Source organism: Magnolia sinica, chromosome 4 (genome assembly GCF_029962835.1).
Source record: "Magnolia sinica isolate HGM2019 chromosome 4, MsV1, whole genome shotgun sequence".
Classification (NCBI taxonomy): Eukaryota; Viridiplantae; Streptophyta; class Magnoliopsida; order Magnoliales; family Magnoliaceae; genus Magnolia; species Magnolia sinica.
This window is the reverse complement of record NC_080576.1, coordinates 13,734,330-13,878,508: the sequence shown is the minus strand read 5'-3', so window position 1 is coordinate 13,878,508 and position 144,179 is coordinate 13,734,330. Positions and strand designations below refer to the sequence as shown.

Genomic DNA, 144,179 nt, shown 5'->3' with positions numbered 1-144,179 from the left:
ATTACTAGATCTAATCCTCCACAAAAACTAAGAAATTCTGTATATTCTGACCAATGTATAGGTGGCATGCATGCATGCCAATCTGGGCTGTCCAAAGCATTTTACCCCCATCATTCATGGGGAAAATAACAAAGAGTATCACACTGTTCAGTTAATCCGTCTGGTTTTGCCCATTGAATTTGGACAGCTGATTATTTTATTTTTTACTGTTGATTTGATAGCCACTGGAGCATTTTCCAGTGCTGGGTCTGGGATTGAACTATCAATAGAGTAGAGTTCTATATTGCAAGAACCAATTCCAAGCTTAAGTCCTTAGGTACCCTACATGTCGGATATGGGCCCGTGGGGCCTAGTAAGCAACCACTAGAAGTGGTCCCACATGATCTTCACGAAATTTTAAATTCAAACTTCTATCATATCTCATTAGAATTTGATTGGGATGAAGAGAGATATAGGATGAGATGAGATAACCCTAACCTTATCCAAACTCTTTTATCTCCAGGTCCTTTTAGAAAAGATAAGGCATTCCCACAGTTTTAAGCATCCCAAAACTGGAGAGAATTTCAGAGAAAAAAAAAATATGGAAGGTAATACCCAGATTGTCCATTTGGTCTGCTTTAAGGAAATGTAAACCATTGATCATAATCCAGGAGCCATCTTAACCTTAGAATTAAGGGGTGATAAGATCCTCTCTACTCCCATAGTGGTTATGCTGACCACAGGCATATACCATCCATCTTTGGCTTTGTGTGAAAGCCCCAAGATTGTGTAAAGTGTCAGGCCTTGCTCACCCACCCATCCGGACCGTCTTCCACTACAAACCCATAAAACCTAGTAAGGAAATATAGGATCCTTAGAACCAAGTATCAGTAACCAAGGCAACTTGTCTATTACGTCCTATGGTGAAATGACCATCCCTAACATCCTCCTTGATAGGATGACCCTAACCTATTGATTTGTGGTCTAAAAATAGACAGTTAAGAATACAAAATGCTGCAACAACCCACATTCAACTGAAGAAGAAAAAAAAAGTCCTAAGATTGGCAGCTAGGACATTCCACTTTGTGAGACCCGCGATAGGATAATGCTACCGACAAATGGTGTGGATTACCAGATAGTTGGAACAAACAAAAAAAAAAAAAAAACAAACAAACAAACTGGGTATACCTCACACCAGTATCAACATCACATCAGTACAATAGACTTACAGATACTTGTAGGATATGGTACTGATACTGCATTAGATGCTCTAAAGATACTACTGTTTTTTTTATATATAAATTTAATGATCTCTACTTGTTGGATACGGTTTTAGCATAAATGACACGGAAAAAGCAGGGAAAAGACCCTCCCAATTCACATGCAAGAGCAATATATGCAACTTAGCTACGATCCAGATCATATCTACAGTTCAGTCCAAAGCAGCACAAGTTCCATAGCATGGCATGGTTAGATTGACCAATTCAAACCTCCCATTTTCCCCATCCAACCCACAATTTACAGTAACTTCAAATCTTAAGGGACTGTTCGTACCTTGTTGGAGCAGCAATTTGAGTAAAATTAACCAAATCCCATGAAAGTTCGGCGTCATCCTATCCCCTGCAGCTTTTATCAGCCGGGCACGTTTTGGGTGCTGGCCCGATGACTGAATGGCAGCCTCTGATTCGCCAGCAGCTTCGGAATGAGCAGTGCTGCTTGAATTACCTTCACAGACAGGGATCTGGTCCTTTTGTCGTCGATAGCATGCATAAACACTCTCCGCAGCAATGTTTGCAAAAAGGACTTCCGCAGCCTTGTTGTTGACAAGAAGTGGGATATGTTCCGTGTGGTCCCATACGTATAACTGCAACAGTTGGAGAACATGTAAGAGCTGCAGGTTTGGTTGATGCTGCCAGAGTTTCATTAAGAGTAAGTTTGGAAGTCCTCATGAATCCGAGGGTGGCTGGGATGTTTTTAAATGAAATTAATACTTTGCATGGTTCAAATACTGCTAAACCATGGTTCTAAAAGTCAGTTTAGACCCAAAAACTCGACCGAGTCAACTCAACTCCACGAGACTTCGAGCCAAATAACAAGGCAACTCGATCTTGATTGAGACTTGATCTCAAATTGATGAAACTTGTGGAGTCGACTCAACACAACTCAGGACAACTCGAACCAAGTTCCTCGCATCTAAGTTGATCCTCTTTATAAAAAGTGATGGCATGGGGTTTCAAACCCATGAAAACAATGGAGGTCTTAGCCAGGTGCATGATACAAATTATAGTTGTTTGTACTAGCAAATTAATGTATTTCACCTACATGTAATTATTTAAAATATTTACCAATAATTTAAGTATTAAAATGTAGAGTCGGGTCAAGGAAAGACTTCGTTGAGTCTTCAAGTCGGACTGACCCAACTGGACATTGAGTTAAGCTGACTTTTGGGTTTTAGAACTATGCTTCAAACAAGAATTGATAACCTGCCCATCTCGTTTTTCATTATCCAAGCTGCCGCAGATGCTGAGCACTACACAAAGTCACCTAACCAACATTCTCAACCAAATGTTGATTTGGGGGGGTTACTTCCCAACACTACCTAAATAGTGACAGTGATCCTCGAACCTTGCACACGAAAAGTTGAAACAAACAGATGCTGTTACAGAATCGTTGATATCGCCCCAACATTTAGCGCAGTGGCTAGAATGCAAAGATCCATTCAAAGAATTGCAAATATAAAAAAAAAAAATTTGAAGATTATAGAAACTAATCTATATAAAATGGCAATCTATGAGATGATGATGTCAAAGTAACAAGTTGCATTCACTTGCCTTAACAGATCACTGTTTTCATTAACTCCTAGCAATTTTCTCATGTCACTAAAGTACTGGATGCGGTACTCGTGCAGATATCCATGTCCTAGATTTTCAAAAAAAAAAAAAAAAAGTCCAGCCATATCCCCACTCCCTGTGTCCATGTCCATATCTGTATCCATATCCAGGCATCATAGACTGAGCTCAACTTGGGCACACGGCCTACTAAAAGTTGGGACAGATTTCTCCAAGTTATGGATTCAAGAAATGTTATATCTTGGTCTATTAATGAGTGATTTTAGCTGAGGAAGTTGTCTGTTTTCTACAAAATCTATGAATTGCTACTATGCTAAATGTTTCATTTGGTCACGTAGGAAGAGTAGAAAATGATTTGGTCAATTCCATTGCCAAAGTGTGAATTGGAGATCATTTGTGTTGGGAACTCTTTCATTATTAATTTATGTAGCCTCTTACTTTGTTCTTAATCATATTGTCATCTTTCAAGATGTGGAAGAATTAAAGAATGAAAGAAAAAGAAAAAAAAAGAAGAATGACATTCACTTCTGGCAGTGATAAGGATCACCATTCAGCTATTGATGCCCCACACCATACCGAATGCTAAGTCCATGAAAACAATTACTTTGTCATTTCAAATATTAGTTTCAGGGTGGTGCGTATGTTAAGAGAAGAGATCCTCACCAGAAATGGTCTATATATCAAGCAAACATTATGAAGGCGGTTAGAGCTTTTTTGACAATCGAGTGAAACTGTGTTTTGATCTGATAAAGACCTGTTGCAACAAAGTTCTAATTATCACAGAACAGAAGATGGCAACGCTTTCAGAAGATTCAATGTAATAGAGTGAGGATAGACTATAACCTGCATTTTCCACCAGTTCTTAAATGGTGGTAACTCATCTACCATCCCAAAATCACATTTTTGAACGACTTTAACCATGAAATGTAGCAATTGAATTGGACTGAGACCATTTTCCTTTTTATAATCCATTTGATGGCCACCAATTGGATTTTCAGGACTGCGATTATGATCCATCTGTAATGGCCCACCATTTGGACAGCCGAGAAAGGATGTACATTTATGCCATGTGTGCTGGTGAATTGAGTTGCCACCATTTAAGAAATGCTGGAGATGGACATAGTAATCTCTAGTCCAACGTGGTGAAGTGCGGCATCTGCATACCCAAAATCAATAGGAGAACCACATAGCTTGCAGCCGGTACAAACAAGATCTTCCACAACATTATTATCAGCCATCATAGACACTCTCTTGCTGACAAACATCTTTTCCTTCTCAAATTCTTCATTAGGTTTCCACATAAATGGCAGAAAAATTTCGCCGATGCATGCATAAAAGGTTGCATTACAGGACTCGGTTATACACAATAATTCTGAGATTGAGATGCAATCCTGTGATTTTCTTTCTTCATGAACCTTCCAATTTTTCTGCTGTGCAATGTCTTTGCCCTGCGGAAAACATGCAACATATAAGAGCAATGCAGTACGAACTTATAATATGGGACTATTGATTTACCAAGCGCAACTTCAATGATGATTTTCAACTGAAAATTTTCTTGCTCATATTGTGTTTGGAACAGATATTAAAGAACCTGATGTTAGAATAATACGAGTAACATTGGAGGTAAATGGACAGCATAACACAAAACAAATGACTATAGAATGCAGCGTGAAGAATGTGAAGAATTATATTCAGTTATTAGAAATAGGGCACATTGTTCAGTGATCCACGCCATTCATCTGGTAGGCCCACTGTGGATAACCATACCCCAAAAATCTCCCACACAATCCAACCTTTAGCCTTTCGCCAGTTGAATGTGAACCATTAGTAGGGGTAAGATTGTTGATTTAGGGGTTGTCTGCGGAATAGTCTGCCCACGACACGACCAATCAGATCAACAGTCTGGTAAATTGAAAAGTTGAGGATATCTTTGTGTCAAGGATCAAATAAATTACTCAAGGAAAGTTCAACAAAAGGAAGTTTTCATGCAAACTGAAAACACAACCCAAAATAAATTAGATCTGAATCCTTGGAAGTAACAGGAGCATGTGAATTGATTGTTTCAACTAAATCAGTACCAAACTGGTGGACAACAGTAAAGGCTATAGAGAATACTAGAAAATTTTCTTGGACATTGTGAAGCATTGATCCAGTTTGTTGAACCCATCGTACCACCTTCTTCAGTTTTTCTTTTGTTGTTCTCCCCACTCGACATTGTCCTAGTAATTCATCCACGCCTGCACAAATGAAAATATTGAGGGAATTATGGACCATGCCAGAGCAAAATATGAAAAGCCAATTAATAAATCATGAATCATGTGACCATCTTAGGATATTTAAGCATTATCAAAGGATCCAGTGGTACATATCTCTAAGCCAGTTATCAAGCATGTTGTCTTTACACATCCTGTGCAAGAGATCTAGATCCTTCATCTGTGGGCCTTGCAATGGATGGGTGGTAACACAAAAATACACCTGTTAAAGGACTTCTGGGTCCACAAATGGATTATTGCAAAGAGTTCAATCAACCAACCACGTTCCTGGGGCAAAAATCCTCCAACTGATAGCTAGGATCATTGAATTGCTGTTGGTTTTGAGGAATGACCCCATCCATTGTAGGCAGGGCCCGAGGACAAAGCAGAAGAGCAGTTCAGATCTTGAACATGTACACAACATGTACAAAGAGCATGATGGATAACTAAATTAGATATATGGGTCTCACACGGGATCCTTTCCAATTTTAAAACTTATCATGGTACTGTAAAGAAGCCGCAAGAAGATGCTTGTATCTGCAAAACACACTTAATATTACAGATAGCAACCATCCATGTAAACTATTGATGGCAACTTAGTTTTGAGCGCTACTCAAGTTTAAGAAGATTATAACAGTTTTAAAACAACTCCCCATAGCTCCAAAAAGAGGTGACAGACAGAAAGAAATACCCTTCGAGGCAAGCAATTCAAAAGGATGGACCAACGGCAACAATGATGAAAACTGGACAGTTGCAGCCTCCAAGACATCTCCAAATTTTACAATCTTAACATCTGGAGAAACAGAAACATAGTCAGATTTCAAGAAACAACAAGAAGAATGCACTACAGAAAAGCAAAAACACACACACACAAAACTACAAAAAACAAATCAGTTTGATGAGACGATTATTTGAATGGCACACCAAATATAAAATAGAGACATCAAATAATACTGGGACTGTAAAGAAACAACAAGAAGAATGCATTACAGAAAAGAAAAAACACACACATAAAACTGCAAAAAACAAATCAGTTTGATGAGACGATTATTTGAATGACACACCAAATATAAAATAGAGATATCAAATAATACTGCGACTGCAGTCACCAATCAGTAAGGCTGTCAACAGCTTTGCACGGGTTGGCTTTGGCCAGGATTTGAACTGGTTGGGCTGGGGTTGTCGAGATGTGCCTAATCAAAGGTTTGATTGTGCTTAGCCGGGGACTGGCTCATTGAAAACCCCACCAATATAAAAACTGTGGGAGATGAATCCTCATGATGATTTTATATATGTGGTGAAGGACATGAAGACTCAAATACAAGAGGAGTATCCCAATAACACTCTTGCCATGGCACTGAGTGGATCAGAAATAAACCATGTTTTATATATGAAGACACATGTACTCACAGGGAAAGCTAGTAAAAATAGACTGCCCATAGTAGAGAGATGTCTAATCATCTTGCCCGGAGTTGGAGAAACTTGCACGATTAGTATAATATTGACAATGATGGTTTGGTCTCTGTTATGGGCAATTAACCTCTCTAAATGTGTATTGTTCTTTAACACCAAGAAGCCAACAAGGTGTGCTGGAATCATCTGCAAATCTTATATATTAAAAATAATCATTAGTAGGATAATTTATGAAATAATTTTATATTAAAACATTTCGATTTCTTGGGTTAATAATCCATGTGATCAGAGACGGATTTGCTCATAGAATTAGAGTTGGATGGATGGAGTGGAGATGTGCCTCTAGAATTTTATGTGACTGCTGCACACCAATCAAACTAAAGGGAAGACTTTATACAATAGCATAAGCCCATCCTGCTTTATGAGACCAAACGTTGGCCAATCAAGGGACACCATGTTCATAAGATGGGTGAAGCTGAAATAAGGATGTTGAAATGGATGAGTCGCAAGATGAGGAAGGTTAGAAGTAGAAATGAATGCATTCATGGAATTTAGAAGTAGAACCAATATGTAATAAGATGAGGGAAAATAGACTTAGATGGTTTGGCCATGTGCGACAGAGACCAAGAACTGCACTAGTTAGGAGTGAGATGGTTAAAGTTGAAGGCTCTAAAAGGTCAAGAAGAATGACCAAAAGGACATGCATGGAGGTAGTAATAAAAGATTTAATGACTTTTGGGTTAACTGAAGATATAGTCCTTGATAAGGTGTAATGGCAGAAAAGGATTCATGTACCCTAGTTAGTTGGGATAAGGCTTAGAAGGTCAAATGAGTCAAACATCCTGACCCATACCCAAGAGTCATTTCAACACCAAAGTAACATAGATTACAACTCCAAAGAATCAAGTCGGAGGAAGGAAGAATGACTACATAAGCCTCTTTCAAGAGACAAATCTCTTCAAAATAACGAAGGTTGCATTACATGTAACAAGGTGATTTACACGGTCGAAATCACGTATTTGTTCCTATCGCAAAGGACTCGATGTACACAATGAATGTTTGAATGTAACACAACACAATGGCAAATTGGCAATAGATAGAAGATAAACACAATAAAGTACACACAAATTGTCTTTGATACCAATAGATGACAAACTACCCTGTTGCACACTTGAATGCCAAAAAAAGTTATTGCCCTCTGAGCAGTTTCGTCTAGAAGCAACAACTAGGTTATAGAAGGCTGGAATTCCCTGGAAAATTATTGTAACCTAGACCCATAGAGAAGCTAGTAGAAAACGTAGGAAGAAGTAGAGAAAAATAAACGGTTGGGCAAGTGACACAAGCACAATCAAGTCCATTGATGTAAATGCCCTGAGCCTATAAAAAGTAGAGACTCCCTACAATGTAAATCAGTCCCTATAACCCTCAGAAGTATGGATGTTATCACTACACCCTTGCATTCAGACTCTTCAAGTATACTCAAAAGGCACGCTGACTGCACAAATCACCAAACAAAGCAATGATGCATCAAATAATCTGCATCCCACAATTGTAACAGTCATTCTACATATAAGCCAGCCATCATCAAATATTACTAATGCCAATTTTTACTTTATTTTTTTCATACTACAACTTCGATTTCAACACATGGGACAATATAGACGATTAACAACCAACAAGGTGCTTCTGATCTACAGCAGCCTGCTACTATAAATGGAACTATCAAATATTTTCCCTAGTCTGCGATCACATTGTACCAATGCCAATTTCCCAAACACCAAAAAAGTATGGTTCCTTCAAGAAATCTATAAATCAAAAGTTGCAAATTCCCTCCACCAAATGGCAGAATTACAATACATACAATAGTGTGATATGCTCCATCAACTGCCCTTTACTGATGTAAAAGAAACCCAAAATACTATATATGATCAACAATTATATTAGAGCATTAAATCTGGAAGTAAGGGTCCTCACTTTGTAATAAAACAATATCACCAGCAAATATCATAGATGCCATATGTTTCTGCCATAGAGACATTGGGAAGTATGACCGTGTATCATCACCAACCTGAATATCAGTCTTCAATAATCCCCCTCCATTCGATGCTTTAAATTTCTGCCAAAAGAAAGCATCAGAACCAAGTCACATCATTCTTTAGACATGTATAAGATTAGTGACAGTCTTTACTGCAAGAAAGAATCTTAGGCCTTGTTTGGGCAGCTGAAAAATTGATTACCCAATGATTATTTCCCTTCGCAATGTTCAAAAATGAATTCCAATTGGGGAGGACATTTTTTTTCTTTTTCTCTTTTATTTTATTTTATTTTATTTATTTATTTATTATTTTTTGAAGATTCGCTTGGGGAGGACTATTTGCTTAAAATGAAGAAAATCCAAATTCATTAGACAACAATCACCTCATATGTTGTACTAAAAAAAACTCCGCAATGCTCAAAAATGGATTCCACTTGACCAGGACTTTTTTTATTTTCTCTTTTATTTATTGAAGATTTACTTGGGGAGGATTATTTTCGTAGAATGAAGAAAATTCAAACTCATTAGATAACACTCACCTCATATCTTGTGCTAAAGAAAACCTACCATGGATGAGGCTAATGATTTTTTTTTTTTGTGTGTGTGTGTGGAATCCATGGTTTTCTTTACAATCCAAATAACAGAAAACCTCGTATCAAGGAAAAACATTTTCTTTTCCCGTGAATTTCACCTATATAAACTTTGATAATTCCATGGGACTACCCTAGCCATTCTACATGTCAGTACACATGTGTGAGATCCAAGCCGTTAATCAAGTGGGTCCCGGCAAGGAAATGACCTGGCCCAATAATAAGCTAATCTGCCCATCAGGTGGCCTCAATTTCCGAGCAAATTGGCATCTAAAAAACTTCACAATTTTTTTTCACCACCAATTTGATTGTTACTGTGTGACCCATCCGAGAATTAAGCAGACTGATTTTCAGGCCAAGGAATATGCGAGGTGGGGATCACCTGATGGACAACTTGAATGTTGGCAGCATGTGCCAAGTTGGCAGATGAGGCAGTTGGGAACAAGGCCGCAATACATACATGTGGAATTATCAAATATTCTATATTTAAGGGGTCAGATGATAGTGATAGTTCCCCGCCATTTTTTAAATGGTGGTGGCTCATCCCCAAACATGTGGCATACATGTAGCATAATCAGGACCGTCCCAATCGTTCGTGATAATAACCATCTGGATTAGGACAGCTAACAATTTTGTTTTTAGCTCTCCATTTGATAGCCACCAATCGGATCATTAAGATCATTCAAAACGTGTTATTTTAGGGCTTTGCGTGCAGAATGCTGTAAATGAGTGTATCAAAGCTCCACTTGTGGAGAGGACGAGCCACCATCATTTTACAAAAAATGGTGTTGAACTATCACCGTAGTCCTGTCATATATCAAAGGACACAACGAAATTGAAATTGCATGAAGCTGTTTGGATGCTCAATTGAATCAAACTACGATATTTAAAATATAATGAAGTGGAGATGACTAGAATAGGACAGCGGGCCCCACCACCATTGTTGGTCATTTCCAATAGATTGTAATTGTAATTTAGTCTAATTGCGCATCCAAACGCACCCTTATTGGATGTAATTTAATAGCAAGAAAGAAAAAGGGGGGGAGGATTAAAGAGACCTGAATGGGACGAGATCTGTGAACGAAAACGAGGAGTTGAACGTAGTCGCCGATGTGAGAAGCTGCTTCCGAAAGATTGATCAGCGGTCCGTACCAGTGGATCGCAGCCATTGGTTTTTTTCAAGTTTTTGAACGGTGATGGCGCCTTCTTGAACGTGAAGACACCGGCAAAGGGGGTTTTGGACTTCCTAGTGGGTGCGGATTACGCACCGAGAACAAGTTATCGGGATGCTGCTTACGGACACACGCTTCACACGTGCCAACGACGCGCGTAGCTCTGGATCAGCGGATCCTGTTCCCAAAAATCAAGCCGGTCCGCTCATCAGGTGGGCCATGTGAAGTGAAATGGATGGGGAAGCTCAGTGTGATTTCGAGCTACGGGTGGTATGATAGACCCTCGAGTGAACGGCCCAGATATTATACACGTGTGCCAGATGCGGAATTTCAAACAACTTACACCGATTCACACGGGAGCGGATTAGGTGAGACCCCGGACTCACCCAAGACGATGCTCTTACCGTGGGGCCCACCTTGATGTATGTATTCTATATCCACGCCGTCCATCCGTTTTTCCAGGTCATTTTAGGGAATCCCAAAAATGAAGCAGATCCAATTATGAGGTGGAACATACCATGGGAAACAGTGGCGGCTGATCATTAATGGGCCACAAAAGTTTTGGATCAAGCTGATATTTGTTTTGTCCCTTCATCCAGGCTTATGTGGCCTTATCAACAGATTGGATGGCAAACAAACACTGCTTAAACATTAAGGTAGGGCATTTAATCACTACTGTTTCTTATGTTATAGTCCACCTGTTAATTGGATCGGCTCCATTTTTGTCATGATGCCATAAAATGATATGAAAAAACGGATGGACAATGTGGGTGGAAAATAAGCATTACAGTAGGCCTTAGGTAGTTTTTAATATTGAACGTTCAAACAACATTGTTTCCTCCTGGTATGCCTACCTAATATTTGGATTTGCCTCGTATTTGGGGTCATACCTTCGGCCTTAGTAGGTAAAATGCATGCATCATGCTGGGGCCGGAGCTTTGACACCAGATAGTTGCTGGTGTTGGAAGTGAATTGCGTGGTGTGCCATGCACCAACGACACAATGGTGTGTTCACATCGTGAAGATTTGTGAGTCCCACCGTAATGTATATGTTATATCTACAATGTCCATCTATTTTTATGAGATTATTTTAAGACATGGCCCTGAAAATGAGATATATCCAAAGCTTAAATGGAATACACCACAGGAAGCAATGGAGATTGAACACTTACCATTAAGAACTTCCTAAGGATTGAACACCTATCATTGAGAACTTCTCAAGGACCATGAAAGTTTTGGAGCAAGCTGATATTTACTTATTCACTACATCCAAATTTACATGATCGACCTTATGAATACGTTAGATTGCAAATAAACATTATGTGGGCGTTACATGTTGTATCCTATTTTGATCCATCAAAGTAGAGCCAATAAAGAAATGACACATGGCATTACACCTAGAATATGAGGTGTTTGAATAAATTTTATGAGGAATTTAATATAGAATTATAGTTGTCACTAATTTGATTATATACATCATAAGGAGAGGAGATGTGAGTAACGAGACATCATGTTCAAGAGAAATGGAAATTTAAAGTGCGGTTGAGAGATGGAATGAGGAGAAGAATGAGTTGTGATCGAAGGAAAAAGAGTGTGGTCATCATAAGAGGAATAGCACAAAAGTAAAATGTAGCATAAAATGTGATATAGGTAAAAGTATTTTAACTATTGTAACCATCGAAGTAATGATAGAAATATCTAGAAAAATAGATCATGTAGTAGAAATCTATTAATATGAGTGGAAATTTATAGGGTAAGCATCAAACACAATCCAATCTTAATACCAAATGAATTTATTAAATTACTTTATCTCAATTATTAATGAGTAGTGATAATTCAATAGTAGTAATTCTCAACTACAATTCTTAGTTGTAATCCAAATATACATTGGATATGTCTTGTATCCAGCATCACATAAATTTTTTAAGAAATGCATTCTTACAATTACTCATGGCACTTGAATATGAGTTTTTTATTTTGTTTGATTGTACTCGTATTATGAAAAGTCATTTCTTATAGAAGGCAAGTGTTACCTAAATTTGGAAGAAAGACCCCCATCATTCTACAAACGTTTAATCATTACAAAATTTAGTAAGTTACCAAGTTTATCATAATTCAATTATATATGTTGATGCAAAAATCTGGTTCACCTTTGCCGAGCTTCGAACACTCACTCCGAGCCTTGTAAGCCTACATAAAATAAGGACAAAGGAGACCCTGACTAGAGCAGGGGACCCTCCGATGCTAAAGTTATGTTAAGAATTTGGGTCTAAGTAGTGTAACTGGAAGTTAGGGTGTGATCATGAGATCTTACATACCTGTTTCTGTGGATATGTCTCCTATTTATACCTTTTAATCGAAGTAACTGTGCCTGTCATTCTCAGCACGATCTCTGCTAATAGGAGTGAACGACGCATGTGCTGATGTTGGTAGTTACCCGGAGATCGTGCGCCGGATCTTTCTCCATGCATGCGTTAATGGAGTTGATCCTCGAGCATGACCATAGGTTCCATCTTTGTCCGAGCCGACCCTAAAGTCTGAATCCTTCATTTGACAGTCCGAACTCATAAGCAGGTTAAGTCTGTCGGCAAAGATCGAGTCGGAGCCAACAGATGGAATGTGTAATGGCTTCTTCTGGATTTCAGGCTGATGTAAAAGCCATATAAAAGAACTTAGAAACCGAACTTTGGTTGCTATAACCGGACCAAGATAGACGAGCTATTACCGGCGAGCCGAGGTTCGACTCATCAGCGTTTGTTGTCTAGCTTTTTATGGCGAGTCCACTCAACTAGCCGAGTTGTGCTTTCCTCAGTTGCAGTCAGTGGTGTTTCTGTCTTGGCGTGTCCACTCAACTGGTCAAGCCAAGCCTACCTCTTTTAAGTTCGGCTTAGATTTTCCCATAACAATATATATTCACAGCGTATGTATTTGCTTATTTTAGCACTTAAGGTCAAAAATTGTTCGATTTGTATCAATTTGCTATATCGATTCTAGCAAGCTTGTGCATTCACACATGTAACATAAAACAAACAGGCAAAAGCGGTGCCAACACTAGGAAGGTTTCAACGATAAACTTGATTGACCCATTTCTATCTGTGGTGTGGTCCAGTTGAGCTATAGGTCTTCCTCAAATTTGGAACCATGCGCAAAAATGATATTAAAAAATGGACGGACTGGGCGGATATAACACATACATTGTTGTGAAACTCACAAAACTTAGTAACATCAAGTGACCTCAGCACACCACCAAGGCTGGTGGTGTTTAGCACACCACGCAATCTGCTACCAATCCCAAAGGTTTTTCATTTGTATTTTATGATCTTATCCTAACGCTCTCCATTATAGCCGGCGAGGCCGCACTAGACATGGTGCCCTTCCCAGTTGATCGGAGACGTTCATCCAGTGGACCTCTTGTGGATGGCCTACGTGGTGAAAAATAAAAAAATAAAAATCTGCATTTGGACAATCCAAACTCTCCAAATAATAAACATTGCGTTCTAAATGTGAACCATCAGAACCATCTCTTTGGAAGCCCGATTCGTGCATAAGCTGTCACATGTTGGTCTAGCAGCGGGCAGTATTGTCCAATTGTTGGAATCTTCGAAGCAGAGCCATTCAAGGTAGCACGTACCGGTTTCCACCCGAGGTGGACCGTGCTGGAGGTGCTAGGGAATGGACGCGGTCTTCGGTGGCCCGTCCAACAAGAGAGATATGTGGCTCGCCGTGATGACTGTGTGACATCATATCCGTCTATCATTTCTTCCATCGCATTTCAGTAAACAAACTCAAATATCAGGCCGATCCAACACTCAAGTGGGCCACGCTACAGAAAACAGTGGGGAGAGGGATGCCCACCGTTAAAATTTTCCTGGCCATATTACTTTTTTTTTTTCAACCTTGGAATAGACTAATCAATTCCCAATTGAGACGTCATCTTGGTGGTTGAGTTCAAACGGTTGGCCCGTCTTCGTAATTGGACAGTATTCAAAGCTTAGAAACCTCTTTATGTTTGTTTATGCCTGTCCATGACCATTGAATTTCAAAATAATAATAAAATAAAAAATCACGTTTCCCATTGTGGTTAAATGATGTGGCTGGCATTTAATCTACGCTTTGGCTAAAATCAGCATTACAAATGCTAATAAAATGCAATATTCTATCCTATGAATATTTGACTTTAGAGGACAGTTTGGCTGGCAAAAGTATGAAATTTGGGTAGCATGTGGTCCAGCCATTTTCATCTATTTGTGGTTATTGGCATTCGAGGAAAAAAAAAAAAAAAAAGGTTGTGGGACCCACATGACCTGGCCAGGTTTGTTAATAACCCTACAAAAATTATATCAAATTTGGGCAGGAGAAGTATTTTGATACTCTGACAGAGTGGGGTGGATGATACACGGGCGCTTGGATAAAGATTGTGTACGTATGTGATATTATAATTCAAATTGAACCGTCCAAATTGTTTTTACCAGTTTAGATGTATCAAAAACCAAAGTTGCGTTTATTTGATCATTTGACTATCGAAATTGGTGGGCACTTAAAGAAGGGTTAAAAATGAAAATATCTGATGGTTTTCTTTCAAGAACAAAAGTGTCCAACGAATCAAAGGTTAGGATTGTTCAACCAATCTGAGTTTTGGATTGTAACTCAGCGATGGGAGGTTCTACAATTTAGCTAGTTTCACTAGAGTTAATACATGCCATACAGCATTTTCAAGTGCCTGAGTATCACGTGTTAAAGGCAGCTAGAGTATCAAATAACCCACACTTTGCGTGACCGGATTTTGATTTTCCAAGCATGCCTTCGCAAGAAAAATCCCTTGTTGGCCGTTTCTATCCCATTCTTGTTAGCCCAAAATACCCGCACCGTTGGAAATATATCATCAACCCTCGAAATGCTACGAGTCGTGGCTGCAGCAGTGTCCATCTAACACCGCAGCGCACATGCTAATGCGGTAACACGTGCAATATCCCAGCTGTCCGTAAAGTGGGCCACACCGTGTAGACTTCCTAGCGCAAAAATCTAGCAGTTTCACTTACCAGGTGGACGATAGCATGTAAAACAAATGAACGGATATGAAAAGCGGACGCGGATTTCCTGCGTAGTCCTTTTGCAGTAAGTTCCTGCGCTGGGATGATAGGTGGGGTCCAGAGTGATGTTTATTGGAAATCCACACCGTGCATCCGTTTTTAGAGAGCATTTTAAGATGTTGGATAAAAAATGAGGTGTATTAAAGACTCAAGTGGGCCACACCGGAGGAAACAGTGGGGATTCAATGACCGCCTTTTGAAACATTCGTATGGCCACAAAGTTTCATGACAGGCTAAGTTCTTTTTGTCTTCACTTCATCCCAGTGTGAATGACCTTATAAAGGGTTTGGATGGAATATAAACATCAAGTTAGATGCCAGAAAGGTTTCACTGATAGGAAACTCTTTCGACGGTTTTCCCTTGCGACAGGCTTTAGCAGTAAATCCACGTCCACGAAAAGCTTTGTTTTATCCCGCCCCTTTTATTCATGCCCCGGGGACTGGCTGGTGAATGGACTGGCCTGATTTTTCATCCAAAGCAGCCGATGGACTGCACACGTTTGATATATTGGCACGTGCAATAGAATCCATCCTGAAATAGTTTGATGGGTCAGTACATCTAGGAAGATGAGAGCCATTGATCCGATAGACCGCAGCTTGTGGAGGTCACACCTCAAAATTTGTGGTGATGGGACAATCCTAGCCATTTGATCGTTGTAAATGCTGCCGTTGCTTAATTATTGCTCCAGTTTATTTACACCGTCCATCTGACACCGTCGGTATTCCATGGCTAAGGTAGTTAAATGGTGACGCGACTTGCTCGTAACCCAGGGTACCCCCAAGCTCTGTGGGGCCCACCGTGATGTTTGTGTCATATCCACTCCATCAATCCATTTCTACGGCTCATTTTAGGGCAAGAACCCAAATATGAGGCAAATCAAAAACTTAAGTGGGCCACTCCACAGGAAAACCGTGGGGATGGAAATGCCTAGCATTGAAACCTTCTTGCGTCCCACCGTTACGTTTGTATGCCATCCAATCCGTTTATACAGTGGTTATCACCGGGATGAAGGGAAAACACAAATATCATCTTGATCGTTCACTCTCCACTATTTCTGGAGGTATGGACACTTGATTTGAAATCTGCCTGGATTTTGAGAACACGTCTTAAAATGGGCTGGAGTAACCCGTGAACTGAATGTACATAACGCAGACAACACGGTGGGCCCCACACAGCCTGGGGTTATAGGAAAGTCACATGCGTTGGATGCCCTATACGTGCTTGCTTTATAACTTATGGATGTGGAGGGCCTGCACATCAGTGGTTCAGATCATCCTAGACGATGATGAACGGTTGAGAAGGAATAAGGAACTTTTTCTCTATTTTACACTGGACGCGTCTCGCTAACCGTTCCTCACATGCTGAAAACGAAGACTCATACGAGGGAGCCCATAGCATTCGGAAAGGTGAAGGACTTTCCAGGATAGCCCTACCCTGGGTCCTTACTCTTGCTCAGGTGGTAGACTCTCAGGAGTTTCAACTCCCGTTCAAGGGTTCGAGTACCCATATGTGGTGATATTCCACCAGCGTGAGTGTGTTGGGGTAGTGTGTGTACGTGTTTAAAAAAAATAAAATAAAAAAATAAGGCGGATCCAAAACTCAAATGGTCCACGCAACAGAAAACAATGAAGATCCGGCGACTAGAAATGCAACCTTCTAGGGCCCACGTGATGCTTATAAGCTATCCAACCCCTTCATAAGGTGAGTCTCGCCAGGATGAAGGGGAAATGAAAATATCAACTTGATCCAAAAATCCAGTGGGCCCAAGAAGGTTTCATTGGTGGCATCTCCAACCTCACTATTTTCCATGGTGTGGCCTACTTAAGTTTTGAATCTACTGATTTTTTGGGCTTACGTCTTGAGATGAGCTGATGCAATTGATGCACAGAGTAGATGTCACCGGCAAACCACACGGAGCTTTTTGTTGCATCTAACTCCTAACATGTGTTTTCGGATATTCAGGTCCGCACTGACATCAGGGACCCGTTAGCAGATCGTAAGCCTTAGTTGGGCCCACAATCAGTAGTTGGAACTCTTCATCCAGAGGTCTTCAAGACTGCGGACGGTGCAAAAAGTCTTCTAATTAATTCGACAGTGCCAGCCATTCAATCGGTACCAGCGTTCGCTTGCTTGATCGCACTTTGAAGACTGCATCAGCAACTACTTCATACTTAAAAACCAGGTAACAATGTGAACATCTCTGCCGTTGATGAGGTCATGCCGAAAGCACGGATGCGATGTCTTGAAAAACTAGGCCTATGCTAGCATCAGGTAGACTAAACCTGTAAAAAATAAATGGAAGATTAGTATAAAATAATCCATGGTTCTAATTCCGTGCACATGTGTGGCCCACCCATGCATGGAACGTACACGGTTAGGACCACCAGACAAGGCAGTCCAATATTAAACACGTGTGACACTTCACCACATGCGAGGGCAGTCCATTTTCAAAGTGCTCTGTGGATTGATATTTGATGTAGTTTTGTCAACGTGACCCATCCAGGGCCCACCAGATGAACGGTCGCAATCTGTGAGGGTGCACCCATGTACAGCGTGCTGTTGAGTACGGGACGTGGTTGGGCAGGTGTCAAAGTTCTGTGGGCGTCACCATGATGTATGTGTTTTATCGAAGCCGTCCATCCACTTTACCAGCTCATTTTAGGGCATGAGCCTAAAGATGAGGCAGATCCAAGCATCAAGTAGACCACGCTTTATGAAACAGTCAGGCCTTGAATGCTTGCCATTGAAAACTTCTTGGGGGCCATCGCGATGTTTATTTGCCAACCAACCTGTTAATAAAGTCACGTAACCTGGATGGGATGAAGATAAAACACAAATATAAGCTTTGATCCAAGACTCGAAGAGTTTTCAACGGTAATCGTTTAATCCCCGATGTTTCCTTTGGTGTGTAAGACGGGAGCTTTAAATCTACCTCATGTCAACGGTAATCGTTTAATTCCCAATGTTTCCTTTGGTGTGTAACACGGGAGCTTTAAATCTTCCTCATGTATCAGGTCATATACTAAAATGAGTTGGAAAAAAAATGAATGGACGGCATTGATAAAACGCATACATCGTAGTGGGGCCCACAGAACTTTGACACTGGTTGGGTGGTTGGTGTTCGGATCACCAGCTAAACCGCGTCAAGGAGTACGCGCCCGTCATGAAGGAGAGCGGATTGCATCTGCCTTCGGCATGAAGGGTGCGTGTGTGTCCCCTAGAGGTCCATGACAAATCTACTATGTCCATCTGGTCTTTCTAAACAGATGGACGGAGTGGATTTGTCACTGACATCCCTGTGGGTCCTACACAGCCCCGGGGATGGGTGTATCTCTGTGCCCAGAGGCACATGCAATACGCCCTCATTACGAAGGGTATCTGAGGTAATTTCCACGTTGCTTGACCCCAATATTGTTTTTTACGTGACGTGGACGGTTGACAAGCGTGATGTAGCCATACCAGCCAGGTCACATGTCATAGAAGTCAACCCTTAGGAAGGGGGTTAGCAGCATTAATGCACCGACTTCATCACCACCATCCGTTTTCATTGGCCCACACAATCCACGGACGACCTTCACCTAGCATGCACCCTGTTGCTTCAGCAAGTGGAATGCAAGACCAACGTATGTAAAACTGGTCAACCTGAATTTAAGTCAACTCACGCTCGGGCTGAGCTCGGGTTTTAGGCCTTAGGCAGCCTGACCCGGTCTAAACATGGTGATAATTAATATTTTAATAATCAAAGACTGTTTGGACGGTGAGAATAAGAAAATAGAAAAGAAAGAAAGAAAGTGAATAGCTTTTTGACGATAAGATGTTTCACTGCATTTACATTGCGCGGTGAATATTGATTATCAATAAATAATAATTATTCTAACAATAAAACCAAAGTTCCATGCGTATGATCTGATGTGAATACTACGAGAGCTTTATAAGACTTTCATTTGTTATTCCCATGAGATCGGAAGAAAGAAATCTATAAAAGTTTTATATATATATATATATATATATATATATATATATATATATATATATATATATATATATATATATATATATATATCTTTTCCTGCTGTTCAAACAATCTCTCAACTTTTTATGACAGTAGTTGCATACACCCACATTGAGGATAAATGCATCATCTATTTTTTTACTTTAGAGTAAAATAGTACAAACATGATAGAACTTGACCACCGCAAGTTGACCAGAGTATTCGGTACCTTTGGGCTAGACTCCGACTAGGTAGCACAAATTGGGTCGCGTGTTGGGTCGAGCCCTGGTTGGCTCCCCTTGGTACTGGGTGAGCTTACACCCAACCAGCCTAATTAAGTTGCGCCCTACTTGTAAGTCTAGCTTAGCTGGCTGATACAATAACATTTTTTATGGGCATATATATATATATAGCATCAATTCCTAGCGTTTTCCTTGGGAATTTTTTGAGAACTCGTTTATGACAATGTGAGGCCAAAATTTATACTGTCCACCTGATGTATTGGGCTCAACTTTTATCCTAATTCAAAACTCAAGTGGGCCATGGAAAAAGTAAATAGCTTCCTTTCTTGATTTGCCTCTCTTTCACCATGTCCCAACAAAGTTTTGGATTAAGATAAAAGTTAGGACCTAGGAATTTTATTGGATATTGCATCGGGTTGACAATTCAAATTTTTGGCTTATATTACTCAAAACGAATTTTCAAAAAGCACGGTTGAACATTCCTCTTATATATATATATATATATATATATATATATATATATATATATATATATATATATATATATATATATATATATATATATAGGGAAAAGGTACTAAGCGCTTGGCCTCATGATAAGCTCCCGTGAGGTCAAGCTGTGTGAGCCCCATCGTGATGCGTGTTGACCATCAACACCGTGCATTTGATGGGTCCCTTTTAAATTATGGGATATCCCAAAAATCAGCCGTATACGGAACTCAGGTGGGCCATACCATCTAAAATCATGTGAAGACACCGTTAAAACATATAAAAGCACTTGGTGGGGCCCACCTGAGTTTTGAATGCTGCTGAAACTTGGTTTGAACCCTCATCCAAGTGGGACACACATAATGGATGGGCTGGATTTGCAAACCACATCTCAGTGGGCCCAAAAAATGATTATGAATGTTTTAATGGTACATGGCCCCTCCTCACTTCTGCATGTGGTGTGGCCCACACAAGTCACGGATTGACTTGATTTTTGAGACCTAGGCCCACGATGGAATGGTGCATTTGACTGATGGGGTAGATGTTCGAAACGCATCACGGTGGGGCCCACACAACTTGACCTCATGGGATGATCTCGTGAGGTCGAGCGCATAGTACCTTTCCCTATATATATATATATATATATATATATATATATATATATATATATATATAGGGAAAAGGTACTATGCGCTCGACCTCACGATAAGCTCCCATGAGGTCGAGCTATGTAGGCCCCACTATGATGCGTGTTGACCATCAACACCGTGCATTTGATGCGTCCCCTCTAAATTATGGGATATCCCAAAAATCAGCCGTATACGGAACTCAGGTGGGCCATACCATCTAAAATCATGTGAAGACACCATTAAAACATATAAAAGCACTTGGTGGGGCCCACCTGAGTTTTTAATGCTGCTGAAACTTGGTCTGAACCCTCATCCAAGTGGGACACATATAATGGATGGGCTAGATTTGCAAACCACATCTTGGTGGGCTCAAAAAACTGATTATGAATGTTTTAATGGTGCACGGCCCCTCCCCACTTCTATATGTGGTGTGGCCCACACAAGTCACGGATTGACTTGATTTTTGAGACCTAGGCCCATGATGGAATGGTGCATCTGACTGATGGGGTAGATTTTCGAAACGCATCACGGTGGGGCCCACACAACTCGACCTCATGGGACGGACTCGTGAGGTCGAGCGCATAGTACCTTTTCCCATATATATATATATATATATATATATATATATATATATATATATATATATATATATATATATATATATATATATTGCTCACAGTAAACTATGTCACTAAATGGGTCCCAAAATCCAAATGGTCCATGTGATTCAGCACCCAATGAAACCCTCATGACCTAACTTTCAACTAGATCCAAAACTTTGGTGGGATGTAGTAAAGAGAAGCAAAGTTTTGGATTATAGTAAAAGTTAGTCCTTGATAGTTTTATGGGGTGTTGCATCCATATACTGTTTAGATTCTGAGCTTATATAATGTGAAATGAGTTTTCAAATTTTTTTTTGCAAGAACTCATGAGAATTGGTGTGCGAACTCATAAGAATTGGTGTTGTTATGGGGAAATCCGACCCGGATAAGTCAAGGCGATTAGTGAGGGCTCGGGCTTTAGAAGGAAAACATTATTCCGAGTCTAAGTAGACCCTTAAGTTACAGAGGTTTGGCCAAACCAAGATCTCCTTTGATGAGTTATGACTCTGAGTTGGAATCCTCATCCGAAGACCCACGCCTGTGAATCAGCCGAGCGGAACTTACCTCCTATCCAGAGGTCGAGGACTAAGCCCCGAGATGGGCACATTCGATAGACTCTGATCCCAGTATCTCGACTACGAACCCCGACTACTAGTGCTCAACCGCAGACCTGGACAGAATGAGTCCGAGTCCAGATGAGGACCGTCCGACCATGAGCTCAGAGTACTGAGCTGGGAAAACAGCCTAAGTATGGACGTGGGCCGAAGATCACGCCCAATGATACGCCTTATTTAGACACGATGTGATATGTGGTTCAAAGATTGTGAAGGATATCTCCATAATTGCAATATCTGCTTGATTGAGTAAATCATGCGGAGATTGACGAACACGATCTACTTGACCCACAGGTATAAATACCTAGGGATCCCACTGCAATAGGTATGCAATATCTCGCACCCTCTTTTTACATACGCAACTTATACCCAGATTCCTTAGCTTGACTTAGGCATCGGAGGGTCCCCTGTTTAAGCCAGGGTCTCCTTTGTTTACCTTTCTGTACAGGACCAGGGTTCATTTTGAGTTTGCAGCATTGAGTGGAGGGTGGTCTAGATTTTGACCTCAACAGGTGTGCAGTTGAGCATTTCAATATATGTACACATATAGACACTCTAAAATCCAATGGATTGGACTATACCTTAGGTACAATGAGGATGGAAATTAAGAATTAACTAATATTAATAAATATAAAAAATTAAAAAGTAATTAATGTTAATAAATCAGAGGTAAATAAGGGAAAAAAAGGGTTGCTTAATAGGGTGGGCTCCACCATAGTGTTTATGTGAAATCCACCCCAACCATTAGTTGAGTCTCCCATGTTAGGCCCAGGGTCAAAATCCCACCCTCCTCCGTGATTCATGTGTACCCCATGATTAGAAACATCATAAAAGATAAAAATCATCCTCCAAATTGTTTCCCTTATTGGGGCCCACCTAAATTATAAGCAGACCTAAGTTTTAGGCCCAATCTTAAGCTTTAGTATATCATCTAATGAATGGAGTGAATTTCATACCATTATCATGGTATGCCATTTAAAAACTAAGGGTGGACGTTTATCTCCCAAGTTTTTATTGGCTTGGCCCACTTAATTTATGGTTCAACCTAATTTTTTTCTATAAGCCGAACATGAAATTAGATATCTATTTGATATAAGTAAGTTTAGTTTATGACCAATTTTAAGTAGTTTTTTTTTTATTATTATTTAAAGTTACTTAATCACTTTATTTTAACTTAACAAGTAGATGTCAAGATAAGCTACTTAAGCTATAAGTAACTTATCTAAAGTAACTTATGATCCAAACGCTCCCATAGTATAGTCTACTTTAGCTTTCGATCAGTCTTATGGGTAGGCTCAAGTTCTAAGATGAGTCGTTGCAAAATAATGAGAGTGGATGCTGCCCACGCTTGTAGATTTATAGAACTTTTTTTTTTTGTGGGCTCTCTTAAACAAACTTTTCTTAATGCTTGATATGTAGTGATCAGTCTTCATCTCTCCTTGACTGAGATCCTCTACTACACTCGTTCTTCACAAGGTGTACGATGTAGGACACACAGCAGGGGAAAATGGGGATGGGATGTCAACCATGGGCTCATGTGGGGTCTACCATGGTGTGTATTTTTCATTTAACCTATTCATTAGGTGTGCCTCACTATGGTGAGTAGACAATCCAAACATTTATTTGAACCAAAAGTCAGGTGGGGCACAATTGCATAAAGTTTTGAGTATTTAGATATAATTTACATTGGGTTTGAGTCCTCAGTGAAATCCTACTACGGTATGCGTGGGTGTCTGTGCTGGATGCATGTGTTTTTTTTTTTTTAAAAGATATAATTTACATTGTTTCATGTTGTGTGGCCCACTTGTGTTGTGAATAGGAATGACTTTTTAGATTTTATGATGCAAATGAGAAAGCTCATCTAATAGACTGAGTGGTTTTATAGTGGGCCTATAAAGCTTGGGTGTTCTAACCATTGCATGCAGCAGTTGTTATAGAGATGTTTGCCCATATCTCCCGCATCTCTATGGGTCTAGTATCTTCTACTTGCTGTAGTAAATTTAAAATTTCAGATTATCAAACAGCCTCTCTGTTTTATTTTGAAGTGGTCAACAAACATATCTTTTAAGAAGACCTTTCTCTTCCTCTTCATCACACAGTAAAAAGCTGGCAGTTGGGATTGACCCCACCTTTTTTATACTCTGGCGGAGTGTGATAGACAATACGTAGGCCCGGGAAAATTACATGTGGCTTGCAAGTTTGAACTTGCCAAATTAGGGGTCCTAGAATAGATTAATCCAAAATCAAGAAACTAACCTATTTAATTAGAACCGTTATGAGTGCATGCATATACAACGTTACCGTAGGGCTCACCTTGATGTATTTAATTTGAGTGCGGATCCTCTGCCTCCCGGAGGCAGGAACTCCCTGCCTCCAGCGTTTTCATTGGTCAACGTCACTATAAGTGTCACGTCATCAAAATTTTTTAATATATTAAAAAAATACATTTAATAAGAAGTATAACGGAGACGTTAAACGGAAGCGGTTTGCGTGCCCAGTAATCGGTATGGTAGGCTTACCGAGTAAAGTCTGTGGAGCCCACCGTCATGCATTGTATCAACTCCATCCATTTCTTTTATCATCTAATTTTAGGGTTTTAGAACAAAAATTAGTCACATCCAAAGATCAAGTGGACCACACCACCTGAAACAGTGTGAATTGAATTCTACCGTTGAAAAGTTGTTGGGGGCCCACAGAAGTTTTATATCAAGATGATATTTGTTTTTTCCATTCATCCATGTATTTGTGATCTTATGAACAGTTTGGATGAAAAATAAACATCTCTGGGGGCTTAGAAACATTTCCATGGTGAAAATCAATACTTCCACTGTTTCCTTTGGTACGGCTTACTTGAGCTTTTGATATACTTAAGTTTTGGGCTCAACCCCTAAAATGATCTGAAAAAACGGATGGACGGTGTGGATAAACCACATGAATTCACAGTGGGCCCAACAGAGTTTACTCAGTACGATAAGACTTGGTACGCAATTCGATTTCCCCGTTGGACGCGGATTTCCTACCAAAGCTTTTACAGTAAGATCCTGTGCAAGGATTCTGAATGGGCCCACTGCGATGTTTATGATAAATCCAACCCGTTCATCCATTTTTAGATATCATTTTAGGACATAATATCAAAACTAAGGTGTATACAAAACTCAAATGGGCCACACGAGAGGAAATAGTGGGGATTTAGTGTCCACCGTTGAAATATTTATATGGCCACAAAAGTTTTGCATCTGTTAATATTTTGGTGTTTTCACTTCATCTTAGTAAAAATGACCTTATAAACAGTTTGGAGGGCATATAAACATCAAGACGCCTAGGAAGGTTTCAACGGTAGGAATTTCTTTCTCCACTGTTTCATCTTGTATGGCCTAGTTGAGTTTTTGATCATCCTAATTTTTGGTTACGTGTTTTAAAATGAGCTCTAAAAATGGATGAATGGATTGAAATTCTTATAAACATCACGGTGGATCCCACCATACATCCCAGCGTTTGGAACTTCATGCAAAAGGTTTTCCCCGGTGAATCCGCGTCCACGGTTTCCATTGGAAATGGACTGGTTACTCCCTTGCCACTCGGTGCTATGTGGGCCCACCATGATGTATGTGTTTCATCCATGCCGTCCATTTATTTTTCTACATCATTTTATGGTCTGAGACAAAAAATGAGGCATAACCCAATCTCAAGTGGACCACATCACATGAAATAGTATTGAATGAATGTTGACCATTTAAAACTTTTTGGGGGCCATAAAAGTTTTGGATCAAGCTGATCTTTGTTTTTTCCCTTCATCTGGGTCTTTATGACCAAACCAACAAATTGGATACTAAATAAACAGTACGGTGGGCCTTAGGAAGACTCTAATGATGAATATCCAATCACCATTGTTTTCCTGTGGTGTGGTCCATATGAGATTTACATCTATCTCATTTTTGGGATCAACCCCTAAAATTATATGTAAAATTAGATTAATGGAATGGATGAAACACATACATCATGGTGGAGCCCACAGAGTACCGACCACCACCACCATCGGGCTGGTGGTAGGGAGAGTAGTCAATCCGCTTTCATTTTCATTTGGGATTTAGTGCCACATTGAGCAGTGAGACTCACTATTGAAGTGGTGTCACCTATTTATATGGGTTCCACTATGATGTATGTTTTGTATCCATAACGTCCATCCATTTGGAGAGATCATTTTAGGGCATGAGCCAAAGAATGAATCAGATCCAAAACTCGAGTGGACCCCACCACAGAAAACAGTGGAGAGAGTCACGCCCACCATTTATTACGACTGAATCCAATCCAAACCTTGTCACTTTGTCTACTGAACCCTGTCACTTTGTACTGCAACCTCGTCACTTTATCTACTGAATCCTGTCACTTTGTACTGTAACCTCGTCACTTTGTCTAGTGAACCCCGTCACTTTGTCTACTGAACCCCGTCACTTTGTACTGCAACCCCGTTACTTTGTCTATGAATTCCGTCACTTTGTACTGCAACATCATCACTTTGTTTACTGTACCCTATCACTTTGTGCTACAACCTCGTCACTGTCTACTGAACCCCGTCACTTTATACTACAACCTCGTCACTTTGTCTACTATACCCCGTCACTTTGTGCTACAACTCCGTCACTTTGTCTACTGAACCTCGTCACTTTATACTGTAACCTCGTGACTTTGTGCTGCAACCTCGTCACTTTGTGCTGCAACCCAATCACTTTATTTACTGAACCCTGTCACTTTGTACTGCAACCTCGTCACTTTGTCTACCGAACCCTGTCATTTTGTACTACAACCTCATCACTTTGTCAAATGAACCCGTCACTTTGTCTATTGAAACTCCGTCATTTTATTTGACAAGCCGCTACTTTATCTAGTGAAATCCTCTCACTTTACACAGTAGCATCGTCACTTTATCTAGTTGAACTAAGTCACTTTATTCGAAAACTCGTCATTTTATCAACAAAACCTTATTTTCCGAGAATCTATAACTTTATCTAATGGAACCCTATTTTCTTTGCCTCGTTTAACCTTATTACTTTGTTTAGTGGAATCATGTTGCTTTGTCGGGCAACCTTGTCACTTTGTTTAATATAACTCTGTCACTTCGTCTAATAACATCGTCACTTTGTCTAATGAATCCCGTCATTTTGTCGGTGGCCCCACATGATTTAAGGCCCACGTTGAATTGTGCCCTATATAATGTAGGTTAGAGGTGGGCATCGAGTCGATTCAAACTGAGTTAGGGCCGATCTGACTCGATTCAATTTTGAAATAGGCCTCACCTGAACTCGACCTAACTCGGTACGGAGTCCAACATGCCTAACCCGATCCAAGTCTGGGTCTGTCCTAGACTAATTCGAATTGAATCTGACCCGATCACAAGTATCGATTCAGGTCAAGTCTTAAAATAATATGAGAAAACGGATGAATGGAGTAGATATACAACGCATAGATCAAGGTGGGCCCACGGTGAGGATCTTACGGACATCACTCATCTTGGGCTGCAGCTAATATTCCTTGCTAATCAAGAAGATTTTGTAAATATATTTTTTTATCTTATAAAATTGTCGTGAGATGACATGACCTAATTAAATTTTAGAAGAAAGAAATTAGAGGTGGATTAGCTACTGACACATTGAGTAGCTAGACTTGCTACTGAAGTGACACCACCAAGTTTTGTGGGGTCCACAATGATGTACGTATTGTATCCACATTGTACATCCATTTAGAGAGATCATTTTAGGGCATGATCAAAAGAATGAGGTAGATCCAAAGCTAGAGTGAACCCTACCATAGAAAATAGTTAGGAGAGTGACGTCCACCGTTGAAGCCTTCTTAAGGTCCACTGTGATTTTTATTTGAGATATAACATGTTCATAAGTTAACACAAATATTAAAGAAGCGGAAACACAAATATCAGCTTGATCTTAAACTTTTGTGGCCCTTAGAAGTTTTTAATGGTGAGCGTACTCTCTTCACTATTTTTTGTGGTGGGGTACGCTCGAGTTTTGGATCTGATTCATTCTTTGGCTCATGCCTTAAAATGATCTCTCCAAATGAATGGACAATGTGGATATAAAACATACATCACGGTGGGACCGACATAACTACGTGACATCACTTTAGTAGTGAGTCTCGCTACTCAACCTGTGCACTGAATCCCTAAATGAAAACTTAAATAAAAATCACAGTGGACCTTAAGTTAACATAGACATTAAAGAAGGGAAAACACAAATATCAGCTTGATGGAAACTTTTGTAACCCTTTGAAGCTTTTAATGGCGGGCATGACTCTCTCCACTGTTTCTGTGTTCGGGTCCACTCGAGTTTTGGATCCGATTCATTTTATGGCTCATGCCCTAAAATGATCTCTCCAAATGGATGGACGGTGTGGATACAAAACATAAATCATGGTGGGTCCCACATAACAAGGTGACATCACTTTAATAGCAGTCTTGCTACTTAATCTGTGCGCTGAATCCTTAAATAGAAGGTAGCTGATTGCGGGAACAGATTGGCTACTCCCCCTGCTACCGGCCTGGTGGCTGGTGGTTATCCATTTTTACATATAATTTTAGTGCTTTATCCAAAAAATTAGAGGTATATAAATCTCATATGGACCACACCACAGGAAAACAATGGTGATTGGATATCCATCATTAAAGTCCTCCTAAGGCCCACCGTACTGTTTATTTGACATCCAATCTGTTAGTTTGGTCATAAAGACCTAGATGAAGGGAAGAAACAAAGATCAGCTTAATCCAAAACTTTTATGGCCCCCAAAAATTTTTTAATGGTCAACATTCATTCAACATTGTTTCATGTAATGTGGTCCACTTGAGATTGGGTTATACCTCATTTTTTGTCTCAGACCATAAAATGATCTAGAAAAATAAATGGACGGCATGGATGAAACACATATATCATGGTGGGCCCACATAGCACCAAGTGGCAGGGGAGTAGCCAGTCCGTTTCCAATGGAAACCGTGGACGCCATTCACCGGGGAAAGCCTTTTGCATGCGCTGGGATGTATGGTGGAGTCCATTGTGATGTTTATAAGAATTCCAATCCATTCATCCATTTTTAGAGCTCATTTTAAAACATGTAACCAAAAATTAGGATGATAAAAAATTCAACTGGGCCATACAAGATGAAACAGTGGAGAAAGAAATTCGTACCATTGAAACCTTAGTAGGCGTCTTGATGTTTATATGCCATAAGGTCATTCTTACTAGGATGAAGTGAAAACACCAAAATATTAGACCGATGCAAAACTTATGTGGCAATATAAATATTTCATCGGTGAACACTAAATCCCCACTGTTTCCTCTCGTGTGGCCCATTTGAGTTTTGTATACACCTTAGTTTTGGTATTATGTACTAAAATGATATCTAAAAATGGATGAACGGGTTGGATTTATAATAAACGTCGTAGTGGGCCCATCCAAAATCCTTATGTAGGATCTTACTACAAAAGGCTTTGGCTGAAAATCCATGTCTAATGTGAAATTGGATTGCGTACCGAGTATTATCGTACTGAGTAAACTCTTTTGGGCCCACTGTGAATTCATGTGGTTTACTGTCCATCCATTTTTTCAGATCATTTTAGGAGTTGAGCCCAAAACTGGAGTATATCAAAAGCTCAAATAGACCATACCAAAGGAAACAGTGGAAGTATTGATTTTCACCATTGAAATGTTTCTAAGCCCTTAATGATATTTATTTTTCATCCAAACTTTTCATAAGATCACAAAGACATGGATGAATGGAAAAAACAAATATCATCTTGATATAAAACTTCTGTGGGCCCCTAATAACTTTTCAACGGTAGAATTCAGTTCACATTGTTTCAGGAGGTGTGGTCCACTTGACCTTTGGATATGATTAATTTTTGTTTTAAAGCCCTAAAATTAGATGATAAAAGAGATGAATGGAGTTGATACAATGCACGAAAGACGGTAGGCTCCACGGACTTTACTTAGTACGCTTACCATTCTTATTAAATGTACTTTTTAAAATAGATAAAAAATCTGACGACGTGGCACTTATAGTGACGTTGACCGATGAAAACGCTGGAGGCAGGGAGTTCTTGCCTCCGGGAGGCAGAGGATCCGCATTCATTTAATTTATATCCACGCAGTCCATCCATTTTGCCAGATCACTGTAGAGGATGAGTCCAAAAATCAAGGAGATCCAAATATCAGGTGGACCGTTCTACAGGAAACAGTGGTAGAGAACACTCTACCATTAAAACTTCCTAGGGCCCAGCGTAATATTTTGGTAATGTTTATTTGAAATCCAACCTGTTCATAAGGTAGCATTGATCTGGATGAAGGGTCAAAACAAATATAAGCTTGATCCAAAACTTTTGTGGTTCATTAATAATCAATCAGCACTGTTTCCTGTGGTATGGTCCACCTGAGAATTGGGTCTACTTCATTTTTAGGATCATGTTCTAAAATGATCTGAAAAAATGGATGGACGGCGTGGATATAGAATTTCATATATCAAGGTGGGCCCCACAGTAATGGCTGCACCGACATGGGTGAGGCCGGGGCCGCACCTATTCCGCTCCCGCGTGACACACTGCCACAGAGTATTAAAAAAACCGCGCGGAGAGAGAGACGTGTTTGCAACCTCCTCGCGAGCTGGCAAAAACGCGCGTAGAGATGGACGGCCACCATTCACAGGAGTTGTTACGTGGTAGAGTCGTCATTCCTTGATGCACGTGGCATGTTCATCGACGAATCAGATCCTTCAATATATTCGGCCCTCGCATCGATGGCATAAGTGTTAAAAAAATTAAATCCATTAGGCATTCCTGTCCATTTGATCGGTGGCTATTAAATCAACGGTAGAAGATAAAAATATTAATGAACAAATGAAATTGACGGATATTGTTGCCTGATAGGTCTGACTGAAACATAAGCCCTGATTATCAGGTCCGATAGATGGATGGTCATGATTAATAATTTAACTTAATCTAAAAAACGATTTGGATGGTCTGGATTGCTTTCTGTAGATATATGCAGCGTACCTGGATGAGTACTGCTGCATCTGTAAACGGTGGAAAACTATCATCGTGATGTCGGCCATTTTTATATAGACTATGACCAGGAGTGATAACCGTGGATGGTTCATACCGTAAATATCTTCCATGTGCGGAACCTCCCAGCCACACCATTCCACCAGAAGGGCGTTGTGGGGCCCACCTTGATGTATGTGTTTTATATCCATTCCTTCTATCCGTTTCTAAGATTATTTTAGCATGAGCCCAAAAAGAAGCAGATCCAGGATCTGTTCAAGTGGACCACATCATAGAAAGCAGGGGGATAGTGACATCCACGGTTGAAATCTTCTTAGGGCCCACCGCTATGTTTATTTGCCATCTAACCTGTTCATAAGGCCACACAAAACACAAATGTCAGCTTAATCTGAAAATTTTGTGCCCCCAAGAAGTTTTTAACGGTGGGCGTTAAATCACCACTATTGTGTGGTCCACTTGAACTTTAAATGCGCTTATTTATAGACTCATGCCCTAAAATGATATTGCAAAACGGATAGATGCTTTTTAAGATAATGGTCCATCAACCGTTAGTCTCAACAAAGCAATGGTCTGGATTACCGATACGTTGGCCCCACTCTTCGGACTTAAAAACCCGCGTAAAACCATACAAGACCTTGCGTATCCCTACAATTCCTCTACGTGCTATTGGTACTCCGGCTTAGTATGGTGGTTTATGCTCAAGCACTAAGAAATCGTACATGTGGTAGGTACGCAGAGTCTCAAACTAAAATACTCCGAACAATGAAAAGTAAGAAGATGGATCAAAACCTTAAATCCGATAGAATAATAAACGATTCTGAACTTCGCTTTAACAGGCATTTGTTTGTTCTATTTCGAGGCTAAAATATTGACCATGTGCAGTTTGGATTAGAGGTGCACATCGAACCGGTAGAACCGTGGAATTGGATCGGAACTGACCAAATAGTCCAGTTTGATCTGGTTCTACATTGCACTTGTTCTGGTTTCAGTTCCAAAAATTAAAGAATTGTTTAGTTCGATTTAGTTCTGGTTTGGAGATATGTAGAACCGAATCGATCCGTGATCCGATTTGTGGATCTGATTCGTAGAACCGAATTTGAAACCGAACATGGAACTATGACTTTACAATACATTTTAGTTATATATTTGACTCATGATTTATGGTTTACAATACATTGTTTGTTTGTTTGTTTTCATAAATGTATTTTTTCAGACTATATATGATATCTAAATTATTCATTAAGTGGATTACAACACGAATAGACATGGGCTAAATTATAAAATAGAACATGCAATTGAGTCGAATTATAAAAAGCCTAGAACTGTGGAACAGGGTGCTAACAATCCGGTTCCGGTTTCAAAAATTCTGAAACTGTAAGGAACTAATCGATTCCAATTTCACCCCAAAACCAGACTGAACCGAACTGTGTGCGCCCTTAGTTTGGATGCATGGGCCGGACTGTTTTATCTTGGGTTAACTTAATGTAACGTTTTCAGCTCCCCCTGCGTATCAGTTACATTGAAAGTCCGAGCCATGGGCCACACATGACCATCGAATCTGTAGATGTCAACGATGTTTCCTTCCTGATGATGGATGATCCTGATTTTCATCCACGGTCATCCATCTTTAGATATCTCTGGAACCGATATTACGATCATTTGGCTGTCCGTCGGCTCGGTGGGCATTGAATTGATTGAACAGTTTAAAATAAAAAAAATATATAAGGGTCAGTTTTCAGCAAACAAGTGTCCATATCCAAAGTAAGATGATGTAAAAAGGAGTGAGATAGCCTGTCCAATAAATTGCGATAAAACTTAAATAACGACGGATGATAAAAAGTCCATACATCGTAAGTTGATTGCGTGGTGTTCTCCCTCACCACCAACCTCTCGGCTTCTATAAGCCCCATTAATATGTATGTGTTATATCCACACCATTCATACGTTTTGAAAGATTATTTTATACCATGATAAAGAATGAGATGGATCTAATTTTCAAATCGGCTATACCATGGAAAGCAGTAGAGATTGAACGGTTATCATTGAAAACTTTTCAGGGCCACGGAAGTTTTGGATCAACCTAATATTTGTATGTTACGGGCCTTCGTCCAAGTTTGTGTGATCTTATAAACAGGTTGAATGGAAAATAAATATTATGATAAGCTTAATAAGGTTTCAAAAGTGCACGTCGTTGTACTCACTGCTTTCTTTAGTCTTGCAAACTTGAGCTTTAGATTTGGCTATTTTTGAGCCACGGGATAAACTGATCTCGTAGAACGGATGAACAGCGTGGATATAACACATACATCATAGTTGGCCTACGGACCTGGTGGCGTCGATGGTGTGTGGCACACCAAGCAATCCGCTTCCCCATACATCAAGGGACAGGATTGATAAAGTAATCTGATGGTGGGACCATGACTTACTAATTTGATTTAATGTATGTCACGTTTATAAAATTTCTGAGTGCGTGAGCATGAAGCGTCATTATCTCCCAGAGTATCAAATAACTCCCCTTATAATAACACGGAGCAACCGCGTTGGAAGGAGGCAGCTGGGGCCTTCCCCAGTCAACGCTTCCCGGATACAAACCCCATTTAAAAAACAGACCATCTCTCTCTCAATAACATCTTCTCCCAATTATCATGTACATCCATCTCATCTGTCTCCCTCCACCTGCATCACCTGCATGGAGTCCATCTTATCCTACACCACCCTCCTCCTCCTATCCTACACACTCCTCCTTATCCTTCACCCGTCTTCCGCTGGCACAATCTTCACCGAATTTATCAGCCCAAACTTCACAGCCTCCAACTTCCGATTCATAGACAGCACCGGCGCATTTTTAACTTCCCGCAATGGAACCTTCCAAGCTTCCATCTACAACCCCTTCCTCCAATCTTCTTACTACTTGTGCGTCCTCCACGTGGCATCCAACGCAGTAATCTGGTCCGCCAATCGCGACGCACCAATCTCAAGCTCAGACTCCATGAATCTAACGCCCAACGGCATCTCCATCTACCACACTAACGGCAGCCTCGTCTGGTCCACCCCCACGTTAAGAAACTCTGTAACGGCGTTACGACTTTCCGAGACCGGGAATCTTGAGTTGCTGGATCGATCCAACACCTCTCTCTGGCAGAGTTTCGATAATCCAACGGACACGATCATCATCGGCCAGCCTCTACGTGCGGGTATGTCGCTCGTGAGCTCCGTTTCAGACTCCAGTCTCTCGACGGGGAATTACCAGTTCCAGGTCACCGATCAAGATGCCGTTCTTCGATGGTTCGGACAGCCGTACTGGAAGCTTTCGATGGACACACGAGCATTCAAGGACTCCAGCGCCGCAATCTCGTATCTACAGATGAACGGCACCGGCTTGTTTCTCTTCAGCGCCGGGACCGGCGCCGTCGTCGTCTGGCAGCTATCCTTACAGCTGTCCAATTTCCGCTTCGCCAAGTTGGATTCCAAGGGCCACCTCATCATCTACATCTTATCCGGCAACCAGCCGATGTCGGAATTCACAGCGCCTACAGATGAATGCCGGCTTCCTTTCTCCTGTGGCCGACTCGGGCTCTGTACAGATTCTGATGGACAGAACGGCTGGTCCTGTTCCTGCCCTTCCGGTTTCCGTTCCGATACAAAGAGCTTTGGTTGCTTGCCATCAGACGGTTATGATTTACCGCCACTCGCTTGTAATTCTAGCTCTTCTTTTACTTATCTATCTGTCGGCAATGGCGTACACTATTTTGAGAATAACTACGCACCGCCGGCTACTTCGGGCAATCAACGTTCTTCTTGTGAAGATCTCTGCTCCAAGAACTGCTCTTGTTTGGGCTTCTTCTACACTGTTTCTTCTTCTTCTTGTTATCTTATTAAAGATCAATTAGGCTCTGTTTCCTCCATGATTGACAGTGAGGATGCAGATATCATGGGCTACGTTAAGACGGTCGCCGGATTATCATCATCAGTTCCGAATTCGAATGATGTTAATCGTAGCTCCGGTAGAAATTTGCCGATATCTGCTTTGATCCTCTTACCTTGCAGTGGTGCCTTTCTGTTAATCATCCTTCTCGTGATGGTTCTTTGGTGGAGAAGATGGAGAGCGTCGAAGACCGCCGTCGGAAAATTGGGCCGACCCAACTCAACTTCTTCAACAGACTTCGATTCAATCCCCGGCTTGCCAGTGAGATTCAAGTATGAGGAATTGGAGGCAGCAACTGAAAATTTCAAGACCCAGATCGGGTCAGGAGGATTCGGGTCTGTCTACAAAGGAACGCTGGCTGATAAGACCCTTGTCGCGGTGAAGAAGATAGGCAACATTGGAGTGCAGGGGAGGAAGGAATTCTGTACAGAAATTGCAGTTATAGGCAACATTCATCATGTTAATCTTGTAAGATTACGGGGATTCTGCGCACAGGGTCAGCAGAGGCTTTTGGTCTATGAGTACATGAACCGTGGATCGCTTGATCGGTCTATTTTTGGGGTGGGATCCGTTTTGGAGTGGCAAGAGAGGGTGGATATTGCACTTGGGACGGCTCGTGGATTGGCCTACTTGCATGGTGGGTGCGAGCACAAGATAATTCATTGTGATGTCAAGCCAGAGAACATTCTGTTACATGATCATCAGGTGAAGATATCTGATTTCGGTCTGTCGAAGCTGATGAGCCCCGAGCAATCGAATCTGTTCACTACCATGAGAGGGACTCGTGGTTATCTAGCGCCGGAGTGGCTGACGAATGCTGCAATATCGGATAGAACTGATGTTTACAGCTATGGGATGGTGTTGTTGGAGATTGTACGTGGGAGGAAGAACTGCTCTGCTCAGGGGCAGAGCCCGACTGCGGATGAGGAGAGTGGCAATCAGTTATCATCGTCAGTGTCTGAATCTGCTTACTTCCCTCTTTTTGCATTGGAGATGCATGAGCAAGGGAGGTATCTAGAGCTGGCGGACCCGAGATTGGAGGGGCGGGTGACGAGGGAGGAGGTGGAGAGGGTGGTGCGAATTGCTTTGTGCTGTGTTCATGAGGATCCCATGTTGAGACCGAACATGGCGAATGTGGTTGCTATGTTGGAAGGTGGGATTGCTTTGAGCGAGCCAAGGGTTGAATCCTTGAACTTTTTGCGGTTTTATGGGAGGCGATTCACGGAGCCAACGATGCTGGATGGGAATGTGGCGAATGGGTATTTGTATCGGTTGGGAAACAGTTCTTTAATGAGTTCCTCAAGCGGGACGCATACGTCTATCTCTTACCTGTCTTCGCAGCAGGTTTCCGGACCAAGATAGCATATCCATATTGCCAAGAATGATCTTTGAGAAAATGGGAGAAGACCGAGAAGAAGAATTGGGAGTTGGTTCCATCTTCATACTTGTATCTGTAGAGTTCTCTTTAGGAATACTTGAACAGTACATGCTTCATTACATTTGCTTCCATGGGAGTCTCCCTTCTTGAAATGGTGTAATGAATTCCACGTGTTCTGCTGGTTTTGGAAACAGAATTCAGTTGCAGATGGAGACCTCATCACGCTATGAATTGGGTGATTTTAATCTTATAGTTCCATGTCAAGAATGCCAAGAGATCAGTGTGTAAAGCCTCCACGAAATTCATCTCAATGTTACATGTACAAGTTCATAGCGATTTTATTTATATTGATGATTTTTGCCTTAAGACTACTTTCAACCATGTTTTTTTCATGGTGTGTGTAGCTAACTTTCTTTTAGCTCTTGATTATCCTCTCTAATGTTCAAAGAGAGTCGTTGCTCTCCCTCTCTCACACACAAAATCAACAGACAATCGATCTTCTAAAAGAGGAAAAACTACAGATATAGAACTTCATTAGTCATGGATGCAGAAGGGCACAAATGCAAAGAACGGTGCGGCCGGTTTCTCTCTACGTTCTTAGAATCAATCATGCATGAAGCTGTTTGAATGAAAATGTTGAGCAACTAAGTACATTTTCAGAGAGAGCCACTAGCATGAAGATAAACTACCAACTTGCATTTGGAACATGAATTCGATTTCGATTCGGAAACTATGCATTATCTATGATCTTTCTATGAGGGGATGAGTGTGAAACTTAGGGATGAAATTCATCAAGACGATTAATCAAAGATGGGAAGAACTTCAGATGAATCTTTTTAAAGATGGAGTCTTCCCATTGAGAGACATCTTGAATCAAATGGCTTTGTTTGAGCACCATGTGAGACAAACATAGTACATTTGCAATGGATCAATGTACCTCGTCCGGAGATCCATTTTGAAACATCTACAGTGAAAGATCGCTTCTGATGATTCTCATCATCGGAGGATCCTGATCTGACTGCAATGGCATCTATGCATACCAATCTAAAATGCCTAAAAATAGATGTGTCATTGCCCCAAAACTTGCATCAACTAGAAGTGATCGCAGACTCATATTAAACAGGTAAAAAAATCCAATTATTGGACGGTTAGGATTGTCCAGCTGTAGCAATGATACATGCGGCGGACCATACTTGCCAATCAGGTACCACTATAAGAGATTGGGACGGGTTGAACATGTAATCATCCAAACAGCTTTCAAATGGGAGTGGACGGTGCGGCCAGGGCTCACCTTGATGTGTGTATTTTATATCCAGGCCGTCCATCCATTTTGCCAGATTATTTAGGACATGAGCTAAAAAAATAAAAAAATCTAAATCTCAAGTGGACCATACTACAGAAAACAGTGGAAATTGAATGCTCCATCATTAAAAACTTCATAGGATCCACTGTAATAACTCTGTAATATTTATTTTCCATCTGACTTATTGATATGGTCACGTAAACTTAGATGAAGGGAAAAAAATTATAAGCTTGATCCAAAACTTTTGTGGCATAGAAGAAGTTTTTAAATGTCAATCACCACTGATTCCAATGGTCCACCTGAGATTTGGATCTATGTTCATGCCCTAAAATGATCCCATTCAAACATGCTTTGATTGAGCTCCATCTTCTACAATGGCTCTTAGCCCAATTAAATTCAATCATGTTGGGTCAGCAGGAAGGTAGGTCGGTGGTGTCACCAAACAATCTATGTACCCATAAGACATATATACAGTGCGGACCATGTTGGGAAAAGTCCAAGGGTTTAAGCTGAGGATTTTGGTCCATTGGTTTAATTCAAGCTGATAATAGACTGGGTCGGACATCGCCTTCATCTGTCTAAAGAAACAATAAGTGGGGCTGGCCTAGTTTGACTGTGATGGACTGAGTTTTGGACTAGGGGTGTACATGAGTTGATCCGAGTAGAACTGGGCTCAACCCAGCCCACCCTGGCCACTAGTCACACCCAGCCCGAACTCGGCCCGGCCTGGTCCCGGGCCAACATGTCTAGCCCGAACTCGGCCCGGTCAGCAATCGGGCAAGTTTGGGCCAATTTCGGGCCTACTCCATGCACAAAGGAACGGATGGCGTTCTCACTTCTCTGTCTCAAATGATTAGAATAAGGATTTATGATATATATACACACACCGAGTCAGGCCGGGTTGGGATGAGTCGGGCCAGGTCAAGTCGGCTTTCGGACCGAGTCAAGCCAAACTGGGACATATTTGAACTTGGCCCAAACTCAGTTTCGGGCTGAAGAAAATGTCCCGGCTCGAACTCAGTTCTAGGTCGGGCCGAGTCGAGCTTTTTCGAGCCGAGTCGAGCAAGTTAACCGGGCTAGCCCGGTTCGTGTACAGCCTAATATTGGACCACCCTTAGACTCATTATCTTAGCCTATGGTCCGGGCATGTATGGCCTAGTCCATTTTAGGCTGTGCTTGGGCTCAAGTCATTTCAACGGATCTACCCAGTCTGGGTACTTCATATGTAGGTGTGTTCGATACTATGATCATTGGTTAGGCAACACATGCACCTTGCTATATCTGTGTGGGTGTGAGGCCCACTTGATTAATGAATGGATTATGAAGATTCAACTAGGAAATGGGGATTTGATTAATTTTCGGGCTGGGTCCAACTGAAGAATTTTCAGGCTCGGGCTTCGAGTGAATCTGAGCCATTGGCTGTATTTTCTTTCCTAATCAATCTGTTTGGCCGCCGCCTGAAACTTTAGCCTTTGAGATTTTTCACTGCATGTGAAATGTAAAGTGGGCCTCCGTAAGTGTAATGCCAACCACTTGGATTACTAACCCATGTGTCCACTTGCAGAACGTGCCGACTTGGCACGTGTGTGCTGGGCCACTCATTCGATGGGGCTACCTTGAGTTTTTCAGGAATCAGGCGGGTCAGCTCAAGTGGTGGGTCACTCGTGCAAATTGAACACAGACCATCAGTCGTCTTTTTCATAACTGGTCATTTACCTCATACAGCCACATTTTCATGATGGACCAGTTGCCTTTAGGAATGGGGCATGGTCAGGATGATCCAGATCTCTCAGAGTCACGTGTGTGCCATGTGTTGGAAATAAATGCTGAAAACAATGGACAAAAATTCAAGAATAGAAATTAATATAAATAGAGAAAATAAAATGTAGTAAGAAGAATTAATTGTTTCAAGTCAAGATTTGACTGAGTTACTTGGCTTAAAATCAAATTGTTCTTCTTGAACTGCCTTCTAAATGTAACAGGAATCATGGACAATTGGCCGTTGGGATTCAACGATTATGATCCGGTCCGAATGATGCAGCATACCCAAGTTCAAACTAACGTGATGAATTTAAACCGAAGTGAATTGACCCAGTAGCTAACTCAATTGTAAAGAACATGGAGGCCGTATACTGTTTGAAGAAGCTGAGAGAGAATGATTTTCCTGAATAAATGAAAACGAACTAAGAGTAAGCTCTTTTATAAACTTCAACTAGATGTTTAAAGCATCATTTCAAATGTGTTAAGTACATTGGATTTAAAACCAACATGCGACTACTAGAAATAGATCTCTAGTTTGAAATTTTGCAAAAATAAAAGTAGGAATATACTCTTAGAGTAAAAGATAAATATAAATACTAAGCATACATATATTCAGGTACCCTTAAAAGGGGATCAAACAATATACAAAAGTTCTTTCTTATAAATATGAAATTTTCTTTATTTATTTTCTCTGTGGGATAAAAAGAGTCATTAAAAAACAAAATACTTTAAAAAAATTGAAAAATAAAGAAAAAACTTGAAACACCATTTTTATTTAAAACCCCTTCTAAATACAACACCATGTTGATCATCCACTTCAAGTAGATTCTCCAGTTTATTCCTGCAAAACGTTTTCAAAAAGGAGTTAATCAGTCATAATTGAATGCATATGGGTAAAAAGTATTGCTCGATTGATAGTAAATGATGATACTTGAAGCTAATATAAAATGAAATGCAATAAAATCATGTGAATTAAAATCCTCTTCAAGGTAGAAAATCAGATGTAAATACTAACATTGTTCAGATTTTCAAAAGTGGGCCCACTTTTGTAGAGCATCAGTTCAAATTTTTATTAATTTTACCCAAAGTATCATATATACTAATTTGGGCTATTAAAATTAATTTAATTTATACATTTTAAATACAGCATCCAAACAAAAAAAATTAACAATTTATAATCCAATGTTGTCTGATTACATGCATCCAAAAACAACTGATTATTCCAATATCCATTCATTCCATTTACCATTGATTTGGATTCCAGTGTATTATAATTACAAGCCTCTAAACGAGCCCAGGTTATCTATCTTACAGCGAGGATCATCTTCCCACATCAGTTTTTTGGGCCCACCAGATGAACGGTTGCCAACTAATGAATGATGCCGCCAACGCTTTATCGCCCCACACTTTGTGTGTAACGCCTGGAATACTCCAGAATTTCCTTTCACGACAGAAGGCCCCTAAATAGATTAGTAATGTGGAAATGCTTGCGTGACTTTCGTTGATGTGTGGATGATATGAGTTCATGTGAATGAGATCCACACCGTCCATCAGGTGCACCACCCTGTTTTGGATAGAAATCCAAAAACCAGACGATTCAGCACTCAGGTAGGCGACACCCTGGTAAACAGCAAGATGGGAAGTTCTACCATTAAAATTGTCTAAACTGTGTGAGAAGTCCATCCATTCATATGAAGCAAAACACAATTATAAACGGATTTTAGGAATTTAAGAATATTCCAAACTTAAGTCAGCCACACTCAGAGAATTTGGAAGTTGTACTAATTATTTTACATACTTCCCTATATCATGGCCCAAATATAAATTATTTTGTATAAATTTTATATTGAAGGGTGAAAATATGATTTATCAAATGATGGACGGAGTGGATCGAAATTATGTTTTCCCCCATGTAGCGTTCAGTTAGGGAAAGTCAGACCAGACCGTCCGCGTGGCTATGCAAGTAAGGCTAGTCCTTTGCTTACGATACCGCGTGCTCGCGTAGGTTTCGGAAGTAGAAAATGTCCCACACGCTCGCGTTTCGGTCGAGGTGGAAAAGGTCGTTTTGGCCAATGTCTCCATGACACGTATGCTCCAAATCCTAACCGTTTATCCAAGGGGCCCACCATGAAATCATTTTTACCTAACATTTTAGTTTTCTCACATATTTATGAGATTCTTGAACAATTAGACCGTCCGGATTTCATGGTAATCACAGGATGTTGTGGGCACCACCAGATGAACGATTCAGGCCTCGCATAAAAGCGCCTAGTAGCCACGTGCGAGTAGAATGGGATTCGGACCTTTTATTTCCATTTTATTTTCTTCTTGGAGAGAAGACCGAAGCCCTCAAGACTCCCTCCCATGGCGTACGTCGAAAAAGGTTCGGTCTCTCTCTCTCTCTCTCTCTCTCTCTGTGTGTGTGTGTGTGTGTGTGTGTGTGTGTGTGTGTTACAGATTTCTGTTCGAATTGGAATAATTTGGGATTCTATTTTGATGGGTTCGATTTCGGAAATTGAGTTTCTTTTCGATCTTTATCTGGACGGTTTCTCGTTTCTTTTTTAATCTATGAAATCGACGATGTTCCTTCTGTAGGTGAATTTCTGGAATCGATGTCGATGGTATTCTTTCGGTGAATTTCTAGGATCCATGTCGATAGGAAAACATATGATAAAATGCTGATTCCGTATTTCAATCCGTGAATTGTTGCTTGAGAATTGTTTGTACGTGTATGTCTTATGTGGAAATGATATTTACACCCATGATTTTGAATCATATACACCCTTTTAATTTCACCTTTGTCCCTGTAATTGCAAGAGGCTAATTTTCTATGAGAATTTGGCAAAGGTAACCAGATGTGGAGGGAGTTGAGTGTTATTTCATAGAATGATTGGGCTTATACATTCGTCCGAGTGGTTGCGGTTTGATCTGCACTCGTGATTCAAAGATGAGGATGGATCACCTATAACTGGTTGTATGTATTCAATCGGCGGCCTTCAAAATTATGGCTTCCAATTTCTCCCTTCAAAAGATATGGTATTTTCAAGGGTGAAACCCTTCCATAAAAGGGTTGTAGGTTAACTTAGAAGCGGTTGTAGGTTTCTTAGTCATAGGACTATAATTTTCCGAACATTTCCCTAAACTGCAATGAAAATTTGAGAGAGAAACACCTTAAATTCTGGCGAAACCAGGCTCCAACGAGCAAGGAGGAGTTTGATGTTCTGCATAATCTGATGGGTGGGAACTGCCGGACAACTGAATTTTCTTTCCTCCTCCCAAATACCAGGCATAATAGCCGTAGGAAGTGAATTTCTTAGGATTCTACCCTTCGAAACATCTCCAATACAACTGGATTTAGGTGCTCAGCTCTCGTTTATGATGTCCAATGGACATCTACTGTCAAACAAATTTTACAGTATGTCACACCTTATAATGGTGAACAGAATCTGAGAAAACAAATGGCAAGATTTTCTTAATCTATTAAGATGTGTTTGTGAGAACCAAGAAGGAAAAATGTGGGCATTGAGAAATTTTCCCAAGTCCTAAAGTGTTGGCTGTGATGGGGGACAAGGTGATGGTGACTGTGAAAATGTGCAGTCACTGCCAAGCTTTCCTAAAGTAAAAACTAAAGGAAGCCATGGTTTCCTTAAAGCAAAAAACCAAAGGAATATTTTCCCAGTCACCATGCCTAGTAGTGACATGCTAGCTTGTCCCAAGCCCAGGTGAAGGATGGTTGACATCTGGTTGGCAGTTGATCGTCAAATTTTTTCCAAAAAAATCATGAAAGCCAACCCCAAATATCAGGGGCAAGGGTGTGATGATGACCATGGGAGCTTTCCTAAAGCCAAAGTGGAATGAAATTCCTGTGGCATATGGGGGTTTTCTAAAGTCAAAACCAAAGGCAATTCATGCTATCAGTACCATTCAGAAAAGGGATGCTTTATGGAGCCTGATTCAGAAAAGAAGTCCATAGTGGGCAATTCCTTTGAGACTCGTTTCGTTTCGCTTTGTCGCACTGTACTGCTACCAATATTTGTGATATGCATGGTGCAGCTTTTCTGCACTAGCAACACACGGTGACATGCATAGTGTGACTTGTTTGTATCAGCTGCCTTGCACGCGAATTGTGTACATTAAACTTTTGGACCGAGCAGGTGCAGTTTTTCTGATTTATATCAGTATTGGCAATACGCCTTAGACAATGCAGACCGAATTGGGTACTGAAACCAATATTTGAATCCATGATCACCACAAGAGCTTTCCTAGATAAATTATCAAAGTGAATTTTTGGGTCGTTGCCTTGTGCCATTTGGAATATATGAATACTGTTTACTACCAAACTATATTTAAAGAAAATACTTGTGTTGCTGTTCCTCCCAAAATAAACTTACAATAACCATTCCTTCCATGATTGGGACTGTGATGGGGCTGTTAAGTAACTACTCTTAAGATATCCAAAGATCAGTTGGACCTACCAAGGGGGGAGATCTCTTGGATCCTTTCAAAGAGTAACTCTACAAGGCTCCTCCAAAGAAAGGTTAGTTAATCAGCTTGTTTTGTATGCGATACAAAATCAATGGGTTGGAAAGTAATCACCTGCCTTTGTGGTCAAAGGTCTTGTAACGCCCCGGTTTTTGGAAACCGAGTATATGACCCGTTCTCCAAAAACCCGAGTGTTAACCTATAAAATTCAGTATAAATTTGAACCACTTATCATTAATCAGAGTCAACAACAACGAAACTAGAGTAAATCATGCACTGAAATAAAAACGTTCCAACCATCACGAAATTCCAAATGTAGCACACATACAGGACTTATACAACCCAAATAACAAAAGTTCGTATAAACAAAAACAAGATTCTATCAACTAGTCGTGGAGCTCAATATGGGCCGCAGTGACCCCGTCTAGCTCCTTAGCTACCCAATTTCCTATAACAACCCAGTAAACAACATCGGCTCACTCTACACCTGCATCAACTATTATGGTTTAATAGCGTCAATGACTATCGCAGTGAGGAGTACCTTTTAAGATTGTGCACCCATCATTCATAGTTCAATATAGATTGCAAGTCATGAAATTTGATACATTAAACAGGGCATGGCATAATCAAACTCATATACTTAAAAAATTAAGCCAATCAATAGAATCTCATTCTAAGTAAAATATAATAGCAGTTGCAATATAAGGGAATGTGTTCAGATAGTCAAATAATCAATCATACGACTTTCTATTACATCCGAAATCGCAAGATGGTTAGAAAATCGATAAATGAATTTCAGCTCCACCCGGAAATCATGGTACAAGTGAAATCCATAAGGTGAATAGAAAATCAACTTTTAAACCTCTACTTCACCCGGGAGTCATATCGTACGTGAACTCTATAAGATGGCTAAAAAATCGATAAGCAAACTTCAGCTCCACCCGAAAATCATGGTATGACTGAACTCCACAAAATGAAGAGACAATCAACATACAACCCTCTACTTCATCCGGTGTGAACACTACAAGATGGCTAGAAAATCAATAAGCGAACTTCAGCTCCACCCGGAAATCACCATACGACTGAATACAGAAAGATGAAGAGAGTACCAACATAGGAACTTTGGTGTAATTCGGAAATCGTATGAACTCTGCAAGATGGCTAGAAAATCGACAAGCGAACTTTAGCTCCACCCGGAAATCATAACGAACTCCGCAAATGACCCGAAAATCAACAAGACATGAGAATGTAACCAACAAGCCATAAAAGAGCACCAATATCCATCAAAGCCACAAAGGGTAAACATGCGGTCCAAGCCGTGTAAAGCAAATGTGCGATCAAGGCCGCATAAGTCAAATAGGGACCGCAAGATGGTGAGTCCACAACAAATTAATTCCCATCCATCAAGTATCTCAAGTAGTAACATGTAGCAAGTTTTTTGACTGGAGGTGACATGCGACAAATCAAACTATCCATGCTTACAAAAATTAAAGAGGTATATCTATCATCTAACACAGGGAATAATTGAGCAACAAATTAGCATATTCAATAGTAATGTGAATAACTTAATGAGAGAAATCAAACATCGTCTATGTCCAGATTGATGAATTTAAGTGGGAAGCTTAAAGGGTAAGTCCTCACCTTAGAGCGTAGCTTCAATCGAGTATAGACTCCAATATGAACAAAAATGAGAAAAACTCCAAATCCCTTGATTTACGATTCAACTTGCCCTAGGGGCGATTTGGCCCAGCCTCAACTCAATTGAATAAAGTCCTAATTGAGGATTTTGAATATCTTACTTTACTTGAAACAATGCGATTAGAGACCAAACATCACTCTAACGGAAATGATTTTACCTACTAGTCAAGGGGAATAAGTCACCTGATTTGACCCAACTCGGTGTCGAGTTCAACCACGAACCAGTGAGAGAACGCTAACCCTACAAGACCTTAAGTGCTCTAATTAGGAGTAGATCAAATCTAAACAAAATCTGATCAAATAGCTTTAGGTGAGGGTTAGAGAATCTAAGTTTCTCAATTTAATAAGAATAATTCTAATTAATTCAAAAATGTGAATAAAGTTCTATTTCATCATCGTGAAGATCGAATTACCTCAAGTCGAGTGATTCAAGTCGATTCGACCCTATTAACTCAGTTGTTAAACTCAACTCCATTTGGTGAGCTGGCCAGACAGCTCACTCGAGTTTACTCGATAGCACTATCCCAAACTCCCCTTCTTTTCTTTACCCTCTTCCTTTCTTTCCTTCTCCCCTTCTTTATTTTCTTCTTCCTTTCTCTCCCTCATGGTCTGGACCAGGCCCACGCCTGACTCAAGCTAATCAGACTCGGTTTAAACCGAGTCGACTTGGTTTTAACGGACAACAGCCCCAATCCTCCCTTCTCTCTCTCCCTTCTTCTTCCTCTTCTTCTTCTTCTTCTCTTTTTCTTTCTTTTCTTCTTTCTTTGACTCCCAACTAGGACTCCAGCAAGAATCTAACCTGAATCAGGTCCAAACCCGACTTGGCCCAGTCAGACTCGATTTCAGCCAAGTCGACTATGTTTTAACCGGGTAACTGCCTTCTCTCTCTCTCTCTCTGTCTCTCTCTCTCTCTCTTCTTCCCTTTTCCTTCTTCCTTTCTTCCTCCCTTTCCTCTGTTGGAGCACCTAGCAACAACCAAGGCTTTCGACCTTGCTGAATACCCAACTGAGCCAAGTCAGCGAGTCAACTCGACTCGTTAGCACCTCCTTCTCTCCCTGTCTTCTCTATCCTCAGCACTGCTAGCAAACTCGCACACAGCAAGCCAGCGAGTTGCAACCCGGGCAACGTGCCAGTGCGGCACGCCACGGGTCATCTCACCTTCTCCGTTCTTCTTTTTCTACCTTCTTTTCTTTTTTTCTTTCTTTCTTTTTTTTTGTTTAAATAATAAATTCTGACATCAACTGCAAAACTCAAGGTTTGAACTGAACTGGACCAACTCAGTTTCGGCTCACTTAAAACCCAGCAGATGCGGCGGAGGAGGTGGTGCTCTTCGAGAAGAAACTCCAGCTCTAATGGCGGATCGCCATCCGATGGATTTTTCTCCAATCTGAGCCCGTGGGACAGTAAGAATCAATCCAATGGAGCTTACAGGAGGGAGTTTTCTGAACTTCAGGGTGATTTTCCTGGTGGGTTCGAGCTTTGAAAGAACCGGTGGAGTTTCTATTGAAAGGTCATGAGCAACAGGTAAAACTGACTGTTGCTCAATCCTTCCTAATTTTAAGCGTTCTCTAAACTCTCCCAGATACGTTAGATCGAGGTTAAACGGCCTGGATTCATTCCGTGGTAGGGAGAAACTGTTGGCGCAACAAAACCGGTTGCTGTTTCTCTCCCACATACGGAGGAAACCCTAAACCACGTTGTTGTAAGTGGAGAGCTAGGATTTCATTGTGGTGAACGGCTAAGATGGAAGAAAGTACAGTCGCGCGGATCGCCAGCGTGGAAAGAAAAACATGGCTTTCCGTTTTTGGGATGGTGGTTGCACACAGCTTGATCGCGCTCGTGTTTGTGCAGCTGCACGTGGGATCCAGCGTGTGGTTCTTTGGGGGTTCGTACACATTCAATTCCCCTATAAGATAGACGGTTTGGATCAGACGTGGGACCTAAGATGGTGGGTCACAACGGTTGCAAATGGACGTTGTCCGTTTAAAGTGGCTCGGGTGGGAGAATAAAAAAAAAGAAAATTCCTTTTTCGGATGAGTGCGGGTCAGCGCTCGTTTGACCATGTTGAAGGTTTGGTGCACAGCGAGTGCACGTAATTCGTGTGCACATCCACTCTCGTGTGGGGCCCATAGTGGTGTGTGAATCCGATCCACTCCGTTCATCTGTTTTGTCAACTCATATTAGAGCCCGGCCCAAGGAATGAGGCAGATCCCAGGCTTAGGTGGGCCGTAATATTGGATTTATGTATCTAGATGACGATATCCGAGGATCTTCGAAGATTTGATGGTTAGATCTCTTCCTAATTTGGTTTAATTGATTATTTAAGGTCATGGGGCTGATTGTATGAAATCTGATAGTTAATTTTGCATTGGATGGCTAATTATGACACATTAGAGTTGTCTAATTAGACATCATGGACTAATGAGTGGTTGATTCTACCCAATAGGGTGTCTCATTATGTGATTTTGAAGTCCTCTTGTTGTCCCTCATCAATCTAATGATCGTATAATCCTAAAACTGATCGTTGGCACATTTAATATTTCCTATACTAGTCTAGGAACCTTCGACAATTGCATTTACAATCTGATGGCTAACTTACTCAATTAAGCGACTATTCATCCCATCAAGGTTGTGGATCTGAGGTACAGTGATTTATCTATGGTTTTGATGATCGGATCCATCATTATACGATGCGAGGCCTAAATCCAATGATTCATCCCGAAATTCATAGTTGATCTTCAATTCCAATGGTTGGATCATTCTACATTTGGAACTTCGGAGGTTAAAGGGTTCTAGGGATCCTAAAGAGCATTCAGGTGTTTTGATTTGAGCTTAGGTGCACCTAAATAGTTAATATTAAGATCTATTAGTCAGGATCACACGATTTAGTGTTAGTAGATAAATAGTGGATCTGGTGATTCAGATTTCCAAATCTAAGACGAATGATTGGATTGATCTATCCAGGATATTGGAACTTTGAAAATAGATCCCTACATCAATGTGGAGGTCCATCTCGAGTCACAACAAAAGGATTTGAGGCCCGATTCTTATAGTTTAATCGTGTATCGTTCCTGATCCATTTCTAAGGGTAAGGATTTATGGGTTCGATGATCCAATACTATAGGTTGCTAGTGGATGGTTAGGTTTACTAAAGAAATAGGTCCTCTAGATACCGTGGCGCTATATTTTGAAAATCAATGGATGGATTGTCCTAGGGTTGATGCCTTCTTCCCACTGGCTAGATACCATTTAAAAAAAAAATGTAGCTTTGACGATAGAGTTAAGCTTATTTTGATAATCCTACACGTGCTTTTGTGAGACTTAGTTCACATGGTAACACCCGAGTACTGAAACGTACGGGGTGTTACAGGTCTGCAGAACACCTTTATGAAGGGAAATGTATTTTTCAGATCTCATCAAAGAGATAATTCTCCAAATTTAGTCTATTTAACAGAAATTTTCCAAGGGGCACATATATGGGGAAGATCACCCCACTTGCATATTGGAGTCATATCACCCTATGATAGAAACCAATGTCATGTAATAGCATCTAAAACTACTCAAAATCAGTAGTGGAAGAGAAGCACCTGCAGGCTACTATCTCTACAAATAAAACTCATGTAGGAAAAGGTATGCGTAGATGTGCCTTCACAAGGAGAAGACATAGTCCAATAGCTCACAAGCATCGAAGTATACAAAACGAGAGGATATCTACTTGACAACCATTTGATGGCGTTCCTATTCATTCCTTTAGATTGTAGGAATCTTAAACGATGTAGAGTCAACGGTTTTCTCTTAAGAAGTGTAGTAAATGGTGTTAATGGTTCATCATCATAACCTTATCCCAACTATTTGGGTTTGACGTTAGTGTTAATGGTTAGATGTGGGTGAAGTTGAACTTTCCACAGGACATTCTTGTTTACCTTATTATATCAACAAACCCAGGAATTGAAAATAAAAATAAAAATAATCAATCTGCTACTTAAGAATTTGAGGAATCCACCTGCAGCTGGATATAAGGCCAAAACATTTAGTGCTTTTTTTTTTTTTTATGAAATTTAATTTAGTGGTCTGTTTTAAGTTCTTTAAAGTTTTGAACCCTGAATTGGGTATCCACTATATCGTCCAATATGCTGCATCAGTCAAATTCCTAATAAATTTGACAATGAATTGGCCAACATTAGCTGTGGCCATTAAGTGGTTGGGTGATGATAACGTAATACATATTCAAATTTGGCCAATGTTTTCTGTGCCCAAAGTGGCCACGCCTACACGATCATAAATAATTGGCAAGATGCATGATCTCCATTTAATGTGCAACCAAGCTGGAACAAATTTTCTAGAAGCTGCCACTTGTAATGCCGTAAATGGAATTTCATTGTAATAAATAGCAAAAACAAATGTAGACAGTAAAAAATCTCTTACCAGGAATCGCCTGGTAACTCAGACGTGCCAGATTTGTGGCCCATGAACGGAAGAAGGTATTTCAGATCAGCAGCAATGGAGCGGTATAATGGAACAGATGGTATAGAATTGATAAACCATTTATGGAGTCCCATTTAAGGATTATCTGGTGGAGTCACACCACTAGAGGAAGGAGCATCTCACCCCAAAATTCCCATCGCAGGAACCAATCAATGGGAGTTCTTATTCTGTGTCTTTCAAGGCCTTATGCACCACATATTTGTAGGCTATCTTTACAACTGTAAGACTGAATCTGCAACTAACTAAGAAAGGAAACTGTTGTCTATTTGAAACAGTCCAACCGTATAGCCTTTTGGAGCCAACCGGTTATCCGGATGAATATGTGGTCAATAGATTGTGTGGAAAAATCTGTCGGGTCAACAGATTGATATAACTTCCCTATGGGATCTATGTGGCAATTGGACAATTGAGCCACCGGATAATATAGTTGATCGGATTATATGTATGTGGTCTATGCAACTGATCTCACAATCTATGGGGCCCACCAATTGGGCCATTAATTGAAAGGGCTACCTGTGGGGTCCACTAATCTGTCAATCCTCAAATCCAGCCCATTGGATCTGATCAGATAGATTTTAGGGCTGATTATCAACCTGACAAGTTGTGGGGTCCATGTTTAACCCTATTTTGTCATTGGGTGTGGTCCTGCATTATCCCTGTATATCATTCCAGGAAACCGCCAATTTCTCAAGCTGTTTCTGTGCAGTTTCAGACCTCTTTCTAGTTCTTGTGCACTTTGCTACTGTGATTGTTGCTGGTCTTACTACTATTTCTATAGCTGCCATTTACAGCTACTATTGCTGCTCTGCTGATACCATTGTTACTGCTTATACTGCTACTAGTCATCTACGCCTGCAAAGAACAGTTAGTCCTGCTATTACCAATGATGCTACTCCATTGCTACACTGCTTCTACGAACTTTCTGAAATCAAGGCAGCAGTTGTCCTTGGTTCAGAAACAAAAGCAGTAGAGAGCACTCAATTCAACATGGATTATACTAAAATTGTGCTTCCTTATGTTCCCAATAGAAGTGTGTCATTAAGAGGTTGTTTATTTGCATTTGGGGAATTAAAGGCATATCGGTGAAGGAAGCTCGGTGAGAGTAAGTACATAAGAACAGCAAACATTTTAAAGCCCTTTTTGTAGTATTGGGTCTGTACTTGTGGGCGTTTTCTGGATTAGTGCCCTATGCACTGCTTAAATTTTCATTCGTCCTAGCACAAGTTAGGATGAGGTAGGCTGACTATTTGCATGTTTTGATCACACACAGCCCACATAGTTTATCAGTTAGGATGAGGTTGGTGAGAATTCATTAATTCATTTTCTAGAATGATTGAAATATCTATGCGCGGGAGGCGGAGATCCTTTAGATGGAGGATGAGCTGCATATTCAGACAATTAGAGAGCTTAATCTGGACTTTTGGCTTGCTAGCAGTGTGTTTATAGAGTAACCTTAAGGGGTTGGCATGACAATTATTGAGGCCACATTTGTTAGGAAGGGATTGGGTCTCTTGTGGTTTTAGGTTGGAAGGTGGTTGGATCAGGGGTGCGGTTTAAGATTGAGCTTCACCATAATTACCTAAATTCCGTTTCAATCACTTAAGTCATATCCTTTTATATTGCACGGTTTTGTGGTTTTGAGGGACCAATTGTGGCAGCCTTTTTTGCCCCTGACAATTCTCATTATATATAGTACACTGTACAGATAACACAATGGTGGAAACATGTTACTTTTGCTCGGCCTGCTAGATTTATTTCTCACCAAGAAGGAATGACCTCACGGGTTCTTCATGAATTACTTCAGGTGTTGTGAAATCCAAACGATCACTATGGCGATTGAGCACAATTACTGACTTCTTCTGGGCCATAGTAAACTTCATTGGCGTGTTCTTTGCAACAATGTTCTCGGTATGGATCCAGTACTTACCGACCTATCTAATGCTATTTCTTGGTGGGAGCGGGAAAATGTAAAATAAAAGAAACTAAGTCATTCCTTGTGTCTGTCATGCTTAGGTGGAAAAATCTGATGCTTACAAGAGAAGCTCAGGTTCAAGCAAGAAGTGGGATGGCGGTCCAGGAGGTGGTGGTCCTGGTGGTCCATATGGTGGTGGGCCCCGTGGGCCAGCTCGTGGACTCGACAATGTCCGAGGGATTGACCACAGTAAGTTTGTTAAACTCTCTTATTCGTCACCTTTTCTGCTTCTTACACCTTATTCATTGAAGAGCGATTGTGTCGACTTTCAGGTTCTCTTCCTGCATGTGGCTCTTGCTGTGGAGGCTAAAATTTGAGCAAAGGTACTCTTCTTGGATGGTCGGAAATGTTCTCATGTCTGGTCTTGCGTCTTAAATATTCACTTTGGAGAAGTATGGACTGAATGTTGGTTACTTTTTCTGCCAGTATGCAGCATATATAGCTGGTTGCTGTAACTCCAATGTAGTGCATTCAAACAGTACTTTGCTTTCTCGTTCGTTAATTAAAACATACCACCTGAATCGTCTCTGGAAATATAAATAAATCCTTTCCTAATATAGTTTGAAGTGTTAATAAAAAAGGAACTATCAGGTCCTGATGCTCTAAATGCGAATTGTTCCCTTAACATGCCAAAATCTCTGCATGTGGAGCACATGGTTGAGTAATCCAGACCTTTATTGTGATGGGCCACAAAATCTTGTAGATTAGAAGATCCTAATCATCCTATGTTGTCATTCTTCCTTTCTGTAGCTGCCTTTTTTTTTTTTGGGGAGGTTTCTACCTCAATATAACAGATAGGGTTCGTAGCAATAGTGGAATTAGTTGGGTTAAGCATTCCTTCTTGAGACAGCAGTTTAGCCTTTCAGCCAGCATTTCTAAGTTTCTCTCTTGCAACATCAAACCATTGACACTTTTGCAGGCCTGGGGCAAAAGGAAATCCCAGGTATTGCTAGGGCCATTGGCCCAGGCCCAGATGGATTCGGAGGCGAGCCTGAGACCTTTTGAGCAGAGCAGTCAACTTGAGCTTTTAGTGGGTGACAATGACGCCCATGTTTCAGTGATGTATACTGTTGGTTGGATAGGTCCTACAGTGGGGTTACGCTTGGAAAAAAGAAATTGACCAACAGTCCATATTCACTTACATGATGAGCCGTGGACTAGCTTGATTTTTGGGCCACAATATGGATACGGTGCAAGTGAGCTGATGAATGTCCACGATCTTTCATTCATGTGCTACTTTGGCTCCGTGTTGTAGTAGCGGGTGATGCATATTGTACTATTTAGATCCCTTTTATTCTCGAATTAGCCAACACAAGATGCTAAGCAAGCAAAAGATTGTAGTGATCACTCCTAGGATTGTTTTGAAGTCAATATATATATTCTAGTCATTGTTTTTTCTTTGCTATAACTAGTAAAATGCACGTCCGTCTGTGGGCAACAATTCATCTTATTTAAAACTCATCAGGTGGGCCACACAAGGATACAGGCTAAGATTCTTACCCGTCCTTTGATTTGAATGTAGTGACCTGATGGGATGAGTTGACTGACCTGATTCTCATGCCCTGTGACCTCGATGGGATGAGACTTTCAGAAACCTATCGGTCCTACTGCTTGCTATCATGTGAACCCTTGGAAATAAAATCAGGTTAATCCACTCATCATGTGAGCCATGTATTGAGGATTAAATTCTCAGCTGTCCACTGATCCATGCATATGCACATGAATCCAATAATATTTGAATGGTTAGGATTTCCCCATGAGCCCGTAATTTATAGATGTATGAGTTTTTGGACTTTCAAATCCTTGGTTCCAGTCTAGTTGCTTGCGTTATGTACGGTGTGTATTTGTAGTAACATTTGAGTTTTCTCAATTCTCCTTGGTTCCAGTCTAATTGAATGATTAAGATCAAATTTCAGAAAGATTTCAATCCAATAGTTCTTTTTGGGCATCTACAATGTAGATGGGAGCGGATTAGGTGAGACAGACTCAGAGTCACCCAAGACGGTGCGGCCCTTAACCGTGGGGCCCACCTTGATGCATATGCAGACCCAATTATTTTAGGGCATTATCCGTTTTTACAGATCATTTTAGGGCATTATCCCAAAAATTAAGCAGACCCAATTATCAGGTGGCGCATGCCATGGGAAACAGTGGTGATTGACCATTAATGGTCGGCCACAAGTTTTGGATCAAGCTGATATTTGCTATTTTTTCCCCCCTTCATTGGTGTTTATGTGACCTTATCAACAGATTGGATGGAAACTAAACACCACGGAAACATTAAGTGCAACCTAGGAAGTTTTTAACGGTAGAGCATTCAATCACCACAGTTCCTATGGTATGGTCCACGTGATAATTGGGTCTACTTCATTTTTGGGACAATGCCCTAAAATGATCTGTAAAAATGGATGGACGGTGTGGACACGGAATACATACATTAAGGTGGCTCACACACAGATGAGAGAGAGTGTGTGTAAAAACGTAAAAAGTAAAATAGCATAATTTTTTTTAATTACTTGTGATTATGTTTACCAAACTAACTTTTATTAAATAAATAGCTTATTTACTGCTATTAGCAAAATAAATAAATATGAAAAAATGTTTTGGCTTTGTACACGTACACAGAGATATGCTCACACACAATTTGTTCTATTCGTTAAAGATGGACGGTCCAAGTGATCGATCCTTACTATCCATTAAGTTAGGAATACATTTCTTGTACTACCAAAACTCACAATGATCCAATCCATCCTAGATTTGGCCTTATTTTCTATAGCCAATATATTTTTCCCTGGCCATGGATGAGATGGTTACAATTTCATGGTTCTTTGGAATCATAATCAATCCATGATGGTCCCTAACAAATACATGAATCGAATTGTTGGACCGTCCATTCGTAAGGCCATTGATCAAAATTGTTAAATATTTGTTAGATTACCGTGATGCTTTTTCATGGTAGCTCGTGAAATGTGCATTGTATCTGATGAATAGTCTAGATCAACGGATTAGATGATCTAATTGTCTCAATGCAACTAGGAACACTGTAACTTGTGCCAGCTCTCTCTCTCTCTCTCTCTCGTAGTTTGACACCCATTTGAATTATTTGATGCTTTTTCGGTGGGCCTTCTTAGACGAGACTCTATTGCCCATTCATTGCTACTTCCAGGACTCTTGAGACTTGAACAAATGTGCCATGTGGATGATGGTAGTTGGTAGCGTTGCAGACATCAAGTGCGCAAAATACCCAAACTTCGTGGGTCCCACCATGCAGTAACTGTAAAAAAAGCCACTCCCTCAACCAAGTTCTAACATCCTCGCTGTTACTACTACTCAGGACAAAAATCAGCCAACTCCACACAACTCAGATGGGCCACACTATATGAAACAATGGGAATTGGATGCTAACATAGATTTGTGTGTTATCTTTCATCAAATCTGTTAATATGGTAGAACTCTTAGAATATACAAAAATCAACCAGATATAAAAATTCAAATGGGCCACACCATGCCAACTTAACAATTTTTGGGGCCATTATGTAAGGTCAGGTTCTTGCTAGGTTAGCTTGGTCAAGGCCTCAGCCCACACCCAACATAACCTTGAGTAAACCCATGTTAAAAAGTTTGGGTCAGCCAATCAGGTTCGAGTTGAGCTAACCGAAGTTGCACCTATACCTACCTGTGGTCTAAGAATCGAGATCATTACTAGTTATAGCCGTCCCACCACTTTTTAACTTTTCTGCAATCCACACCGTAAGTGGACCCGGTGGGGCTAGCAGTGATGGGGATGGATGTGACCAGTAAAGAAAAGAAGAAGAGAAATCAATGCAAGCACAGATTCTTGACGTAGCTTGTATCGTGGTTCTTGTGATCGATGATAATACACGGCATTATGATCCAACTACCATTCCCTCAATGCCAGTCCACCCTCCATGCACGTGCCAGAAGGATTAAGTTTTTGAGAGAAACTTTTATACTCTGGCAGAGTGTGTGAACGATGCACACTACTTCAAATATGTAGGCTAAGAGTAATTCAAATTAAACTGTCCAAGCTATGTAGATTAGTTTAGATGTATCAAGAACCAAAAACTACTCTTTGTTATTTGGCTATTATATCATATTAATGGACATTGATTGGATGGTTAAAGATAAATAATATTCAATGTAAGGTTAGGATTTTTCAAGAAATCGATTTGAAGATTGTGACTTCCAATAATATGGTAGGTTCTACAATTAAACTGGTCTAGTCTCAGTTAATGTATGCCACACACATTTCATTTCATTTTTGGCTGTTGTCACTCGTCATTGGCGCCATCTGCATGGCGTATAGCTATTTACAACGGATGTGGATTGCATTGTCCAATCAAATTCCACCTCGATTAACATACAATCCACATCGCACAGAGAAGCACAGAGCAATTGTCTCCAGTTTACAAGAAAAAAGCCATCTGATTGGTAAGCGGATTGGCTGGTGTATTGATGTGGGCGAGTTCTGTGGGTCCCATCAAGGTATGTGTAAGGCTGGAAACTAAAAATAAGACAGATCTAATGATCAAGTCGACCACAATGCAAAAGGCAGTGGAGGATTGAACATCTACCATTGAAACACTTTTGGGGGTCACAGAAGTTTTGGATCAAGAAATTTGTTTTTCCCCTTCATCCAGGTCTTTGTGACATCATGAACAGATTGGATGTAAAATAAACGTTATGGTGGGCCTTACAAATTTTTTAACGGTGAAAATCATTATCTCTGCTGCTATTTGTGGTGTGGTCCAGTTGATCTTTGGATATGATTCATTTTTTGGATAATGCTCTTAAATGACCTCGAAAAATGGATGAACGGTGTGGATATAATAAATACATCATCGTGGGCCAATGTAACTTTGATCTTCTTTGAGCCGTTCGTACAACTCAGAGCTCGAGGAGCGTCAGCGCTCGTCTTCGCACGAACACGTACCTACACGAGCTATATAGCTGGTGTGTGGTACACCAGCCAATCCGCTTCCATCTGATTGGGTCATGAATGGTCAGCAACAGGAAACGGATTGGCTACTCCCCCTGCCACCAGCCAATGGCTGGTGGTCGGTGCTCTGTGGGCCCCACCATGAAGTATGTGTTTCATCCATGCTGTCCATCTATTTTTCTAGATCATTTTATTGCATGAGAGCAAAAATTAGGTATATCCCAATCTCAAGTGGACCACATTACAGTAAACAGTGTTAATGAATTTCGACCATTAAAAAATTTTTGGGGGCCATAAAAGTTTTGGATCAAGCTGATCTTTGTTTTTTGCCTTCATCTGGGTCTGTATGACCTAATCAACATATTGGATGTCAAATAAACAGTACAGTGGGCCTTAGGAGGATTTTAATGGTGGATGTCCAATCACTATTGTTTTCGTATGGTGTGGTCACCTGAGATTTATATTCTTATTATTTTTTGTAGTAAACCCTAAAATGATCTGTAAAAATGGATGAACGGAATGGATGAAGCACATACGTCATGGTGGGGCCCACAGAGCACCGACCACCAGCCAGAGGCTAATTAGATCTTTGAACGCCATGTACTCTGACCTTGAGAAATTGGTCCACACAAGACACAAGTGCACCCTACATGTACGGTTAGGATCATCAGATCTTTGAACTTTTTGAAAATAACACCCCAACAATCACAACCCTTAGTTTGTACCAATGAAGGTTAATTGTTATTAGAAATTGCCTTTGCATCACTCATGATCAATGGTTCTTCAATTAGATCTTTGAACCTTAGAATTTAACTTGAACTCTTAGAGTTTGTATTTGGTCTCAATACCAAAAACCATATCACCTACCGTTTGACATATTTCCACTACCGTTGATTCATTCATATATCTAGGAGCAAGCGATGGTGCAAAAATTATGTCATTTAAGTGATCCTAGGCTTCCGATCAATAATAATGAAATGGACAATTAAAATTAACTAAGGAAACAAAATACTTTCAATCATCATCTTGAAACATCTAGTGGATAGATCCTACTTTGTATGTAACACTTTGATTTAATGATTCTAATTATATAATTTATGACTCATAAGCAATAGATGGTGGTAACAAATTGGACCATTTTAAAAGATTAGGATTTTCTGAATGGTGTGATTCTTACACTATGGCTTGCTTGTTATTGTATAAATGAATGAATGGTTCAGATCGATGATAAGTCACCCTATTCGTCGTTTAAAAGATTAGAAAAGGTTGCTAACATAATAGCAAAACCTACTTTATATATAAGCAGAAAAACCCACTTATACATGCAGTCAAGATTGGCAGGAGAAACAAATTGGGAACAATCATTATCTTGAAACATACATCGGATCATTGCACTTTGTATTTCTTATAATTTTAAAGTAATATTTTGATTTGATGGTTCTAACCATGTAATTTATGGCTCATAAACAATGGACAATTGTAACCATATGGCATCATTCAAACAGTTATAATCATCAAATCGGTGTGATTGTTACAGCATGACATGCTCCTAGTTGTATGAATCGAATGAATGGTTTAGATCACCGAAAGGTTCAAGAATGTAGGTAATGTCCCATGAAGTGGGACTTTATCAAACCCATGTATATGTAAATTTGTGTACACATATAAATGTGATCCACACACACATGGTCCACCCATCAGGCAACTAACGACCTCTTAAGCCAATATGACATCCAACCTTCCAATAAGCCCCACGATGAGGATCGCCTAGTACAGAACTTTAACTTTATCTACTTATCAGGTGGGACAGTTGGGTTGGGCTTGGATTGAGAATTACCAACCTATGGTTGGGTTGGGTTAGGGTTGAGGTACAGGAACCTTAGGTTGAGATAGGGTTGAGCACCAGCCAGACCCAACCTACCCAACTCTCAGCCCTTTTCATATCCAATCATCCATACTTTAGCTTTATCTACTTATCAGGTGGGACAATTGTAAGAGCTAAACAATTAAAGTCCTTAAAAATTCCAACCTCAGTGTTTTTTAATCATCATCCTCTTAGAGCCCATTTATATAAATGGTTAATTGAATAATTGCAATATGAGAACTGCAACACTAGTTCGGTCCAAACATACATGTGACAAATACACTCAAACATACAATAGCAAGGCAACAAATGTTTTACTTTCAGGGAAAACATCACCTATCAAGCATTTTCAAGCATAAATGAGTTAGGTCAAATAATCACACATCATGGATAAAGAAGACCTTTGATTCTTAGGTTTCTAATGTCCGCCGCTGAAAAATTTTATTTTCAAATTTCATTCTTCCATTTCGAATGTGAGCCATTAAAAAATATATTTTCAATTTTCTACATGTATCAAAACATGGACCCACTTAGGAATAATCTATTTAGCACAAGTTTCTTATGGTAGCCCACATTAGCTTCCAACTAGAAAATTTGCGCTCCCACTGTCATAAATTCTCAGCGTATGGGCCCAAATAGGGTGACTTAGGCCTGGCATCCTGACTAGTGACATGGGAGTTAGTTATTAATAATGAAACCCTCCCATGCCTATTCCATTTTTAGCCCATGCCCGAATCCAATGGAATGATTGCACTCGCAAATTGTACATTATATATATATATATATATATACATATATATCTAGAGAGAGAGAGAGAGAGAGAGAGAGAGAGAGTCATGCTCACCTATGCACCTATACACGTGCGCACCTTTGCACACGTGTCATGAGTGTCTAATTCGAATTGTCCATGTGATGCGGAATCCTGTGAAACCTGATGGGATAAATTTTTACCCTGATCTAAAATTCTGGTGGGCCAGAGAAAAGAAAAATGAAAATCAAGGGTGGAAACTTTTTTCATTTTTCATGGCTCACCAAAGTTTTAGATCAAAGTAAAAATTGGGCCTAGGGTTTCATGAGGTGCTGCTTCATGTGGACCGTTCAGATTTTAGAGTCATATCATGTATGATGAGTTCTCAACAAAGTTCACATGAGTGCAATGTGAACTATTGGGTAGCTGAGCATTCAGTTATAGAGAGCCAGAAAAGTTTTGTACTAAGCTGCTATTTGTGTTGCTTCGATTCTCCTGTAGGTATAGTAGAGCATTTTTCTTCATCCAGCTTATGTGACCTTATGCAGATTGGATGGCTAATAAACATCATGGTGGGCCCTAGAAAGGTTTCAATGGTGGGCATCATTATCCTACTTTTTCCTTTGATGTGGTCCACGTGAGGTTTGGGTCTACCTCAATTTTGAGCTCATGCCATAAAATAATCTCACAAAATAGACAGCGTGGATATAAAACATACATCATGGTGGGGCTCACATAACTTTGCCACATCAACACACCATTAATTGGGATGCAGCATCCCATGATTAAAGTGACTAGATTTTTTTATATTTATTTATTTATTTATTTATTTATTTTTAAGTTACTATGGTTGAGAGAAGACAAAGCAGGGCAGATTGTGTGTGGGGTGTGTGTGCGTGGGTAAAAATAAAAATAAAAATAAATAAATAAATAAAATCGCAGATTCGTGACAGAGCTTGTATCGTCGTTCTTGTAATCGGAGATCCACAGCATTATGTTCTGTCCACCATTCCCTCAATGCCAGTCCAGTGACACGTGCACTTACCGGGCAAGCGGCCCTCCAAGCACGTGCGAGGAAGATTAAGTTACGGAGAGAAACTTTTATACTCTGGCGGAGTGTGCCAGTGATACACAGTACTCCAAATATGTACACTTAGTTATTTAAACATCAGATTAATGAACATGGATTGGATGGTTAAAGATAAATAATATTCAATATTCCTATTTCAACAAATCAAAGGTTAGGTTTATTCGAGAAATTGATTTGAAGATTGTGACGTGCGATAATGGCCGGTTCTACAATTAAACTGGTTTTGTCTTAGTTAATGTATGCCACACATTCCATTTTTGGGGCCCACCATAATGTTTTTGAGAAATCTACCCCGTCCATCCGTTTTTCCTTATCATTTCAGGGCATTATCCCAAAACTGAGGCAGATCTAAATCTCAAATGGACCACACCATGGGAAGCAGCGGTGATAATGATTCTCACCGTTAAATATTTTTTATGGCCCACTATGATATTTATTTAACATCCAACCTGTAGATTAGGTCATACAGACCTGGATGATGGAAAAAAACAAATATTAGCTTGATCCAAAAATTTGGTAGCCGCAGGAAGTTTTTAATGGCGAGAGTTCAATCAACACCGTGTGGCCCACTTGAGATTTTGATCTACCTCAGTTTTGGGTTCATATCATAAAATTATTTTTAAAAATGTATGGAAAGCGTAGATTTATCATTAACATCTTGGTGGGACCTACGTAGCATCCCAATGGAAGAATTTCATGTGAAAAGCAACCGCTGTATTGTAACACCCCGAACTTTTCAATACCCGAGTATTGAAAGTCTTCGAGTGTTACCATAAATTTAACTTAGTATATATACGTGTACGATATCAGTCTAGTCAACCTAACCATACATCCATCCTCCAACATGAATCTGACTGATTATGAATGATATTCATCCATAAATCTAGTCGTCTGACCGTTGCTCATTTAGTTCGATACATGTACCTTCCTTTAACTAAATCAGTGAATAAGTCTCTATTTATAATGATTTAAATATAAGTCCTTTTGTAAGAATTGTTTAGAAGATGACATATAATCATCTAAAACCGTTAGATTCCACAAAACTCTTAGATCAGCAATAATTACAAAAATGCCAGCAACCTAAACCCTGAATTCCAACTCACAAGGTTCTCATGATACATTTCATGTGAAACTTTATACTAGGCATAATTATCATAAATTAACCGTACACATCAAATTTCAGCCCTTAGATTACATTAATTTAGCTACTTGATCCCTACATCCGTCCGTACAGTTATCAGACTAAGATTCTGATCCTTTCATCTTGTTCACACCATATGAATATGTTTAACTCACTATTAGGATCAGAATCTGAGAAACTTTCATGTATAAGAAAGTCACTCGAATCTAACGTTACATAAGTCTTACCCCTAATCACTCCGGAAACTCACTTTGTATTTACCTATTCACAAAACTGACCATACGTCCACCCATATACATGGTTAGAGTGCTAATCATAAAGCTTCCTTATTTTTAACAAGTCACCTGACCATCCATCAGATTTGGATCCACCAAATGGGTTATCCGAATATCAAGATGAATCGGTCATTGTGAAGATCTTCGGGTTTAAGTCCCAACTACTTGGTAACTTGTCAATCGAAGGTATATAAATGTTATTTTGAATTACGGAGTGTGTAGGCCACTAAAGAAGCATCTTGGATATCCTAGGGAGATCGGGGCCCAAACTGGACCAAGAAAAAGAGCATGAAAAATGAAGAATGCCTACCAAAATTCAAGAAATTCAGGTGGCACACTTCGACGTAATGGACGTCGGACGCTGGTTGAGAAATGAATGACAAGATCGTAAATATTCATGAATTTCATTACATACTACCGTTGAAGCTAAAACATACCGTGCAGCCCACCCGATCAACAGATCTGCCCCATTTTTGGACCTTAATCCTAGCAGGGCATGTTAAACACAATTAATAGAGCAGATCGTACAACTACAAGTAGTAAAGTAGACTTCTCACAAAATATCCCAATTCATTCAAATTTCTACGTGCATGGGATTTTACGGTAAATACCATTTAATACATTAACAGATCGTGCGGCCCACCTAAAGTTTAGATCTACTCCAAATTTTAGACCATGGGTTAACACGGCGTGCCAAAGACGGTGAATGGAGTGAATCTTCTGGAAGATCATCACAAGTGAACCCCATTTATTTTGAACAACAAGATAGAAAAGAACTTGTCTGCACGCGGTAACAGTGTATGATGAAACTGAAATTACAGTGGTTTTCACCCCCATGTCCCTACAACATGTAAACCCAGTCATCTGATAAGTTTCGAGGACCATTTTAGCCGTTGACATTCAATTTAGGAACAATCTGACCATTAGAATAACAGAAACCCACCGTTGGGAGTAGAAGTTTAGATGTATGGCCCACTTAAGAGTAAGGTCAGCCCCATTCTTGAGATTGTAGTCTTACACGAGTAAATGAACCTAGTGAATGAAGTGGATTTATCACAAACATCACAGCAGGCTTCACATGAAGTGGGCGTGCACCAAAGCCACACGTGCGCGAAGTGCACAGGACGTGTTATGCTGGCCAACTAGCACTAACCCGCGCTGTCCCTCTGTCTCTCTCTTTATTTCTACCAACGGATGGGCATCCGTTTGCGACGTCCGTGGCCCACCATGGTGATTCTGTGGGATGATCCGAATCGTCCATCGTGTCCAGGGCTTAGGCTCCGCGAAAACTCAACTTTCATATCAGATTTTCATGCATGTGTGAACGCACAATCTTCGCTGCAAACCAACCCTTCAAACACACATTTTTCAAAAAATAGGAACTATTGCCACTCCACGTCAGCGATCCGCGGGAGGGGCGTCTAGAGCAATCTCGGACGTCCTTTTGATGGCATCCTAGCCATCCATTCCTGAGAGTTTCTACCCATAGTAAAAAAAGAAAAAAAAACCACAAGCGGTTTGGTTTTGCCAGCCGTATCTAGAGACCGGTGCAAACCAGCTTAGTCCTGACCATGTATTCTTCATCTAACGGTCTAGGAAGGACTAGGGTTCTCTATATAGGAGACGATCGGACGACAGCAGGATCCCCTTTCCGTTTCTTGTGACAGCCCGAAAATGGCCATTTTCTTCCTTCCCTTGAACCCACCATGAAAACATCCTTGGAGCTTCACTCCAGCCATCCTTTGAGCTCCTCTGAGCCTATACACTCCATCTGCAACCATCAGTTAGGAGAAATAAGTCCCCGTTTCCAATCCGCCATTAAAGCTCCATCTCCTTCCTCGGTGAGAAGCAGAAATCGTATGGGTTGTGTGGCCACTGAATCCGTCAGTTGGGTTGTCCCTAAGTCAAGTCCAACCACTTCTGGACTTCCTAGAAGCAGAAAAGAAGAAGGAAGGAGCAGATAAAAGGAGGAAGAAGAAAGGAAAAGGAGGGTGGTGCGGCTGCTGCACCACCGGACCGAGTCAGGTAACCCTTCTCTCCACCTCCTCTTGGAACTCTAAGCTAAGCTAAAACTAAGACTCCATCAGGTCTTGTTCAAGCTGAAAACAGACCCCTAACTAGGATTTGATTTGGACTGTGAGCATCCCACCAATAGGGCCATACAACGGGTTTTATCTGAGCCCTGAAATGAGCTAAATATGGCCCGTAAAATGGGCCATGTATGGAGCTGAAAATGGCCCCCAGCAGGGCTGCGATTTGGACTGAAAAATGGCCCTCAGTTGGGTTGTTATCTGAGCTATAAAAAAAAAAAAATCAGCCTGATAACAGCTGAAATCCTGACTTGTAAATGACTGAAATATGGGTCGAAAATCAGGTTGTGCAATGAGCTGAAGCCGGGCCTTTTTCTGACCCCTGCAACGGTTTGGAAATGGCTATCCAGTTTGGGTTGTTATCTGGCCCAAGCAATCAGTTGGTGGGCCGCTCTACACATCACTGTGGGCCCCACTTTGGATCTGGTGGACCACACCATATGAACAGGGTGTGCTGCACCTGAGATTCCATCCCTGTGGGCCTCACCCAACTAGATCATGTGCCGCACCTCAGCCCAACAATGGGCCGGTAGATGAACTCAGTGGGCCACCTTTAGGACCACAGGCTTGGGCCGAGCCCAGCCCAGACTTTAGGCCATCTGTGGGAAGCAAGGAGTTGGACCAGACCTGGCCAAAGTTAGGCCCAGTTCGGGCCATGGAGTTGGGAAATTTTGGGCCCAATGTAGGCCACTTGTTGGGACAGAATTTGATGGGCCTGTTCACTCTAATGCGGGCCCAAATAACCGTATTCATGACCCATTTTAGTGTATTACTGCCATTGATTATATCAGTACTATTAATACTAATAATGATTAGCCATTAGTAAGTCATTCATGCTAGGACTAGTTGGCATAAACAAAATTTCAATTACTGTATAGTGGTGTTCTATTTATCGCTCTTTAATATTATCATTAACGGTAGATTAAAATATTTACTGTCAACATACTAATTATTATTATCATGTACCCAACATCGATTACATTGCTAATATTAATAGTGGCTTTACAATTATTTATATATTTCTAACATCGCGGTTAACCATACATCCATTAGCGTTTAATCCTATGATCCAAGTCTAGGACTGAACCTTAGGATGAAGTTCTAATTCTATATTAAAACCCTAAAAGTAATCCAAACCCTAGGTTGTGTAAATCTTAACCATATACACTTAGTAGAACATTGATCTCATGTGCAAATTTCACAATTCATGATAGGGTTGGATTCTAAGAAAACACGCACCTTCTAGCAACACTAGTAGGCGATTCTAAGTACAAGGTGATGATTCTTCCCCTTGAGCTTTCCATCTTCTCATTAGCTTAAGTTATAGTTTTTATTTAAATTTATATTTGATATCTCTCTCTTATAATCATATGTGTTAACTGGTGGAAATTGAATTACTATATTGCCTGCTTAATGTTCATCCTGTATAATTGTTCATGAATTATTTGTGGATTGCTTATAGAACTTGAATTGGTACACTAGTGGGAAACCCCCACCTATATGTGTACACCCATACTTGGGATATAACCCGACTGGTTGTGATAGTAATGGACCTTCGGCTTAGTGGTTATTGAATGGTGGTTTAAATTAACTAGTGATGTGGGCCTACCATCCAAGATTGTTGTGTCCAATGGTTTCCAAGGATGGTCTTTTATCGCATGATTTTGATACTCACCCTATGTGGCTTATTTTGATATGTGCCTTATGTGTCTTGCTTTGATATCGCCGTATGTGTCCTTGTCCTGGTATTTTTCCTATATGGGTTTGATGTTTTTATACTGTGCAACCATGCGATGGCAAGCCCCATATATTATAATATGATGAACCATTAGTCGATGGTTTTCTATTAAACATCCTAAGGTGGTAGCCTCATGAGTCGGGGATGGTGGTAATGGGACACTATGCCCGAGCTGTCGGCCTACGCTAGGCTCTGAGCTCCCCGTAGTGACCTTGAGTTTACCTAAATTGGCTGATTGTAACTGAACTAATAACGGTTTGGCTAATCATGCATCCATAGCATGTTGGCGATGACGGATGGCTAATCTGGATGCTGTAGCACGTGCCCTAGGATCTTCGGGGTATCGTTTCGCTAGCTCCAAGACTATCGACTATCGACCCCTGTCCGACTGGATGATTTTTCCAAGTCGATGATTTGCATGGGTGACGAGCCCAAGTCCGGCTGGATATGCATCCCCAGGTCGATGTGCATACATGCATCCATGCATTTAAAAAGATTACATCATGTATTGTTTTGATTGCCTTGTTGTTTTATAACTATGCTTACCTAATACGGTGGTGTATAATCTTGAGGGGAATTCACACTGAGCTGGCTACTCATCCATTAAATATACAACCGTGCAGGTAGTGCAGGTAGCCCCGTATATTGGTGAGGAGCAGGCTATGGTTGACAAGGGTGCATGATTCTATTTGCTAAGGGCTGCTACATGATTTCGTAGTTCAAGATTGTTGTAGTTTACCTTGTTTCACATGTAATATTATGTCATTTTGTATTCGTGAGAATGAAGACATTGGTTTGTATAAGTCATTATGGGCAACCACTTGTATATTCTAAATGAAAATTTAAACTTCCCTTTTAGCTTACTTGTCCATTCTACACTCATTTGCTTACTCTGATAAATGAAAAAAATACATGAAGTTGACCATCTTTGAAGGTTAACACTTGGATTTTTGGGAAACGAGTCATGTATTCGGGTCTTGAAAACACGGGGCGTTACATGTATCCTTCGGAAAGTTAGAGAATATGGTGAAGAGGCGTACTAGAGAAGGAAGCTCGCTTTTTCAAACTTCGCAGAAGAGCGCCTTCATCCAAGCCGTCTGCCTTATCTAATGGTCGATAGCAAGGTTTGCACGTAATGATGTTCGACTTCAAGTAGCCAATCGAGGAAGTCCTCAATATGAAGTTGGCCGTTGAAACTAGAAAGTCCAAAATTCCTGATCTGCCTGATCGTCGCCTCGTTTGGTATATTGAAAGATCATGTCATCGATCTCCTCATTGCTGGATCCCACCTCCTCAGGCATGATCTTGCGATTCATTGTTAGCATCGCCTTGTGATTGGTGCGATTCGAATTTTAGCGCTTACTGGGGCTGGATCATCACTACGAACATAGATTTATCCTACGAATTTTGTCAAAGGATTAATCATTGCTTGCAATCCTTGCATGTCTTGTCGATGCTCCTGTTGCGCTGCTTTGAAAGCTGCCACTGTTAAAGGACAACTCCCTAGAGCACAGTACATGAAATTGTGCCTGACCCGTCGTTAAAAGCCACTAATATGAGAAAAAGCCTCGCTCTGATACCAACTGATGCAAGGAAGGACGTAATGAGATTGATCACCATCTTCTTTATATGATAAACACCTTGAATCCACAAGGTAGTCTTGAATCCGCAAGAAGAGAAAAAATTTAAGAAGTCTTAATTAATAGATGATAGATAGATTGATTTAAAAAAAAAAAAACAAGTTTAACATCCTTAAATAACCCTAAACAAATGTTAAAAACATAATTAAATAGCTATAATCAAACTAGGAAACAAATTCAAAAAATCACGCAAATTTTCCGTGTTTGTTGACCTATCGAAATAGCTCAAAAATGTTTAGAGACTAAAATTGAAAATTTTGTAAATTTAGACCTGTCGATAGATCTACCAACCTTTCTAAACTAGCAGAAATCAGCCAACTAGCAATCTGAAATTTCAAGCAGAATTTCGACCTATCGACCGGCCATGTCTACCGATCGAACTATGCTGAATTTGTCAAAATCTCCTTGAGCTTCTTCTGGTCCATGTGTATCAGGAATGTGGATAATCCACATCTTACATCAGCTGACAAAAAAACATCATTGTGGGACCTAGGAAGGTTTCAATGGTGGAAGTCACTGTCTTCATTATTTCCTATGGTGTGTTACATTTTAGCTTTGGATAAACTTCAATTCTGGGCTAAAACCATTCAAACCATACAATGATTTAGAAAAAGGGATGGACCACGTGGATAAGATAGAAAAACGGATGGACCACGTGGATAAGATACATAGAGCTGTGGTGGGCTCCACAGAGTTTATTGTGTACACTATAGTTTACGGAGTTAATCAACATGCAATCTGCTTTCGCTGGTTGCCTGGCCTCATCACCAAGTCTGCTATTGTGGTGTAAAGGAAGCGGATTGGCTGGTGTACCACACACCACCGACCCGGATGGTGGGTTGACGTCACCAAGTTTTGTGGGTCCCATCATGAGGTATGTGTTATATCCAAACCGTTCATCCATTTTGCGAGGTCGACGTAAAGCTTGAGTCGAAAAATAATACAGATCCAAATATCAAGTGGACCACACTACAAAAAGCAATGGGGGATTGAACGTCTGCCATTGAAACACTTTTGGGGGTCACTGAAGTTTTGGATCAATATGATACTTGTTTTCCCTCTCCATCTAGGTCTGTGTGACCTTATGAATAGATTTGATGGAAAATAAATGTTAGGTTGGGCCCTACAAATGTTTTACTAGTGAGAATCATTATCACCGTTGCTATTTTGGTGTGGTCCATTTGAGCTTTTGATACGACTCAATTTTGGGTTCATGCTCTAAAATGATCTCTCCAAATAGATGAACGGTGTGGATATAATAAATACATTAATGTGAGGCCCATGTAACTTTGATATCCTTTGAACAGTTCATACAACTCGAAGCTCAAGAAGCGGTAGTGCTCGTCTTATCATGACACATACCCACGCTAGCCATGTTGGTGATGTGTGGTACATTAGCCAATCCGCTTCCGTGAAAGACCATATGGTCTAAAAAAGGGATGTAGATTGGTCGGTGTACCCATAGGGCCACAACAATGACCTAGCAGGTGTGGGGTATGTGTCATGCGAAGACAAACGCTCCTCAAGCTCTAAGTTGTATGCATAATTCAAAAGATATCAAAATGACCCTATGATAATGTATTATTTATTATATTGTAGACACTCCACCTAAAATAAATATAAGTTACTTTCTGAGCTTCAATTTTACTTTAATAGATAATTTCATAGTGATTTAAATATTATTAAAAATCGAAACAGATCGAGTTGGAAGCATACTCGGCATGTTTTAGAAACAACCAATGAACCCCGTCGGCTAGCGTAAAATCCAACTGTTACCTTTTGAAGATGGAATTGGAAAGAAGAGAGGATGCATATCTTGTTACGTACTAAAAAACTCGCTATTCGCGAAATATCACCCAAAACAAAACATCTGATCGCTTCATGAGGAATGTTAGAGGCCATGAGTTACCTTTCATCTGTTTGATAACTTCCAACCTATCAATAATTGCTTGTGACATCCTCCCCGTCCACTAGGTTGGCACCTTTATGAAGAGAATCAGCCCCATCCACTAATTAGGTGGGTCATAGACAATCATGCACAACTAATGATTAAAAAAATAGAAGTGTGGCCTGCCTGATGAGTGGATGGGACTGATTTTTACAAAACGTGATTTTCATGGTGGGCTAAGTTATTGGACTGGTTGGATGTTACCCAGACATGATGGATTTTTATCTTTATTTTTTAAAAGGTAAATACTTACAATGATGCAGAGATTTGAAAAGATAACTTTCCTGGCCTTGAAGACATTCACGTGTCGTATCGTGTAACGGTGGTTGTGGGGACGGTTATGGTAATTTGACCCACAACCACAACCCAGAACATCTTCCACGTAGTGAGAGACGCGGATTAGCTGCGACTCCGGATCTAGCAATGTGGGTGTGACCCTGATCTTGGGCCCACCTTGATGTATTTGTAGTATATCCACGCTGTTTATCCATTTTTCTAGCTCGTTTTCTTGTATGGTTCGGCAGAGACAAATCTCAAGTGGACCACACAGTAGGGATTGAATTCCTCCATTAAATACTTTTTGGAGGCTAAAAAAGTTTTGAATCAAGCTGTTATTTGTGTTTTCCTTTCATCCAGGTCTCTGTGATATTATCAAAACGTTGGATGGTAAATAAAAATTATAATGGGCTTAGGAAGTTTTTAACGGTGGGTGTTCAATCACCACAATTTGTTTGTGGTATGTTTCACTTGAGATTTGGAATTGACTCATTTTTGGGACCACGCCCAAAAATCCCAAAAATGATATGGGAAGATGGATGGATGGCACGAATATACGAGACATACGTGAAGGTAGGCCCCACGGTCAACGTCGCTCACATGTCTTCTTCAGGGGTCGCAGCTAATCTGACTTGGATTACCTCACGTTCAGCCTTATTTCGGCTCGATTGGGAGCTTGTAAACAGAAAATGAAGTTGGAGGTAAATGAACCGGAAGTAAATGGGTTACATATTTGAAATCAAAATATTCCGTTTCAACAGAGTAAATGAGAGAAATTTAAATGCATTTGAATCTTTTAATATATTCCCATGAATATATATGATATCCCAAATTAGCTTGAATATCCTTATTGCATATATGTGATATGTAATAGAAGGATTGTAATTAGCCCATTGAAATATATATTTTAGTAAAAAAAAAAGAAGGAAATTTTGAACCTTAGATAGGCCACAAATGTAAGGATAGCAAACAAACAACTTTTCAACATTTTTTAAGCGTCCATTTAGATGTGATTTTAGTGAGGTACTTTATAAATGGATTATTTCGAAGTATCATTGGTGTAACGCGTGTATACCATACATGTGTGCAGTGATACCTTTGTTTACATGTACGACTCTTCATGAAATCTTTTAAAAAAATAATTCACCTCATTCACTTTCAGTTTCATTTCATCTAACATTTATATTTACCTCAATTTACTCCCATTCAAGCGGCCGTTACATTCACATTTACTCTCGTTTCATTTCCTATACATTTAACTCCATTTGAAACATGAACACCTTTATGAACCCCAACCACCAACTGTCTCAAGTAACCCTTTTAGCCTCATAATCATACACTTCCTTCTAGAAACATTACGATCCTCCCTGTATTTGGAGAGGCTTCATTTGATACGCTGGCAGAGTACAAAGCAATTCGCGTGCACTCATCCCCATACACATGGCATACATGTACCAATCCAGGCCGTCCAAATAAGGCTAAGCCATTAGATCACATTGTCTCGACCATCATGATCCTGGTTAATAGCATTTCTTTGAATCTAGGCAACCGACTATTTTACTTTTAAATGTCCATTGAATATATATATATATATACACACACACACACGGCCCTACGATTTGAACACTGTAATTTTAGGTAACAGGTACAATTTCCATGTGAATGCGTACGAAGCATACATTCTTTCAGAGTATCGAATTTTTTGGCGTAGAAAATTAATTACAAGTGCACGAAGCGTGGTTGGTTTATCAAGTGAACCTCCTCTTCCCACGTCGATCTTTCCTTTCGCCACGTACATGCGTGCTTCCCCACTACTCTCCTACCACCTCCTCTATAAAACCAGTCTCTTTGAAAAAGAGAATACAAAGGAAGACCCCTTCTTACCTTGTTCTACACACCATTTTCTACTACCTTTTGACTCAATTTCTTTTTCTAGGAATGGAGGTTGAAAGGGTGCAGGCCATTGCATCTATGTTCACAGCCAAAGATGGCATCCCTGCCGAATTCGTCCGCTCAGAGAACGAACGTCCGGGGATCACCACCTTCCAAGGTCCAGTCCCTGATGTCCCGACCATCGATCTTCGTGACCCAGATCGCGAAAAGATCATACGAGAAATCGCTGATGCTAGCCAAGAGTGGGGAATTTTCCAAGTAGTAAACCATGGGATACCAGACGACATAATAAGAAAGTTGCAAGATGTAGGGAAAGAATTCTTCGGGCTTCCACAAGAAGAGAAGGAGGAGTATGCAATAAAGCCGGAATCCGATACGTTGGAAGGTTACGGTACAAAGCTCCAGAAGGACATGGAAGGTAAGAAGGCTTGGGTGGATTTCTTCTTCCACAACATATGGCCACTTTCTCGCATTAACCACAATGTGTGGCCCAAGAACCCTCCTGCTTACAGGTTTGCATCCACTCCCCTGCTCACGTTAGATTTTCCTTTAAAGACCCTGCTAACATGCACTTCCACTGTAATGGTGGTGAGTGCAAACCCGAACCCCAGCTAACTCACACAACATTTAGGGTTGGAAAAACTCGACCCGGGACCCTTGGTTCGAACCATTTCCCATATGGGTTGGGTTTTATCAACTCGAGATAGGTTAAATAATCTTGAATTTTTAGACCTAAACCCGACACATAGGCATCCCTTAACTATGTAGGGTTGGTTCTAATGCAGGGAGGCTAATGAGGAGTACGCGAAATACATGCAGAATGTGGTGGACGATCTGCTGAGTAGCCTTTCGCTAGGGCTAGGATTGGAGGCGGGTGTGCTAAAAGACGCGGTGGGTGGAGATGATCTGGAGTTTCTGTTGAAGATAAATTACTACCCTCCATGTCCTCGGCCAGATCTTGCGTTGGGTGTGGTGGCCCACACCGACATGTCAGCAATAACTGTTCTTGTGCCGAATGAAATATCGGGTCTGCAGGTCTTCAAGGACGATATCTGGTTCGACGTCAAGTACATTCCCAACGCTCTCATTGTCCACATCGGGGACCAGACTGAGGTAATGTTTTTTTTTGTCTTTTTTTCAACGGATGCAATAAAGCTACCTGCATCTGCCCATATGGATAGGGAAATTGTAGATCTGGACCGTCAATCTAGTAGGATCTGCCTTGGATTGGCTATAGTTTGAAAACGAGAGTAATGGAACCATCCTAGCCATTCTTTTCTGTTGTATGAATGTGAACCGTTAAAAAAAAATTTCTTTATTTTACCATCTATTTGAGGGCCACAAATCAGATGCTTGGGCTCATGCATTTTTAGTAAGTTTTTAAACATGATCAAACCATGGTGGTCCACTACATGGACGGTCTGTATCTACTTCTTACCCTTCCATATGTACGGCGGCATACTTGTTTGGGTTCAGTTCCGGTCGGTGCACTATGTGCCCCACCATGATGTATGTGTTTCATCCATTCTGTTCATCCATTTTTACAGATCATTTTTATAGCTTGATCCCAAAAAACGAGGGGGACATAAATCTCAGGTGGACCACACCACATGAAAACAATAGTGATTGGATATCCACCATTAAAATCCTCCTAAGGCCCACTATACTGTTTATTTGACATCCAATCTGTTGATTAGGTCATATAGGACCAGATGAAGAGAAAAAACAAAGATCAGCTTGATCTACAACTTTTATGGCTCCTAAAATGTTTTTAATGGTTGACCCTCATTCAACACTGTTTCCTGTAATGTGGTCCACTTGAGATTTGGATATACCCCAATTTTGGAGTCATAACGCAAAATGATCTCTAAAAATAGATGGGTGGCATGGATGAAACACATACATCATGCTGGGGCCCACATAGCACCGACCACCAGCCATTGGCTGGTGTCAGGGGGAGTAGCCAATCCGTTTCCACTCACTCAAGTGAGTAGTACCTGCACGTGGGGTGTATACTCGATTGATCATCTTTCTTTTAAACCGTCCGTGTTTTCATACGCTTGTGTCCCAATTGATGAGTGGATAGGCCTGATGTTTAGGACAGGACGTGCGGATAGTGGACCCATCTCATGAATGGACCAGATCTACAGAGGTGGGCACACATGTTAGCACGTGTGCCATGAGTTAACACTTCAACCATTCTCTCCTGGAAAGGGCCCAGCCATTTCTCTAAAACTTCTGTAACCTTCTTCACATAACCTTCGATGAGTAGATTGGCTTGATTTCATCACGTGAGTTTCTAGATTCATTTAGAGCTGAACATAAGTCGAGTCAGCTCGAACCGAGTTGGTTGAGCTTGATCCGACCCGGCTCAGTTGAGTTCTAGCTGGTTGGGTGGGGTTAGGGTTGGGCTAGGATGATCAAGGGGTTGGTTGGATTGTGTTGGGTTGGGTCCGGTTGGGTTAGGATTAGCCAGTTGGGTTGCGTCGGGTTGGGTCAGGGTTAGGCTGGGATGGTCAGGGGCTGCTCGGGTTGTGTCGGGTTGGGTTACATTGGGGTTGGGTTGCGTCCAGTTGGGTCAAGTTTAGGTTGGGTCAATATTGGGTTGAGATTGTTAGGGAGTTACTTAGGTTGGATTGAGTTGATTACTTGAGTTATTTGAACTACTTGGATTAAAAAAAATTTAAATTATTTGAATTGGAAAATTTTAAAATTACTTGAACCACTTGAAATAGGAAAATTCAGATTTGTTAATTGATTACTTGAATAATTGTCTAAGTTACTTGATTACTTGAATTGAAAAATTTTACACTTGTGTAGACTTGTAGTTGATTGCTTGAATTTGATTTATGCTTAATTCAAATATTAAACCACAAATCGTATATTAAATATATGATTTGTGCTTGTATACTTCAATTAAACATAAATCAATTAGATTTAGAGTGATCCAACTTGATACTTGATAGATGAATTTGATAATCTACTTATTTGTTTAAGAATTCATATACAATAAGTTATATTCAAATTAATTATTATTTTGATATGAATTCTTAAATTGTCCAAGTTGAACAGTTTAGTAATATATTATGTACCTATTGTTGCTTATACGATTTACACGAAATTAAATATTAGGTGCATAAACCGAATTTATTATTCAAATATACGATTCTGGTGATGAATATTAAGTGGGTTTAATGTTTTGTAGTAACAAATATTCTTATATTGTTATTTGTTAATTTGTAATAATTTGTTATGCATTGCCACTACACCTATTTCAATTATAACAATCTTGATTTTATTATTTTAATGATTTTATAATGAATTTTAAAATAATATTAAAAAAATCATATAACTCGACTCGAATAACTCGCACGACCCAACTTAATCCTAGCTTAACTCAACTTGAACCAGCGAGTCGAGGCAAGCTAGAGATGTGAGCTTGAAGACCGAATTGAGCTAAGCTTGAGCTTAGGTCATAGTGGGGTCCAACTAGGCTGAGCTTGGCCTAACTCGACTCATATTCAATTCTAGCGATTATCGTGGCATAGACAGACATGAATTGTGTGGTGACCCCGCAACCTGGAATGTCCCTAGTGACCCGATTTTGTGGGATTTGATTGAGTTATTGTTACGAAAAATGTTTTAATTAAAAAATATTTTCTATAAAAAAAATTATATATAAATATATATAAAAGGTTTGTAAAAAATTGGGCTTTTTTTTTTTTTGTTTTGTTTTGTTTTGTTTTGTTTTTGTTTTGGGAATAGTCCCATATTAGAAAGGAGAGAAGAAAATTATGTCTTAGTAAGTAAGGTGTTGAGTACTTTACTATTTGCTTAGTGAATCTGTTGAATATAAAATGCGTGCACACGGGCTCGGGTGGGCATGTGAGGCAGTATGGTCGTAAAGGTATTAATGGTACACTTTGCACTTCGCACATGCACATCGTGTCGCAGATGGGTTGCTCCCTTGCGACCTTACGTGAATCGATGCAACAATATATATGGGTCAGATGGTTGGATTGTTGTGGGTAAAATGTTTAAGAGAGATGTGTCTGCCTTATATCAGAGCTAAAACTAGCTATTTAAGAAGCCTGATGTTACTACTCATGCAGTAATAAACCGGACCATGTGAAAATTGCTACATGTGGATAGCCCAACCGTCATAAATGGCTAGCATGCAGTTGATTGTCCCACCTGCAAAACAGTCAGAAACTACCAAATATTGGCTAGTTTTTCATCAACGGTTTAAGAAAAAAAAAAAAATCATTTGAAGTTATGACCTTGGACCAAAACGTTCAACTACCCTAGCTTATATAAACAGAGCTTGGATGGTTCATTTCACCATCACCAACCACTTAAATCATTATTTCATATAATCCAATAAAGCTCAAGAGTCCTCTAATCAAGCCAGATAGATTCAATACAAACTTCAGCCAGCAAGTCCTCGAGAAATATACTACTATAGGGGTTTAAGCGGGCAATTTCTTTTCTAAATTTCTCTATAATTTGTGATTTTTCTTTAAATGTTTTAACCTACTAGCAAACCATGTACATAGAGTTTTATGAGTGGTTTCTTTGTGATTGTTGAACGTAGAACCACACACTAATCTGCCGTATCTTATAAGTTATTTACCTACAACTTGTCAACGGTCTCAATTACTTTGAGAATGAGACAAATAACGCTTTAAGAAAAACATCACCACAAGTGCTTTAACCTATACTTAATATTTTTTTTTTAATTTCTTTCCTTATTTTACAAAAATTACCAATATATAATATGAGAATATCAAGTTTTTAACAGTCATTAGCCGCTGATGGCCCTAGCCAAGTGGGATTTGAATGGGTCAAGTGCCACCATCAGATTTGGCCCCGGTAAGAAGCGGTTTGAGTACGACCCTGCCGTACAGACCAGGCTGAGTTGCAGTACTCCTAGGAACAGATTCGTTGAAGATTTCTAACATCTTATTGGTGGGCCCTGTTTGTTGAAATAACATAAAGGGACATTTCTCATTTTTAACTGTAACAAAAAATAAAAAATAAAAAAAAATCTAAAATATTGGTTCTTTATTGGGAACCATAAATAGGACAGTCCACGTATGCTACTTCTAAGTAATTTTTAGGTGCCTGCGTAGCATTATCACACTCTTCCATAATATCAAAACTTTTCTTTTGAATGATACCCGTAAAAATACCCATTAAAAAAAAAAAAAAAAGAATTATTGGTTTCAGGTGGTCACGGAAGACTGGCTGGCTTTGTCGTTTCTTTTGAGATTCTAATTCCCAGGGTCCGGGTACATATGTGCACGTGATTCTTCCCAAGGAGCGTTACCCGTATGCCTTGCATGCGTTGGCTCAATCTAGACCGTCCACCAAACCTAACTAGGCATTAATTCCAGAATCAGACCAGTTAAACAATCCAGACCGCTGATTGTTACAGAATTGTCTGCTGACTTAAAACTGTTAGATATCTTTTATCTCAACCGTCCTTAAATATGTTAGTCAATCGATTATCTAACTCATCATACCGCTCTATTTTTATTCTTACAAATCATCGAAATTAGGCCTCACAACTTAGACAGTTGGATTTGAGTTTCTTATATTACAAATTTGCAATTTCTGAATGCATGCGTATTTACCATCATGCTCTACTTAAATATCAAATATTATATTTCTTACGGCCTAAATGGAGCAACGTATGATGACCCTCTTCACATGCATTTTTTTAACTTTTGGCCAACTGCCAGTGGGTGATACATATATATGAACGGCCAATAAGGAGATGGCAATGAGTGGACGGTCTGGATGAATGATTTTGATTTTGATTTAAGAACATTGTTGATTTGGGTGCAGATATTAAGTAATGGAAAGTACAAGAGCGTGTTGCACAGGACGACAGTGAACAAGGAGAAGACAAGGATGTCATGGCCGGTATTTTGTTCACCACCAGCTGAAATGGTGGTAGGACCTCTCACTCAGCTTGTGGACGACCAAAACCCTCCTAAATTCAAGACAAAGAAGTACAAGGATTATCAGTATTGTAAGCTTAATAAACTTCCTCAGTAGAGAGTTGAGTGATGGATTGTTTCCGCTGCTTTTGCCCTTCTTATCTTATTATTATTGATAAATGCAGAGACTATTCTCTGCTTTGTGTTTCCAATCTCTCTCTCTCTCTCTGGGCAACAGAAAGCTCCATAGGGCTTACTATGATGTATATGTGACATCCAATCCATTCATCATCTGAGTCAGACGACTTGAGTAGGTAATTCCGAAAGTCATGCCTATTCAGAACTCAAGTGGGCCACACCATAGAAAAACGTAAGAATAGAGATAACTACCGTTAAAATCTTCGGAAGGCCCAATGTGATTTTTTATGACATCCCATCCATTCATAAGGCAAGTACATGACTGATGAAGTATGACATCCCATCCATTAACCCAATCCAATCACCAAGTTGGGCCATGTTTCATGAAAAAAGAATGAATGGTTTGAAGGCACGTGTGTAGTCTAAAAGCACTCTTGGATTTACGGTCATGTTTCAATTATAAAAGGCCATTTTTACTAAGAAAGTGGTAGATGGAAGAATACCTGAAAAAACCATTTTGGACTAGACTACTTTAAACCTTTTGATCAGTTGCCTTTTACTTACTGGGCCAGCCCTCTAGGAAGAGCCAGGGCCAGCACCTTTTAGCCTGATTGGGGCCACGGCTGCAAATAGACAACTAGGATTGAGCCCATTGCCACCCTTATGTGCAGTTTAGACTTGAGGAATACGCTGTTATTAAAAAGTCGAAAAGGAAAGGGAGGGAAAGAAAACTCACCGGAGAGGTGAAAAGTGCACAATTGGGGAAGTAAAAAGGCGAAGAAGAGTGAAAGTAATAAAGAAATTAGTGAAACGCGAAGACAGGCAGAGAGGAGGAGAAAAGAAGAAGAGAAAACGAGAAAGGAAAGCTCGCGCGAAAATGGAAAACAAATCCCGCTCTCCCCTTTTATACCCGAGCCACGTGGCAACGACATTTAAGGAGGACTCAAATTGACGCCTCCCCCGCACGATACGTGGCACACGCCGACTGACGCAAGTAACGCCCTCGCCATGCGTTCGATGCTCATAAGCGGACAAAACGTTTTGACGACTGTCCGCTTGTGCGACCTCGAGCACCGAACCGACACCAGTTAAGAACGACACAAGAAGCATTAAATGCCCCATCATAACCTTGGTCTCCAAGGCACACCGACTAAAAAAACTCATTACTCCTTAATGTCGATTTAACTAACACCAGGAGTAGGGGGTTTACTATTGGGGAAAAAATACCAGGTCTGGAGACCTAGTTATGGAATGAACCAACTCTATTGGCACTGCCCGAGAGTCCGAGGCAATGTACGAGATAAAGCCTAGAGGAGAGACTTAGCTCGGATTCCTGGGAAACGAATCCCGACCGAGACCTTAAAAGTCAGGAGCCATAGGCAAAGTAAGACACATAAAGTTGGCTCGGTTAACAAGGTAGCAATGTCCAAAGGGGCCGATTGATCCCCTGAAGCTAAAAGCAACCCGACTGACCATAAAACCGATCCATATAAGGCCGGTTAAGTGTCAGTTATCGGATTGAGGAAGAACGCCGGCCGTAAGCCGACCCTGTTCTGTCCGATAGGAGGCAAAAAGCGTTATCCTTGAGGCTAGCCGAGACTCATCTGTTACTTGAGTCGGTCAAGGCCGAGCCGAGCGAGGAAGAGACGGTGTAAGCTTAAATACCGTTCCGAAAATCATGGGAAAGGATTCTCGATCCCGAAGGTCTCGGGATCGGGAAGCGTCCGTAAGTAGATAACGGCTAAATCAAATATCCTAGAAATCGGGGAGAGAATCCCCGTACGGCGGGATCCTCCCTCTCCTATAAATGAGAGACACTTGAAGGGTGAAACGTACGCAAAAACTCTCTCAGAATCCCTCAATACTATAAGATCCAGATTCCTAACCTGACTTTGGCATTGCAAGGTCCCCTGCTCTAGCCAGGGTTTCTTTTGTCCTCTTCTTGTGCAGGTATTCGAAGGTCTAAGGAGGGTGAACTAGATTTTTGCATCAACAATATAATTGTAGACTTTTAATTCAATAATGTCAAATTTAATATTTCTTTCTAGTTTCAGAGTTTCATTTTCCTTGTGAATTCAAGGATTATTAATTAAGAGAAGACGGTGATATTTTAACTTTTACCAAGCAACCATTATGTCAGATCTAATCCTTCCATTGAGCTAGGTTGGACCCTTTTTCACGGATGCAACTAAAACCCTTCTTGAAACTGAGATACATGAGCCCAATCAGATTTGGGTGCTCAAAAACCAAGTCCCGGCAAGATCTGATGGAATTCAAGGACTCGACCCATTCATACGATCCTGTTTTAGGCGTTGATTATTTGATGGACCTGGCCTTTCCTGTCACTGTCCATATACACGGACAAAGGATGGGGACTAGGCAGGCTTGGAAAATGTCTAGTCTAGCATTAGCCATGGAGCTTAGTCTAGATCCAACCACAACATGAAATTAGTGCGTGAGTCAGCCGGATATGCTTGTCAGATGTCCACGAAAATATGAACCTTGCCCAGCCCAATGCTTATTGTAGCCACGACATGCGCCACTAACATTGAACCCAACCCCTAATAGGCTGGGACTTTGATTGAGTGGGTCCAGCCTGTGGGACCCTTGGGCAATGTTAGGCTTAGGCACCATCCAACCTATTTATATAGAAGTTGTAGGCCAACATGAGAAAGGGTCGAATCTTGTAACCCGAATCTCTTAGATGGGACCCACTTATGTTAGGCAGGAACCGAGCTGGATCCACTTGTGTTTTAAACACAAAGCGACCGAGACAGACCATGCCCTGAAATTTCATTATAGAGCAATCCTAACCTACAGTTTGTGGCTTGCAAATGGACAATCGACCATGGAAGCACATGATGGTCTAACTAAATAAATGTGTGACATGGGCCATGTCTTGCGAAGCACTTATATGTAGCGTCCTGAAGGCCTTGAATCCGAACAAGTGGGCCACATGGTTTTCTTTCCTCAACCACTGGTCTGATCTGCCCCATTCAATCAACAAGTCCTAAATATGAAATTAACAAAAGGAAAAAAAAAACCAAAAAATTGCTGCAACGGTCCTCAATCAACGAGAGAGGTTAAAAGATCCAACGGCAAGGATTTGGCTATGGAGTATCTACAGTGAGGCTAAGAAGACCAATCAATGGTCACAAAGAAAGTGTACTCACTGATGCTTTTTTTTTTTTTTGTCTCTTAGCTTGTTAGTACACCCCACTATCAGTTCACACTACACTGTTAGCCACCCCCACTAGGGAATCCGTACCAAGACCTCGGTGTTGAAACTACTCACGCGAGAGGTCACCGCAAGATGTGGAACATCCAACACATTCAGCGGGTGGGGTTAGATCTGGTAAAGGTTAGGATTAGAGCTGTATAAGAGCTGAATTGAGTCTAGCTTCGCCAAGCTCCGCTTGGCTTGGTCAGCGGCTTGGGCCAGCTTGAGCCGAGTTCGAGTTCAAGCCTATGAACTAAGTTTGAGTTTATATTTTAGGGGTTTTAATGTATATAATATGTAATATATATAATATATAATATATAATTTATTTAAATATAAATATTTATAAAATATGTATATTAAGTGAATTCGATCCAAGTTGAATCAATTCTGACTCAAGTTCGAGCCGAGTTCGGTCCAACTTGAACTTGGCTTGAAATTTTTTCAAGCTCAAAAATAGCTTGGCTAATAATCCAAAATTTCCCATTGGAGTCAATCTAGTTAACCAAGCTAACTGGGTTCATTTACAGCTGTTGTTAGGATTTACTCTCCAACAGGCTGGCCTACTCCTTTTTTCCTAATCTAGCCTGAGCTGCACACATGAGATTATGTGCTCGGTAAAGTTGGGCCCTTACTCTTGCTCCGGTGGTAGACTCCAAGGAGTTTCAACATCTGGTCAAGGGTTCAAGTACCCATAGGTGGTGAAATCCCACAGCCACACTACGGTGTGAGTGTGTGGGGGTGTGTGTGCCTGTGTAAAATAATAATAATAATAATAAAAATGTGCTCCCGCAGAGTCTATACAAGCCCGGAAGCAGATTAACCGTGAACAATCTCCAGCAATGTGGATGAGACCCTGACGATGGAGCACACCTTGATGCATGTGTAGCATATCCATTCCATCCATCACTTTTTCCAGCTCATTTTAGGGCATGGTTCTTAAAATGTGGCAGATACAAGTCTCAGGTGGACCACACAATAGTGATTGAATTCCCACTATTAAAAATTTCTTGGAGCCACAAAAGTTTTGGATGAAAGGCCAACCCATTGGATGAGTTGGATGTGGTAACGTTGAAAGCTATCCACTATGTGGACCATAAATATCATTTACCAATGGATGCAGGTAGGAATGCGTGGGACTGATAGATTCCCCTGTTCCCAACCCAAACTGGACCCATGACCCATTATCCTTTGGCCCGACCCAGCCCACTTAAAATCCATAACAACCCAACCCACCCATTTCTCCATCAGTCTAACCTGAGCCATTAAGTGTAATCAGGTCGGGCAGCCACAACCTAAGCTCGGTTCAAGAATGGCTGGGTTGGGTTAAGCGAATGTGCATAAGGTAGCATGCCATCTATATTTTTCTTCTCTGTTTCATTGAATTATTGAGTGGGCTCTGGTCAGGTACATCTGCCCGAACCCCGTTTTAGAACCCATATGGTCGGTTAGACTAGTTAGGGTTCAAGACAAACCCAACCCATTTACTCTCATTTCTAGCCAAAGCCTAACGAGCTATCCATTTAGCTTAGCCCGACAAAACCCTTAGTATTCATAATATAAAAAGATATAAATATAGAAATATGCAACATTTCTATTATAAATTTTCATTATTCTATATAATGAAGGGAACATGAAATTAATTTCATTCTCTCAGTCTGTGTGATATTATCAACAGGTGAGTGAGATATTGGATGGCAAATGGCAGATAAAACATTACACTGGCATTCATAGGTTTTAATAATAGGCATTCAATCACCACTCTTTCCTCTCCAATAGTGTGGTCCACCTAAGAGATGGATTTATCTCATTTTTAGGGCATTACTTAAGATAAGACAAGGATCTGCCTCATTTGAGGGCTAATGTCCCTAAAATGAGGGGGGTAAAATGGATGGATATCATTGTGGGGCCCACTGCACCGACCATAATGTTTGTATCTTACCCACGACCAAGCTGATACTTGTGTATACTATATCCTTCGTACGTGCCAGTGAAATTTTATGAACAGGTTGGATGATAAATCCACATCCATTGGGCCCTTACGAAAGGTTTCACTTTTTAATGGTGGACGCCATTGCCCACTGTTTCCTATGGTGTGGTCTACTTGAGCTTCCAATCTGCCTCATTTTTGGTCTCATGCCCTATTACAAGATGGTAGAACCGATGGACAGCGTGGATCATACACACATCATCGATGGTAAAACCTATTGGATTTCAAGAGGCGTCATTACATCCCTATTTTCCTCTCAAGTCTCAAGCAAACACCATTCAAAAGTCATTAACTAGCTATTTACCAATATTTAAATATGTGATTGAAAACACAAAAACCCTGGGCCCTCTGTTTCCTTTCCCCCACGAAAATCACCACCACTTCATCAGTTAGTATCCGGTTTCAACATTGCAGATGTACGGCCAGATCTAGTGCACAAGATATTAGAGAGAGAAAGAGAGAGACTAATAAATAAAACAAGCCGAAGAAATCCCCAAATACATGAAAAACAAAGAGAACACAATCCAACCATATCAGCAAAAGACCTTAAACAACGTTTTCCCAAATTCTCAGATATACCATCCAAACGCATCACAACCTTTATAAGAAATCCCCAAATACATGAAAAACAAAGAGAACACAATCCAACCAAAAACAGATACCACATTCACTCGCGTTCTCTCTCAAGCGACCTTAACCTCAACGGTCTTCGGCTTCTTGGGCTCGGGCGGTGGCACTTTCTCAACGGTCACCGTCAGCACCCCATCCTGACAAACGGCCGAGATGGCTTCCGCATTCGCATTCTCAGGCAGCGCGAATTTCCTCATGAACTTACCGACCCTGCGCTCCATCCTCACGTACTTCGCCCCTTCCTTATCATCTTCCCTCTTCCGTTCGCCGCTGATGGTCAGGACATTTCCGTCCTCCACCTGGACTTTGATGTCTCCCGATTTTACTCCCGGCATGTCGACGATGAAGACGTACGATTTCGGGTATGCCTTTATGTCGACTGGGGTGGAGGCCATGGCCTTGGCGTCTGTGACGTAGGTTCGAGTCGGGGCGTTGAAGGACTTGTCGCCGTCGTCGGGGATGCTGTCTAGTACGTGATGGAGGGTTGAGAGGAATGGGTTTTCTAAGCCCATGACTCTGAAATCCATTGGAAATTGGGAATGAGGAGGCTTTGTTGGTGTGTGGGAAGGATTTCGGAATTTGCTTTGATTGCGTTTTAATGTCAGTTTTGGATGAGATGTATGAGGATAAAATGGGTTTTTATAGAGCGAGGTGAGGGTTTTCTGGGAGCTTCTGTTGACTTCTACTTGAGTCGGGAAGGTGATCGAAGTTTCTAAAGAGATCTTTTCGAATCACGAAATGACGGAAATGCCCTTTTAAAGTTCAAACACAAGGAGCTCGCGTGTATGACCTGAGATGGGTCAGGCCTATTCTGGTCTAGTATCTAGTCCATGGGTCAGGTTCAGGCCGGAAACGGATTGGCTACTAGTCTACTACCCTGTCGCCAGCCCAGGGGTAATCGTCGGTGCTATGTAGACCCACCATGATGTATGTGTTTCATCCATGCCGTCTATTTCTTTTTCTAGATCATTTTAGGATATGAGACCAAAAATGTGGTATATCCCAATCTTAAGTGGACCACATTAAAGGAACAGTGTTGAATGAACGTTAACCATTAAAAACTTTTTGGAGACCATGAAAGTTTTGGATCAAGCTGATCTTTATTTTTTCCCTTCATCTTGACCTAATCAAAAGATTGGATGTCAAATAAACAGTACAGTGGGTCTTAGGAGGATTTTAATGGTGGATATCCAATCACTATGGTTTTCCTGTGGTGTGGTCCACCTGAGTTTTATAGCCCTCTCATTATTGGGATCACGCCTAAAATGATCTGTAAAAATGGATGAACGGCATGGATGAAACACATGCATCATGGTCGGCCCCACAGAGCACCGACCAGCAGCCACCGGGCTAGTGGCGGGGGAGTAGCCAATCCGTTTCCGTTCAGGCCGGGTCGAGATCAGCCCGAGTGGGACCCGTTTACTGAACTGCTCATTTGGCTCAGCCTATTATATGTAAAGGTGGGGTTGGGGAGGATTCAAACCGAATCCGACCCATTTTAATTATACAGTCCACAATTTTCAATTCAAACCTGGTCCATTACCCATTTAGCTTGGGTCCAACCTGCCCCAAAAACTGGGACGCGGATTGCGTCCTAACCCCTGCCCTCCGTCCGGGCAGGGCTCTCTGGGGTCCACTGTTATATAAGTGTTTTATCCAATATTGTTCACCGCTTTTCTAAAATCATATTAAGATATGAGGCACAAAATGAAGTAGGTCCACACCTCCAATTGACCATACCAAAGGAATCTGCAGTGACAATGACACTCACTGTTGAAACCTTTCTAAGGGCCACCGTGATTTTTTTTTTTTACCGTCCAACCTACTCATAAGGTCATGTAGACGTACAGGAACTATCTCATTTTTTGTCTCATACTTTAAAATGATACGAGAAAAACGATGAGCGTCCAAAAACTGCTCAGGCTGTTTAACCGGTGGTTGCCACCGTACAAGGCCTGCCGTGCAAAACAAGTAAAATTGGGCCTGACTATGCCATCGGGCGGGTTCGAAAGCAGGACAAGGCCCAGCCCATTGATTGGGGTTTTAGACCCGGAAACCCATAGGCTCCTCGCCCACTAAAATCAGGACAAGGCCTGACTATGCCATCACGCGTGTAACGATTGACAAAAGGGCATTTGAAACATGGGACTCCTCCTACACTAAAATCACGCTCGATGACACGTGCGCTAAAAACGGACAGTTAAAAAGATGTGCGAGTAATGGCGCAGGAGTACACCACCAGATGAGCAAGCCAGCTAGTGATCTGACCGGACCCCACATGTGGTGGACCACACGACTGATCCATCATGAAAAAAAAAAAAAAGAACAGGCCTGATGGTACCGCCTTGCAAATGGTCAATCACGAAAGAGCGCAAATATTCAAGGGACTTTATGACTGAAAGGCCCAAAATTGATGGCTAGGATCTTCGGATCTTGGGGAACTTTTCAGGTTGGGTATCATCAGGCAAAGGCATTGGATAAATGAACCATGGACCTCACTTGTAAAAGCCCAAGATCGATGCCTGGGATCTTCTACTGTTAGGTAACTTTTCAGGCTCGGTCACATCAGACCGTTGGACCAGTGAAGCTTGGGGCCCACTTTGTAGACTATGCTAATGGTTCGCCACCAAATGAGGAAAAACCAAAGATTGATGGCTAGGATCTTCAGATCTCAGAGAACGGTGGGCCCCACTAGCAGAAAAGAATATATGGTTAAAAAATGCACGCCCGGTGGGACTCGAACCCACAATCGCCTGATTAGAAGTCAGACGCCTTATCCATTAGGCCACGGGCGCATCTCTATAGTTTCTGCGTTATAATATTAAATGTATATATCTTCTAGTAAATACAATATCACTATATTTGAGCTACGGTCCTCTCTCGCACATACTCATGTATTTTCTTGTGATACGCGACTGATCCCCTAACAGGTGGGCCACAAAGTTAGAATCAATGCATTGGTTGATGAGTTGATCAATCTGACCACACAAAATATATTTCCCACCATGAAGATCGTCTGTCTTCGAAATCAGGATGATCCACCCATTATGTGGTCCATACTGTATATTGGGTAGTAATGTCTGTTATTAATCATTCCAACAATTTGGCCCACCTGATGAGCGCTGACTAACCTAATTATTATAACAAGTGATCTTCATGGTGGGGCTACCACTTGCATGGTGTGGATGTCCAACACAAGTGGGACATGATTGGGAAGGATGGGGCTGTATGACAAGATAGTATACAGCCACAGTCGGCTGTAGGTGATCCAGCTCTCCTATAAAAGGTAATGAGGTTGAAGTGATGTTTCTTTCAAATCCAATTGGAAAGTAATGCGATTGTAATTTGGAGCCTGGACCCTCCATCCAAATGCTGATGAAGAAATTCGCAATTTGATTTTTTTTTTTTTTTTTTTTTAATTCCACATTCATCTAGCTAGTGATCACGATTCAGTAGGTGGTACATCCAAATGGGCCCATCAAGTGTGCTAAAGATTTGAAGCGTTCGTCAGTTGGGGCCCACCACAAAAATGCATTGGCACATAAATCAGAGAAACCCTCATGAACTCGAATTTGGTCTGGCTTGTGGGCCCCAAAAATTAAAAGACAGCCCTTGATTATCGACATTTTCTGTGGACCAAATCTAGGCCCATTTGTATCCGTCACTCTCCAGGATTCAGTTTAACTCTCAGCCCAACGGGCCAGCATAAGGCCCACAATTTAAATGGGCCAGGTTCGGGAAGACGTTGGACCGAAACAAGGTATTTTACAAGTAGACACCATGCTTCTGTAATGAAGACCATTGTTTGTGGCCCACCGTCGATGGATCAAGCCGGAAAAATAGCCAGATCCGAAAGATCCTCGGGTCCAACTTCCCAGTTTTTCAGTTGAATGCAGGCCATTACGATTCGAAAGGTTATATTGTACTACAAAGGATTTCGGGCATGATCTATGCTCAGTGGGCCACGGCAGACTAGCGGTTTGAATGCGCTTGTGGAGATGATGAGTGTCTTATGTCATAAATGGGCCTGGGCCTATTCTCAAAACTGACTAAGTTCTCTATGCCCGAGCTTGGTTTTCAAGCTAAGCCCGGTGACCATAACCAACGGTGATCCAGACCTGACGTAATTGCTGACCCAACTACATTTATAGATCAAATATGATGGGCCTAAACCCAGAGATGATGGACCAGGCCCAAATACCAGACCTGCTGGCTGCATCCCGACCTTTTGCCTCCCAGGGAACCTGCATGGGTCAGCTGATCACAGCCATCCGTCTTATGATGATACATATATGGGTTGTCATGAAATAATTGTGTGACGTGCTAACATCGACCATTGATTTGTGGAGTTCAATATGGACCATTGAAAGATTTGTTTCCAATGGCGTACTTTCAACTGCAAATGGTCGCCCATGGATAGTGGCATCTAGAAGAAAGGATGGCTGATATCGTCTGAATCTCTATGTAAATGGGCCTTGTTGGGTGAAAAATAGTTAAGTCGCTGGGTCAACTTATGAAATGAACCAACCCTACTAAACAGCACAGGCCCTTCGACACCAGGGCCTAAAGGGGCGTCTACGTTCAAAAACAGTCCGACCTTTCAAGAGGTTGATGCAACTATAAGAACACTGAAAGAAGATGCAACTGTAAGTCTACTTAAATGGTCAACTACCGACCTAACCTATAAGTCAGATATAGCTGGGCTGTAGGTCAGCCATAGCTTGGACAAAGCTCAACTAGAGCTCGATCATAGCTCAGTTATAGTTCGGGATGACCTTCAGGAGAAGGCAAATGCCGGTTTCCTAGGAAGCTCGGCAAATGACTAATTTTCGAAATCAACAGTCCAAAGATCTCTCCCAAGATCTTCAGAGGATCAGATCGGATCCCAAGAACTTCAGGATCTAATCAGGATTCTAAATGGATTTTGAAATAGGATTCGTCTCCAACGTATCAGGAAAGACTCCCTCTATCACATATGTCTTCCCTCTCCTAATAGAGGTATCCTTAGCCAAAGTAAGGTACACACACCTATGCCTTAATACTCGACTGGAGATTCTTTTCCAAAGAGATTTTATCCTACAAAATACCCTAAAGATTTAACTTAGGCATCGGGGGGTCCCTTGCACTAATCAGGGTATTCTTTGCTCTTGTTTTTCTCTGTGTAGGTTTAGATAGGTTAACCAGGAAGGGTCTACCGGAAAACTGCATCAACACGCCCCATAAGGATGAAGAGATATAATAATTGAGCTTGACTATGTACATGGGGCATGTTTGGCCGCAATGAATTTACTAATAAATGTGTAGAATTATGAAACGAATGGCTAAATGAGTGATTGATCCTATTCATTTATCAAAGGGGCACATGATGCATCAACAAATCGTGCACATGTGTAGCATATCGAAGTCATTTATCAAGTGGCCCATTAATGCACAGGTCATTTAGAAGACATTTCTTTTTCTTTTTTTTAACACACCCACAGCACATGGGCACTCAGTGCATCATGAAAATACTATACATTCTTAAAATCCAGCTGATCCACCCATCAAGTGGCCCCAATTTGAATTTGGAGGTCTTTGTATGATTGCAATTGTTGTATGCGTGATGATTGGCTTGGCCTGATTTTTTACGCATCCGATTTTATTGGTGGACCTACCCTGTTGGACGGCTCAAATGCCATAGATACACTACCACGGGTGGAACTCGATCAGTGGGCATAAATGCATGTATTTTAAACACACCATCCATCCATTTGACAGATCATTTTTTGGCATGAGCCCAAAAAAGAGGCAGATCAAATGCTTGAATGGACCACACCACAGGAATCAGTGGTCACCATGATTCCCGCTGTCTAAATCTTTTTAGGGCCTATTGTGATGTTTATTTTCCTTCTAACCTGTTCATAAGTCAAACAGACTTGAAATAAATAAAAGATTGATCCAAAACTTATTTAGCCTCTACTTCAGTTTTAAGTCTGCTTCCTTTTTGGGCTAATGATCTAAAATAATCCTTCAAAATGAAGGGGGTAAATAAAACATATATATCAAAGTGGCCCACCGGTACCCAATCCACATCTATTTTTTAATCCAATGTCTTTGCAACCGACAAAGTAACAGTATTTCGATCGCTCCGTGGACAACGATGCATAGCCATAGATAAATAGCCAAAAACCAATGTGATCCATTCCATGAGTGGACAGGATGATCTCACGGTGGGGCCAACCGATTAGACGGATAGGATGTCGCACAGATATAAAAGGTTGGATGCTATACACTAGCTGGACCGTAACTTATAGTCCAAACGGTTGAACTTCTTACCTTCTATATGCATTAAAAAAATAAAAAATCATATTTTACCTACTAAGCAATTACAAAAGAAACTGAAGAGAGAGAGAGAGAGGATGGAAGGTGGGGGACCAAGCTTTTGTTTTATTTATAAGTTTATCTTAGAAATCCATTTATTTTATTCTATGCAATTCCCAATGTTAGAGAGCGAGAGAAGGTGGTGGTGTTGGGGGGGGGGGAGTTTCTTTGAGAGAGAGAGAGAGAAAAGAGAGATGTTTGTGTTGGCTGGGCTTTTACTTTGCATTATTATCAGACACCTTATCTTCTATCTCACCCTGGTTGCAGAGAACATGACTCTTTATTCAATTCCTGATATATTAAAATAATGGGAGAAAAGGAAGTAGTTTTCTGTATAGTGGAAGGATTTCTCTGTTTTGGATTGGGGTTGCAGCTGCTGCACTCAACACGTGCTTTTCTTTTCCCTCTCTCTCCTTCTATTTACAACTGTATCTGCTCTGTCCTCTGCTCCGATAAGATGATTGAATGTGCCCCTTTGACTCTTTTTACGTGGACGGTTCTTATTCCCACGTGACACTTTGTGGCGCCTGCTTTAGATCTGACCCTTCCACCGTCTCACCTACACGGTTTAGATCTTCATCCATAAAAGTCTGTCCATTTCACCTCTCAGATGAGCGGTGACCGTGAATTTATTTTGTACTTTGTGGCGCACCTGTAGAGTAAAACTGTCTGATTTTTTAGGCCGTAGATCTAAGCACTGTTTCCAACCATAAGGACAGCTCAGATCTCACACTTGCGCCCGCGAGTTAATGGGAACAACCCTACACGCATGTGAAATGAGCAAACCTCTTTTACGCCCCGCACGTGCTAATATGGCATGCGTGCTCGAGATCCGCTCCTTTCATCGTATGGACCCCACTGTTTTCGTTCTGCTAAAAGAAAATGGAACGGTTACATCATCCGATGAGGCCACAAATGCACGTTAAATGCGGACCGTTTGTAACCATGGCCCAAATGATGACTGGATCAGATTGATTTTGAGCCAACAAACGTACACTCGGTGGCCAAATGCATACGGTGGACCACAGAGTGAAAATGAGCATCCATGAAAATCAATCTGGTCCAGGAATCAGGTGGACCACATATGCATTGCAGTGGACAAAGGACAATTTTTTAAGCCATAGATTCTTGAATGGACCGGCCTTATTTAGAGAGGTCATCTGAACGGTGGGGACAACCTTATCAACGTTCGGATGTTCTGTACACTTTTTCAGCTTGACACCTGTACTGCGAGTAAAGGTGCGTGTAGAGAGCGTACATGAACTGCTAGCAAACTTTGGAAAATCAAGAGACAGGAGGTGCTATGTTGCAAGCACCTCACTAAGATGCATAAATTCATCTGCTGTCACACGTGGACACCAGTTTTGGACCGTCCAGATTATGGGCCCCATTGTGGCTGGAGAATCGATGAAATATTCAACCGATAGGACAATCTTGACCGTCCAATTTGAACACTAGATCATTTATTATATGGCAATCATCCAAGATGTCACCAGCTGGATGGTTAGGATATTTAGATCAATGTGAATTTCGAGCCATGCCCCATCCAAATTCAGACTGTGTGTTTGGACGGTCCAGATGGGATATGAATGTATGCCACATGTTCTGTAGATAAGCGTCTGTAACATTAACGGTGCACGTTGGTTGAACTCATATTTCTCTAGTTTTAGAAGTATTGCAGGGAGTGGAAGCCAATTCAACAGGCTGTGTGGTCCCACCGTGTTGTATGCATGCCACCTAACCCGTGCATCAAGTGAGCCCTTCCATGAGAATAAGATATCCCAAAATTCAGGTCTTTTTAATTATCAATTGGACCACACGCACCATAGAAAATAATGGAAAACCACTCAAAAAATATAAATTTATATTGTGGCCTACATGATGATTGGATCAACCTGATGTCTGGGGCTTCACACATTCATGGTAGGGTGAACCTGATGTACCGGTCAGATGCCATACAACCTGATGTACTGGTTGGATGCCATACAACCTGATGTGCCGGTTAGATGCCATACAATCACCCAGTGGGCTAATAGTTTTAAAATCAGGTTATTGGACAATATCTCAGAGAAACCAGCCTCCATTTTTACTTGGGTTAAATGACCAGATATTGCTAGAATACATCCGATCTGGTGGAATAAGATACATTGAAACACCAGCCGTTGGATTTGTTTTTTTTTTCAATGCCGTAAACTATTCATTAGTAGAGCTTTCCCGATATGGTAATGCCTTTAAATAATTCTAGAAGTGAATATTTAAACCCATTGATTATAGAAAGTTTATATCATGTTCAAAACAAAAGAGCCAACTTATTAAAGTAATAAAATATTCCAGTTGAGGGCTTTTATTTATTGAATTTCCATCGTACAAAGTACAACTCATCATATAAACGGTTAGGATCATTGGAAGATGACCCACATTCAAAAGCTAAATCCCCGAGGGATCATATTACAATATTACAATAAGTGGGATGTAGTCGAGCAAACTCTCAAATGATTAAATAACAAGAATCATTTGATGATGACCCACATCTTTGCACATCATACACCATTTCTCAATTTTGGTATGCAAGGGCTACGGCTCATTACTCTGGATATTTGGACTGGACTGGGCTGTCCCTGAGTGGATGGAGCATGCTCCAAAAATGCAGTAGATATGAACATGCTAGCTAGCTACCAATATCAGGACATTTCAGTTGAATGTGGACCATATTAAGGCTATCAATTAAGCAATTAAGATTGGATAATTGGGTGTTGCTGTCCATCTGAGGTGGGAGCATTTGATCTATGGTCTAGATTATCAAACCATGGCCCCACTTATCAGAATTTAAGACTGATGCATCCCATGCAAAGATGTGGCTTGATGCAAACTATTAATATAATGGAAAACGTTGAGATTGTTTGGGAGTGTGGATTTGGAACCCCATGGATTCAGAGCCCCCTGGATTTGAACCCCCGGATTTGAAATCCTCATGTTGTACTTGGCACCATGGATTGAGAATCAACTTTACATGGTATATTTAAGGGGGTTTGAATTTAATTACTAAATCAACTTTAATATCTCTAATTAATAATGTATATAATGTTTAACACAATGATTGTAATAAGCCCAGTGAAACATATGCTTTGCTCGAAAATGATGAAATTTTAAGTCTCAGATGGGCCACAAGCACAAAATCATGTCCGAGTGACTAACTAACAACTTTTAGCTGCTGATTTACATAGACAATGTTTGGACGGTGTTGATCATCATATTAAAGTAGTTATAGTGATGCAATTGATAATCTAATTGTTTTTGAATATCATTAGTAGGCCATGTGCCCAATAGAACAATAGTAACGTGACACACATGTTACATATGCAACTATTGAATGGATTTTAGGTATAATCCAATCTCTCACGAGGGATTTCAAAACCCCCATTTGAGTAGATTTGAAACCCCATGGATTTGAAACCCCCGGTTACCATATGCTACCAAACAATCAATGGATTTGAAATTCCCTCAAATTCCTCCAAATCCAAGGTGCCAAACAATCAAGGGATTTGAAATTCCCTCAAATTCCCTCAAATCCAAGGTGCCAAACGACCCCTAAGGCAGCCTCTACACTAAAAATCTCTAAGAACGAGAATCCTAACTCCTTGGCTAAAATGGACGGGAGAAAATGAACCAAGGGGTCACAACCACTAATCAAAAGGTCAAATATTGTACGGCTAGGATCTTTCAGGTCTGGAGGATGTTTTATGATTCCAACCAGTAGATATCAGAACATAAAACACAGCAAAGGTTCACAATCAACTCAGCACCATGCTAAAACAACTCTTTATTCCCTTTGTTCACTATCTTATTATTTCTATTTGTTGTTTATTTGGTGGAAAATGTAATTGATTCTATTTTTCTTTTCTTTGTTAGTTCTCTATTTCTACCCTTACATAACATATTTGAAGAGAGAAATAAATAACCGCATATTTAAAAATAAGTATTTCCAAAAGAAATCATATTTACGAGTATCATTTAAGAGTTGAGAACTAAGGCTCCTTTTCTTTTGATCCCTCTATTGCAACACCCTGATCCAAAGCTCAAGTGATAGACAGAGTGAAAGATATCTCATCTCAACACTGAGGTCTCGGTATTAATCCCTAGTGGGGGTGGCTAACAGTGAAGTGACTATTTTTACCAATCCCTAGTGGGGGTGGCTAACAGTGAAGTGACTATTTTTACCAATCCCTAGTAGGGGTGGCTAACAGTGAAGTGACTATTTTTACCAACCGGGGCTTTCTACTACCTTTTCTATTAGGCGGCCTCCAATTTGTCAGGTTACTCGGATCTACTCCAAGTTGGATCATAGCCTACGCCGACATTTTGTCATCTAGGGTTGGGCTTCTCTGCTGCACTCCCAATGCTACTCCAATTTTAAAAATTGTCTCTAAATACAAAATTTAAGAAACTGTAGACAAGTGCTTGTAATCCTTATCAATATACAGAGATTACCGCTTTGGTGGAGAATTAACAAAGTCTTACAACTATTAAAGATCTGTCGTTATGCCTGTTCGCTAAGAGGCTACTTCTTTCAAAAGCCATGTCGAAATTATTTCTAATCACCTGTGGCCAATTCTTTCCAAAATGGTCGTCGTTCATATGCACTCTTTGAGATTATGCTTGCTTATCTAATTTGATGCCTAGCCCTGGCTTTGGGCCCTTTTACTCCTCAGTGGTCTCTTTCTCTTTTCTCCTCTCTTTCTTTTTCTCATTTTTTTTTTCCCTTTTAAATTTTTTCATCTCCCTTGTACTTAGGGTGTGAGTTGATTCTTCTTCCTTTTCCCTTCTTAGGACTTGCCTCATCCATTGTATCTTTCCATATTTCACCCTGGGTAAATAATAAGATAGTATTCCTCATTTGCTTTCCAAAAAAAAAGAGTTCACAAGCAATTAATTAAAAGGCCAAATATCATATAGCTATAATATTCCAATTTGGATATATATATATATATACAGGCCATCTATGGCATGATCCAAACAGTTGATATTAATGGGCCTTTACTACAAAATCCCTGACACTGAAGAATCCTAACTACCATTAGGTCGTTTAAAAAAAAAAAAAAAAAAAAACAATTAAAAGAGAAAATACAACAACCGTTCATAATCAGAGAAGAAAAGGTCAAATATTATATACATAGCTAAGATCTTCAAATCTAAGAAATTTTCAACGTCGGAGCTATTCATGACGAGGCCTGTCGTTTCAACTGCCAGGATTATTGAACAATGGGCCCCACTTGTACAAAATAATAAATAAATAAATAAAAACAGCACGGTGTGTTATCTGATCCTTTTGGCCGAATATGATGATCCATAAGCATGCGCTCAAATATTGTACACGTGGCAGACAACTCAAATTAAACAAATCCAAACCTTGTGGGTCCACAAATACGTCATAACCCCAAAATCAGATTTATTTTACAAGTCTCACCATCTGATTAGTGGACGATTTTTGACTGTTGAATCAGGACCGTCTGCTACTTTTCATTTCAACCGTCCATGATATGTCCACTAATTGGCCAGTTAGGACATTGCTTGGATGTACGGCCAATATAAAGTAAGAAATAATTCGAGTTACATGCATGACCACATCTGCAATTTCCGAGTGCAGGAGTATTAATCACCGCACTCAGCCAGAGTATCAAGATTTTCTCTCTCATACATACATACATACATACTTCCCCGTACACGAGAATCTGATCCAATGTGCACGCTATCGACTGCATCATGATGACTAGTGCGTAGATGAGGCCCACCAGTCACAAGGAAAGAATGGGCCCCACCAGAACGGTCCATAACTCTTAAGAGGTGGTGGGTAGGTGGGCCCCACTATCTGATCAACGTCAGATGACAACAAAACGTTGATCTTTCTGGATACATTGTTGTCCAGTGTGTATGCTCTGTGTACAAAGCAATGAGAATGGATCTTCATGTATGTAATGCTTCCATGGCATGACGACATGGTGCTCACATGCAGAGATTCATGTGCACATACGTGCACACGTGTAAGGTGTGTAGATGGGATAACGTGTAGGGGATCAGACATGAAACACTTACAGATGCAATCCAGCGTGAATGGTACGGTTCTCTAGTGCGCACGAATCATACATAGATGTGAATACATACACAGGTATGCAGACGTATGCATGATTAGGTATTATACAACGCGCAGACCGAGAGTTTGTACAGCACGTTCAGGTTGTCAGTTTGTACAGGTGGGACCTATGCCTAAATGATATGAGTCTTTGATATGATAGGCCTCACCCTTTTATGTATGTTGCCACTTACGGTGAATGTGAATCATTGTTTTATTTTCTTTCTTAACCGTCTATTCGGTGGCCCACCTATTGTACGAACGGGATTTTTCCATCTTGTAGATTTTTGTGGGGTATTGTATTGATGATTTGGATCATGGGCCATACCTCTACAAAAAGATCTGCAATGTATTGAATTATGGCAGGCACCTTCCCTCCGCTGGTGACGATTTAAAGAAATTTGTAATTCATTTTGAATGCATGTGAGGTTTTCCGTTGTGTATAAATGCATCCGGACCGTCCAAGAGGTTCGCTCTGCTATAAAATTGGAACCCGAACAAAATCAGGATGATCCAATTATAAGGTAGTCCACACCATATGACACAAAGGACGATGACCCAAGAACCTCCAAATTCATGTGTGGTTGGATCACCTTGAATTTTGGGTTTTCCCATTTTCAGTGGAGTGCCCATGTTGAACAGGTTGGATGACATTCACATGCTACATTGGGCCCACATACCTACAACTGGTTGTGTATGAGATACAGGTAAAATAGTAAATTTATATCACATACCCTTTTTTATTTCCTTGCACTGAACACAGGTAGAAAGTACATGTATGCAACGACAGCCCAAAAGAAACGGGAGGTGTTACAATTAATCGTCCTTTATATATATATATATATATAATTCCACATGCGTAATAAAAAGCCGTGCGTGTAAGATGTGGAGACAAAATAAATGTTGCTTAGATTAGGTGCCGAACAGTACCAGGCAACGTGGCCCACTTGCTAGGATGAGGCGATCAGATCACCAATAAAAACAGTTAACAATTCCATGAAGATGAAAGGTGAAAGGATAAAACGCTGGGGATTGATATTAGAAAGAAATAATTAAATTATAATTACGAAATTAACATCAATAAACATGGACTTTAAGATAAAAGGAAAAGATTAATCATGGTATAGTGTCCATGGCTGTTAAGCTAATTTCATGAACCTTTTCATGCATATGAAGAGAGTTGTTTAAGTGAAAATTAAAGAGGGAAATTATGAGAGTGAGAATGGGAGAAAATATAGTAAGTATATATCTCCATTTGTGCATTGTGGTCAATATCCCACATATTTTCAAAATCTACATGGTTTATTATTTTCTGATTTTATGCCATAACTCTCATGATTTTAGCATGAAAATATTAAAAGTTAAAATAATTAATTTTTATCTATAGTTTTGAAATTTTAAAATAAATTATTAGTTTATTAATAAATGCTTTTAATATTTCATTTTCTGCAAGATTTTTCTGATAATATCAATGGAAAGCATAAAAATCTGAATATCCCCTAAGAAATTCCCCTATTGAGACCAAAAAAAAAAAAAAAAAAATGACCATGAGACTTGTCACTATACTTAATAGGCCCACATATAAAGTTAAATGATTTAGTTATTAAAAAAAAAATGCCCACAAATAATCAATGTAGGCCGGTTAAAATACAAAAAAATAAAATAAAAAATGAATAAACTAAAATAAGAGAGAAAAGATAGAGATTTACATGTGTTGGTAATATACTTATTACATATAACAAAAATAAAATTTGTTTCTTTAATAGAAATAAGAGAAATGCAAATATAACACTTACATTTTTATCCATATAAGGAAATTCATATCAAAGAATACTCGGGAAAATAAATTAGTAAAATAGAGTACCTTTTTTTTTTGTTTTGTTTTACATGTGGCTTTCCTTATATAAACCACGCAGTGGAGAGGGCAATTATCGCTTGGTTTGCACAAGGAATTGTAAAAGGAGAGGGAAACATCTTCATTAAGAGACAATACTGCTTCAATTGATTCAAACCTTCTTCTTGTTTATCTTGAAGATGGGCCTTAATCCACATGGAATTTATCTTATGATCTTCGCTAAGCACCAAGATGTGGTTCGATCTTAGATCTAATACATCCATCAATTTGCTTCAAACTTTTACATGTTTTTTTCTAAAAATAAATATGGTCCACTTAGCTATTGGCTGAAATATTGGAAACAGGTGGATTAGCTTTAAACCATCATTCAAGTTTTTCAAAATTGTACGTTTGTTTTTCTAACTTTGGCTCACTTGACCACTATACCAGCCTATTTCTTGGACTGGGTCATCAATATAGTGGTGCCATTGAGATAGAAGGATTGGACCTTGAAGCATTCATGCCTTATTCGCACATGTGTGGCATGTACATATGTTTTATTGCACACACATGTAACACTAGCATAGCTCTTATTTAATATTCCAGTAGAACATGACACTCATACATGGACACTTAGAAATTGTGTACATAGCACGTAAGTTAATTCAAACTAAACTAAAGAGTCATGTCACAGTCCCAAAATTGTATTGGTTAGCCATAGAAAACATCTATTTCTTGGACTATTATTAATTGAAATATGATAATTGTATAGTTTTCATTTTTAACTGTCCAATAAATACCCATCAATTTGATGGTGGGATAAAATAAGTATGATTTTTGGTTTGTGATTTTTACAAAATAGTCTCTTTATAGTTTAACATGCATGCATTAAATTAAAATTTAATATCCATGCAAGTGAAATTGATGTACTTGCATGCCACTTATGCAACTTTCAAATGATTTGAAAATGCTTGTCCATCACCCATCACACTCTGCTGTGGTACGAAAGTTTTTCTCTGTCCCACAACTTACATCGGATGTCAAGGTACTCTTATCATCTATATGTAAAAAGGGAAATGGTACTATGAGGTTGACCTCGTGAGAAGCTCATGCTGTGTGGGCCCCGCTATGATGTGTGATAGACATCCATCCCATTAATCAGATGAACCCTTTCATAGTGATCCATGGCCTAAAAATCAAGCAACTCTATGACTCAGGTGAGTCACACAAAAGACAATAGTTGAGAGTGGATGCCTGCCTATTAAAACCTTTGTTATTGTATATAGAGCCCAGTAAGATGTGGTTTAGAAATCCGGCCTATCCATTGTGTGTTTCCGGATGAGGGGTCACACTAAATTTTAAGCCATTCCAAAACTCATGTGGGCTCCACAAGTGCTTTTAAATGTTTTAGGCATGATTTTCCATGATATTAGATGGTGTGGCCTCCTTGAGTTCAGGATACAGCTGATTTTTGACACATCTTATAACCCAGATGGGCCTACTAAATTCACAGTGTGGATTTTCATCACACATCCCGGTGGGGCCCACAGAGCTTGACCTCATGGGAAGCTTGTCACGAGGTCGACCACATGGTATCATTTACCATGCAAGCCTTACTCTGGGTAACTGCACGAATCCTGTTCCAACATTTCTCTTTAACACGGACCGTATGTTTAGTTAAAAAGTCAATATTTATGAATACACGTGGATAAAAATAAATAGTCTTTGTCCATTTGCGATTATCAGCTAGAAAAATCCTTCCAGAAAAAAATTTTCTTCCGATTGTGGTCCATCTACATTGGCTGCATCCCAAAATGGATGGTCCAGCAATCACGGCATGTGGGCCCCACACTAGAGAGCTAGTTGCTAAGCAATGCAAATTTGAAGGTGGCTGTTTTCATCCAAAGCGGATTGGGTAGTGACCTCAACCTAGTGTTTTAGTGCTGTGGGGCCTACTGTCATGTATGTGTTTTATCCATATTATTCATTTTTTATTTTTTATTTACACATCATTTTAGGGCTTAAGATAAATAATGAACCACATCAAATGCTCAAGTGTACCACACCATAGGAAACAGTGATTAAACAACCACTGCTAAAATCTTCCTGGGGCACAAAAGTTATAGATCAAGTGGATGTCTACGTTTTCCTTTCATCCAAGTCCGTGTGACCTTATCAACAGGTTAGATGGCAAAGGTTTCAACGGTGGGTGTCATTATCCCAACGGTTTCCTCTAGTGTGGCCCACTTATGCTTTCGAATCTACTTGATTTTTTTGGCTCATGTCTTAAAATAATATGAAAAAATAGACAGACAGAGTGAATATAATATTAACATATATGGCAGAAGTACACATAGATGAATCAATCAAAGTAATCCAATACATCGATCAACGTATAGAACACATACATCAAGGTGGGCCCCACCACACTAATCCGCTTCTGTTTTCATCCCACCAAAAGAGAGGAAGGTGGCAAGCAATACAAGTTGTAAGGAGCAGTTGCATCAGCTCCTCCTGATCCTTCTAGAAAAGCGTTCCGCAGCAGCGACAAGAACAATATCAGGATAGCAGTGAGATTTAACGGTGGGATTCTCTCCTTGGATGCCTGACACTCTTATATGTTCCGTCCGATTTGAGTCAGATTCCGGCCATTTGAAGATATCTTATTTTATTCATCTCCTGACATTGGGTTGTTCTTCTGACCCCTGTCATGTGACTGTGGGGTTTTTTTTTTTGTTTTTATAAAAGCCTCTGTAACTCTAGTGATTCTATAAACGTTGTGCGTGCGTGCGTGTATGCGTGCGTGTAGGAGAAATGATCCGGTAGGGTTGATGGTACCATGTAATCGATCTATTGTGAGGGTCACAGTGATGTTTGTCAGACATCAAATCCGACCATCATGTACAAAATCTCAAGAAAATATAAATATCCAAATATCAGCCGGATCAGGAACTCATATGGGCCGCAACATCAGGAACAGTGTAAAATCATGTACGATACTACTAAATAGCGTTGTGTGTCCCACATAAATGCTGAAGTAGCCTGCATTTCTATATGTATCCATTTATATGTGATTTTCACACAATGAAAGGGTCTGATTTCGTATAAACATCATGATAGGCCGTACACAGAGTCCATCGATCCATGTGCATCCCCCTCTCCACTATTTCCTGTGTGTCCCACCTGAGTAATATATCGGGCTGGTTTTGTGTCATGGTCCTAAAAAATCGGGGACCCACCTTCTGGACGGATTTGATTTCCATAAAACATAACAGTGGGCCCCACAGAGGTTGACACAACAATAAGAATGGAGTCACTCCACGCTCCAGAGCACTTCAAGTTACATTGAGTCACTAGAACAATCAAATGAAGTTCCCATTAAAGTCCAAGATATATTGATATTGATTAATATATGTGTGTGTGTAAAATGACCATGAAGTGTCGGTATTACCATATGGGGCCCACCGTGCTGTAGCATCAGATCCACCCTGTCAGTGAGGTGTGCCCTTAGATGTTAGGCCATGAGTCCAAAAATACTGCTGTTCATGCGCCACATAAAGATAAAGAACAATTGGAAGGGGACACCCAACTAATTAAATTTTCTAAATTATTGTAAGTCCAATGTTGGTGTGCATATACCATCCAAACCATTCATCACATGTGGCCCACAAGGATGAAGGGATGCACCAAAAAATTAGGCCATTTCAAGACTCAGATAGGCCACACTAGTGAATTTAATGGGTTTAGGCATGACTTCACTGATCCCTTTTGAGTGTCTGATGATCAATCTCTTTTTTGGTTTTGGGACGAAATCACGTCTGATGGCAAGAATAGATGTCATTCACACATCAAGGTGGACCCTGTATGCGCACGTGTACAACTCCCATATGTTGGAGCACTGATGTGTGAGTGCCTTCAAACATGTCCATTAGATGTGCCTCCCATGTTAGGCCTAGGCTCCAAAATCCATCCCGTTACTACGGTGGGCCATTCCAGATGGATTGTGGGGTCCATGTTGCGTATATGTCATTCCCCGCACCAGAATCATGAAGGAAGAGACCGAACTACACCAAAAGTTGGGAGGGTAGGTTTTAGGTGTGACTGCACATTACTCCCTGATCTGGCATGTCCCACCTGAGTTTTAAGCTCCCTGATCTGGCATGTCTCTCCTGATTTTTAGATCACAATTATTGTTAGGATGTACGGTCGACATGAGACATGAAATGCACAAGATGCATTGTTTGGATTCCATGTAGACATCATAGATGGGCCCCACACAGCTCGAACTTGTGTGCTCATTCCCATACATGTGTATGTATTTGTGTGGGAAATGTTCATATAGAGTTCACCTTGCCGTTAAGTAACGGTGAGATGGGGTTCCATGCGCTCCGCTGTGGTGTTTGTGATGTAGGATGTGACACAGTTCATTCCTAGCATGGTTGGATCAAAAGAAGGTAAACTATAAATTGGCCATAACTTTATGATCCGAGTATTGTTACAGAGTTCACAACCTATTAATCTTTACTGTAATGGACTTTCTCGGGTGAAATAACCCACAAAGTGGGTCGCTCATGTCCGTTTTGTCAACAAACACGTGATTTCAACTTTAAAATGAAATTTTAAGGAAAAATTATTGTTTGTAGTATTTTTTATTTTTGTAATTTTATTTTTTATTTTTTTTAGAGTTTTAGATTTTCTTCTTTTTAAAAAATGACTCCTAATCATGCTAGGACTCTACTAGCGAGAGTTTATTTGAAATTTTTTTATTTTTAAAAATTAGGTTTTGAAATAGTTTTACTAGAATAAGGATTTTTATTAGAGTTATAATATTGCTACTTTTGATAATTATGAATTTTGGTTTTGTTTTTTTTTTCTTTATTAATGGTATAATAGAGATACATACATATTAGATAATTATCAATCAATTAAAATTTTTTAGCAACTTTTTTTTTATTTCTCGTGGATTGAAGAACTTTCTCTTATGGATTCAAGAGTGCCTTGTGGATTCAAGGAGTTTATCAATCGAAGAAAGCAGTGATTGACTTCATCATGTCCTCCCCTACACCAGTCTGGCATCCACCCTGTCATGCGCTGCTTGGAAACTCAAAATCTAATTCAATTCATGACTCTCCTTTTTTTCAATGTCATTTTTTTTATTCTTTAAAAAAAAAATTAAAAAAAAACAAAAAAACAAAACCTTCATTCATCCAGAAGAAAAATTTACATGATGTGGAGATTTAGGCTTGCCCAAGAAAAAATGACTTGGGCGAAGCCAATCATAATGAAGATGGAAAATGAAGGAAAAAATATATATTTGGACTCGCACAAGAGGCACAATAAAGATGGAGAACAGGTCACAAGTTCTTACTCCCAGGGATATTCCTGACTGACCCAAGACCCACTGAGTCTAGGAAGAGGAGACCTTGAACTTGGGACGGGAGCTCTGAAAAATTCCGGATAACGGAGGCTGATTAAGTCTCACTACCCAAGCGAGCCATACTGTCAGACGGCTCATTACGTTCCCTAAAGATATGCACAAAAAGAACTTCCCCTCTGAGCTTCATCCTCTAAATTTTAGTCAACCAATAGGCTCATTTCCAGCTCGAGAGGCCCTTATCATTCAAAAGATCTATCACCAGTTGAGAGTTTGATTCCACCATCACTTTGGTTAGGCCCAGAGAGAAAAAAAAATTTGTTAAACCGGCATGCACTGCCCTTAGCTCCGCTATGATGTTGGAGCCGAAACTGTAACCTTCTAAGAAGGCAAAGATAAATTCACCCTTGTCATTTCTACAAACACCCCCGCTACCTGACTACACCGGGTTACCCCTAGCCGACCCGTTAACGTTTACTTTAGACCACCCAAGCGAGGGCCTGGCCCATTTCACGATCCTCGAAGAAGCTGAAAAGGGGTAAGAAGAGTTTTGCCCCTGGACGTGCTGATTCTATCTAATTTCTGGCCCAGCCGAGCGAGACAAAGAGCTACCAGCCAAGCAGGTCAGCCACTTATTAACATTCGCAATGACTTGGGGAACTAAGGTGAGCCTGCTATTATATCTGGCCCTATTTCTCGAATTTTAGATCTCCCAAATAATGAAGCACGGGACTAACATTTTTAAAAGGGAGACTTTCCCTTGAGACAATGAAGTGATCCACCATTGATTCAACCCGATGACAATGGATTCAGCCCCTCCAATAAAAAGATTGTAGATCCCACTAAAATATTCCCAGGTGGACCTAACCAGCACACCGTTGATAAAGAGGTGAAGAAGAGACTCACTGCAATGGCCCGAGGTTGCTGGGTCCAAGCAACATTCACATTTGGATGCCAGCTGAATTCCTCACCCTTGGACCGCACCGTTCACAGGGACAACTCTCCAGAGAGATCGCCATACAAACAAAGAGATTTTTAGGGGTAGCTTGGGATGCCACACCCATTTAGCCCATTCTCTACGAGGACGGTTGGCCTTACTGATTTTTTAAGGTGAGCTGACCGAAAATTCTCTAGAGGGAGTGAACGGTCATATGCATTTATCTGAGCCATCCGAAAGGCAGAAACCCACTTGAAAAATGAAATCCACTACGTGCTAGGGGAGAAATGATAAAGCCGAGCTCAAAGGAAGCGAGTTGCACGCACCCAGGACCTGATTCACTTTTAGGGACAGCAAGCTGAGAGGGATAGGCTCGTCAACAAGCTGCTGAAGAGGGCCTAGTCTCATCTAGTTATCTGCCCAGAAACTGCAATCACCTTGACCCTGCAGTCATTGGGCATTGTTTTCCACTATCGCCAGCAGCTTGTAGGTCTTCTTCCACATAGGTGAAGCAAAGATAGATGGGCTACTCAAGCCAGCAGGGCAGAGGACCTGACCGCACTTTGCGTTCATAAAACCGCTCCATAGACTATCCTTAGCCTTGAATTTTATTGCCCATCCTAGCTTAAGCCTAAGAACAGCCATGAATTCTGATAGTTAATTTTCTAATGCCCAATCCACCCTCTTCTTTGGGCAGCATTATAGAGTTCCAACTCCTCCAATGCAACTTCCCCTTGCCATCGGCCCATCCCCAAAGGAAATTCGCAAAACTGATTTCTAAAATAGAGAGAACCTTAGTTAAGATGTGAGTTGCTGCCATCAAATGGACTGGAATACTTCCAAGAACGTGTCGCACTAATACTGATATGCCCGCCTGAGAGAGGAAACGTGCCTGCCACCCAGGAAACGCACCTCCACTTTATCCATCAGAGGTTGAAATGCACCTCTATTCAGCTTGCCAAAGGCCAAAGGAACACCCAGGTACGTCAACCCAGAGGCATCTTTAGAAATTCCAAGGAATCTATCGATAGACCTGACCCTGCAAGTTGGCAGCTTGTTTGAACAGTAATAGGCACTCTTGCAGTGATTAATTTTCTAGCTCGAAGCTGCTTGATAGGATTCAAGAAAATATTTCATAGCTCGGAGCGATGCTAGGCCCCCGTTGAGGAACATAAGGTTATCTGCCACATAAAGCAGGTGAGAGATTGTCGGGCGTCCTCTCCTATTCTTAAAAGGCTGACATAGACCCTGATGAATCAGATTTTGCAACCCTCTGCTAAGAACTTCATCAACCAAGATGAAAAGACTCGGGGAGAGAGGGTCGCCTTAGCAGATGCCTCTAGATGATTTGAAAAAACCAGCAGCCTCGCCATTTATTAGAACCGAGAACCGGGCGTTACCCCAACATTTTTCAACCAACTCTACCCCATGAGGAGCTGAAACTGAATTTCAAAAGGACCTGCATAAGAAACGACCAATCCAGCTTATCATATACTTTTTCCATGTCCAATTTTAAAACAATATTACTCGGACTTTCCTATTCAGCTCCCTGACCATCTCTTGGGCAATGGCAATACTTTCCGCCATGGAACGGCCCTGGACAAAAGCGCCTTGCTCAGGAGAGATAAGCGAAGGCAGCACTTCACTTAGTCTAATAGAAATGATCTTGGCGAGGATTTTATATAAGCAGTTGCAGAGGCTAATGGGACGGAAGTCTTAAAAATTTTTTGGGGCTGCTGATTTTGAAACTAGGCAGATGAGGTTAGCTGACACAGCCCTAGGAAGAGTGCCACCTTGGAGGAGGAATGTCGCAGCTTTGAGGAGGTCATGACCAATGACGTCCCAGCATGAAGCAAAGAAGCTACCAGGGAAGCCGTCCGAACCAAGGGCTCCATCTTTCGGGATGGATAGGACGGTCTGCTTCACTTCAAGAAGAGAGGGAGGAAAGAGTAGCTGAACATTCATTTCTAGAGTGACCAGATCTGGAATTACGTCCAGCAGGGCTGGGTTACACCATTGTAAATAGTTGAGAGTCCACTTCAACCCACTGAAACCTTCCTAATTATTTGTGGGGGCCACCAAGATGTGGTCTAGCCATCCAACCCATATGTTATGTGTATCCCTCCCATACGAGGGATTCTAGCTACCAATTTTTAGGCCGTTCAAGTCAAGTTGACCCCTAAAAAGTGATTTTAGATGCTCTGGGCATATATAATTTTGCAATATTCCAGATAATGCGGCCCATCTGAGTTTCAAGTACGCTAATCTTTTGGACATCCCATGTTCAAGAGGGAGTCACCAGATGCACAGTTCAGGTGTCACACACACATCATATATAGCAAGACCCACATTTATAGTTCAACCTTACCATAAGCTTATAGGAATATTTCCTTGCGTGTGTGAAATGCTAATGTCCTAACATTCAGAAAGCTTTTCAATTACATGTGGTACACCCAATCAACTATCTAGACAATGCATTCACTAATATTATTTGAGGCAAGCCATTTTGAAAAATTCTGCTAATCAGATGATCTTAAACCTTTGACTGAGGCCAATTTATATAAGGCGGGTTTGGATTGATGGAATCTACTGTAATGAATAGTATTTCCTCCATGATTATATTTTCTACCGGATTCAGATAGATTCCCACAATAACATCAGAGTTCATTACATTCCAAAAATTAGTGTCTTGGATGCACCGTATTCCAATTGAGTGCATCAACCTGGTAATTGGACTTACAACATTACAATACTGGTTTTACCGTTTCAATGCTGAATATTTTTGTTGGTCGATCAGCGTATAAAACGCACTTCCTACCACAGCCCAACCATCACAAGTCCCTCTTCCTATTGTCATCCCAGATCTGCCTGTATCCTCTCTAGAGTCTTCCATGTCACCTATGTCGGTTATACATCACGAACATACTACTGGTAACTTAGTTGTATAGATAGGAACACATAAGATTTTGCAATTTTTGAAAGGAAGTCCTGCTTCACAACACTGCAACGTTTCTCCTGTATCAGATCAGTCCATGCCTTTCCCACCCGGTGAGCTAGAATCTTTTAATGTTCCTTCTCTTACTTCAGACCTTGATATTCTCATTGCTTTACGAAAGGGTAAAAGATAAATTTCTACTAAATATCCTTTATCTGATTATGTCACATATCATGCTATGTCACCATCTTATCGTATGTTCTTAGCTTCTATCTCTTTTGTCACGATTCTGACGCAGGGGAGGACTGTCTGATATTCCTAAGTGAAAAGCTGCAATAGAGGAAGAAATGAGAGCTTTGACTCACAATGATACTTGGGAACTAGTGTCATTACCCATAGGGAAGAAGGCAGTTGGATGTCGTTGGGTGTTTACAGTTAAATATAATTCAGATAGTACCATGGATCGGTACAAAACACGGCTGGTTGCAAAGGGATACGCACAAACCTATGGGATTGATTATTATGTGACCTTTGCTCCTATTGCAAAGATGAATTCCATTCATATCTTACTGTCCTTAGCTGCAAATAGTGATTGAGAACTTCATCAATTGGATGTTAAAAATGCATTCCTTCAAAGGGATCTTCAAGAAGAGATGTATATGACTCCTCCACCTGGTATCTCGTTTCCTGGCCATGAAGGGCAATTCTGTTTCTTAAAGAAATCCTTATATGGTCTCCGCCAATCTCCTCGAGCTTGGTTTGACCGATTTAGTGGGGTGGTTATTAGTTTTGGATATCGACAAAGTGTGGCAAATTATATTCTTTTTATTAGACGCATTGGTGATAGTTTTACTGCTCTTATTATCTATGTCGATGATATAGTTATCACCGAAAATGATCCAATCACCATTTAGGAGTTAAAATCTCATCTTCGACGTGGCTTTGAGATTAAGAACCTTGGCCCTCTAAAGTATTTTCTTGGCATTGAAGTTGTAAGATCAAAGTCAGGTATTTTTATCTCGCAACGTAAGTATGTCTTGGATCTTTTACAAGAGTGTAGAAAATTTAGATGTCATAAAGTTGATACACCTATTGAGCAAAACCATAAGTTGGGTGATGTGGAAGGAGAGCCCCTTGTAAATGTCTCACAGTATCAACGTATAGTTGGGAAGCTAATTTATCTCTCCTTTACTAGACTTGATATTACTTATGTTGTAAGAGTTGTCAGCCGATTTATGCATGCTCCTCGTTCAATTCATCTTAAGGAGACCTTTCGTATTCTTCAGTATTTGAAGGGTTGTCCTGGAAAGGGTTTAATATTTCGTAAATATTGTCACAATCAGATTGAATATTGGACAGATGTTGACTGGGACGGATCAGTTACCGATAGACGTTCTACATTGGGATATTGCGCTATGTTGGGTGGTAATCTTATTTCTTATAGAAGCAAAAAACAGTGCGGTTGCTTGCTCTAGTGCCGAGGCCGAGTTCCATGCAATGGCACATGGTATTTGCGAGATGATCTGACTACAGAGATTATTGAAGGAATTAGGAGTTGATGTTCCAACTCCAACTACCCTGTACTGTGATAATAAAGCGGCGATTAGCATTGCTCATAATCCAGTACACTATGACCGCACAAAACATATTGATGATCTTCATTTTATTCGTGAGAAGCTACTTTCTGAGCAGATTTGTATGATGTTTGTTCTTACTACCGAACAACATGCGGATATTCTCACCAAAGCAGTTGGCACCATTCAGTTTCAGTTTATGCTATCCAAGCTTGGTATGCTCGATATCTTCCAACCGGCTTGAGGGGGAGTATTAAAGTGTATCTTCCAGAAGTATAACGGTCCAACTATCCAGCTATGACTACTACAATCAAGGACTACAATCAAGGATTCTCTAATCAAGGTCCAGCTATATATGACTACTACAATCAGGGATTCTCCAATCAATACAGCCACTTGTTTCTATCTTGAGGTAATAGCCCTTTAATGTAGCTGATCTCTCTCCTTAATTTTATCTGTTTGTGTAATCTCTTATATAAGTGTATACGTAGGGATTAAAGAAAAATAACAATCTTCACGCTTTCTCCCAACTTTCTTTCTTCCTTTCTCTCTCTCTCTCTTCCTCTACAAACTCTATTTCCTTAGTTTTAACTTCTTCTTTTCCTTTGGATGTCAAATTAACTCCATTTACTCCTATCAAATGCATCCATGTAACATTTAATCCCAATTCTTCTTGTTCAAATCACCCTTTATGTGAATCCAGAACACACCATGGTCGGACTCCAGCAAATATACATTAAATCCAAACCGGCCCTTTAAAAACGCTAGTTGTTAGACCATTCCATGCAGGTAAAAGTACACCCTTTCCTTTTCAATATACATTAAATCCAAACCGGCCCTTTAAAAACGCTAGTTGTTAGACCATTCCATGCAGGTAAAAGTACACCCTTTCCTTTTCAGGTAAGTAATGGTTGAAAAAAAGATAAAGCCAAAAGACTTTATGATAATAAATGTCCATGTGTTTTAAAAAAAAACAACAAAAATTATATGATATTCAGCTTCTTCCTATATAAATATATAGAAACAGAGTCTAATTTCCAATTGGGTTGATCGGTTCCAGTAACACTTAGCTGGTCCTATTTTTATTCCTTCCCTTCCCTTTTTCTCAGCTGCAATTTCTGATTAAACTCCAACTTCACCACTCCCTCTCTTCGCCTTCCCCATCCCTCTGTCTCTCAGTCCCTCTGTCTCTCAGCTTTTTTACTTCTCTCTCTCTCTCTCTCTCTCTCTCTCTCTCTCTCTCTCACCTTTTCCTTCTTCCCTTCTCTTTTCTTGCCTTTATTTCTTTTCTGGGCTTTCTCTATAGAGTGTGGGAATCACATGGATGTGGGCCTACTAAAATCTGTAAGAGAAGAACAGATTGATATGATGATGTTGATGAACATGGACAAACTACCCGAATTCAGCAGCCCCTTCTCCGACACCATTCCTCAGTCACCGTCCATCGACTTCTCATACACCAATACATTGCCTGTCTTCGATCCAATGCCATCTGTGAATTCACCTACATTAATCAATCCAACACCCTCCTCATCATTTATCGGCAATACAATTCAAGAACCAGCAATGCCATCTCTCCTTCCAGATGTTCTAGCCGGAGGGCTGAGGGACACAATCGAATTGCCTGGTGAAAGTACACCTCAATCTTCACTATCCAAACGTAGCTCAGTGGCAGCGATGAGGGAGATGATATTCCGTATAGCTGCAATGCAGCCAATCCACATAGACCCAGAATCAGTAAAGCCACCCAAGCGAAGGAACGTGAAAATCTCAAAAGACCCACAAAGCGTGGCTGCGAGGCATAGGAGGGAGAGGATAAGCGAACGGATTAGGATACTTCAGAGACTAGTTCCAGGTGGAACGAAGATGGACACGGCGTCGATGTTGGATGAGGCGATCCATTACGTGAAGTTCTTGAAAAGTCAAGTGCAATCGCTGGAACGGGCGGCTGCTAATAGAAATATGGGTGGTCTTAGACTTCCGTCGGCAAATTCAGGCATAAATTACCCACAGATTCCAAAAGGCTACCAAGCTTGTCAGATTTAGAGTCCTAGCTAGCTAGTTGCTTAGTTGAAGAGGATTAGTTAAAGTAAGAGTATATTGTGGGAGTTATGATGGTATGGGAAGCTGTATAGAATTAGAATATGATTGAGTTGGTTAAGAGTCCATATTATAGTTGGAGATATCTTGTTTTGTTGGTTGATATTGTTATAAATCTATTGTTGAATACATAGTTTGACTGTTTGTAAGAACAACAGCTCTCTCTCTCTTTCTCTCTCTCTGTCTCTACATTTTAATCTGAACATTTTCACATTTTCTCGTCTTTTGGTAGGAATTTTCGTCTTGTTTCTTAGTTCATTGTGATTGAAAATACCCATGTGCTCCAAGCCTCTCTCTCTCTCTTTCTCTCTCTCTCTCTCTCCGAATACGGACGCGGACTGGTACCACCTCCACCAGGACATAGCTAGAGACGGACGGTCCTGTCAGGGGCTCTGTGGGGCCATCATGATGTATATATTTTATCCATTCCGTCCATCGCTTTTCGATAGATGTATGGCTCTGTCAGGGGCGCTGTGGGGCCATCATGATATATATAATTTATCCATGCCGTTCATCTATTTTTGATAGATCATTTTAGGGTATGGGCCCTGAAATAGGAAGATCAAAGGCTCAAGTGGACCACACTGCAGGAAGTAGTGGGATTGAACTCCTACTGTTGAAAACTTCCTAGGGTCTTTACCATCCAACCTGTTCTTAAGGTCACGTAGACCTGGATGAAGGGAAAAGATAAATATCAGCTTGATCCAAAACTCCTGTGGCCCTAGAAGTTTTCAACGGTAGGCTTTGGATCCCCACTGCTTCCTAGCGTATGGTCCGCTTAGTCTTCGATCTGCCCTGTTTTTGCGCTCAAGCACTAAAATGATCTGTAAAAATGGATTGACGGCGTGGATAAAGCATATATACATCAAGGTGGGCTCCACCGATCCCGTGACAGGATCCTCCGTCTCTAGCTAGGTCTTGGCGGGGAAGTACCCAATCCGCGTCCCCCGAATACACTTCTTTTTGCACTTGCCTCACACGTGTATAAAAATCCACGTGCCCATCAGGGGATCCTGTCAGTGTAGATGCCTGGACACAAAGATTAGGCTAATCTGATTATCATGTAAGCCACCCGTCAATTAAATAAAGGAACGGTCAGAAGAAATTGACCTCGTGTGGTCCACCTAATAGTAATATGGACCTATATTTTCACTGAAATGATTTAGACAAGATTAATCACCTGATAAGAGGCTTTGATCTTACGCATGTTTCATATCACCCACGTGTGAGGCGAGGAAAAAATAAGTTCACTCGCTCGACTTATTTAGAAAGTCGTCTATGAAAGTCTTTTTTGACTTGCTTTCGAGGAATTATTTTGAAGAAAATAATAAGATAGAACACGGTCTATCCTAACATGATAGAAACTCCTCTCTACTGTACATGTGGTATAAGATAGGATGGATCAGAACTGTTCATCTAGTGGATTCTAGAATATTTAGCCCATGATAAAATAATAACACAAACTTAGTGGTCATTCACATCTAGTTTTCTCCTTAAAACGGACGGTAGAGATCAAGTTAGTTAATAGATGACATTCATTAGCAAAGTCAAGGACGGTGATAGTAGGATATTCCTGTCCTTGCGATTTGACTGTCATGGGTTATCCTTGGCAGAGACCACTAGTTGGACGGTCCTGATGGACCCTGTCCCTGGCGACGCGTAGTGCGTATAAGGGTCTCTATCTTATTATGATTCACATGGCTCGACTTAATGACACGAATTTCTTACAACACTTTCCATGAGACCATGCAACAAAAAGTTCTGTGGGCGACAGTAATGATTTTGAGAAATCTGTTCCGTCCATCATTTGATCCAGTTCATTTAAGAATGTGAACCCAAAAATCATTGAGATCCAACAGTCATGTGGGCCACACACAAGAAACAGATAGAAGGAATGGGACGTTCACCGTTGAAACCTTCTTGAGCCCACATAAGTTTTGGATCATGATGATATTTTCTTTTTCCCTTCACCCCTGTGAGAACATCTTATGAACGGTCTGGATGGTATATAAACATTATGGAGGGCTCCAGGTGGTTTCAGTGTCTGCGTTCCCATCCCCTCTATTTCCTGTGGTGTGGCTCACTTGAGTATTGGATTTGGGTCATTTTTTTCATTCACATCCCAATACGAGCTTCAGCAACTGATAGACGGAATGGATGCCACGTAGACAAAATTATGGGCCCACAGAGATTTTTGTTGCACAGAATTTCTACAACACTTGTTGTAGGCAATTGTCGTTCCTGTCTTATCATTTCTCTTTTTCCATGTCATTCAAGAGAACGGACGGTTGTCATAAAATGCATGGGAATTCCACGTGAAACTCTGACGAGCCGGTGATTTTACAATTAGGCATGAGGCCGACGTGGGTAATACACTACTTGCCAGGTGAAGACAACCTACTCGCTGTGGATAATGGAAACGGATTGGCTACTCCCCCTGCCACCAGCCCCGTGGCTGATGGTCGGTGCTCTGTGGGCCCTACCATGATGTATGTGTTTCATCCATTCCGTTCATCCATTTTTAAAGATCATTTTAAGGCTTTATGCAAAAAATAGAGGTATGTAAATCTCAGGTGGCCCAGATGAAAACAATAGTGATTAGATATCCACCATTAAAATCCTCCTAAGGCCCACTGTATTGTTTATTTGACATCCAATCTGTTGATTAGGTCATACAGGCCCGGATGAAGGGAAAAAACAAAAATCAGCTTGATCCAAAACTTTTATGGCCACCAAAATGTTTTTAATGGTTGACGCTCATTCAACACTGTTTCCTGTAATGTGGTCCAGTAGAGATTGGAATATATCTCATTTTTAGTCTCATAGTGTATAATTATCTTTAAAAATAGATGGACGGCATGGATGAAACACATACATCATAGCAGGACCCACATAGCACCGGCCATCAGCCATTGGCTGGTGTCAGGGGGAGTAGCCAATCCGTTCCTGTGGATAATGGCTCTTACTATGATGACCTGGCAGCTCACCCTAGAAAGTTAGTGAAGCGCATAGCGTTAATCATACATCCTAGGTGGGCCTTTTTTGGTGGGCATAGACGTGGCCTTTGGAGCCTCTTTATATCTTTAAGGGCCCAGATGAAACGACTGCTAAAAGATTGGAACCACTCCAACGTTGACCGTTAATGGCACTGAAGAGTCGAACAGCATGATTTCATTCGGCTCATGTCTTAATCAGAACCACTCGTTTAGTGGGCACTACCATGGATGAGCCATCCTGATCATGATTGCAGCCACTTTTCCCATCGAAGTGGACCGTTGACTACTTTTGGTTTCAGCCATCAGTTGCAATGACACCATTGGATGGTCAGGATCTACCGTAGGTATGATGTTTTGAGCAAGGCCCATTAGAAAAAATTAATCACCAATGTAAGTTTACAATCGTCTGGCAATGGTACTTGCATGTGAGTCTATTAACGTTGGATGGCCCACCAGCACCGATCAGCTCCAAACGTTCTATTGTTTATATTGCCGTCTGTCTTACAGACCCACATCCAAGTGGGGCCAATTGTGTGGTAATCCGGACCATTGATCTCTGTGTCCCACCATAGATGTACCATGCACCAAAATTCTCAGATTGGATGATTTTAGCCACAGATTTGGGATATTTCCTTTCTTGGAAATTCAAGATTGTTCATGAGCAGAAGAGACCGACGGTCTAGATTAACCAACCATCGGTCTGATGAGCTCGAACCATAACTGCTACATGAAAATCAAACACTCTAACCACTTGATGAACAGATTTTCTGATCAAAGCGGGCTAAAGTAGGTCTGACAGATGGATTGACGACTAGACCGAGTCAGATGACACTGGTCAGCTTCGACTCGGACTCAATCGAACAGGATCCAGATCAGCACAACGAGTCAGTTCTAAAAATAGGTACGGCACAGATGACTCAAACTCTGCCGAGTCGCGACTCAACTCAGCAGAATCACCAACTCTTAAAACCATGGTCTGACTGGTTTGACCGACGGTTGGAGCAAACGGTCCATAAAAGTGGGATGGCTCATTGCTACCTGTTGTACGGCTGTGAATTTTAACCGTGCAAAACCTACTCGTGCAGGGCTGGCTAACCGTGGCTGTGTTTCCTCTATGTACCGCGCTCTGCAGTCCACCGAAACTCTATGCAATCTAGCTACGCCATCAATGGATGGCTAGGATTGTCTAATCAATGTGGTTTCTGAAACTAAGGGCCATCCACATTTTTGGACACGCTAGTTGTTAAGGAGCTGCCCACGTGGCTCCTTGGTTACTTCATCATCTATCCAATCCTAGCTCTCATATCTAATCTAACATTCCGATCTCATTTTGAAATTTCATGTACTGTTTTACATACGTACCGTTATTTATTTATAACTAAATCTACTTGTATTTTAACTATAAAATACAAATCAATGAACTATGTTGTACATTCAAAGTCAAGAATAAATGTAATTCTTTTGGACTGTTTATTTCATGAACTATCGTAATAATATAACCTTAAACTCACATCATTATTTCTTATCTTTAATTGAATATTGCCAGCTATCAAATCACATTTTAAAAATCAATGCATGACATAATTTGCCGGATTGATGTATGTAGACGTGACGTAATTTCATGGGCCCTGTTATAATGCAAGTGTTATATCCACACATATTAACAAATTTACATCCAAGCGTATACAACCACTAAAAGTACATTACAAGCCGAACTATATTGTCGTACAGCTCATTAATCTATTTTATTTCTGACTACAGTAAAAATAATAATTATTATTATTATCCATTTATCACACGTTATTATACATTACTTTTGTAATTGATCAAATAAATAGACAGTTTGTGATCCGACTTTGTCTAACCTCTCCAATGGTCTAATTAAAATACATGCCAAAACATACAAAAAGGCTATTTAGACAACTTTTATAAAAGGGTTTTACTTCAAGATAACCATGCATTTATTTTCCAACAACTAATTTTCCGGCGTCTAGACTTTTTGGTGTCTACTTCAATGAGTGAGGGATCAAGGGTTTGAGAATGTACACCCAAACGCACAACACAAAATAGAATTTGGCTCAATTTTACTTTTTAAATGGACCTAAGTTGATGGGCAGTGGGCCTCGTTTTTAAAACACCCAAATGCAAGATCATTAACCATTCATGAATTGCCACGTGTCTTTTATCAGAACCGATCATCATCGCAAATTCGCAATGCTGACTATATAAATGCATGGTTCCTTTTACCATAAATAGGGTTGATCTGATCATATCTAAGTGGCTGACACATTTTTAGATTGTGGACCGTTGATCGATTTTCTCTTAGTCGTTCATTTTTTGTTCATGAGTGGTCCACATAAATAATGATCAGATGGGCAGATCTTTTAGAAGATGCATCTTGGGTTCTACTACACAGTGGCCTTTGTCCCCTGTGCAGCTCCTGTCCAGCACACATGTGCTTCATTCCCACGTGTGAAGAGAGTGCCCTAATAAAGGACACTGGTTCGGCGGCACTCAGCACTCCTACGTAGGGGTGAGTGTGAGACAACAAACGACACGGAAGGGAGCATGAATTAGGACCTGTCACGTCCAAACTCAGGTCTTGCCTGCAATAGAAGTGAAGTGATTTGGTGCCTCTAGTTTCTGCCTCTACATCTAGCATCGTCAATCCACTTCTGCTGATGAAATTTCAGGGTCAGATGTAGACCGTATAGTTCAACTAAGACACAGCTCAAATGGTTCCATCCAATGCGCCTCTTTTCACCTGCGATTTCAAAAGGATGGTGTTAGATGTGGAGGCACACATTTGAATAAATTCAAACTGTGAGTGGACCCTGAGCTCTTGATGCGATGGGGCAGACCCAAGGGACAAGGAAGCCCCATTTATTAATAGGCTGTCTGTATTAACGGTACACATTGGGTCCTCCAGAGGGACCCACACCGAGTAGGGCTAAGGCAAATAGAAGCCCGCCCAAATCAACAGTGTTATTTGTATCATAGTGTCATAGGAAATGATGACATGGGAGTCTTAACTCCACCACAGCTGGAGGAGTCAAATTCAATCAGGACACTTAAAAATACGATTAGTTGATCGTCTGATCTTGACCATCCATCAGGTCCAAGATACATTTTATGGGCTACCAAGCAAGCCACATAGCAATTATAAGATGATCAAATCTATTCATAAGATGGCTTCTTTTTTTCTTAGAGCATGTTAGTGTATATATATTCACGTGTTCCTGACTCAGTGGTAGACGGACTGCATTTCAATTCTAAGGTCATAGTTTCATGTGCTCCTAGCATATCACCTTACATTCTTCTACCACATTTGCTCATATGCTAATCATTTTTATACATCTCTACTCACTATAAATTAATTAAATCCTTACTTATTATAAATTAATTAAATGAGAGGAGAAAATCTTTCCAAATTTTCTTAACTTTCATAGCTATTTGTCCTAGAACGACCAGATGGGTAAGATGACCTACTGAAATTATGAAAGTGCTCTTTTGGAACCATAAGCGGCTTGTGATGAGGCCTATCAAATAGAAATATCGACTATAAACAATATTGGCCGTTTGTTTAACAAGTGAAAAGATGGATGTTGGAATTAGGGCTGTACATCGAGCCGAGTAGAGTCAAGCTAGGCCAAGCTCGGCTTGATTCGTCCGTGCTATACTCGAGTTCAAGGTTGAGCTCGAGCTCGCCCTCGAGGTCAACATTGAAGCTTGGCTTATTTGCTAAGGCTTTCGAGTCAATTTCAAGTTAAGCCAGTGGTTCTAGTTGAGTCGAGCTTATCTCTAGTTGAGCCGAGCTTGTTTATATGCTAACTTAGTGCCCAACTCAACCCGGTGCCCAACTCAGCCCCCACCCTGACCCAAACCCCAACCCAACTCAATCCAAGGCGGTCGAGAAGGGTTTTTTAGTAAAAACTTTTAAATTTTAATTTAAAAAAGAAAAATTGTATATACATTACTTGAGCCGAGTCAAGCTCGAGCTCGAGCTTCGAGTCAAGTCGAGTTGAAATGTACCATGGTCAAACTCAACTCGAGATTTAGAAAACAAGCTTGACTCACTCCAAGTCGGCCTTTCAAGCCAAGTCAATCCGAGCTAACTCAAGCTGAGTCAGCCTTTTGAGCTACCTCGACTCGTGTACAGCCTTAGTTAGAATGGCTCTATTATGGTAGCTTACCAAGTATATATATGGACCGTCCAGATCTTATGATGGGGTGTCCAAGCATCCCTATCGAAATTGACTCCAGTGCTCTAAGTGCATTATGGGTAATAGTGCTCCTAGTTGCATTGGATGGCTTCCACCAATCAATTGATCTGAACTGTCCGTTAAGTCCGGATTACATTCCATACTCTACCATGAAAAATAGCAGTATGGGATGGTTACAATCACCTAACAAAAGTGATTCCTACGATGGACCCTAAGAGTTAGCTGGATCAAATTGTCGTTTAAATGATCTTAACCATACATATTAATAACATTGATTGGATGGTTAATATTTGTCGGATTGGTACGATGTTTACATGGTAGTTCATAAATTATGTGCTGCACTTAATGAATGGTTCAGATCAATGGATTTGACTATCTAAGTGTCCCAATGCAACTAGGGGCTTATAGTGCCCCAAAGGACAGTGGAGCATTTTTCTCTCATAAACTCTATCATCCAACATTCAAAGAAAGCTATCCAATATACATGGCCCACCTAATATTAAAACATGAAACTTAAAACAAATCCATCTGTCATTTTCATCAATACATTTTGCAATTGAATAAACGGCTTAGATCACATTCCCATTGTAATTAATAGACCACACCCATCATTGCTTGTGGTTCGTTCAATAAATTTAGAAAATAGAAACAAAAAATGGAGCTGCCTCCATGGGCATGATCAAATCATGGAAATGTTCATGTTCAAAGGACCATGTCCAGCCAAAACCCATTTCCATACATTCATCCAAATCTAGTAAAAAAATACAGTGCACGACCGAGTACCCGACCCATGTGAGACATACTAGTAAGATCCCAACATCCCATGTCGCTCGAATATGAAGAGGATAGGACATCTTGTCATGAATAGGGAATGCTCATGTACATTGCATCCCCTCAAGCTTTCTAATGACATGGACAGATGGACGGATGGATGGATGTGTAAAAATCAAAAGACCCAAAAAAGGAAACAAGCACTAGTGCAAACTTGGGATGATGGTAAAAGGGGAATATGGGCATGGCCATGACATTAACATGAGGTTGGTAAAGACCCTTTTGGAGTATATATCTTTTGGGTATATGGACAGAGGGACATATCTAATCTCTTTTTGCACTATTTCTTCCTTGTTTGTCCGTTTTGCTAGGTGGGATGTACTAGATTTCAATGAATCTTGTTGGATCTTCATGTGAACAGAACGCCAATTGCCTGTGGTCCCGGCCAACAGGAAGTTTCTTTTTTTTTTAGGTGGAAGCTACGTGGGGCCCACTGTGATGTCCGTGAGAAATCTACGCCGTTCGTCAGTTTTGTAAGCTAACAGTAGATCTGGACGCCAAGTTTTAGATAGATTCAAAGTTCTGGTGTGCCACATGATAGGAAATAGTGAGAATGGAAATGGCCACCATTGAAACCGTACTGGAAACTTATATGCCATCCAAACGGTTCATAAGGTTATTCCCACTGGGATGAACTGAAAACACGAACATTAGTAGGATCAAAAACGTTAATGGCCCACAAAGTTTTCAATGGCCAACGTTCAATCCACACTGTTTCCTGTGATTTAATCCACTTAAGTTTTGGATCTGCCTTTTCTAGGTTCTTGTACTACTGTGAATTTGAGAAATTGATGGACGGAGTGAATTTCTCACAGACATTGGGGTGGGCCCATATAACTTCTGCCCAGGAGAACTTCCTGTTGGCCCAGGCCCAGGAAAGTCGCGTCCTTGTGAACAGTACGACAGGTTTGGTACAGTTCGTCCTATTGTCACCCACTCATCGGCCGTAGCCGTTGGATCTGGGGTCATGTTTAAATGATTCAAAAGGTGGATGGATGGGTGATGGCCAAAGAAAAGAAAAAAGAAAATATCATATTAGAATATTTCAACCCTTTCATCATTTAATTCCTCGGCCGTCTCTCAAGTGAATGTTCTGGAGGTCGATTTAAAATCTTCCAACCTTGATTATTTAAAATGATAGCCATTATAATCAGTGTATCCTGTCAGATCAACGGTTTGGATCATTGAGATGAAAACACATCCAACGGCTGCAGTCTCAACATATCCTGTAACAGCAGGTCACCCATGACTCGAGGTCTTCAATAAAGGGAGAGTTATTACATACTCTGGCTGACTATGGCGTTTCATATGCATGCATTTAGAGATGGCCCACGTAACATATACTAAACTCAAATCCAACCGACTAAATCATAGAATCCAATGTCACTAAGTTACAGTCCAAAAATCAAATGGGTTGAAACATCCTGACCTATGATTCAGTTCATTTGTTAGTTGAAATAAAACCATTAGATATTTTTCATTTTTAACCGTCCAACAGATGCTAATTAATCTGATAGTTAGATGACCAAATAAGTGTAATTTTTGGTTCATCAAACATCTAAAGTATTATACATGAACTGAACAATTTATTTATAGTCAATTTTAAGCAATTTCTAGGTGTCGGCATATCATTCCTATGCCAGAGTATTACACGTGCTCATTGAGCTTTGATCAGTGCGGATTCATCATGCTTTTTTGACGGTCAGTGGGACCCAATTGCCCAAATGCCCTCACCTATTTTCATCGTGAGCCGTTGGATAAGAAGGTGGTCCAACATGGATTGCTCATGACCCAAATAATATCTAGATCTGATGATTACTGACATTTGGATTGAACATTACCTATGTATAATCTAAACTAATGACCACCCCATTCAAATAAAGGCCTGCAAAATCGACAGTAAGACCATTTTTACAATCACTTAAATTGTGTGGCCACGATCACCCAAATCTACAATGGTTTCCTCATATCCAATGGTCTGTATTGATCATAGGCCATAAAATGGCCCCCATAGAGAAATTCCAAGGTATGGAGAATTCTTAAGAGATCACCTCTATATTCTCGCCAAGGAATCAGATGGAGATTGTGTTTTAGGCCCATTGCATCTTGTAAGATGTAGGGCCAAACGAGCATGTCCATATCTCTAGCATGTGATGCACCCTTATCTACATGTACACTATCTATTGGATTATTCCTCTACTCCCATTCATATATGGACCTTGATTTGAGAATCTTATCAAAGATTATTCCAGCCATCTGTTACTACTGTTGAATGGGTGTGTTTGAATACATGGAATCAATGCCGAAATGAATAAGACAATTGGGTTGATGGATTCGTAGAATTCTCTTATATGAGAAATAAGGTATAGTTGTCTAACAAACTGGAGGATTTCACTTGCTATTACTTGATTTTTAATGTTAATCATTAAAAAAAAAATAAAAATCAAAGACATGGTAATTTCATGGTAATCATGAAAATTATGATTGGATAACCATTCCATTATTCACGAATCCAAACGGAATCCACTTATCCAAGCACAAAAGAATTTTCTTGAAGTCTACCATCCATATGAATAATCATCCTATTTTGATTTTCAACGGCAGGGTATTAATGGCAAAGGACCCAAGAGATGGACGGTTTGGTTTCACCGTCCCACCTACCACGATGTCAGTTATAGGGCTACCAACTTCGCTTTTTTTAATCAGCCGGCAGAAAAGGAAAAAGAAGAGAGAGAGAGAGAGAGAGAGAGAGAGAGAGAGAGAGGAGAAAAAACACTCATTCATTTAAGTGGAAGGAATCTCTCCCAAAAATTACCACGTGCCATCAAACAACCGTTGTGGAAAGATAAAATGGTTAACGTTGCTTTAAATGTTGTTTGGTCTTCGTGGGCCCCACTTGCTTTCCCATTGGAATGGATGGTAGAGGAGGAGAAATGGCATGTTTCATTGTTATGTTTTATCTTCCTTTTATTCTTATTTGTCCCTGCAAGTACTCATGAAAACAAGGTTGAGAGTCTGGAAATTGTACACGTGGCATAGGTATAACTCAATTTAGACTATCTAACTCTTCGGAACCATAGAAGATGGAGATAAATCACATTTCTAAAATCAGATCGATTGAAGTGATTAATGGACATTTGTTGTTGCATTGGATCTTGAACTACTTTTCATTGTAATCATCTATCAGCTGTCCACTAATTGGCTAGGCTAAGATGACATTTCAATAAATTCTGACTTTATAGTGTTTTTACTCGATGTAACTCACGTAGAACTCTCAAAATACAATCTTTTTTTTAATTAAATTTTACTTTTCTACGCCTGCAAATGCTTTTGGTTATTTTTATTTTTTCAGAACGAAAATGCCTTTGGACATTCTTTTCTATATTTAGACCTGCTTTTATCACTACTTTCCAGCTAATTTTTCTTTTACCACTATTCCCCAATGATATTCCGTGCTTTTCAATTACTCTTCGACAATCTTTCATGCTTTCTGAACAATTCTCTTCAATAAATTTTTATACTTTTACATGTGAAAGAGCCTCTCTTGGAAGAGCTTCAATTGGTGGTTGATGCTACAAAAGGTATACTTTGAGTTAAAAGATAATACACCAAATGGTTTTCGATCGAGGTGGTTTACGAGACCCAAGATCACTTAAATCCAATGTGCAACTAGGGAAATCAGATTCCTTTATCGAAGTCATGTAGTGTTGACTCTGCAAGTAATATGAATTACACCGTGAGAGACTTTGAGCCCACTTTTGAAAGTTTAAATATTTTTCAAATGAAATAATTCTGGTCTTATTTGAAAGTTCGTCGAATTATTTATCTAATGAGTCCAAGACCACCTTGATCCAACCTATAACAAAAGAGTTATGAGCGTTTTCGTGAAATTGAGCGATGTTGGAAAAACCACGATCGCAACTTTGTGCAAATTGCGATCTTAATTTTATACAAACCGCAATCGCATATTTGTATATACCATAATTGCGGCTTTTCCGACATCACACAATCCCACAAAAATGCTCATAACTTCCTCAGTATAAGTCGGATCAAAAAAATTTAAGCACATTCAAAAGATAATTCGATAAACTTTCAATTAAAATTGGACTCATCTCATTTGGAGACTGTCTGACCTGTCAAAAGTGGGCCCACAGTCTTTGATGGCATAACTCACATTGCTTGCACATCTACACCGCGCGACTTGGGTAAAAGAATCGGTTCTACCTCGTTACACTTTTGATATAAGTGATCTTGAGCTTGTTAGAAAGGTAATTCAATAAACTTTCTAATGAACTATAAAAATGTTTCAACTAGAAACCATTTGGTCTCTCATCATCTAATTCAAAAGTCACGAAGAAATGATTAACATCATCAGGGGCTTTGAGCCCACTATCGAAAGGTCAAAATGTCTCGAAATGAGATGATTCTAATCCTATTTGAAAGATCATCGAATTATCTTTCCAACGAGCTCAAAATCACCTCGATCTAACTTGTAACAACAAAATTGTGAGTGTTTTTGTGAGATCGCGGGATGCTAAAAAATCGCGATCATGGCTTTATGCAGACCACGATCACAGACAATCATGGCTTTGTGCAAACCACGATCGTGAACGATTGTCACTTTGTGCAAACCGCAATTGTGATTTTTCCAACATCGCATGTTCCCACAAAAATGCTCATAACTCCTTTGTTATAGGTTAAATTAAAGCAATCTTAAGCTCGTTTAAAAGATAATTTGAAGAGCTTTCAACTAGTATTAAAATCATCTCATTTGGAGACCATTTGACCTTTTAAAAGTAGGCCCATAATCCCTAATGGCGTAACTTACATTGTTTGCATGGTCAACACCGCACGACTTGGATAAACACAACGGATCTCCCACGTTATACTTCGGATCTTAGTAATATTGGGCTTGTTAAAAAGATAATTAGATAAGCTTTCAAATGAGCTATAAAATGCCTTGAACGGGAACCATTTGGTCTGTCATCATCTGACTCAAAAGTTACAAAAAAGTGAGTTGTGTCATCAGGGACTTTGGGCCCACTTTTGAAATGTTAAAAGATCTTAAAATGAGATAATTCCAGTCCTTTAGCTTTTCACAAATAAAGGATCTGCACCTTGGGTCACAACATAGACAAAACGAACTCAATAATGAAATTTAATGAATTCACAATATTTGCTGCAGCCAAACACAACCTATAGCTTTTCACAAATAAAGGATCTGGACCTTAGGTCAATTTCTCTCAACCGTTCATTTGTTTTCAACCACATCCCCACTTGCTGATATAGACACGGTATCTAAGAGCACTTGATGGCTCCAATCTATTGATGTGTGAAGATTTTTAACATCCTCTGCGTAGGTTAGAAACAGACGATCAACATGAGCTTCCTGATTGGTGTATGCCAAGCTAGCATGCTGACCTTGAGGTTTGCTCAAATACATCCTGACATATTACAATAACATATGGCCCAGAGTCCATTGGATTTTGACTTTTTATCAACAACACGTAATGAGAGATGGATTTTGGGGAAAATCTCCCCAACTCCTTGGTTAAGGTTTACAATACCACACACACACACAATACAATGAGAATGACAAAAATACCTCTACACACACATGTACAACCAACATGTTTCCAAACATGTTCACACCCCCTGGGCTCAAACTCGCAATGGCTAAACAGAGATGATGGAGATATTGTACAACAATTCTCAACCCAGTCACATCTGTAGATTACCTGAGCCATGCAGAAGGTGGCTGCACCATGAAGATCACCTGATGGAGAAAAATCATGTCGATCCACTCATCAGGTATGCCTCATGAGCATATAGAACTAGGCAATCCTTTCTTCCCTTCTGCTGAGTGAACTGGCTGGATTTTCTGCACCAGGTGTGGCATATTGGCACATGAAATAGATCATTTTGTAAGCTAAACAGAAGCAGGCAATCATCCCCCATACTAGCATTTCTAACATGAAACTGTTAGATAAACATTGATTTAGAATTAATATGCATATACATAATAACAAATTGTAACATGGTGGGTTGCGCAAATGCATCTAAAACCCATATGTACTGTGGTGACATTTTTACATACACACACAAGATCCAAACACTATATGGTGATGATGATGGCACAAGATGCATATACTACATCGAGTAGTGAGAAATGATATCAAATCCTTACCAGATATTGCATCTTGTATTGGCTTCACATATAGCCTGGTCAAAGCCCAAAAAGATAACACCTATGGTGCTTATGTCTGCATCCCAAGCATGGTGGATATATAACTGCCATGGTACGGCCATGATGATCCCCAGACATGCTAGAAGCATAACACATTGCTTACTCCGAAGCTTCATTGAAGTAGGCAGTAATTGCCTTCAGCTTACCATTTAAGAAATTCTTCTCGACCTGAAACCAAATTCCCAGTTTAAATTAATATATGATGTGCTTAAAGATCCAAAGCCAGTTCTGATACAATGTTTGTAGAATAAGCTTATTCTACAGCACAGTGTGTAGGGGCCAACTTGATGTAGAGCCATATCCAATCTGCCAATAAGGTGCCCACTTTCAAGTTTTCCCTTTATTCGAAAAATACCCCAACCCAAATCCCAGGTGGGCCACACCATAAGGAGTGGTTGTGATGGGATGCCCACCATTTCCTGCCTGAGTGTGGTGCCCATCTTTTTGTATACTGCATGGTTTTAAAGGTTTTAGGCATGATTTTACCTTGATTAGCCTAACTCTCTTTTGAAAGGGCCAAGGAGAACACGAGGGGGTGCAAATGATGGATGGACTGAATATCATTTATAGATAAAGGTTGGCCGCCCCACACACCTTGTAGGAAGAACTTGTTCTGCAATTGTAGAGGAAATGTTGTAGAGGAACCGGCCTCTAGAGATCCTCCAATTCATAACCAATTACTTATCATATATGATTGTGAGGTAAACTGCCTCTAGACATCCTGTAATTCATAACCAATAACCACGCTGTACTGTCCACCCTCGAAAGAAAAAAAAAAATCTCTTCCCATATGCAAATAAACAACAAAAATGCAAATCAATCAATAAAGAATACCTCTACTTCCCATGGGGGATGGGCTAATAGAGACAGCTCTGCCAATTGGTTCAGATCAACATTTCGGGGAAGGAACATGACAATCCTGGAAGCAATCCCCATTGCAGTTTTGAAGAGAAAATATCTGGCATGCATACAAAGAGGAACCAACTGTAAGCCACTCGTCTAAAATCCCAGTTCCAGAAACAAATGAGTGTCATGGACGAACCCATTGTGAGGCTTAAGCATGGTGCTAATATCATATGTCTGCACTTTAGCATAATCAGGTCCTCCCCATGGAGGTGACATGAAAAGGGTGTCTCCCTGCATTACAAGAGCATTGACATTATGAAACATGCAAGTTCAATGAGAGTACAGAAAAAGCTCATGTCGTATCCAAATGGGACCATCTAGAGAGAAGGGAAGAGTCTGCCCGATGTTTTGTCATAAAGTAATGTTAGCTTTATTTGAGTAGTGAGTCACGGTTGTTTATTCAAAAATATCTATTTAATGCCCTCTCCTCGTGTGTTGACAGGAGCATGGACATGTTATAGTTAGACCAAAGCTCTTATCCCTTTATAGACAGAAGAAAGCCAGGTGTGCTACAAGTAGAACAAATGTCCATCAAACTTCAGTGAGAAGGATTAACCAATGATTTGCAATTCCTGAAAGAAATATGAGATAGAAGATAAAGGGAATGGTGATCCCTTGTCATGACCTTCACTCTGAGAGCATGATTGGAAATTTGGAATGAATGATTTGGGGTGTGGCTTTATGAAATGTGAAATCCACGGAATCAACATCTCCTCTGTTTCTGTTCGATGGGGAGATGCCAAATCCCCAGATTTCCCAAATTCTCACCACCATAAATCGACAGATCTCGCCAAAAAAATCCAGTCCCATAATTCCACTTTTGCAAGTTATTGTCTTTATCACCCTACACTTGCCAATTGGCATGCATGCAATGCAACTCCACATATTCCAAATTGCAGGCCCAATTCTGGATAGAACATGGCAATGTGTTGACGTACCATGGGCCATGGCTATGCTAGATCCTGGTTGTTCATACAATGCTTGATGTTCCAAATTGTGAGCCCAAGCACCATCTTGGAATGCTATGCTAGATCCTAGCTATTTATTAAGTGGTCCACAGAAAAATGATAAAAGGTGGAGCCACTGCCAATACAGCACTCAAATGGTCAAGCTGGGCCTTTGCACATGCTCATCTGGGAGTGTCACTGATGGCATTACTCATGATTTGGACACCTTTGGTTGATTTGTACACAATGCTGGACTGCTTGGATCCACACAATGGACAGCTAGGACTTTATGATGGACAGCTTAGGCCCACACAGTGCACAACTAGGTTCCACCTGAATGATATGTGGAACCACATGATCAACCATATTTTATTGATCTATGTTTTATACAAAATTCCAAATTCATGGATTTGTTATTTCAAACAGAAGAAATGAATATGAGAAGACAAATCCATGGATTTGTAGCTTAATTACCATACAATAGATTTTGGGACTTGCCAGACTCATGAATTTGATAGGTCATGGATTAAGCAAATCCATATTCTCATTTCCCTAATCCAAAAAGGCATCTAAGATTCTCATCAGGAACTTGACATTTTGAAAAATGATGCCTGTGAAGGCAAAGTTAACCGAGTCTAACATGGCCCTTTAATTTAAATTTAAAAAAAAATAAAAAAAAATAAAAAAAACCATGATGCATTAACCAGACAAATACACCTTGAGCAATCCATCACCACATTGTGTTTTCCTTATATGCATCTCACGTGGTATGAATATGATACAAGTCCAACAAGGCACCCAAAATCCAGCCCATGGCAAGTACAAGGCAAATAGAGAAATCCTAGGAGAATAATATCATATCTGTGTAATGAGGACGCTACATTTTCTGCTATATATATATATATATATATATATATATATATATATATATATATATATATATATATATATATATATATATATATATATTGCAGTATCCAACACATTTCAGACACGTGTTGGGCACCCATCAACAGGGGTAGTAGAGAAAAGCTCAACTTTTCTTATTGCATTTAGCAATATCAACATACTCCACTATTTTTAGTTGTCCAGATACATTTTGACACCTTATGCATATCCTAAGTACAGTTAGTATTAATATATTTTGAAAATAAAATGTGACTCACAGAACAAAATTCTGAGCTCGGGCAGGCATCATGTGATAGATGTACATATGCAAATTCAAAATATTTTTATTATTCAGTTATGCATATTTACATCACTGACCATCTCTAAAGAAACATAGAACTTTCAGGAATTGAAAGTTCTACCAGGTGCATATCTCTTGACCCTATGAGCAAACAGGTAATAAGTGGTAATGAGGTAGAATTACTACCTTCAACTTTGAGGCAACTTGGAAAAAATCTCCCTTAATAAAATCTATCTTTTCATCAACTCCATAGATGGCCGCATTATGCTGTGCATAATCTATCTTCTGCGGATCGATGTCAATTGCAATAACATGATTGCTCCTGAAATTTTATGGAATACAACAGTAAATCAAGGATTCCCAAAGTTAGTTTTAAAAGTTAGCTGTTAAAGATTGGAAGATGACAATAAATTTAATTTATGCATGAAGATGAAAACCTATCAAAAATGTCCTTTCTGGCCAAGAATCACTAGTAAAATTGTCAAGTGAATATGACAGGAAATAACGTTCAAGTAGAGTGATGAATTTCAACCTGGAATTATTGTTGTGTTGTCATCCAGTGAGGATAAATTAATATTTCAAAGGATGTCTTTTTTTTTCATGTACTGGTTATTTCAAGTGGTTTTTTTTAATATATATATATATATATATATATATATATATATATATATATATATATTATCCGGGTTGTTCATCTGTTTTGTTATGATTGAGTTAGAGGATTGCGTTTTGGTTCATTGGAATAGACCCGATAGTCATGTGAATCCCACCATGGGTTCTCATGACCCTATGAGCAAACAGGTAATAAGTGGTAATGAGGTAGAATTACTACCTTCAACTTTGAGGCAACTTGGAAAAAATCTCCCTTAATAAAATCTATCTTTTCATCAACTCCATAGATGGCCGCATTATGCTGTGCATAATCTATCTTCTGCGGATCGATGTCAATTGCAATAACATGATTGCTCCTGAAATTTTATGGAATACAACAGTAAATCAAGGATTCCCAAAGTTAGTTTTAAAAGTTAGCTGTTAAAGATTGGAAGATGACAATAAATTTAATTTATGCATGAAGATGAAAACCTATCAAAAATGTCCTTTCTGGCCAAGAATCACTAGTAAAATTGTCAAGTGAATATGACAGGAAATAACGTTCAAGTAGAGTGATGAATTTCAACCTGGAATTATTGTTGTGTTGTCATCCAGTGAGGATAAATTAATATTTCAAAGGATGTCTTTTTTTTTCATGTACTGGTTATTTCAAGTGGTTTTTTTTTTCACAAATTGATATTATCCAGGAGGGTGTCAACTACAAAACTCAGTTGCCCATGCACAGTTTCCCAGCTTGATAGGGATGTTAACAAGAAATTGATGTTTAGTGTATGATAAGGGATGTTTCTTGAAAAGAAACCCAATATATACTGTCACAAGGTGGGGGCCCCACCATCAATCTGGATCGATGACGACATCCAGGGAGGGCCTCCTAGTTAGAGAACTGCATTTTGGTTTATTGGAGTAGACCCGATAGTCATGTGAATCCCACCATGGGTTCTCATGATCGTGGCCCACTATTCTAATTAATCTAGTACTTTGGGTTTTGCTTACTATTATTATTAGGAGTATCATGGACGGTTTAGATTGCTTTGATTAGTTGTTATTTTTTATTAATTCGTCACCAAGTAATAGGTTGCGCACATGGCGTGAGTTTTGCAGTATAGGGTTTTATTATAAATAGGCACCTCTTGTAGTCTTTTCTATTCATGGAAGATTAATAAAATTTATGCATTTTTCTACTCCCCTAAATTTCTGAGTCGTGGAGATTCAATTGGGTGTGAAACCCTCCCTTCCTCGAAGGGCTGACTACCGTGGTGCGAAGCCACACCTATCCTGATTCACCCCACCTTCTTCTATCCATATTTCTCTTCTCTTACAATCATCTACCCTTCAAATACATCCTTTATTGCAGCCGTTTTTCACTCTACAGCAGATTTCCAAAATCTGACCCTGTAGGAGGGCTGAAACTTCAACGGAGCACCACGCACAAACCGTGCATCGGATCAAGCTGAAATTTGGGGGTTTTGAAGTCCACCCCTGGACGACCAGGGCCAAGCTGGCCTTTTTCTGAATAGTACGTCTCACACACATGCGGTCGGGATCACACGCACGTGCGTCTGGGCCATTGCTGTTGTCCACACGTGCGGTACTTCTCTAGTTCGTCTCTCTCCTCTCTTTCACTCCTCTTTCACCCAAAATCCCTAAACCTAACCCTAGATTATTCAAATCTCCAATTTTATGCCATTTCTTTAACCTTAGGGTTCTTCGAATTGAAATTTCTGAATCCCTTAGATTGAAGGAATTATTTCTGTGCATGTGTGGATGAATTTACCCTCCTTTGATTCTTATTTAGTCTATAATTTTGATTGATCCGGCCCTAGCATGTGTAGGCCTGGATCCGCATAAGATTCCCCTTGATTGAGTGTTTGAACTTTTGTATGGGATGTGGAATTTTGTGTAATTGTTTCTGAACTAGTGTGATCTAAAGCCTGAAAATCTTGCACATCATACTTGAACTTCATGTCCTGCATCAATATTGCCACAATTTCATCCAAGACAATTCTGTAATAAATACATATGAAAGTTAACTTAATAATTCATTGAACTGTATACATTCTTATAGCAATGGAACATCCAAAAGTCATAATGCATTAATTCACAATGGATGACATCTAGAAGACCGTCATGTTTGACAGACATGCAGGTTACTCTAAAAAGAAAAAAGCATGTTTGACAAACATTCAAGTTACTCTAAAAGGAAAAAAGCCTTCACCATTGATAGATGGTCCTTGATGAACATGCATTTACAGTCCCTCAAAAAAAAAAAAAATGCTCCCTCCCTCCCTCTCAAACAATTGACGAAATTTCAAGCAAACCAGGAAGCTCTCAATCATCCAAAAGAAAACAAAATCATGATGTGAGCTGGAGATAGTTTGTACCTCATAGCAAATTGGATGGCATTTCCACCAACTCCTGTGAAACAATCAATTACAGTCCCATTACTACAGCGGGAAGCATGATGCCTTGCAATTGCCTCGGGAGTGATGGAAAACCATCCTTCTTCATCCATTTTTACACCCTCATCAAATCTAGAGAAAAGTAAATATCTTTGACGCCAGTATTTGCCTATATCAACACCGTTGCCTTCCAGTACTCCTTGCAAAGCAAGTCCTAAAATAAGAAAAAGAAGTGTCCAATTAGAGAACAAGGGGCGTTGGGTAATTCAAACCAATGGTAATAGATGGCACTACAAAGTATAGACTGAGAATGCTCTATGCATTTGATCGACACATTGAATTTGAGAAAGAATACTACCAGTGCTCAAATTGACTAAACATGACTATACATAAGGCATAACATCTATAGATTTCATCCTTTACAAGTTAGAGATAGGATTTTACGATGCAATGAAACTATGATTCTCTCCACCATTTGGAGAATTGCCTAACTTAATTTTGTGCGAAGAGCAAGTGCAACTCACCATAAATTTGACAAACAAAACCAAAGGTTCACGAACATAACTGAAATACCTGAGATATTTTTCTCAGGGGAGAGCTAGGTCCTGCAGTATAACATATTGTCTTCCCATTGTTTCCACAATGCAGAGAGCTTTCCACAAAACAACATGTTGTTACCCCATGTGGCCAAACAGGCCCGAACTGGCTCCTGAGAAAATATTCCAGGGAATTTTGGTGCAAGCAAAGCCATTTGTGTTTTTGCACTGCCTAATGTGTTATCGTCATCATTGTAGCCATTCTCCCAGCAACTTGGAGTTCGGCTTTAAATGGTAGGTTGGCAAAAGGTTTCTGATTGGCTGCCTACCAGACATCAACCATCAACCTTCATCTTTTACCCAGGACCTTGCACTAGCTAATGTGTGCAGTGGTAAGATTAGGACTTCAGTAAAAACCCAAATTCGGCCATCACCAAAATTGCTGACCAAGCCTGGGTAAAGGAGGGTTGATGTTAGGTACGCATAAGGCCATTGAACTTCTGCCAAACAATCATGAGAATTAAGCAGATCCCAAGCATAGTTCAAAAACCTGAAAACTCGACTCGATATTTGATTATTGTGAATTAAAATTATTAGGAATGTAAGTAGATATTTTAAATGGCTAAATTTTGGATAAGTAATATGGAGCATAATTCAAACCAACAACACCAACGACTTCTCGTTAGTTAAGGGTGATGCTTCCCTTGTTTAAGGTTGGGGGTTCAAATCCCACTCCGACCTTCTTTATTTTATTAAAATAGGAGGCAAGTGACTCAGTTCAAGACACGTTGAGTTGTATCGAGCCAACCGAGCCGTCGAGTCAGCTCGACAAGTCTCTCCAAGTCCAGGTCAAGTCAGTCCCAATACCAAGCTTTCCAGTAACTCAGCTTGAAATCTCACCGAGTGGTTGACTCGGCCAAGTTTGAGGTCAAGTAGGTGATTTTTGGAATTATGATCCCAAGAAACAGGGAAAAGATGATGATGCTGATGATAATGAGTCTAAGATAGACTCAAAACATCATATAAAAATACCTCAAGCCTAACAAATGTGGAAATTAAACTTTTTTTTACACACACTCACAACCCCACACACACCCACGCACTCACACCACAATGAGTGCTCGAACCCATGACCTCGTGTTGAAACTCTTGTGAGTCTACCACTGAGGCATGAGCATTGAGCAAGGACCCATGTGGAAATTAAACTTAATATACTGGTTTATTTATTTATTCATTTACCTATTTGACTCATTGCTACTTGTGTCATTCACAAGTCAATGAAGAAAAGGTGTTACAGAACCAGCTATTAAATCCAACAAATTGAGAACCCTGAATTATTCAAAAACTCAAAAGCAATAAATAAATCTCATACCCTCATTGTCACAAGATAATATCTTCCCCTGAGACCGTCTCCTCACTTTCTTTTTCTTGTTAATAGCATTAAGATCGCGATGACTGTCCACATCATCCACAGTAGATGCCATGCATGTCAATTGTATATCATTTCTCCAAGTTTCTCCACAACATTCTTCAGTGAATGCAGCGGTCAAACTGCACCCAAATCTAGCATAAGTAGGAACTGATAGTTTAAAAGAAGGAACACATTCAATACTAGCAAATTTTACCTTTCAGCATCTAGAACTTGAAGGACAGCATCATTAGATAGTTTCTTGGTCTCTGTGCTAGTGATATCCTCTTTTGGTCTATCTAAACACTCAAAATCACACAATTCATCTGTCTTCAAGTTCATAAATTCCAGATGCACATCACTTCTCCAGACTTCTTCAGAACCTGATGGGTTGAGTCGGTTGACTATATCTGGCAAACTGCAATCACTATTTGTTGAGACTCAAATATTGCATAATTTTCCCCATTTATATCTTGGTTTTATGAACATAAATCATCTTAATATTTTATTTTACTCATGAATGTGTTACAAGGTGAATTTAAGAGCTTGGATTGAAAAATGGTGCTAAAAAGTAAGAATTTAATGCTCAAAAATCACCAAGGCAAGGGATGGATCTTAGGAGACCAAGATTGAAGAATTCACATGTTAAAAATCCAAGAAAACCAAGTGAGGAATGAAGAGAATCGAAGATTTGAAGTGAAGAATCCTGAAATCGTCCTGAAAAAGTATATTCTGAAGCTGTGAAGTTTATTTTGAAAAACTACGCAGCAGGAAGTCTGTTTTAAACGAACTATGCAGCGAGAAGTCTATTTTGAAAAAATGCGTATATTTTAGACGGTTTCTAGGGTTTTTCAACTTTATATGAAAATTAGAGTTCCCTATTTATAAATAGGGCTTCCTAGGGCATTCTTAAACATCATTCAAGGCATTCCAAAGCAAAATTTAGGGTTTTTAAAGAGTTTTTAGTTTTATTAGAGTTTTATAAGTTGTTTTTTTTAGATCTTTTTTATTTGCATTTTTTTCTTTATTTGCATTTTTAAAGAGTTTTATTAGATTTATTTGCATTTTTTTCTTTATTTCTTGTTGCTTTTTATTTCTGCAATTTAATTATGTTTTTCTAAGTTTCCTCTAGCCCAAGTTAGAAGAGAAGCACATGGGTTAAATATTCTCATACCCTCATTGTCACAAGATAATATCTTCCCCTGAGACCGTCTCCTCACTTTCTTTTTCTTGTTAATAGCATTAAGATCGCGATGACTGTCCACATCATCCACAGTAGATGCCATGCATGTCAATTGTATATCATTTCTCCAAGTTTCTCCACAACATTCTTCAGTGAATGCAGCGGTCAAACTGCACCCAAATCTAGCATAAGTAGGAACTGATAGTTTAAAAGAAGGAACACATTCAATACTAGCAAATTTTACCTTTCAGCATCTAGAACTTGAAGGACAGCATCATTAGATAGTTTCTTGGTCTCTGTGCTAGTGATATCCTCTTTTGGTCTATCTAAACACTCAAAATCACACAATTCATCTGTCTTCAAGTTTTGATTTTTTTCTTCTCACAATTCATCTCCCTGTGGGATCGACCCTGTATTCACGGGATACTACTTACGAACCTCTGCACTTGGAGGCAAGCAATCACTATTCAAACAAAATATTTGATACATAATTACAGAAATAGATGTACAGAGAGATAATAACAACAGATCAGTGGCAGGCAAGGAAGAAGAGAGAATTCAACCACCAACCTTTCAATACCATTCTGGATATCTGAAGAAGAATGAAAATGAACTTGATAACTATCTTCATTACAAATTTTCCAAGTCTCAAAGCAGTCAGTCTTTCCCTCCAGTTCATCTAAATGCTCGCAGCCATCACTTGTTTTAGGTAGAGCATGACATGACATTAAGTTTCCAGTAGCATGTTCCATCCCAAGTGAGATTGTTTGGGGTGGCTGACCTGATAAGTTATCATTGTCCTTGACTTCCTGGAATAAATCAGTATTATCTTCTGACCCACACGCACTTGTAATTTTGATGCCATCACAAGCGGACTCAAGACCCATGTTGTCCTCAGCGGCATCCACAATCATTTCATTCGATTTAGCTGCACTGTCAACAAATGCTAAATACTCCATGCCAGGAGGAGGATACCACGTTGACTCAGTTGTTCTAACATTATAGAAATAGTTTCTCATATAGAAAGCGTCCCAAACTGCCATCCAGTCTTCCAAATCGCTGCAGCATTTATAACCATCACATTCATCTTGACAGTTGGAATCAAGCCGATCAGAAGACTGTGATGGTTCCACTGGGTCAATGATCCAGGTCTGCTCACTTGTGTAGTCAAAATGAACCTTTTCGGACTTCGCATTATAGTCTGCAGTAATTGAACCTTCCAAATCTTCAACCTTAACTTGGCTTTTATCCACTACTTTGGGATCAAGGCCAGTGCTAGTGAATTGCAAAGCATTTCCTGGAAATTCTTCTGCATCTAAAACAATTGGGTGTACAACTACTTCAGCACTCTTCTTGGAAACAATGCTGTCAGGTCTATCAGCATGGTCCATACAGTATTCTGTTATCAAACCAATTACTTCTTTAGAGACTTGCTCCAGGCAATGTCCTTCGCCAGAGACTAACTGTTGTTTATTGCCATCCTCTGCAAAACAACAGTGAGATGAATCACTACGGCCATTAGTTTCTATGCTATACAGAGATGTGCTAGCACTATCCTGGCAAACTATGGGTGGAACAACACTCTCTCCCTCACTCACTCTAGAAACTTCTGCCAGTCCTTCCGTGGCATGTTTACAACCAGATACAGATTTTGGCCTCGGACCCTTTCTTTTCTCTTTAGTTGTTACAGTTCTCCTCTGCAACGAATGTTGAGAACAGCAATACAGTAGAAGGCTATTAGAAAATCAGAAAATGGACCTCACAAAAGATCATTTGAAACATAGCCCGGTGAAGGCATGCTTAACGTATCCAATCCTGCGACCTACAATGATGTTGGCATAAGAAGGACAAAAAGCAACAAAGACTTGCCTCCTTGTTTGTGCTGAAAGAAATAGGGAGCCCCAATTCATTCATCTGTCTAGCTAGTTCTGTATCCGCTGTTGAAACTGTAAATCCTGTGCAGTTCAAGGACCATACAGCTTCCAAAAGGTTAGACCTTTTGAGTGCAAAGAGCAAATAATATCTTCTTTTTTTTCTTTTTCTTTTTGAAGAGTCAAAGAGCAAATAATATCAATTTTCAACTAAGGAAAAGCAGATCCAGATTAGTAGGCTCCAATACGAGGCAATCTCAATGAATTTCATCAGCCATTTTGTTGGTAACTAGTAAATGAAGTGAATTCCAAGCATTGCAGAAACAATCACCGAAGATAGCACTATGATAAATGGTATGGACTTGCCTTCAATTGTAGGATCAATGTCTGAGCAGATGGTTGTGACAGAGGCAGGCTTATGAAAACTCTGTGCACATGAAAAAACATTAACATAAATTATAAAAAAATCTAATACACTGAAAAAGATGTATGGGATTCTCATGAGATCTTTGTTTTTTAAGCCTTCTTTATTGGGAGGAAAAAACAAAATGGTACATGAAGAATAACATCAGAGACCACAAGTAAGTTCCTATTAACACTTCCTTAGCCTTCCATGTTAGCAATCTTGATGATTCTCATAGACTTGTGTGGCAAGACACAAAAGTAAATATGAAAATCTTAAAGCATCGCTTTGCTAGCCAAATTGTCATATGATTATAAGGTTCATGTGCAGGATGGGTATTAAGTAAACTGAGAGTTTGTGACATGCCAAAAGCCACAACCGCATCACAGAGGATATGGTTCTCCACTTTTTTCCACACAAAATCAGTGTCCATTGTATTTCCGATAGTTTTCAGTCCTACCTGAAATACAACACGTACCAGCAAGCATCCCTGCCCCACCCATCTTGCTATGTACCCCAAACATGTACCCGTAGGCATTCAACATGAATTTGCATAACAGAATCTGAAAATACACAGTAAAAGACAGTAAAATGCAAATCTTGATTCACAAAGTTAATGAATATGCATCTTCCATTTTGTTGAAGAAGAGACACAAATGCTTCCTATCTTTCAGGCTTCTACTCCTTACCCACCTTTATTATTGCATTAGGCATTTTATAAAGAATTTTCTTGTATTGACCAAAAAAAAAAAAAAAATCCATCTATCGAGCTGATAAAAACAAGATCAGAATAATAATTGCATAATGATGCATGCAAAGTTCAAATTGGAACATCACATGATGAGTAAGAAAGCAAACAACAGCTAAGGGCCTGTTTGATTTTCCAATTACAACTGTAACTGACTATAAATGGGTAATGATTATTTACTCTCATAATTGTGTGGTGACATCATGTACATTTAATTGCAATGATGATTTTGCTACATTGTTTTTTTCTCCCACAAATCAATATAAAAATAATAGTTTTGTAATGTGAAAATGTAATGCTTACATTATAATTCACCTTCTTCATGTACAATTATGTTTGAGTTATAACTCCTAACTAAACAAACACCTTTGAGTTATAACTCCTAACTAAACAAACACCTGAAATGATCATGATGACTCATTTACTTTATATTTCATGGGAAATTGGAAAACCAAACAGGCCCTAAGGGGCCATTTGATTGGGAGTAAATGGAGGTAAATGGCATTTGAGGTGTGTTTGGATAGAAGTAAATGCATGGAAATGAAATGAAATGGAAGTAAATGGGTGGAACAATCACATTGGTAGCTTGATGATTAATGGAAGTAGAGTAGTGGAGAAGACGTCTATCTGTAACGCCATTGTGCAATTTTACGAACAGTTGCTGATGGGAGATAGTTGAGAGTGGCCCTTATTGGAAAATTTGGATTTCCCTTGGTTGTGGGATGAGCAAGTTTCAGCCAAGGTGTTCCAAAATGGTAACAGTGGCCGTAACGGCCACCGTTATGATAAGGGCCGTAACGGCCATTACGGTCCCCGTATCAGCCGTTACGGCCCTTTTTTTTATTTTTTTTTCAAAAAACTATTACAGGACCGTTATGGGGCCGTTATAGTCCATTGCAAGGCCGTTACGAGATCGTTACAGGGCCTTTCATAATGGTTATGACCATCATCATTATGTAACGGCCATTACGGCTATTATGTAACCAATTTTGAATACTTTCAGCACTAGAAAGACCAATTTCAGAAGAAGATGTGAAGGTGGCGGTCGAATCCCTTGCTAGAGATAAAGCTCCAGGACTGGATGACTACCCTTTGGCATTCTTTCAGGTTTTTGGGAGGGAGATTAAAAATGACATGGTTGCCTTGGTCAACGAGTTCTTTCATAGGGGCAAATTATCTAAGGAAATGGGAGCAACATTCGTTGTGCTTATCCCTAAGGTTGAAGAAGCTGAAAATCTTAAAGACTTCAAGCCCATAAGTCTTATTAGGGCTCCATACAAAATTCTAGTGAAGATTCACACTTCTAGATTCCAAGGAGTTCTAGCGTCAATCATCTCAGAAAATCAAAGAGCTTTTGTGGCTGAAAGACAAATTTTGGATTGCGCATTGTTAGCCCATGAAAGCATTGATTCCAAATACAAAGAAGGCAAAGCCAAGGTGGTGTGCAAGCTTGATATTGAGAAGGCATACAGCTACATCAACTGGGGTTTCTTGGATTATATGTTGTCTCGCTTCGGATGTAACTCTAAATGGAGATCTTAGATTAGAGAATGTGTCACTTCGGCCTCCTCAATTTTGGTGAATGGCTCCCCCAAAGGTTATTTTAAGGCTTCTAGAGGGCTGCCGAAGGGCGACCCTTTATCTTCCCTTTTGTTTGTTGTGATGGCAAAGGCGTTGAGCAGGATGCTTTCAAAAGGTCAAGAAGTGGGTATAATCCAGGGCTTCAAGGTGGCACACATAGGACCGTCTATAACTCACCTGCAATTCGCGAATGACACCATATTATTTTGTGAAGCAAACAAAATCATGCTTGAAAATTTGTGCAAAATTATAGTGTGTTTCGAAGTAGTTTTAGGAATGAAGGTTAATCCCTCTAAATGTGAAATGCTTGGAATCCATGTGTTGAAGGACGAGGTGTGAAGACTCGTGGAAAGGTTTAGGTGTGGAGTAGGCTCATTTGCATCTACCTATCTTGGTCTCCCACTTTGTATAGGGAAGCCACCAAGACATCTATGGGATTCAGTAATCGAAAGAATCGAACGAAAGCTTTCCTCTTGGAAGAGTCATCACCTCTCTTTTGGAGGCCGTTTAACCCTGATAAAAATGGCTTTCTCAAATATGCCATTATATTTCATGTCACTTTTCCAATGTCCAAAAGCGGTTCTTGCAAGATTGGAAAAATTAAGAAGGGATTTCTCATGGAGTGGTAAAGTGGTGAAGCAGAAGTTTTATCTTTTGAAATGGGAGGGTGTTTGCAAGCCTCAAGCAAGAGGGGTTGGTTTACGGGTCCTTGAGCATATGAATCAAGCCTTATTGGGGAAATGGCTTTGGAGATTCGCTATGGAAGGCAATAGTTTATGGAGAGGGGTAATAACTAGTACAGTACCAGCCCAGGGGGATGGTGGATCAATAATTCCTCGCGCTATAAAATTTCTGGTCTTTGGAGGGCCATCTTCTCGATGGACGCTAAGTTTAAAGAAGGAATTTCATTCGCAGTAGGAGATGGATCCCACATCCGCTTCTGGGAGGACCTATGGATAGGAGATTGCCTGCTGAAAGATGCTTTCCCTGCTTTAGCCTCTCTCTCTCCAAACAGGAACATCTCCATGGCTAGATGCTTCTCGTTGGAAGGTGGACGGATAGAGTGGACGCCCCCTAGTCGAAGAGATCTATCAAATGTGGAAGTTGATGCTCTTTTAAACCTTCCAGACAAATTCAATAACGCCATGATAGACACCTCGGTAGAAGACTCTATGGCATGGAAAGGCCTTACTTCGGGACAATTTTCGGTTGGCTCCTTCTACGGGCTTATTACACATTCTCCATTCCCATCTTCCCATAACTTTCCTTTTTGGAAGTAGAGATCTCCTCCGAAGGTTGCAACTTCTGTTTGGTTGCTTGAAAGGAATAGGGTCCTCATAGTGGACATTCTCTAGCCAAAAGGAATGCTTCTTCCAACAATATGTATCATGTGCATGCAAGATGTGGAGTCTGTGGACCATCTACTCATTCATTGCCCTTCTGCTAGAAGGGTTTGGGAGTTTTTTTTTCTAGCGACTCTCAATGTTTATTGGGTTATGCCATCGTCCATGCCTTCCTTCTTAGCATCATGGCATGAAGGAGTTGGGAAAGAAGGAAAGGCAGTTTGGCGGTTAGGGGCAATGGCGGGCCTCTGGGCCATATGGGGAGAAAGGAACAGGCATTGCTTCGAAAACAAGTCAGCTACAGTTTGGATAATCTCATATAAAACAGTTTTTTGGGTGCTTGAATGGCAGCCGGCATCAAGGAGTTGGACGTTCATATCCTTTTTGCCCTTTTGGGGTTGTAATTAGCTAGTGAGCCTTTTGCTTCCTCTTTGTTTTGTTTTGTATTCTTTTCCGTTACTTGTGCTTTTTCAATAAATCATTGCCTTTCTAAAAAAGGGGGGGAGGGGGGAGAATGAAATCATCTCTCTGAGAGAGGATTTGGAAGTAAATGGGTGAAATGCTTTTTTGAGCTTCCTTGGAGAGTCGCACAAGTTAACAAATGTGCCGCTCCGCACATGTCCGTCATACACGTGGCATGCTAATGCTACTCCGAAACAATCCAATTATTGGCTATGTCACTAAAATCACACCAATAGAATGATCCAAACCAGCCAAAGGTTGGCCATCTAAATAGACGGTTAAAAAAACGTTGGCAAGTTGCTTTTGTGATCCTTACGTTTGTGGTCTACCTGAGGCTTGAAATTTTCTCATTTTGGGCTAAAGTATATGCATTTCAATGGGCTTATTACAATTATTTTGTTAAATATCACATATGTACACTAATTTGGAATATTAAAGCTGGTTTAGGATATTACATATGTTCCTGTGAATATATTGAAAAATTCCAATGCATTCCAATTCCTCCCATTTACTTCTATCCAAATTGAATATTTGAATTTCAAATGTATTTCATTTGCCCCCATCCAAACACAACTAAGTCATTTGCCCCCAATTTATTTACCTGCGATTCTATTTCCCATTTACCTCCATTTACAAGCTCCCAAACGAGCTTTTAGTCTCAGTCTACAAATAGGGTGAAGCCATGGCCCTATTTAAACAGCCTCCAACCTCAGGTTTCAAATTGGGTTGTGCTCGGAAAGTGTGGAAACCCCATTTTGCATTGAGCAAGACGGAGAAAGCCGATCAAACCAGCTCAAAATGGTTAGTCAGCTCAATGCGGCAAGGAATTCCGAATCTTAGAGCACAATGGCTATTTTGCTCAATGCAAGTATAGTAATTCCCAAATGCAGCCTTAGCAACATCACGAAATCCAAACCCTTTGAAGAAGAAACCATACAGCATCCAAAAAAAAAACTCACAATAGACTTTTCACCCAAACTATCACGATGATGAGTGGATGCAGCCGGAAACTCTAGCACGTCAACCAAAGCATCATCCCTGTCGGATAAACAAAACCCAACAACTGTTATGCAAATGGTTGTGGTTTTGATTGACTGACATGTAATATCTAAATTTCGACCAATCACATGAAATATCATACTCAGGAAATAACAACAACATGGATAAGAGAATTGGCTATTGGGAACTTAGCCTTCAAGAGACGGTCGGATGATCAGAACCGTACATCTTCAAGTCACTGCCATGGATGTGGCACGGCACAAAGTGGTACAAAGATCACAACGAACGGACGATCCTGACAATTGATTTGCGGGGTTGAGTGTGGACAGCTGACAATTTTTGTGTTGAAGACACGTTCGAATGTATATATTAACGAACAGGGTCATCCGTTCCAGTTCATTTTTAGACCGTGGTCAATCCATGGTAGTGCCCAGGAAATGAACGGTTTTGATCGAGCTACCGCCTCTGCATGTGAGACGCTTGGAGCGATGTAATCCGAATACTATAGACGAACTCTTGGACAGTACGCTGATTTCAGCGCAAGACAGAGAGAGAAAGAGAGGGAGAAGCTCACCAGAGATAGGAATGGGTGACTTTGAAGAGAGAGGCCAGTGCTGTGATAGCAGGCGCTTCTGTTTCGGTTTCTTGGGCCATTGAAAATTATCGTATTCTGAGAGAGAGAGAGAGAGAGAGAGAGAATGGAGCGGCGGCAGCGAGCTCTTTTTCCCTGCTTTTGAGTTATATGCGTATGCATAAGAGGCTTTGTGGCGTTTCGCGCAAGGGAAGTTGAAGAGCCAGATTCCTCGGCAATTTTGGCAACTTGCTACACTCGTGAGATCTGATCCATACATCAGGTGGGGTCTTCGCTAATTCTATGGTCCACGTTTTAGTTGAACCTGTTCACCTTTTCTTTCATGATGCATTTAAACATGGACCCATTGTTTGGACAGTTTAATTTGAATTACTTGTTAATGAATCGATTGCATAGTGCATCAGACATCACCTATGCTGGTGCTGGTCCGTGCTGGAAAAGCTATGTGGTTCCACCGTGATTTATGTGTTCTATGGACGTCGTCCATCCATTTTGCTAGCTCACTTTAAGGCATGACAAATAAACAAACAAACAAAAAAAAAAAAAAAAAAGCAGATCCGAATCTCAGGTGGACCACACCATAAGAAATAGTGGTAATTGAATGCCCGCCATTAAAAACGTTCCAGGGCTACAAAGGTTTTGGATCATGCTGATAAACATTACAGTGGGCTGTAGGAAGTTATTAATAATGGGCTTTCAATCACCACTATTTTTAGCAGTGTGGTCAACTGATATTTGGATCTTTGTCATTTTTTGGGTTCGTGTCCTAAAATGAGCTGGCAAAATGGATGGACGGCATGGATAAAACACATAATGGTAGGGTCTGCACTGCCTTTTAAGCACCCACCAGTACCCAAGTACCCACACTGGTGGTGTACAGCACTACGCAGTCGAGTCTCTTGATGAGATGGTAGGCTGTTTTAATAAGCATTCAGGACATCATAAAACGTGGAGAGACTGAGAGAGAGTAAAACTGGAGGGAGATGGTACTATTGGGTGCTACAAGTAGTGTCAATGGGTTGGATTAGGGCCAAGCCAAGCCTAGCTCACATTGTTTAACATAGACCCAAGTTTGGGCTAGGCCCTTGATTCCCCAAAATAGTCTTTCTTGAGTCTAGCCCTAACTTCTTCTTTTTTAATGTATCCGAGAGAGAAACCAGCAGCAATGACTGTTACAATGGGCACAAGGAGGCTTGGCTGGTCTAATCGAAGAGAGAGGGAGAGAGATGAGAGTGGTGGGTCGCTGGAGAGAGGGTATTTTTTATACTAAAAAACTGCCCTTGTAAACTCTAATGAGCCTGCCCAAGCTGATGGGCTGTTGTACATGGTGGAAGCCAGCCTGATTAAATAATGTGCTTGAATTTTAAGCCTAAGCCCATCTGTCAGATATGATTCTTGAACCCAAGTATGATTCAAGGCGAGCCAACTAAGCCCATTGACAACCCTAGCTACCAGTTAAAGGAGAAACAAAGAAGGGTGCTAGTGCGGTTTAATAGGGCAACCTATCCTCACTTTTTTCTAGAGTTGGACACAAACCAAACGCACTCGTAAAGCTCAACTTAGGTTGGTTTGAAAAAGCTCAACTTATGTTGGGCGCCGATTGGTTCAAATAAAAGTTGAAACCAAAGCAAGCCTAGGAGTCAAGCTCATTTTATATATATAAAAAAAAAAAAAAAGCCTCAAACTTAGGTTGTATTGGCTCGACTGGAAGCTCTGCTTGAGTCAACTCAATTTGATTCGGGTCATAGATTGTATGCACACTGTTTCTTGTGGTGTGATCCACTTGAGCTTTGATATATGATTCAATTCTTGGATCATGTCCTAAACTGATATGTAAAAATGAATAAACAGCGTAGATGATACATAT

The 144,179-nt window shown here is 40.2% G+C and overlaps 7 protein-coding genes and 1 non-coding gene across 11 annotated transcripts; 4 read left to right on the top strand and 4 right to left on the bottom strand.

Annotated features, from left to right (window-relative positions):
- Positions 1–1,304: 1,304 nt before the first annotated feature.
- On the bottom strand, positions 1,305–10,553 carry LOC131242504 (uncharacterized). 2 transcript variants are annotated; one of them, XM_058241192.1, is made up of 7 exons: positions 10,177–10,549; positions 8,468–8,609; positions 5,772–5,873; positions 4,944–5,065; positions 3,993–4,276; positions 3,492–3,582; positions 1,305–1,843 (listed from the first exon to the last, which is right to left on the bottom strand). In XM_058241192.1, exons 1-7 carry the CDS (start codon positions 10,285–10,287, stop codon positions 1,412–1,414), a joined length of 1,284 nt encoding a protein of 427 aa, XP_058097175.1. In that variant the 5' UTR covers positions 10,288–10,549; the 3' UTR covers positions 1,305–1,411. The 2 variants fall into 2 exon arrangements, with proteins under 2 accessions (XP_058097175.1, XP_058097177.1); XM_058241194.1 differs by lacking the exon at positions 3,492–3,582 and having other exon boundaries at positions 1,362–1,843; positions 10,177–10,553.
- A 23,022-nt stretch (positions 10,554–33,575) lies between these two features.
- On the top strand, positions 33,576–36,695 carry LOC131242503 (G-type lectin S-receptor-like serine/threonine-protein kinase At5g35370). The gene has a single exon (XM_058241191.1). The coding sequence runs from the start codon at positions 33,695–33,697 to the stop codon at positions 36,290–36,292; it is 2,598 nt and encodes an 865-aa protein (XP_058097174.1). The 5' UTR covers positions 33,576–33,694; the 3' UTR covers positions 36,293–36,695.
- A 4,912-nt stretch (positions 36,696–41,607) lies between these two features.
- Positions 41,608–52,566, top strand: LOC131242502 (uncharacterized). The gene is made up of 4 exons (XM_058241190.1): positions 41,608–41,755; positions 51,842–51,945; positions 52,051–52,198; positions 52,282–52,566. The coding sequence occupies exons 1-4, from the start codon at positions 41,737–41,739 to the stop codon at positions 52,317–52,319; spliced, it is 309 nt and encodes a 102-aa protein (XP_058097173.1). The 5' UTR covers positions 41,608–41,736; the 3' UTR covers positions 52,320–52,566.
- A 19,063-nt stretch (positions 52,567–71,629) lies between these two features.
- LOC131242500 (flavonol synthase/flavanone 3-hydroxylase-like) lies at positions 71,630–77,829 on the top strand. Its single transcript, XM_058241189.1, has 3 exons — positions 71,630–72,184; positions 72,458–72,785; positions 77,523–77,829. The coding sequence occupies exons 1-3, from the start codon at positions 71,718–71,720 to the stop codon at positions 77,733–77,735; spliced, it is 1,008 nt and encodes a 335-aa protein (XP_058097172.1). The 5' UTR covers positions 71,630–71,717; the 3' UTR covers positions 77,736–77,829.
- Positions 77,830–83,541: 5,712 nt separating this feature from the next.
- On the bottom strand, positions 83,542–84,215 carry LOC131242499 (17.1 kDa class II heat shock protein-like). The gene has a single exon (XM_058241188.1). It carries the CDS (start codon positions 84,120–84,122, stop codon positions 83,649–83,651), a length of 474 nt encoding a protein of 157 aa, XP_058097171.1. The 5' UTR covers positions 84,123–84,215; the 3' UTR covers positions 83,542–83,648.
- Positions 84,216–86,317: 2,102 nt separating this feature from the next.
- TRNAR-UCU (transfer RNA arginine (anticodon UCU)) lies at positions 86,318–86,390 on the bottom strand. Its single transcript has one exon. It is a non-coding gene; the product is annotated as a tRNA-Arg (tRNA).
- Positions 86,391–109,795: 23,405 nt separating this feature from the next.
- Positions 109,796–110,963, top strand: LOC131244373 (transcription factor HEC1-like). Its single transcript, XM_058243992.1, has one exon. It carries the CDS (start codon positions 110,057–110,059, stop codon positions 110,780–110,782), a length of 726 nt encoding a protein of 241 aa, XP_058099975.1. The 5' UTR covers positions 109,796–110,056; the 3' UTR covers positions 110,783–110,963.
- A 13,090-nt stretch (positions 110,964–124,053) lies between these two features.
- On the bottom strand, positions 124,054–142,448 carry LOC131242498 (uncharacterized). 3 transcript variants are annotated; one of them, XM_058241187.1, is made up of 13 exons: positions 142,295–142,448; positions 141,681–141,759; positions 136,551–136,611; positions 136,183–136,268; positions 134,884–136,010; positions 133,348–133,548; positions 133,095–133,273; positions 131,169–131,400; positions 129,008–129,143; positions 126,176–126,270; positions 125,968–126,091; positions 125,074–125,301; positions 124,054–124,767 (listed from the first exon to the last, which is right to left on the bottom strand). In XM_058241187.1, exons 1-12 carry the CDS (start codon positions 142,372–142,374, stop codon positions 125,233–125,235), a joined length of 2,469 nt encoding a protein of 822 aa, XP_058097170.1. In that variant the 5' UTR covers positions 142,375–142,448; the 3' UTR covers positions 124,054–124,767; positions 125,074–125,232. The 3 variants fall into 3 exon arrangements, with proteins under 3 accessions (XP_058097170.1, XP_058097169.1, XP_058097168.1); XM_058241186.1 differs by lacking the exons at positions 124,054–124,767; positions 125,074–125,301; positions 125,968–126,091; positions 126,176–126,270 and having other exon boundaries at positions 128,959–129,143; positions 133,095–133,177; XM_058241185.1 differs by lacking the exons at positions 124,054–124,767; positions 125,074–125,301; positions 125,968–126,091; positions 126,176–126,270; positions 142,295–142,448 and adding an exon at positions 137,048–137,150 and having other exon boundaries at positions 128,959–129,143; positions 141,681–141,737.
- Positions 142,449–144,179: the final 1,731 nt, after the last annotated feature.

What these genes read in the sequence shown, in the direction of transcription:
- LOC131242500 (XM_058241189.1), top strand. Translation starts at nt 71,718, where the DNA reads ATGGAGGTTGAAAGGGTGCAGGCCATTGCATCTATGTTCACAGCCAAA. An exon ending in AAGAACCCTCCTGCTTACAG is followed by an intron (nt 72,185 to 72,457) that starts GTTTGCATCCAC and finishes GTTCTAATGCAG; the next exon opens with GGAGGCTAATGAGGAGTACG. An exon ending in ACATCGGGGACCAGACTGAG is followed by an intron (nt 72,786 to 77,522) that starts GTAATGTTTTTT and finishes ATTTGGGTGCAG; the next exon opens with ATATTAAGTAATGGAAAGTA.
- LOC131244373 (XM_058243992.1), top strand. Translation starts at nt 110,057, where the DNA reads ATGGATGTGGGCCTACTAAAATCTGTAAGAGAAGAACAGATTGATATG.
- LOC131242503 (XM_058241191.1), top strand. Translation starts at nt 33,695, where the DNA reads ATGGAGTCCATCTTATCCTACACCACCCTCCTCCTCCTATCCTACACA.
- LOC131242498 (XM_058241187.1), bottom strand. Translation starts at nt 142,374, where the DNA reads ATGGCCCAAGAAACCGAAACAGAAGCGCCTGCTATCACAGCACTGGCC. An exon ending in CTTTCAGCACAAACAAGGAG is followed by an intron (nt 136,011 to 136,182) that starts GCAAGTCTTTGT and finishes CATTCGTTGCAG; the next exon opens with AGGAGAACTGTAACAACTAA. An exon ending in ATCCAGAATGGTATTGAAAG is followed by an intron (nt 133,549 to 134,883) that starts GTTGGTGGTTGA and finishes TAGTGATTGCAG; the next exon opens with TTTGCCAGATATAGTCAACC.
- LOC131242502 (XM_058241190.1), top strand. An exon ending in TCTTTGCAACAATGTTCTCG is followed by an intron (nt 51,946 to 52,050) that starts GTATGGATCCAG and finishes TGTCATGCTTAG; the next exon opens with GTGGAAAAATCTGATGCTTA. An exon ending in TGTCCGAGGGATTGACCACA is followed by an intron (nt 52,199 to 52,281) that starts GTAAGTTTGTTA and finishes GTCGACTTTCAG; the next exon opens with GTTCTCTTCCTGCATGTGGC.
- LOC131242499 (XM_058241188.1), bottom strand. Translation starts at nt 84,122, where the DNA reads ATGGATTTCAGAGTCATGGGCTTAGAAAACCCATTCCTCTCAACCCTC.
- LOC131242504 (XM_058241192.1), bottom strand. Translation starts at nt 10,287, where the DNA reads ATGGCTGCGATCCACTGGTACGGACCGCTGATCAATCTTTCGGAAGCA. An exon ending in TGATATTGTTTTATTACAAA is followed by an intron (nt 5,874 to 8,467) that starts GTGAGGACCCTT and finishes CTGTTTCTCCAG; the next exon opens with ATGTTAAGATTGTAAAATTT. An exon ending in GGTTCTCCTATTGATTTTGG is followed by an intron (nt 3,583 to 3,992) that starts GTATGCAGATGC and finishes TTGTTGCAACAG; the next exon opens with GTCTTTATCAGATCAAAACA.